General features: G+C 42.3%; 2 protein-coding genes across 3 annotated transcripts; both read right to left on the bottom strand.

The window, feature by feature from the left end:
• Nucleotides 1-59,549: 59,549 nt before the first annotated feature.
• Nucleotides 59,550-125,085, bottom strand: MRPS6 (mitochondrial ribosomal protein S6). The gene is made up of 4 exons (XM_049709864.1): nt 125,041-125,085; nt 124,191-124,982; nt 75,874-76,013; nt 59,550-60,113 (listed from the first exon to the last, which is right to left on the bottom strand). Exons 1-4 carry the CDS (start codon nt 125,083-125,085, stop codon nt 59,924-59,926), a joined length of 1,167 nt encoding a protein of 388 aa, XP_049565821.1. The 3' UTR covers nt 59,550-59,923.
• On the bottom strand, nt 91,443-125,179 carry SLC5A3 (solute carrier family 5 member 3). Of its 2 annotated transcripts, XM_033418240.2 has the most exons (3): nt 125,041-125,159; nt 104,154-104,236; nt 91,443-103,067 (listed from the first exon to the last, which is right to left on the bottom strand). In XM_033418240.2, exon 3 carries the CDS (start codon nt 102,726-102,728, stop codon nt 100,572-100,574), a length of 2,157 nt encoding a protein of 718 aa, XP_033274131.1. In that variant the 5' UTR covers nt 102,729-103,067; nt 104,154-104,236; nt 125,041-125,159; the 3' UTR covers nt 91,443-100,571. The 2 variants fall into 2 exon arrangements, with proteins under 2 accessions (XP_033274131.1, XP_033274130.1); XM_033418239.2 differs by lacking the exon at nt 104,154-104,236 and having other exon boundaries at nt 125,041-125,179.
• Nucleotides 125,180-144,179: the final 19,000 nt, after the last annotated feature.

The following is a 144,179-nucleotide window of genomic DNA, read 5'->3' as shown; positions in this document are numbered from 1 at the left end:
TTTTATAGACATCATTTCATTTTCTTTTAGTCTCAGGGATTATTATCCAGATTTTGCAGAGGTAAAAACTAAGACTCAGGGAAGTTAGGAGATTTTCCAGGACCGTCAGCTGGTCACTAGCAGAACTGGGGCGGCTGGTTTCCCATCTCCTGAAGCTCAGCTCGGCTCACCTACCTCAGGCTTTTGGACCCAGGATGGCCCCTTCCTACCTCTCTGTTCTGTGGGTTCTTCCTAAAGCTTCATACTCTCCCTTAAGAAGAAAACCCAGCATTTTCTCCTTTCCTTCTCTTTTCCCCCTCCCAGATCGCGGGGGCCCGTTATCCCCCTCCCCCCTTCCAATCCCAGAAGAAGCCTTTGTGATTGTCTTCTGGCAGAGGCGCTCTTGGGCAAGGTTGCATTCTAATTTTTGGACTCTGTTCACTAGGTTCTTTTACATTGCGAGGAGCCGAAACAGGCCTGGATCCCCTGAAATCATGGGGATTTATTGCAATAATTCACGTGGAGTTAAGGAAGGGATCTCGTAACACAGTCCAGCTGCATGGAAACGCAGAGGCCTGTCCAGCAGCCTCACTCCGGGGGGCTGGAACACAGGCTCCCGGCGCCTCCCCCTTCTCTGTCTGGCTAACTTCTCTCCTTCCAGCTCCGACCTGCATCCCTTCCCCCGCAATGGCAGACTGAGCAAGACGTCCCTCCTTTGTGGCCCTGCAATTTTCTGTGCGTCTCTGGATCAGGGCACTGATCCTGTTGTACTGGGTTCCGTTGCAGCTGGGTCTCCCTCCGCACCTTCATTAAATACACACCTTTGCAGACTCCTAACCCTTCGCTCTCTAGGACCCACCGGCCACTTCTAAAAGGGCACCGTAGTTCACGGGTGGAGAGATCTAGAAAGGAGCCCCGCTCATTCATTCTCCGCACACTTATTGGGTTGCAAAGCCTGGCGGAGGTGGGGGACAAGTGCGGACAGGACTCACTGCTTGGGTGGGCGAGGAGGGTGCTGGGGGCGGTGGTTTATAACACTTACAGGCGCGCGCGCGCGCACACACACACACACACACACACACTGGAGGGGAAAATGCCATCAGAGCCCCCCTCCCCCCTAACCCCGCAATGATTCCGGCATCGCCAGACTTTCTTTGATTTGCTGAAAGCATCTCTCGCAGGGAGGTGGGGAGAACAAGAGAAAAAACAGCTCCTGGACGGTGACTCGTGTGACAGCGCCCCGAAACGCGGCGGCTTTGTGGGGAGGGTGGGCCCCCACAGCAGCGGGCCGGGCCCGGGCACCTGGGGACCCGGAGCTGCAGGATGCTGAGCGCGCGCCGCCGCCAGGGGCCGCCGCAGCCGCCCGCCCGGCGTGTGGAATTTTCCACCGCCCAGCCGAGCTTGCACAATTGCGTCTCATTGGCCGAGCGGGGGTGTCTGTCCCCGCAAGGGGACGGAGATTAGATTAGCCTGGGAGCCCTCCTCAGTGGGCTTGGCAGGGTTCTGATTAATCAGGTCGGCGGGGCCAGGGAGGGGAGCCGAGGGAGGGTGGGAGGCGGGAGGAGTCCGCGTCTGTTTTCAAACCCAGCTAAGCTCCGGCCTTTGGATGTCACCTTTCTACGCAGAAAATGCTCCAGTGAGCCGGGAACAGTCGAGGGTAGATATGAGAATTTGCCTCTTCATAGTAACATTCCCCTAGAAACTACTGGAAAATGCCCAGATGCCCAAGTCCAGACGCCTCCCCCATCCCTCGCCCCCGCCCCTCTCTTTAGTCTCAGCCTGGCCCTGGCATTTAACCCTTTGAGCAGCAATGCCGTCAAGAGATTCTCTTTGGACAGTGACTTTCACAGACTCCCCCATCCAATAAAAACTTCAGAACCAAATCAGTTTCCACGAACGCCCGCCCTCCCACCCGGGGGGTCAGTCAAGAAACGAAGACAGCGAAAGACAGAAATAGTGAGTGACTCCTTTCTGTCTGCTGGAGAATCAGCATGAACTCCCCACACTGACATTAAAATGTGCAGCAAGACTTGAGACACTGTCGCTGTGCTCAGTTAGATTGTTCTCATAATGGGATTTATGTGTGAGATCCTTGTGTTGATTCATGATTAAAATACTCCCCTTGGGCTTCCCTGGTGGCGCAGTTGTTGGGAGTCTGCCTGCCGATGCGGGGGACACGGGTTCGTGCCCCAGTCCAGGAAGATCCCACATACCACGGAGCAGCTGGGCCCGTGAGCCATGGCCGCTGAGCCTGCATGTCCGGAGCCTGTGCTCCGCAATGGGAGAGGCCACAACAGTGAGAGGCCCACACACCGTAGAAGAAAAAAAAAAAAAAATACTCCCCTTGTTTTCTCCTGAAGTCTGGCATTAGGAAGCTTCCTTCTGAGAGTAATTGTTAAATCTGCCACAAAGGCCAGCTCTGGCCCTCAATGGATGTTTGGGGAGTGAATGAATGATGTTCCCTGCAGTCCTGGTCCTTAGAATGACAGCAGTATGAGCTTCTGGGTCCTAGTGCGGGTTGTGTTAGTTACTAGTCGTGTGACCTCAGGCAGCTCAATTTCTTTGAGCCTCAGATTCCTTGCTTTTAAAATGGTGCTAATAGGTTCCTCAAAAAGTTAGGTAGAGAAATACCATTTGCCCCAGCTATTCCACTTCCTTGTATATACCGAAAAGAATTGAAAACAGGTACTCAAAACAGGTGCTTGTACAGGAATGTTTATTGGAGTATTAGTCACACAATGGCCAAAAAGTGGAAACAACCCAAGTGTTCCATCGATGGATGAAACAGATAAAATGTGGAGGACTGTCCAAACAATTAAATAGTACCCCGCCATAAAAAGGAGTGAAGTACTGATACACCCTACCACATGGATGAACCTTGAAAACTTTATGCTAAGTGAAAGACAGACATGAAAGGCCGCCTACTATACAATTCCGTGTATATGACATGTTCAGAATAGATCAGTCCAGAGACAGAAAGCAGTTAGTGGTTGCCAGGGGCTGGGGAGCAAGGGATAGGGAATAACTGCTTAATGAGAGTATGGGATTTTCCATTGGGGGTGATGAAAATGTTCTGGAACTAGGTAAAGGTGGTGGTTGTATGGACAAAAAAAAAAAATGTTGCCTGTCATTTCAGTAAACAAAGGATGTTGCCTGCTATTCTAGTAAAGGAGTGATGCCAGCCATCAAGCCATCAGCCATTGCAGTCACCCCAGTGGTGCACCCTGAGGGGCATTCAGTTTGGAGAAAAACAGGATACTGGCCCTAGATAGTTAACATGCATATCAAAGGAGTAATTTCAATGAGCCCAGACTCTTGCATCTTCCCATATATAGAAACGCACTAAAATCATTAACTTGAGATGTCTGGTTTTGGTCATTAGCAGTAATCTTTTGATGTTCCACTACATGGGTTTTTTTCAGCAACAACTCCTGTGTATCCTGGCTTCTCCCTTGCCTCTTCAGAACAGTTGCTCAGAGCCATCTGAGAGGCTGTCTTCCGTTCTTCGGAAGGTCCTGGAATAAATCAAAACTCACAACTCTTAGGTTGTGTGGGTATTTTTGTTTTTTCAGTCGACAGTTGCACGACATTGTGAATGTACTGAATGCCACTGAAATGTTCACTTTCAAATGTTTAGTTTTATGTTACATGAATTTCACTTCGATGAAATGTAATGGGGCTAATGTAAGAAAACCTGACTGAGGATTAAGTGTGACATCTATGGAGAGATGTTAGAGCAAGTTAAACACCTTATTCTTTGATTCCCTCTACCTTATGCCCTGGGTCACATAGATCCATGAGAACAGGGGGCTTCATGGTGTTGATCTAAGCCCCAGCGCCGGAGGCTCCACAATGGCCTGTCTTGCAGGCAGGAAAGCCTCAAGGGACCATGAAAACCACCGAAAAAGTGATAAATGCTGGAGAGGGTGTGGAGAAAAGGGAACCTGCACTGTTGGTGGGAAAGTAAACTGGTGCAGCCACTATGCAGAACAGTATGGAGGTTCCTTAAAAAACTAAACATAGAGTTTCCATGTGATCTCACTCAGAAAACTATAATTCAATAAGATACATGCACCCCAGTGTTCATAGCAGCACTAGTTACAATAGGCAAGACATGGAAGCAACCTAAATGTCCATTGACAGATGAATGGATAAAGGATGTGGTGCGTATATACAGTGGAATATACAATGGAATATTATGCAGCCATAAAAAAGAATGAAATAATGCCATTTGCAGCAACGTGGTTGGACCTAGAGATTGTCATACTGAGTGAAGTAAGCCAGACAGAGAAAGCCAAATATCATATGATATCACTTATATGTGGAACCTAAAAAATGATACAAATGAACTTATTATTTACAAAACAGAAACAGACTCACAGACAAAACAAACTTACCGAAGGGGAGAGGGAGGGGAGGGATAAATTAGGAGTTGCGATTAATAGATACACACTACTGTATATAAAATAATCAACAAGGTACTACTGCATATATACAGGGAACAATATTCAATATCTTGTAATAACCTATAATGGAAAAGAACCTGAAAAAGAATATATATAACTGAATCACTTTGCTGCACACCTGAAACTAGCACAACTATACTTCAGAAAACAAATACAAAAACAAACAAACAAAAAAAACAACGAGAATGCTGAATGATAGGATAGGAGTCTTTAAAATTTTTCATACAGGTGCCTCAGAGGAACAACCACAGAACCGGGGCTGTCTCACCACTGAGGCTGGGAGCCTAGTGGCCTGGGCTGCCAGCCCTCCCATTGCCCATGCGTGGGACCCCCAGCTAAGGAAGGCTTTTGCCAAGAGTCAGTTTCCTCATCTGAACAGTGGGGCTCATTGATGTACCTTCAGCATAGGGCTGCTGTCAGAAGTCAGCGAATTAACACATGTGCTGGAAATAGAGTATATGCTCAACAAATGTTAGCAAGGAAAAGGTAAGCAATGACCAAGAAACACTGGGCGTGTGGGCTCTGTTGGGGGGCTGGTGGGATGAGGCAGGCAAGGGGTTACTTGGAGCACTTAAAGCAAAAGGGGGCGTTTTGAAGTTGTTTTTGAAGTTGCTTTAAGCAATTTGCAGCACTGCCGGGTGGAAGGGAGTAGGGGAAATTGGGGGACAGGACAATGTCAAGAAGGGAGAGGAGAAGTCGACCATCAAAGGGATTATTCTGAAAATTAAGGAAGGAGGAGTTGTCAGTACTGGGGGCGGCTCAGAAGTGGGGATGACACAGAAACTCAGGCGTCTCCACAGGGCAGGGGACTGGCTATTCTGTTTTAACAGTGAGAGGGAGACTGGAATTTTGTCCCTTGCGACAGGAAACTGGGAAAGTGCAGCTCTCCAAGCAGAATCAGCTGTGCCAAACAGGCTCCCTCAGAGGAAAACCACTAATGAACTCAACTCAGTAGAGTCCCGCCATGCAGGCGTCCCTGAACTCATCTTGTTTCCACCAGAGTTGAAAGTCTCATCATGAGAGTGAATCTTTCTGCAAATCAGCCTTCAGCAGCAAAAGGGAGGGTTGCATGGAGCAGAATTTAATGGGAATTAGAACATTTTTTGGTTTTCTATGGTGCCCCTGACTTAGCATCTGTAATATCAGCCATGGTCCTCATGTCCTACTTCCCTCACTGTAACTGGAGGCCTCCTGGCCTGGCCCACCCGTCAGTGATGTGTCAGTGTGAGAATCCAGTGGTGCCCCAAAGAAAGCACTGGCCTGCAATACAGCATGGTCAGCCTGTGTCCCCAAAGCCCAGTTCCCCCCAGTTATAGGGCAGGGCACCCAGTGAACCGGCGCTCCAGAGAAAACAGGTCACCAAGCCCCCAAAGTATGTGACGTTTGGGTTTTGTTGGAAAGCATTGTCTTCAGACTTTCTTCAGCCTTTCATGTGTCAACTGAAAATAAAAATAAACCACACAACCTAAAAGTTGGGAGTTGTGGTTTATTCGGGGTGCCTACTGAGAACTATAGCCCATGAGACAGCCTCTCAGATGGTTCTGAGGAACCGTTCTGAAGAAGTAAGGGAGGAGCCAGGATATACAGGAGTTTTTATATCCTTGGAGAAAACAAGTAGTCGAACATCAAAAGAGTACAGCTAATCACAAACAGACATCCAAGTTAATAATTTTGGTGCTTTTCTATGTATGGGAAGATGCAAGAGTCTGGGCTCATCAAAATTATTCCTTTGATATGCATGTTAACTATCTAGGGCCAGTATCCTGTTCTCCAACCTGAATGCCCCTCACGGTGCACCACTGGGGTGACTGCAGTGGCTAATGGCTTGATGGCTGGCAATAGTCGTTGTTTACTGAAATGGCAGGCAACTTTTTTTTTTTTTTGTCCACACATGGATAAAAAGATAAGAGATAGAGATAACAAGTGTATCAATGCAATACATGTGCACACCTTAAACTTAAACAATGTTGTATGTCAATTATATCTCAATAAAGCCAGAAAAAAGATATAGGTACACAATACAGTTAACTGTTAACAGTATATAGATACTGAGAGCCTATGAAAGACGGAATGTAAAAAAGGGGAGGTGTCTGCTACTAGGAATAACTTGAAATCACAGTTCTACATGTTTCTTTTATGCCCATTGTATATCTCCCCTCGCGCCACCCTGCCACCCCCTGCCACCCCTGCTTCCCTTCCCAATCCTACCCCAGCCCTCTAACATTGACACAGGGAAAGTACTTTGCCTGGGATGGCAGGAAACTCACAGTTAAACGTACTAAGCAATTAAGAGGATTCAGTGATTTGGAGTCATAACTGATTTCAGGTGCATCTTAATTTTTTCAATATAAGTAATACATGTTTATTGTAGAAATTCAAAAAACACAAGTAAGCAAGAAAAAAATTTTTTAAACATTGAAGCACCCTGCCCCTGCCATTCGGGAATTATTACCATTAAAATTTTAAATTCTAATTTACATTGCTTTAATAATACTCACGTGCATGTACGTGTACTTTCACGCTTATGGGGGACCGACAGAGAAGGATGAGCTTGGGCGCCCCCATGAGCTCACCTGGGCGTGGAGAGAGCTATGAGGTTGGTGCTAGAGGCATGGAGGCATGGGGTCAGCCAGCATGTAGAAAACGAGGCCAGCGTGACTGCTGGCATGGCCACCGGTCCCCAGCCTGCCCAGAACCACAGCTCAGCCCTGTGGAACAGCCCCTGTTCATCTGCCTCCTTCTCTGCAGAACGCAGCTGACCCACCCTGCACAGGACCAAGGCAAGTGCGTGCAGCAGAGTGAGGCATGCACCTGTGGCAGACCTCTCTGAGGCACCAGCTGCAAGAGCGAGGGCTGGGACTGTCCTCGTGCACCTCTGTCCATGATGGAAACCCAGAGGCCAGAGAGAGAATTTTAGGGCTCATGGTCCTACTAGGTAGGAAACGCCCCTAAGCCCGCTCAGAGAGAACTGGGGGAGACTGAGGAGGAAGGTGCTACCATTATGCAAATGAGGTCACCAGCCAGGGGAATCTGAGTAATTATGATTAATGTGACTCCATTTTTTCCAAAGACCGGTGAAGCCTGGGAAAATTAGTGTATATATATACTATATATATATATATATATATATATATATGTAGTATATATATGTGTGTGTGTGTTTATATAGTATATAAATATAAAGTATATTTTAAATATGAAATTGGATCATACCATGATTTGATTGGTAAACTGTTTTCTTTGTTTAACAAGACCTCGTATTTTTTTCATGTAGATAAAGAGATAACTATAACAATGGTTTTCAAATGCTAGGGACTCGTGAAGGTGCTTCAGGGCCGCACAGAAGGGAGAGTAGATTTTGCAGGTGGAAGAGAAGATGTGAGTTCCCACCCTCGGTTCACCCAGAATAGTCTACTTTTCTCAGTTCTGTATACTGGGATCCTATGAAAGACTGACTATTAGAAGGAGGAGGTGTCCACTACTAGAAATAATTTGAAACCACAGTTCAACCTGATTCTGTCATATGGTACTACATTGCGTGGATAAATGATAATGTATTAACCAAAGCTCTCTTTTTGGACAGTTAGGTTGCATGTAAGTTAGGAGTTGTGTTCAGATGCAAATATCACATTCCTGAGACACCACAACTTAAACAAACTAGGATTTTTTTCCCTCATATAACGACAAATCTGGAAGGAGGAAGTGCTGACATTAGGTTAGTGGCTAATGGGTCTCCAAAATCCCATCAAGATAAAAGGGGGGAGGGGGGCAGAGTCATAGGTCAGAAGAGGGCTGGCAACTGAGCTGATTCCCCTCATAAAGGGCTTTCCTGGAGATGCCTCCGAATGATGTCTGCTTACACTTCATTGTCCACCTCTATTTGCAAAGAGTCCAGAAAACATTTTTAGCTAAGCACCTCACTCCTCCCCCCAAAAACTGGGGTTCTGTTACTAAGGAAGAAGATGAGAACAACTAAACCATTGTCTGAAAATCCTTTTTGCTATATCCTTGAAGCTACATCACAACCTAAATTTTAACAAGATCAAGTCCCAGAAATGAAATTGTTCCCTTACAGAACAATTCTGTGGTTTGTCCTAAAACTTCCCAGTGAAGGTATTGGTAACAAAAGTGACAAAGATATTGGTATAATTTCTTTCTATTTTGAATCTTTGCTACTTTAATAAGCAAAATTTCTTCATGATTGTTTTTCCTAATTGTGAAAAATGTTTCTAAACAACGGAAGCATCTTGTTTCCATTCTTATCAATGGGACCTGAATGCTCTGGAGCAGTGCTTCTTACATTTTAATGTGTGTACAAATTACCCGGGATCTTATTAAGATGCAGGTTCTTATGCGACAAGGTTGGGGTCAGCTGAGAATCTGCATCACTAAGAAGCTGTCAGATGATGCAGTGCTGTTGGCCCACAGAACTCACTTGGAGTAGAGTTCCTAGTCGCCCCAGCATTGCAATTGCATCATAAGACAGCATACATCTGTATTGTTGAGTAAGAGCAGCTGTCTTCCCTTAGCAGAGAAGGGTCAGGACCAAACATCTCCAGTGGGGATTTGGTCCCCAAGTCAAATCTACACCCATACACTGCTGCAGAGGGAATAACTCAGTTCTGCTCAATTCAACAGGAGGTTTCTGAGTGAGCTGGGAGGTCCCTGGGAAAAGTGAGGGCTGCCTTAAACAGGTTAAAGTCTGAGCGGGCTGGGGGCAGGGTGGGAGAGGGCAGGGCGGATAAGAAAATCACCTCTGCAGTTCTTGTCCAAACAAACAGAGACCCAGAGACTGGAACAGCCCAGAGCAGAAACCATGAGCGCCGCTGGTGGGCACCTGGGGATAGTGGCGCGACATTACGGCAGGATCGGCTGTTAAAATACGAATTTGAGCCTGGTTCCCTTCTTCCCCACCCACACCCATTTCCAGCTGGTAGCCAAGCTTCACGCTTCCTGGCTTAGGGGATACAGGCCAGCTGAAAAGATTCTTCCCTGCTTTTGTAAAAGCTAAACCCCTGGATGAGATGATGCCAAGGGCCTGGAGGATGAGAGGAGGGAGAAAAAGCGGGAGAAGGAATCCAGAGTGGCGGGGCCGTGCAAGCAGGAGCTGCGGGGTCTGGGGAGGCGATGGCATGTCAGAGGTCCTGGGGGGCGCAGTCAGAGGGGTGGCCCCAGGCACCGCTACCCAGATCCCTGTCCCTGTGGATGCAGCTGAACTGCAGGGTCTGAAGGACCCAGTGCCAAAGCGGTAAGGGTGGGGTGGGGTGGGTGAAGGGGGATGGGAAGGGAGCTTCGGGCGGCCTTACCTCTGTCTATACTCCTTATCCTGAAGCCTGCTTTGCTGGATCCTAAGATAGCCACACGAGCTCTCTATGTATGCTTTGAGTTTGCAGAGTACATAAGTACCCTTTTCATCAAAGAGAAACCAGAATATGGGTGAGAAACATTCCCTAGATTACAGGTTGAGGTCACAAGAGTGCAGTTCCCATGGTTACTGGATAACCTGCATTTCCAGCCAGGTGACCAATGTGGGACCTTTCAACCTGGGAAGAGTGTGTGTGTGTGTGTGTGTGTGTGTGTGTGTGTGTGTGTGTGTGTGTGTCCCCTGCCAGGTGGGCTTAGCCCTCACAATGCCTGTTTCCCTAACAGGACCTGAAAACAGTGAAGCCTCATCCCAGGGACATGAGCACGCTTTAGTGGCCCTTACGCCACACCGACGAATATCACAGCACCACCTGCAGAGACAACAGACCCAGGATCCCAGGAAACACAGTCGAGAGACAGCTTCCATGTCTCAAGCTCAGGAGTTCTTGGCCCTGGCACCTTACAAGCCTCCACCTGAGAAGATTTTTGAAATGCTCACGCCCAGGCCCCATTCCCAGGTGATTCTATTCCGTGGATCTGAGGTGGGGCTAGGCATCTGAATTTTCTTTTAGTGATTTCAATTTGAATCAATATTTTTAAAGGCCACCTAGGTTCATCTAGTGTGCAATCAGACCCCTTTGCAGGCTGCAAATATTCCAGAAGGGAACCAGGTAGAAAGCCACCAATTTTATACAGCCAGGTATATGTTATTCTGTGCTGTTCCCAATGACACCAGGGCTGGCTGGCTTGAAGGACAACTCTGCCGAGATGGAATGTGACCAGGCAGTGCCAGGACCGTCCCGGCCGGCTTGGGAACAGCATTTGACATTGAGGCTCCCCGTGGGAGAGGATCACAGCTACCACACATGGAACAGGAGCCCTGCTTGCCCCTCAGCAAATAATTAGCGCAGAACAACAGCATTACTTGATATCTATCTCCAAGGTCAATGTGAATGAATAGATCTCTTTGCTTGGTTTCTTCCCTCAAAGCAAATGTTTCAGTCGTCTCCATTTCCCCCTCGATTCAGAGTACATTGTCCAGCACATTTGAGTCACTCTGAAAACAAGCTTGTATGTGGGTATCATGGAAATAAAACCACTTCCATGAGACAGCGTTTCTTGTTCAACCCCCCTTATGAGAGCTTACTAAACTGGCAGAGAAAAAAGCAGCGATTTTCAAAGTATGAAAAACTACCCATTATTCATTAGAGGGAAGCTGGTGGAAGTCAGGAGCTTTGGGCTTCAGGCAGAACTAGAGTTTGAGGCTCATTTTCTAAATGGAAACTGCTCTTTTCTTCTTCGCTGCTCACAGCAACTAGTTCCCGGTATGAAGCCCAAACCAGACCTTTTGAAAATGATACTGTTCTAGGACTAAGGGGTTGGGAGAGACAGAGGTTTTCAAAGGATGAGAACTTTCTTCTGTCCTCTTGGCCAAACTGAATCCCATCCACTTATTCAGTCCAGGGATTCCTGCATTCATTGTCCCCAGGTGCGAACTTGCCAGATGTCATGAATTCAAACCAAAGCTCCCTGCTTGCAGGCACCAGGTCCCACCTGCTCTCCCATCTTTGCAGTATCAGTCCCAGCCCTTCCTTCCCAGCCACGCTTCTCTGCCACCAGCCTCTCGGCTCCTGCAGAACCAGAGGTAGGTGTGTGAGGGGAGTTGCACGCCTCACGGGGGTGCACCATTCCCCCATCCATTTCCTGCAGAAGTGTCAACACAAACACGCTTGGGATGGGAGGCTGGAGAAAGGGGGAAGGTCAGAGGATTGTGCGGGGATCTTGTGGCTGCTGAAACCCAGAACAGAATTCTCCTCTGCTACTTAGAAACAGCAGTCAAAGGCCACAGCTGCCGCCTCCTGAACTTTTGACCACTTGGTAAGAGCAGTTGAAGATGTTTAAACACTCCTTCACCAATCTTCCCTTCAATGAAGAGTCAGGATACATCTTCTAAGTTTAACAGCTCAACTGCCAGCATGGACATTGGAAAGGCAAGAGGGGGCAGGGGCAGAACCCGAGTTCTCCTTCACTCTGAGACAAGGGTGGCTTGATAACACAGAAAGCCTTGAGAGAGAAGGGACTGGGTACTCACCAAGTGCCAGTGGTATCAAGGCTATGATACGTTGAACGGCCTTGGAGATTACATCCACTAACAAAGACAATGAGAGTTTGTCCTCGCCTACACAGAAGTTCTACTAGTCAGATATCCATGTCCCACTTGGGACTCAGTTTTTCAGAGAGTGATTTTATTCTCCAGCATCCCTTCCCTGTATTTACTGCGTGTGTCCAGGTGGGAAGCTGGGAAGTATGAGTCCTCCCTTGTCGCACTGCTTTCTGTAGCCGGAATTTACAATGTGGAATTTGAAGAACAAAAATGTTGCAGTGGCTCCTTTGTAGGGCCAGTACTCAGAGGCAGATCTTTCTGCATAGAAGAGGACTTGATGTCACAAGTCTGGAGATAAATGACTCTACGTGGCCCAGCTTTGCCACCCATGGCTGCTAGGTGGATGCCTTGGGGACGAAGCACTGAAAAGGCACGAGCAGACCTGGATTCTGATCTGTGTCCCAAAGTACGTGTGAAGTGTGTTGCGTACGTGTGTGTGCGTGTACGTGTGAACCTGCATGCACTCATGTTCACCTTCCAGGTGACAGTACCTGACCCACGCACCTCACAGGATTGTTTGGTAGATCAAATAAGAAATGAGTAGATTCGGGTCCTCCAGAAAACTAGAACCAAGATGATATAGAGATAGAGGTGGAGATGGAGAGAGAGACTTATCATAAGGAATTGACTCCTGTGATTATAGAGGCTGACAAGTCCCAAGATCTGCAGGCTGAGTCGGCAAGCTGGAGACCCAAGAATGCCCACGGTGTAGCTCTAGTGTAAGTCCAAAGGCCTAAGAACCAGGAGAGCCACTGGTGAAGTTCCAGCCTAAAGGTCGGTGGGGTCAATACCCAGGAAGAGTTGATGTTTCAGTTCAAGTCCAAAGGCAGGACAGAGCTGATGTCCCAGCTCAAGCAGTCGGGCAGGAGGGGTTCTCTCTTACTCAGGGGAGGATCAGCCTCTTTGTTCTATTCAGGCCTTCAACTGATTGGATGAGGTCCATTCCTACCGGCGAGGGCAATCTTCTTACTCAGTCTACCGATTTAAATGTTGATCTCATGCAAAAACACCCTCTCAGAAACACTCAGAAGAGTGTCTGGGCACCCTGTGGGCCAGTCACGTTGACGTGTAAAATGAACCATCACAATGGAGCAAAAGGCAGCATGAGTACTGAAAGAAGGCCCGTTTCTGGAGCCCAACAGCCCAAGGCAAGCTCTAGCTTTGTTACTTGCTGGCTGTGTGATCTGCAGGTTACTCGAGTCTCTCCGGGGCTGCCGCCAATGCCTCTCTGGGAAGATGGGGGTAACGAAAGGGTCAGCATATGTACGTACATGACACATGGCAGGCACCAAAGCATTAGTTGTTTTGGATGCAAAAAGGTACTGTTTAAAGGTTCGATTTGTCTCTTACATTTAACGTTTATTATTATTTTAGGCGAAAGAGACTGTTGGACATAGATAGGAGGAAAAAGAGAGGCATTAATATCAAGAAAGAAAAATAACACAGACCTTGTCAGCACATCTTCACTGTTAAATTAGGAGGCCAGGATCTGGGGGTTTCAGGGAGACGTCAGACCTACTGGACTGTGGGGCTCCTCTCCCTGAAGGGAAAATTCTTTATTTCCCCAGGAGGCTTGTGGGCTCATATTTACCATGGAGCCTAATGTTAGGATGGCTGTGGTCTTTGCAGGGTATGTACATGTTTTACATGATATATGTAAGTGTTGGTTGATAAGGAAACCTAATACATTTGGGACCTGATACCATCATCCTCCATAAAAGCAAAATATTTTCCCATCCAGAAACCAAGCTGGAAAACCTGTCTCACAGTTGGTTTGGAGTTTAAAATCACAGTAATGGCTGCAAAGATGGCCTGTTGGTCCAGATAAGACCAGAGCCAACCTGACACCTCATTGCAGGATTGGTCCCTCTTCCAAAGTCCTGTTAAGCACGTGGGTGGTGTTAACAGCATCTTTCTGGCAGCTAAAATGGACCAAGAGAACGGCCTAATGGTTAGAGAAAACCTAGATGGTACAGCAAGAAACGCAGTGGCTGGACCGGCCAGATGAGACTGCTGGGGGCCAGCAGGATGGCTGTCACAGAGTGTGAGATGTTTGGGGTTTGGCAAACCCTAAGAGGTTGGCTGCCAGCCTCCACCGCCCCTTGTCCCCCTGGTGTATTTCAAAGGAAATTAAATCCACATGTTTCTGATTTTTGACACTTAAAGCTCATCCAAAGGTGGTTTTGCAAGAGTGGTTTGGACACGAGAAGCCTAGAGAAACTTTAATTATTATTGTTTTTTTCATTTTGAAATGCAGACCTGTATGCTTACATAATAAATGCCATGCCTACAAAATTGGAGCCCAGTTCTGCCTTACCCAAACTTTTTGTCCTGGGCCCACCAGAAACAGATAATTGGAGTCAACTAGAGAAGACAGACGGTGCCTCTAACATCCAATCTAGAAATCCACCTTGAAAATGGCACTCTCAATGACCCCTTTTGATGGGACTGCACTAGAACTGCCAAAGCTAAGAGCTCAAACATACAGGCACAGTGTGGTCTGAGTCTATAGATTCAATTACTTCCTCAGACTCTGGCCAAGGGGATGAAAACCTAAATTCAAGATGGCATCCATCATACATCCTGGGAATCCGGGTCCAAGGATGTGGGGCATGAAGCCTCAGGGATAAGGAACCATCGCAAAGGTGTTCTGTGGAATGTTCTGAAATGTCCTGCCATGTACCTGAATGTAACCTAGACAAGCAGCGACCCAAATTCTACACTTAGAAAGAATTAGTGTTTCTGGACGTGACATGTGACCTCTCCAAGCTCAGTCACCTGAAAACTACTGGCCAGAGAGATCCAGGACCAAAGGGTCCTCCCCTTCTTAACCCAGGATTAACATTTTCGGTTTCTCCCATCTCTTTTTCTAGCCACTGCACGAAGCTTTTCCTGAAGATTCATCTCAGAGGCAGCCTTCTCTACTGCTCTGAGCTCTCCTGACCGAAGTCATGGCTTTGTTCTCTCCGGCTGTTCCCACCTCTTCCCCAGCCCTGGGCCGTCCACTGCTTGGTTGGCCGTTCACATGTTGGGCTCTGCCATTGGAACCCCCCAGCCCCTAGCTCGGGGTCTGGTACAGGTAAGTGTGCCTTAAATCTGTGATGGATGAGGTGGTGAATGCTGAGATGAATAACAGCTTAGCCCTCCCCCGGGTCCTCTCTCTGCTGCTGCTGGTGGATTTCTCTGGACATGCGGGGTACATTTCTTGCTCCCTCTTGCCCAAGAGCCTTCACGTGTGCTCCCCTCTCCCCATTTTTTTATCCAAGTAACCTTGCTTCACAGGTCAGCTCAGATGTCCCTTTCTCAGGGAGCCTTTTTCTTTCCAGCCCAGGTTGGGGTGCCACCCCCAGGGACGTGCCTTCTCCCCACCTCAGCACACTCGATAGAAATTCATAGTTAACTAATCAAGTACAAGGTCATCCGCGCTGCCTCCCTTCCCACCAGACTGCTGGCTCCCAGAGGCCAGGAACCAGGTCTGTCTCCCTCACCGTCTCCCCAGCACCTCGCCCTGAGAAATTGGTGCTTGTTCACTGACCAACTCCTCAGCCTAGAGCTGCATCCAGCCTTTGACACCAAGACAGCTCATGTCTATGAACTGTAAACACTAAGAACAATGAGAGGGTTTTCAGATGCTTTGAAACCAGTACCCACTTGAATTCGTTTGCAAGAGCTGCCATAACAACATACCACAGATGGATGGCTTAGAACAGCAGAAATGGATTGGCTCAGAACTCTGGAGGCCAGAAGTCCGAGATCAAGGTGTCCCCAGGTTGGTTCCTTCTGAGGACCACAAGGAAAGTGCTGCCCCAGGCCTCTCCCTTAGCTTCTGGAGGTTTGCCGGCCATCTTTGGCACCCCTTGCTTGTAGAAGATCACCCCAATCTCTGCCTCTGTTATCACATTGCATTCTCCCAGTGTGCATGTCTGTCTCTGTCCCAATTTCCCCATTTTATAAGGACACCAGTCATATTGGATGTGGGTCCACCCAGATGACCTCATCTTAAGCTGGTCATCTACAAAGACCCTAATTTCCCAATAAGGTCACTTTCACAGGTACAAGGGTTAGGACTTCAACATCTTTTGGGGGAACACAATTCAACTTATAATATCACTCTTCGGGTAGAGAAATAAAAGGCAGCTTAAAACTGACATTGAAGTATGGTAACTATTTATTTATAGTCCAAACTGGGATGTTTTATAAGAATGAAAGGGGGGTACCATTAATAATTTTGCAGGGACAACGGGCATAAACCAGGACTGTCCTAGGCGTGCAGTCTGAGACTTATGGCCTCCGTCTGTGGCGAGGTTCATTGGGCGGCCTTTCCTAGGCCAGGATGCACTGTACCTTCACTTCAAATCCCTCTTTGTTTGTGTTCCCAGCAAGTCCAGTCTGTTTTATACACAGACACAGCAATACTGAGGGATTAGCTGTATTCCAGCTGTAGTTAATTCACTGTTTCCAGTTACCAAATGCAAGCCCAATCTCAGCAATTAATTTGGCCAGATTAAATCAGGCCCTCTTACACCTGTTCCCCTGTTTAATTAGGCTCTAATCTTCCCAGGGGGTTGGAGGCACCGGGGACATTGACCTAAGCCTTAGATTAGGAGGGCAGCGTCAGACATCCCACCGTCACCATAATGGGACACCCCTGAAACAGCTCCAGCCCTCCAGTCCAGAAATTCGCCTTGACACCTGTGATCCCCCCAGCATGGCCGGGGAAGGATCCCCTCCTTTGTTACAGACTTCCTTTCATATCCTCCCAAGGGAAGGAAACGCTCCCGGTGGTGCCTCTCTCTGAGGTAATTGCTGGACAGGAGTCAGCCAGTTAAAGCTGCCCATTTAATTAACAGAGTCTGTTATGATTTATCGGGATAATGAGGTGGGGAAAAAAGACATCGATTTTTCTTTCCCTCCCTGATATTTTGGCCTCTTTTCTTCCTTTTGGAAGATGACCCAGCGTTAATGAGAAACGAGTCACTTATTGTTGGGGTGCAAATAGAGAGATAAATGACATCAGTAATTAAGTCTCAATCCCTCTTTGGTATACAGAGTCATTTGTCAGGCAATATTATTCAATTAATTAATTCTATTAGGGCTACCATACTTCCCCAAATCCAGCCATTCAACCATCAGCAAGGATAATTTGTATGGTACAAAAATAGAATGGTTAATAAATGGATATTGAACCCCCAAAGAAAGTATTTTAGCCACCACAGGAAACCTAGCTAGAAGCATTTGATTTGAGAACATGTAAAGTGCTCACAGCCAGCCATGTACTTCTTTCCATCAAGGATTGGACAAACATTCTGGCTATTTCTGAGTTCGAATGCCCAGAAGGAAAAAGGGGGACATCGGATTGGTCCAGCTCATCTTCTTGCACCATATCAGTAGTCATTGTCAAGGCCTCTGGTCAGCCGCCCATCTGTGGCCAGAGACGGAACAAGATGACATGAAATGTGACTATTAAGGGCCAATTCTAAGGACAATATGACGGGAGGGAACACTTCCAGAACAGGAGCTCCCAAACTGTGTGGTCAGTTGGTCTGCTTTCTGTCTTCTCTCTGCCCATCCATCTCTCACTGCTCACAAGTTAATTTTGTCTCCGTTGATGCTCGTGTTAATAAAAAGCAAGCCCACATTCTCTTTGATTCCCTCACTCTTTCTCCTCTCCTTTTCAACTCTTGCCAACTTGTCTCGGCATTCTTTACCTCCCTCCTAGTGAGAAATTTGACTTCAGAAAAAGATAAATTAACGGTCCAGAACCACGTTTAAGACAAATCTAATGAAAGGAATTAGTCTCATGACATTCTAAAGAGAAAGGCCAGCCACTCCGTTATAATCTTGACAAATCCCCATTTACCTCTTCATCCACCTCCAAATCAACCTTTCCTTCCACCACCAATATTAGCATAAAGAAAATACTATCCCTGTTTCATTTATTGCCCTATTCTGTTTTGATTGGTTTCTAATGCTACAGGTGCATCGTGATCTGCCCTATTTCATTGTGATGCAGCAATATTTCAGCTGGATCCAGGATTAAATACGCTGGCATGGGAACATATCTATCACTCCCAGGAAGACAGCTCATATTCCAAGCAGCTGACTTCCAAAGTCCAGAGCATAATCTGTAAGTTGGGTAGCTGCCTACACAGTCCTAGCCCCTTTCTGATCTCTTGGCTAATCAAGTAATCTTTTGTTCCCTAAGCCCATTCTCGGGAAAGGAGTGTGAAATCAATATTGAAGACCATCAAAGCTCGATAGCCAGGGTGTGAAGGGAAAGCCCCGGGGCCATGGTTTTCAAACTTGAGCCGGCATCAGAATCACTTGGAAGGCTTATCAGAACAGATTCCTCAAGATCTGGGGTGGGATCCAAGAAGTGGAATTTTTAACCTCCCTCATGTGGAAATGTGCCTTCAGAAAAAGATGGTCTCATCCAGGGGTCAGAAGTACTGTATTAGATCATACAGGTACAGGGAGGTAACTAGATTTTCAGAATCTCGAGTGTCCAGCCAACAACCTGGCTGATGCAAAGGCCACGCTTCCCTGGAATGGATCATGACAGAGGCAAAGAAGCCCTCCCTGACTGGGTCTCCTCCACTTTTACTTGTAGGCAGACACCATGCCTAGAGTGAGATCAACAATTTCCTTCTAATAGGCCAGCATCACTTGCAGTTTTATAATTAGATCTAGTAATAGTGCAGAAGTCTCCCTGGGTAGTGGGATTTCTGAATGTTTCTGCACTGTTTGGTTTTGTTCTCTGCTTCTCCTCGATGTCACACGTACTCACAGCTGTTCAACAAGCTTGACAAGGCTTGGGGACCTTCTCCTACTGTTCTTCGTGTAAGACTCAGGCACTCATGAACCTGTTAGAGCTGGATGGGGACCTGACAATTCTAATCTTACATGCCATGATTCCAATGGCCATCTGGTCCAGGGTTTCCCAGACTTCTCTTTGAACCCCATTCACAGACATACAGAACCCAACCAATCCCTTAGCAATTCGTCTTCTGTCTTCATTCTAGTGTATCCTCGCATCTTACTGTACCCTGGGTTCCCTACAGAAAGCAGAGCTTTTGTAAAGGAAGGTTATTTTGGAGAGTGGTCCCAGCAGACAGGAGTCAAGGGCAGGAGGGAGTGAAGGGGGGAAGGGGGGAGATAAGGTGGCCATGTGGTCTGTCATGTCTCTGGCAAGGACCCTCTAAGAAGCTGTGTAGAATGCACATCAGAATTTTCAGCCTGATGGAAGAAAAAGAGAAGCTTTAACCCATAGACTCCTATTCCCTTTCGGAGCGTTATCACATGAAGTGCTGACACCCTCACAACTTCCAGGTTGCACACACATGTATATCAGCATACCGTCCCAGAGAAGGCCAGGGCTGAAAGGGAGACACAGGGTGCAGCTGAAACAAGGCACCATCGGGTTGCACCTGCACAAAGCTGGTTCCCCAGCAACAGCTGGCATCAGAGGTGGGCCAGAAGGTGAGAGACATGCACAGAAGATGTCCAAGATGGTGTACTATCAAAAAGAAGAAACTAGGAGTAAAAAAAATGTTTATATTTTATCCACATATATTATAAATCTCATATTAGTATAATCTTTAATATTCAGCATATTTAAACATTTAATTAAATGGGAGAATTAACATTGGATTTCAGGAGTGTGTCTAAAACCCAGAAACCTTCCAGTGTGCCTACATGCCCTATTTCTAGAAACTTGTACCATTGCTGCACCCAGTGTCACTAGGAAACACTGACTAAACAGTACGTTTTCTGATCACCACCATCAAGGCCATCAGATACAAGGAGGAAGTGAATAAAAGAGTTACTTTGTGTTAGCTGTTTGGCACTCACATTAAAATATAGGTTTGGAGCATCAAAACTTGCTTTCATGACCTCATGTCTGAAATTCTTATATTTTGTGCTTAAAAAATCAACTAGTCGCTATTTATAATCACTTCTGTATGATCGTTTGTTCTTGATTAAGTGAAAACCAAATTTAGACATAATTGTCACTGTCTTTTCTTTCTGTAACACTGTTGCTGAGGTCCAGGGGCCTCTTCAGAGGGACAGATTTTGACGCAAAAAAGACCATCTTTAGATAAAGTGAACATTATCGTCAGGCAATTTACTGAATTATTAACATGAATTTCAGCATCTGTGTTGCTAATGCTTCTAGTCTTTAACAAATGATCCATTCAGGATATGGACCAAAGAACATATGGCGAAGAATAAAGGCCATTGGAAACCGTATCAATACCTCCGTTAGAAGCCTTGTGGTGGGAGCGGGGGATTCAGCTCCCCGTGAAATCGGCCGAGGCCACTCCAGAGCGAGCATGCTCAGTCGAGCCCCCCTCCCTGCCGCGCATGTGTACATGATACCCACCCGCGGGCTCTGAGATCGTTCTGAGATGAAAAATAGAAGTATTTACATACTTTCTAAAAACTTTCTCTCACTGAAATTTTCAAAAATATACAAAGTATTAGAATAATGGGTCCTCAAATACCTCACCCACCTCGATTATGGGCAACCTTGAATACGTTTTCTTTTTTAAAAATATTTAACAGGCATCATTTTTGCTTCTAAAGACAGGAAACCCGGGAAGATTTTCATGACCCCCTGAGGGTTTGTGACCTGCTGGTTCTTTGGTTCACTGACCTCGTTCAATCCTCTCTTTATACAAGGGAACGCTCTGCGTCTCCCATTCTCTCTGGCTATCTCTCATGCTTGCAGCCAATTAAGTGGACTCTGTCTATGATTTCAGCAATGGTGACATATAATCCCAGTGTTAAAGCATGGAATTTTCCAATGCAAGAAGCAGCAGAAAACGAAACGAGGAAACGTTGCCATGAGCAAAGGCTTCTCAACACAGTATCTCCAACTGCGCTACAAAGCAACCCAGCTTTTGGATGAAGAGTGAGAAAAAAAAAAAAATCTGACAATGGAGTGATTGTTCTCCCTCCACAAGCAATCCTACTATTTCTAACCCCTCCATGAGCTGTGCTGGCAAAGGCAGACATCGCTTAGGTCTTCCTCAAGTGGCCGGTAACCCCAAAGGCAAAGGGGAAGGGACCCATTGTTTCCAGGAAACCAAAAGCCCACGGCAGGATCGGAGCCACCACGACCTTTCCTCTCCAAACAAAGAGGGGGGATGAGCAAGGCGCTACTCACCTGTCTCATTTGTTCAAAGAACCCAAAGCCAGCAACATGGATCCGTTTCTTGCTTTTTGTCCAACCACTTGCCTACTACTAGAAAAACAACCGAGGTCTGCCAAGAATCTGCAATCTTCTGAATCTCAAAATAATGACTAGCCTATCCAGTGTTTCCATCCAAGGAATTGTTGGTTCCTATACAAGAAAACCCTTTGGGGTGAGAGTCAGGAGTCCAAGAAGGCATGTGGTTATTTTTTGCCACACTCTGGAAAGAAAGGGAAATCTATTTTTGACATCAGCTTTCGGATTTCAAATAACATCAGCCTGTAAAGCATACCTAATTTAAATGTTGCTTCCAAATTTTACTTTAAGGTTTTTTGGTCTCCTCTAAGCTATTGCTTCAAGCGCGCACACACACTCTCACACTTACATTCTCTTTTCTTGGCATATCTGAGCAAAAGTTTTAGAATACGATAAGGAATTAACACCCCCATTTCCATCTGACAACTTTCATCTTTAAAAAATTAACGATAAACAGGAGTGGAGAGTTTGATTGCTTCATTCAGACTAAAACGCTTCTAAGTCTGGTCATGGCATTCGAGGCAATGAGTCGTTAAAGAGTATGTTTATGAGCTATGATGGGAAAACGAGCTGCAGAGGGGTAAGAGGGAAGCAGAGGACTCATACAGTAGTTTTGGAATATTCCAGCAGGTGTGTGAGTCATTACATGTCAACCCTGAACTGAAGGCAGAGATCAAACATGAAGTTCACTGAGGGTTTGTGAAAACTAATAAGGATTGTAATATCGCTGACAACCTAATCACCCCATTTGTATACAGACACGAAAATGACTTCTCCATGTGAGGGCCCCTTGCTGGAAGGGAAAGCCAAGAATATACGTTTCATTGTTTTATAAAGAAAAAAAATAATATATATATATATATATTTCCAATACTCATGAAAGCATTTGCAATCCAGAGTTCAGCTAGCCTTTTAACTGAAAAACAGAAGGCTACACCAAAATGATTCCTAACATGAAAGAATGGAGTTGTTTTTGCCATTAACTCATTTCAAAGGCAAAGAAAATTACTTTTCTTCAGAGATGTTGGTTTTTATTGTTTATCCAAAGTAAAATAAAATTACAAAATGAAAGCAGCTTTCCCTGTCCTCCTCATCTCTGCTCTACCAGCCACCCACCTTCTCTGAACCTCTGGAGACTGTGGTGGATGCTCTCTTAGGCTACCACCTTATCTTCCTCTAGCCATTTGTGGACAGGTCTTCTCACCCCTGGCAGCCACCTTGACCTATCATTGTAGCCCCCTACAGGGCTTTAAGTAGGAACTTAATCAGTGTTGTTGAGTGACTGAATTGAATGGATTTAGTAACTATAAGATTTAAGTCATGTTTGTCAAATTAACCTCTTTCTATGAAAATAGGAGAGATGGAAGTGAAAGAAAATAAAAGCCACAGTTGAAGGTTTAGTATCAAACTCAGACATGGAAATAGTAATGCAAATATTAAACTAAAAGGAAACAGAGTTAGAACCCCTATTGGGTTCTATTGGGTGAGCAGCCTTGCCAGTGTGCCTGGGAATGCTCGCTCTAGGACTGAAATTCCCACGTCCCAGGAGACCACCCAGTCCCAGGCAAACCTCGAAACAGTTGATCACCCTGCAGGCTATCAATGACTCTCAGAGACCAAAATTCAAATGTTGACTTAGTTGGAACTCAGCAAGATCTCAGAGAGCTCATCACAAATGCACGATACACCCTACCCACACCCCACCGTGAGTCTCCATCGCAACCCACTCCCGTTTATTTCCTTCGTTGCACTTTAAAAATGTGATTATTTTTCTGTTTATTCATTTATTGTCTGCTCTCTCTACTTAATGTGAGCTCCATGTGGTCAAGGGAGTCCTCTAGCCTGTCTTCCACTGTAGCCCTAGAACACTTCCTGGCAGAGGACATTCAAGAAATGTGTCTTACATGGAAACAACCTAAATGTCCATCGACAGATGAATGGATAAAGAAGATATGGTATATATATATATAATGGAATATTACTCAGCCATAAAAAGAATGAAATAATGTCATTTGCAGCAATATGAATGGACCTAGACATTATCTTACTAAGTCAGTCAGAAAGAGAAAGATAAATATCATATGATCTCACTTATATGTGGAATCTAAAATATGACACAAATGAACTTATCTACAAAACAGAAACAATCTCACAGACATAGAAAATAAACTCGTGGTTGCCAAGGGGGAGGGAGGGTGGGGGAGGGATGGATTGGGAGTTTGGGATTAGCAGATGCAAACTATTATATACAGAATGGATAAACAACAACGTCCTACTGTATAGCACAGGGAACTATGTTCAATATCCTGTGATAAACCATAATGGAAAAGAATATGAAAAAGAATATATATATATATATATATATATATATATATATATAACTGAATCACTTTGCTGTACAGTATAAATTAACACAGCATTGTAAATCAACTGTACTTCAATAAAATAAATTTACAAAAAAGAAACATGTCTTAGGGGCAGAACTCTCCCAGATCATGGAATCTAACAAAATTGCTGTATTCTGCTCATTCTAAGATATACAGTTTTGCAAAATTTAACATCTCTGGAATCTGGTGCATCTGAGTCAATGGTGCCTTTCAAAAGCCATCAGCCACCTGGCGGTCATGACATGGAGGCCATGGCCTTTGTGTATACATTCACTTGGTCATAGCTGTTTACACTGTCCTCACTTCAGCTGAGGTATGTGCATCTGTTAACTTGTGCACTTAACTGTCATTCAGAATGTCGTCAAAAAAATTTTCACTATGATTCAGCATTGAAATGACAAGCTATTTTGTACTCAGAAAGGCACAGAAGCCAAGCAGTAGGATGTCAATGTGATATTAGTGAAGAGTACTTGTCATAGAGGAATGATCATAAGTCCACATTTTCTTGTAAAGGAACAACCAAGTACCTTAGAATCCGCAGGAAGGAAGATACCCACAAAGTCAGGGAAGCTGTGTTACTTTCTATTATCAAAATATTTGCTTCATTGCCAGATCCTTCAAAAGAGATGAAAATTAATTTCAAAGGAATCTGATATGATTGATTCATATGTCTCTCGGGACTATTGTTAAAGGCACCTGTCATAGTCTATTGGAAGTGATTTTCCTTTCTTATTAGTGCATAAAATGATGGTAGAGCTTACAATCAAGGGCATCTTAGACTTGACTTAATGAAATGAGGTATTAGCCTCTTCCAATCTTTTATTCAGGTCTATGGATCACCAAGGAGAGTGTTGGTACATGATAGGGTCAGTGAAGTGTAGCAACTCATCCAGTCTGTGCAACTTTTCCAGAACCTTCTGGTGATTGAGTTCTCTACCAGCCCCTGCTACTGGCTGAGCAGAAGGGCTCTCCAGTTCCAATTCCAACTTTAGCTTTCAGGTCTCCATAAATTTCCCATTGGAACCCCACATGCAAAGTACCATGTGTGCTTGCTCAGTTCTGCCCCTCACCCGAGACTCCCTGTTAAGCCTGAATGATTCCCGTTTGCATTATTGTCTCAACACTGCATCTACCAAGTCTTGCCCTACAGGGCATGAGAAATCTCAAACACCAATTTCCATGTGTACTTTTTAAAAAATTAACTAATTTATTTACTTACTTATTTTTGGCAGTGTTGGGTCTTCGTTGCTGCACGTGGGCTTTCTCTAGTTGCAGCGAGCGGGGGCTACTCTCCATTGCGGTGTGTGGGCTTCTCATTGCAGTGGCTTCTCTTGTTGCAGAGCATGGGCTCTAGGCACACGGGTTTCAGTAGTTGTGGCTCACGGGCTCTACAGCGCAGGCTCAGTAGTTGTGGCGCATGGGCTTAGTTGCTCCGTGGTATGTGGGATCTTCCTGGACCAGGGCTCGAACCCATGTCCCCTGCATTGGCAGGAGGATTCTTAACCACTGCGCCACCAGGGAAGTTCCCATGTGTACCTTTTTGGGACAGTTATTTACCATTTTGATGACAACAGCTGCATAATTCTGGAGAAACGATTTGTATATTTAACTATGGTCCCTCTACAGGATGGAAGAAGGAGATGCTCAGAAACAATGCAGGTACCACAACACAAGACAGGAGAGTCAGTGGAGAGGGTCCAGGGCATAGTTATCAAAAGTGAGCATATGTTGGGTTAAACAAAATGTGTCCATTTTTCTTAAAGTCTTTGGAGTCTCTCAATGCATCGTTTTATGTTTAATAAGTCATTTCGTAGTTCGTTCATTCATTTATTCTTTTATTCTCCAAATAACTGAATGCCTACTGTATGCCAGTCCACTCTACTAGGCTCAGGGCATAGAAGGATAAACAAAAAAGAGACACTTTTCTACACAGTATATAGCACAGAATGGTTTTTAACCTAGAGCCCACAGACCCTCTCCCAAAGTGGTTCATGAACTTGGATGGGAAAAAAGTTACAACATTGTCTTCACTAACCTCTGACTGCTAGAAAACACTGATTTGTCTCCATCACTATCATTTTAATTTTTCATATAAAATTCTTCATAGAATTTCATTTAAATGGAATCATGCAGTATGTAGAACTTTTGAGATTGGCTTCTTTCCCTCGTCATAACAACTTCAAGATGCATCCAAGTTGTTGGGTGTCAGTAGCTCATTCTTTTTTATTGTTAAATTGAGTAGTATTCCATAGGGATGTACCACAGTTTATTTACCCATTTATCCATTGAAAGACATTTGGATTGTTTCTAGGTATTTATGATTATGAGTAGAGCTGCTATAAACATTCATGTACAGGTTTTTGTGTGAACATACATTTTCCGTTCACTTGGGTAATTCCCTAGAAGTATGATTGTTGGGTCATAAGCTAAGTGTGTGTTTAGCTTTATAAGAAACTGCCAGTGGTTTCGCAGAGTAGTTGTGCAATTTGCCCTTCCAAACTGGTGACGTATGAGAGTCCCAATTGGTTTGCATCGTCCTGAGCACTTGGTATTGCCTGTAGTTTTTAATTTTCACCATTCTATTTTGCCATTCTAGGTATGTAGTTATATCTCTTCAGGATTTAATTTGCATTTCTCTAATGGTCAATGATACTGAGCATCTCTTCATGGGCTTATGTACTGCTGGATATTTGCCAATATTTTGTTGAGAATTTTTGCATCTGTGTTCATGAGAGATATTGTTCCATATGCTTTCTTTTATTGTACCATACTTCTCTGGTTTTGGCATCAAAGTAATGCTGGCCTCATAAAATGAGTTGGGGAGTGTTCCCTCCTATTCTATTTTCTAGAAGAGACTGTATAGAATGCATTGTATTTCCTCTTTAAATATTTGATAGAATTTGCTAGTGAAATCGTCTGGGTCCAGGGATTTCTTTTACAGAAGGTTTTAAATTACAAATTCGGTCCTCAAAATAATTTTAGGGCTATTCAACTGATCTATATTTCACCTTGAGTGAGTTTTGGTAGTTTGTGTTTTTGGCAGAATTTGTCCATTTTATCTAAATTGTCAAGTTTATGACCAGGGTCTGTAGTGATAACTCCTCTTTCATTCCTAATACTGGTAATTTTTGCACTTTCTCTGCAGTGTCTGTGTAGATTTATCAATAATATTGCACTTCTCAAAGAACCAAGTTTTAATTTCACTGATTTCTCTCTATTGTGTATTAAATTTTATTCATTGCTTTATACTCTTACTTCTATTATTCCCTTCCTTTTGCTTGTTTTGGGTTTATTTTACTCTTTTTCTAATTTCTTAAGGTAGCAGCTTAGGCTGTTGGTTTGATACCTTTCTTTATTCTAATATAAACATTTTAATTGTATAACTTTCACTCTAAGCACTGCTTTTCCTGCATCCTACAAATTTTGATATGTTATATTTGGATATTCATTCAGTTCAAAATATTTTTCTAATTTCCCTGAGACTTCCTCTTTGACTCATGGATTATTTAGAAGTGTGTTGTTTAATTTCCAAGGGTTTGGAATTTTCCCAGTCATTCTGTTATTGATTTCTAGTCTAATTCCGTTATAATCAGAGAACATACTTTGTATGATTCCAACTTCTTAAATTTTTAAAAAAATTATCTTATGACACAAGATATGGTTTATATTGGTAAAGGTTCCATGTACACTTGAGAAGAATGTATGTACTGCTGTTTTGGGCTGGAGTGTTCTATAAATGTCAATTAGAACCAGTTGTTTATAGTATTGCTCAGTTTTGTATACTATATACTTGCTGGTTTTCTGTCTGCCAGTTCCATTGATTACTGAGAGAGGAATGTTGAAGTCTCCAGTTATTACTGTAGATTTGTCTGTTTCTTGTTTCAGCTCAGTTAGTTTTTGTTTCATACATTTTCAAGCTCGTTTACTCGGTACATATCCATTTAGGATTGCGTGACTTCTTGTGTGAATTTACCCCTTTATCACCATGTATTGTCCCTTTTTATCCCTGGTAATTATCTTTGCTCTGAAATCTGATTTCTCCGATATTACTCTAGCCACTCCAGATTTCTTCGGAATAGTGAAATATATATATTTCCATCTTTTACTTGTAACCTAGCTAAGTCACTATATTTGAAATGAGTTTCTAATAAACAGTATATAATTGAGTCATTTTTGAAATCTGTTCTGACAACACGTCTTTTAATTAGTGTGTTCAGTTCATTTACATTTTATGTCATTACTGGTATTTAGGATTTAGGTCTACCGTTTTATTATTTGTTTCCTCTGCGTCTCTCTATTTTTAGTTTCTGTATTTCCCTTTTTCTTCCTTTCTTTTAGGTTATTTAAACATTGTTTAGTTTTCTATTTTAATTTATCTGTTGCATTTTTACTATTTTGTGTAATTTTTTTCATTTTAATTTTTATATTTTTTATTTTTTTTAAACATCTTTATTGGAGTATAATTGCTTTACACTGTTGTGTTAGTTTCTGCTGTATAACAAAATAAATCAGCTGTATGTATACATATATCCCCATATACCCTCCCTCTTGTGTCTCCCTCCCACCCTCCCTATCCCATTCCTCTAGGTGATCACAAAGCACTGACCTGATCTCATTGTGCTATGCGGCTACTTTCCACTAGCTATCTATCTTACACTTGGTAGTGTATATATGTCAATGCCACTCTCTCACCTCGTCCCAGCTTACCCTTCCCCCTCCCCATGTCCTCAACTCCATTCTCTACATCTGTGTCTTTATTCCTGTCCTGCCCCTCGGTTCTTCAGAACCATCTTTTTTTTTTAGAATCCATACATATGTGTTAGCATATAGTATTTGTTTTTCTCTTCCTGACTTACTTCACTTGTATGACAGAATCTAGCTCCATCCATCTCACTACAAATAACTCAATTTCGTTTCTTTTGAAGGCTGAGTAATATTCCATTGTATATATGTACCACCTCTTCTTTATCCATTCATCTGTTGATAGACACTTAGGTTGTTTCCATGTCCTGGCTATTGTAAATAGAGCTGCAATGAACATTGTGCTACATGACTATTTTTGAATTATGGTTTTCTCAGGGTATATGCCCAGTAATGGGATTGCTGGGTCATATGGTAGTTGTATTTTTAGTTTTTTAAGGAACCTCCAAACTGTTCTCCATAGTGGCTGTATCAATTTATATTCCCACCAAGAGTTCAAGAGGGTTCCCTTTCCTCCACACCCTCTCCAGCATTTATTGTTTGTAGATTTTTTGATGATGGCCATTCTGACTGGTGTGAGGTGATACCACATAGTAGTTTTGATTTGCATTTCTCTAATGATTAGTGATATTGAGCATCCTTTCATGTGTTTGTTGGCAATCTGTGTATCTTCTTTGGAGAAATGTCTATTTAGGTCTTCTGCCCATTTTTGGATTGGGTTTTTTTTTTGATATTGAGCTGCATGAGTTGTTTGTATATTTTGGAGATTAATCCTTTGTCAGTTGCTTCATTTGCAAATATTTTCTCCCATTCTGAGGGTTGTCTTTTCATCTTGTTTATGGCTTCCTTTGCTTTGCAAAAGCTTTTAAGTTTCATTAGGTCCCATTTGTTTATATTTGTTTTTATTTCCATTTCTCTAGGAGGTGGGTCTAAAAGGATCTTGCTGTGATTTATGTCATGGAGTGTTCTGCCTATGTTTTCCTCTAAGAGTTATATAGTGTCTGGCCTTACATTTAGGTCTTCAAAACGTTCTGAGTTTATTTTTGTGTATGGCGTTAGGGAGTTCTAATTTCATTCTTTTATGTGTAGCTGTCCAGTTTTCCCAGCACCACTTATTGAAGAGGCTGTCTTTTCTCCATTGTATATTCTTGTCTCCTTTATCAAAGATAAGGTGACCAGGGCTTCCCTGGTGGCGCAGTGGCTGGGAGTCCGCCTGCCGATGCAGGGGACACGAGTTCGTGCCCCGGTCTGGGAAGATCCCACATGCCGCGGAGCGGCTGGGCGTATGAGCCATGGCTGCTGAGCCTGCACGTCCGGACCCTGTGCTCCGCAATGGGAGAGGCCACAAGAGTGAGAGGCCCGTGTACTGCAAAAAAAAAAAAAAAAAAAAAAATCTAAAAGATAAGGTGACCATATGTGCGTGGGTTTATCTCTGGGCTTTCTATCCTGTTCCATTGATCGATATTTCTGTTTCTGTGCCAGTACCATACTGTCTTGATTATTGTAGCTTTGTAGTACAGTCTGAAGTCAGGGAGCCTGATTCCTCCAGATCCCTTTTTCTTCCTCAAGATTGCTTTGGCTATTTGGGATCTTTTGTGTTTCCATACAAATTTTGAAATGTTTTGTTCTAGCTCTGTGAAAAATGCCATTTGTAGTTTAATAGGGATTGCATTGAATCTGTAGATTGCTTTGGGTAGTAGAGTCATTTTCACAGTCTTGATTCTTCCAATCCAAGAACGTGGTATATCTCTCCATCTGTTTGTATCATCTTTAATTTCTTTCATCAGTGTCTTATAATTTTCTGCATACAGGTCTTTTGTCTCCTTAGGTAGGTTTATTCCTAGGATTTTTATTTTTTTGTTGCAATGGTAAATGGAAGTGTTCCCTTAATTTCACTTTCAGATTTTTCATCATTAGTATATAGGAATGCAAGACATTTCTGTGCATTAATTTTGTATCCTGCTACTTTACCAAATTTATTGATTAGCTCTAATCGTTTTCTGGTAGCATCTTTAGGATTCTCTATGTATAGTATCATGTCATCTGCAAACAGTGACAGTTTTACGTCTTCTTTTCTGATTTGTATTCCTTTTATTTCTTTTTTGTCTCTGATTGCTGTGGCTAAAACTTCCAAAACTATGTTGAATAATAGTGGTGAGACCTGACAACCTTGTCTTGGTCCTTATCTTAGTGGAAATGGTTTCAGTTTTTCACCATTGAGAACGATGTTGGCTGTGGGTTTGTCATATATGGCCTTTATTGTGTTGAGGTAAGTTCCCTCTACGCCTATTTTCTAGAGAGTTTTTGTCATAAATGGGTGTTGAATTTTGTCAAGAGCTTTTTCTACACCTATTGAGATGATCATATGGTTTTTCTCCTTCAGTTTGTTAATATGGTGTATCACATTGATTGATTTGTATATATTGAAGAATCCTTGCATTCCTGGGATAAACCCCACTTGATCATGGTGTATGACCCTTTTAATGTGCTGTTGGATTCTGTTTGTTAGTATTTTATTGAGGATTTTTGCCTCTATGTTCATCAGTGATATTGGCTTGTAGTGTTCTTTTTTTTGTGACATCTTTGTCTGGTTTTGTTATCAGGGTGATAGTGGCCTCATAGAATGAGCTTGGGAATGTTCATCCCTCTGCTTTACTTTGGAAGAGTTTGAGAAGGATAGGTGTTAGCTCTTCTCTAAATGTTTGATAGAATTCGCCTGTGAATCCATCTGGTCCTGGGCTTTTGTTTGTTGGAAGGTTTTTAATCACAGTCTCAATTTCAGTGCTCGTGATTGGTCTCTTTATATTTTCTATTTCTTCCTGGTTCAGTCTCGGGAAGTTGTGCTTTTCTAAGAATTTGTCCATTTCTTCCAGGTTGTCCATTTTATTGGCATATTGTTGCTTGTAGTAATCTCTCATGATCCTTTGTATTTCTGCAGTGTCAGTTGTTACTTCTCCTTTTTCATTTCTAATTCTGTTGATTTGAGTCTTCTCTCTTGTTTTCTTGATGAGTCTGGCTAATTGTTTATCATTTCTGTTTATCTTCTCAAAGAACCAGCTTTTAGTTTTATTGATCTTTGCTACTGTTTCCTTCACTTCTTTTTCATTTATTTCTGATCTGATCTTTATGATTTCTTTCCTTCTGTTCACTTTGGGGTTTTTTTGTTCTTCTCTAATTGCTTGAGGTGTAAGGTTACATTGTTTATTTGAGATGTTTCTTGTTTCTTGAGGTAGGATTGCATTGCTGTAAACTTCCATCTTAGAAATGCTTTTGCTGCATCTCATAGGTTTTGGGCCGTCATGTTTCCATTGTCATTTGTTTCTAGGTATTCTTTTATTTCCTCTTTGATTTCTTCAGTGATATCTTGGTTATTTATTAGCGTATTGTTTAGCCTCCTTGTGTTTGTATTTTTTATGGTTTTTTTCCTGTAATTGATATCTATTCTCATAGTGTTGTGCTCGGAAAAGATACTTGATATTATTTTAATTTTCTTAAATTTACCAAGGCTTGATTTGTGCCCCAATATATGAACTATCCTGGAGAATGTTCCATGAGCACTTGAGAAGAAAGTGTATTCTGTTGTTTTGGATGGAATGTCCTATAAATATCAATTAAGTCCATCTTGTTTAATGTATCATATAAAGTTTGTGTTTCCTTATTTATTTTCATTTTGGTTGATCTGTCCACTGGTGAAAGTAGGGTGTTAAAGTCCCCTACTATGATTATGTTACTGTCGATTTCCCCTTTTATGGCTGTTAGCATTTGCCTTAGGTATTGAGGTGCTCCTACATGGGGTGCATAAATATTTACAATTGTTATATCTTCTTCCTGGATTGACCCCTTGATAATTATGTAGTATACTTCTTTGTCCCTTGTAATAGTCTTTATTTTAAAGTCTATTTTGTCTGATATGAGAATTGCTACTCCAGCTTTCTTTTGGTTTCCTTTTTGCATGGAATATCTTTTTCCATCCCTTCATTTTCAGTCTTTATGGATCTTTCTGGTTTTTGAGTGGAGCTGGGTCTTAGCATCGAGATGGAGATCTCTGGGAAAGCTCTCGCCAATTGATATTATGTGGGTCCTGGAGGTCTCTGGTGGTCCAATGTTCTGAACTCGGCTCTCCCACCTCAGAGGCTCAGGCCTGACACCCGGCCAGAGCACCAAGACCCTGTCAGCCACACGGCCAGGTACGTGGGGAGTTTCTTGCCTTCTGGGATGTATGAGTTCTGTCAGCATTCAGTAGGTGTTCTGTAGGAGTTGTTCCACATTTAGATGTATTTTTGATGTATTTGTGGGGAGGAAGGTGATCTCCACATCTTACTCCTCCGCCATCTTGAAGGTCCTCCTGAGTTAGTGTGCTGATGGGTAAACTGGTACTTTGGCTGCCGGCAGCCAATGAGAGCTCAGTGACTGACTTGTTATAGCACCAGATACTGTAGTACCGCAGACAGAAGAAGGGAACACCAGCAGGAAGAAGGGAACATGAGTTCCTTTTTTTTCTTCTCAATTGCATTTAGTCCAGTTTCACTTGCTCATAGGGTACCGCATACAGAGGTCTTGCCCTCAGCTTCAAACCAAAGATCCTTGAGCGAAAAGCTATGCCCGATACCTCAGCTCACAGAAGTGCTGTGGAGACAGTGCAGTTCAAGATGGCTGGGGCCATGTACCACTCTTTTGTGTAAGTTTTAAGCTGCTATTCTAGGGATTAAAATATACATACTCAACTTTTCATAGTCTTTGTAGAATCAATATTTACCACTTCAAGTGATATATTACCACTGTGTAGGCACCATTACCCTCCCTCCTTTATGTTGCCATTGTCGTATTTGTTACCTTAACATACACTGAAATCCTACTAGACAATGTTATAATTTTGGTTTTTAACCATCAAACACATTTAAAGAACTCAAGAGAAGAACCGTCTGTCATATTTACCCAGGTATGTGCCACTTCTGTTGTTCTTCCTTCATTTTTGATGTTCCAGCTTCTGTCTGGTGTCATTTCTCATCCTGAAGCAATACAGCTGGTGACAATGAAGTCTCTCTTCCATGTCTTTCACCTAAGAATGTCTTTATTTCATCTTCATTTCTGAAGGATATTTTTACTGCATATAGAATTGTTGGTTGACAGCTCTTTTAAAATATTCTTTAAAAATGTTCCATTTCCTTCTGGAGAAATCTATGGCTATTTGAATCATGTTATTCTATAAGTGAAGTGTTGTTTTTTTCTGGTTGCTTTACATGTTGTTTTTTCTTCTTTAGTTTTCAACAGTTTGGTAATGATATATCTGGGCATGGATTTCTTTGGGTTTATCTTCTTGGGGTTTCGTAGACTTCTTGAGTCTTTAGATTTATGCCTTTCTACAAATTTGGCAAGTAGATTTACGCCTTTCTACAAATTTGGCAAGTTTTTAGTCATTGTTTCTTCATACATTTTCTATGCACCATATCCTTTCTTCCTAGGACTCCTAGGATAAGATCATTAGAATATTTGACACTTTCCCATCTTTTTTCTCTGTATTGTTCAGATTTTATAATTTCTATTGATTTACATTAAAGTTCACTGACTCTTTCTTCTGTCATCTCCATTCTGCTATTGAGCCCTATCCAGTGAGGTTTTTATATTGGTTGCAGTATTTTTCCATCCTAAAGTTTCCTTTTGGTTCTTCTTTATATGTTTTTTTTTCTTTTCTGAGACTTTTAATCCCTCATTCATTTTAAGAATGTTTGTTCTTACATGTTGGAGTGTTTTTATAATAGTTGCTTTAAATTCTGTGTCATCTAAGTATTGGCTTCTGTTGACTGTCTTTTCCCATACAAATTGAGATTTTCCCAATTCTTCATATGTGCTGAGTAATTTTTAATTGTTTCCTGGACATTTGGATGATTATGTTACAAGACTCTAGATTTTATCTAAATCCTATGGAGAATGTTGATTTTTTTTTTTCATCAGAGTCTACCAGGTTGAGTTCCAACCAGTCTTCCATGGGTTATGATTCTAATATAAGTCCTGTTTTACAAGCTTTCAGATCTGAAATATTTTACAAGATTTCAGCCTGTGTACAATATTCAGTAGCCAGTCTGAAACCTAGGCAGTGGTCTATTTTGTAGTTCTGTTCTCAAAATGTATGGTGTACTATTTGAGGTCAGGTCTATTCTTGTGCATCTCAGGGGTGAGCCCAGAAGTTCATCAACAACTTTCTGGGGTTGCTTTCCCTAGCTCTTCCTTCCCTATGGTAGTTTCCAGTTCCCAGGGGCTCAACTTTTTGGTCCCCTGGCCAAAAAGCTGGGGCTTTACTTAGCCTGCTCTTCCATGCATTTTCCACAACTGCATCTGTGTCCAGGGACAGTAGTGGTAGCAGAAAGGGGGAAAAAAAAAAAGCATTGGGAGTTTGCCCTATGCTCTTGGGACCACAGCTCTTCTGATCAGAGGGATGATTCTCCTCCCAGTTTTAGGATCCTATAAGCTCTCATGCCCCTGACACCACAGGATGGCTTGGAGTCTGGGGCACAAGAGAATGGAGAAAAGGAAAACAAAACAGGGGATTTCTCCACCACTTCTCAGTATTAGGAGACCTCCTTCCTGCTCCCTATGGCAGGACCTGAGTGGGACTCTCTCTATAGGCACCAGTGCCCATATCTGGGTTTAGAGCTGTACTTACTTTAGGCTGTGGGGTTCTGGAGGGGAAAAAATGGTAACTCACCACAAGTTTGGGGATTCTTCAGATTCTGTCTTCTTCACCAGTTTGCAAACTACCGTTTGCTTTTCAGACAGGTTGGAATGTGCTTACTCCATCTTGCCCTGAATCAGAACCCAATGTGTTTTATTTCATGCACTTAAAACATAATTTTGAGGTAAGATCCATAGGCCACGTCAGCTTCCAAAGTGGTGCCTGGCATAGGTAGGATTTTTAGTCAAAAGGGAGAGACAGACATGTCAGCAACGACTTTCAAATCAGCATTATATATGCTCAGGAGGAGCGGCTAGGACCTTTGGGAGCCCTTGGAGAGCACGTAGGCTAGTTTGGGATCAGGAAAGGCTGCCCAGTGAGCAGGGGAGGAAGAGTGTTCTCAGCAAATGGAAAGTCATGCTCATGAGCCAGAAAAGAACCAGAGTGTGGAAAGTGTGGGTCATAGCGAGTAGTTTAGAATGGCCAGGACATGAACTCTTCTTGGCTTTTGAGACCATGGCAGAAGAAAATCACATTGCTTCATTAGACAGCATTGGTAGACTATTAAATTCAATGAAATTCTAAGCCCATTGGAAGCTGTCATCCTGATGATATCCATGGTAGAATCCAACTCCAAATCTCCATCTCAGTTCTATACATAGACTCTGCTGTGTAGGCATTTCACATTTCAATAAGGAATCCATTCATTTTGTATGCTTGGCAACAACCTCTGTTGTGGTTACATATACCATTGGATGGCTATTTTAAATTGCTCTTTCAGAGATCAAAAATTCAGTAAGGAGACTGAAAGCAAAATACAAAAATTAAGAATGCAAAAGAATAAAATAGCCAAAGGAAAAAATTTAAATTCCATCTTTTCATTATTATAAACTCAAAGAACAACCACAAATAACTGACACAATCAGTATAATACATTTCTCTGTGCTTTTTGAAAAATTCAGATTTGTCAGAGCTGGGGGCAGAAAATGGAAATAAATACGATGAAACAGAGATAGTATGCCAAGAAATAAAAAAGGAACTAAATTCCCAAGGCAGGTAAATCCAGCATGCAATAACACAGATTCAAATCCCCACAGACAAACACAGGCCTGTTGTGAGAAATTCAGTGGCTTTGCCACAGAGACTATGGGCTGAATCTGACCTCAGGCATAGAGCTCATTTCATTACCATGCAACAGCAGGATATTTTAGGGAAAAGAAGAAAAAATAAAGAAAGGACTGTATATTCACGCCACTATAGAGGGTTTTTTTTAACATAAAATATGACTGCCTACGGATAAAATAGACAATAAAGAGGTAGTTCATTTAATTTATCTTAAGAAAGCATTTGCCATCTCATGCATAACAACTTGCTTGAAAATCAAAATAGGGAAAGAGAACACACTGGGAGACTTTCATTTAAGCAATAAACAAAACTTTACTGAGCATCTACTACAGACCGAGCCTGCACTAAGGTCCAGGGGGTGTGTTAAGGACTGAATTGTGTCCCCCAAACTTATATGTTGTAGCCTTAATATTTAATACCTCAGAATGGGACTGTGTTTGGGCCTTTAAAGAGGTAAATAAGGTTAAATGAGGTCATTAGGGTGGGTCCTAATCCAATCTGACTGGTTCCTTAAAAGAAGAGGAAATTTGGACACAAAAAGAGACACCAGGAACATGCACACATAGAGGAAAGACCATGTGAGGAGGAAAGACCCTGTGAGGACACAACAAGAAGATAGCCATCTGCAAGCCAAGGAGAGAGGCCCGCCAAACCCCAACCCTGCCAACACCTGACCTTGGACTTCCAGGCTCCAGAACTGTGAGATATAAATTTCTTTTGTTTAAGCCACCCAGTCTGTGGTACTTTGTCGTGGCAGCTTGAGCTGACTAATACAGGTGGGAGGTGAACAGAGGACATTGGCTCAGGAGGAAGCTGACACAGGAACAAAGGATAGCAATACTCAGAACTCAGGGTGGGGTGATAAGCAAGCTTGTGGGCCCATAACAGAGCACAGAGGGAGAAATGACTTGATTCCAGGAAATAATTAAGAAGATCTAAGGATAAACTCAACTTCAAAATTGTCAACACTGATACTTTCTCTAGAAACTGGATTCATCCTGGGTTTGGTCAGACTGAAAACGACATCTGAATCTGAAGCTGCCCCCTTGCTGATGTAGTCTCCCCATCAAGGGGTTTTGGATCCTCCTGCCTTCCAGGTATAAACCATCCCCAAGCAATTAGTATAAAAAGTGCTAACAGGGCTCCCCTGGTGGCGCAGTGGGTGAGAGTCTGCCTGCCGATGCAAGGGACACGGGTTCATGCCCCGGTCCGGGAAGATCCCACATGCCGCAGAGCGGCTGGGCCCGTGAGCCACGGCCTGTGCGTCTGGAGCCTGTGCTCCGCAGCGGGAGAGGCCACAACAGTGAGAGGCCCGCGTACCGCAAAAAAAACAAAAAAAAAGTGCTAACAGTTTCTATCCATCCCTCAGCCTTCCACTTTCTCATGATGGTGCCAGTAAACAACTTGATCTTAATGATCAATGATATGATTGACCCCAGAACATAGAGTACAAATTCAATAAAATGAAAATCATGAATAAAATAGAGCTGGTGAGTATATCTTCAATAATATTGCAAACTGAGAGAATATTGGCTATTGAATATTGGGAGTTTCAGAAAAGGAGAGAAGAATGATATGAAGAAGCAAACTTGAAAAGTAAATAGAAGAAAACACCCCTTAACTGAATAAAGACCAATTTTTGGACCGAATGTAAATACACTCTAAGCACCAAGCAAGATAAATAAGAATAATTTGAAAAAAAAAAAAACTCACACCCGGACAAAGTCTGGTGAATTCCCAAACCCCAGCTGCTAGAGAACAAAAGCAAATATTTACATAGGGAAGGAAATTTGAATGGCACCAGATCCTCACTGGAAGTAGCTAGAGCCCCCAAGCAGTGGAGCCAGACTTACAGCTTTTGAGAGATAAGGCTCTGGTCCAAGATCCCTCTGCCTGGCTAATATCATGCATACAGGAGGCCAGGGAAAGACACTTTGGCACTTTGCAAGGACTTAAAAAATTTCTACCCATGTTCCATTTTTAAGAAAAGACTAGGAGTACATGGGATTAGGAAAAAATCAAATCATAAAAGAAGATACACAGTTGAACTTCCAATTACCAATGAGCATGGCGACAAGATGGGTAGGAAGAATTAAAATCTAAAAACAAAAACCTTGACTACTCCAGGAAAAATAAGGAAAGTAAAAATAAGACACAAGAAGAAACTTTAATAAATCGTTAAAAAAAGAGGTAAGATGAAAAAATGACCAAAAATATTAGACATCTCAATAAATGTGACTAGATTAAATTCCTCCGTTGAATGAAAAATATTCTGAAATAGAGTTTTAAAGCACTATTGGTTATATGCTATTTATGAGAAAGAGCCAAACAAAATTCTAAAGAAAGCTTGAAAAGAAAGAGATAGGAAAATATACTGGGCAAGAGTAAACAAAAGAATGGAGGCAACATGAAGATCAGATAAAGTGGAATTTAAGACCAACAGCTTTAAATAGGACAAAAAGCAATATTTTATAATGATAATAGGTACAACTCCAAATAGAAAGAGTCATGAACCATTATATATTCCGTATGACATTATTTCTAAATACATAGGGCAAAACTTTTCCAAGATAAAAGAAACGGATGAATCCGCAGTCCTTGTAGGGTAACAGCTCTCTTTGAAATTACCAGATCAAGTTGTCAAACAAGAAGTGAAGACGTGGAGACACTGAATACCCAATAAGCCAAATGCCATCTGCGTAGAACTTCAGACTAAATTTAGAAAACAAATTCTCTTCAAACACTCATAAATGATTTCAGGCTGCTCTAACAGAATACCACAAACTGGGCAGCTTAAACAACAAGCATTCATTTCTCACAGTCCTAGAGGCTGAAGTCCAAGATCAAGGGCCAGACAGTCAGGTTCTTGGTAAGGGCTGTCTCCTCATTGTAGGAGAGGAAGGAAGAGAGAAAGAGAGACAGAGGTCTTTTGTCTCTTCTTATAAGGGCACAAATTCCATTCAAGAAGGCTCTGTTCTTATGGTCTAATCACCTCCCAAAGGCCCCACCTCCTAATACCATCACACCGGGGATTAGGGCTTCAATATATGAACTTTGGGGGGAAACAAACATTCAGTTCAAAACAATTAGGCCACAAAGGAAAAGGTAAAAATAGATATAAACATTCTGTTCAATGTGGAAGCCTGAGATGATGAGAAAGAATGTCCTGCTCCAAATGGATGGAAATATAACAGAATTTTGTTACAATGCTGAGCTCGAAACCAGAGAGAGACCAGAAAAAAAGGGGTTGACATAAAGCAGTGAGCGATAGCAAAAGTATTGAAAACAGTCCAAGGCCTCCCAGAGTCAAACATAGGCCTGGACATCTGGGGTGGGATTGGGGGACCATACTGGAAGAGGAGCCCAGGCTGCCGTGTCAGGAGAGGTGGGGAGCTGAATGAGCCGCCAGCATGAAGCCAGGAGTTACCAAGAGTGACTTGTCTCCAGAAACCAAACGAGAGAACTCTCTACCCATGGATCCAGGAAGCTTGCCTCAGAGCCAGACCAAGCCAGGGATGGGAAAACAGTGACCCATGGGTAATTGGAGTGAATGATGAATATGCTACAAAGTTTCCTCCTGTCCATGAATTCAGAACTGCTCCCACATTCATTATTGGGGTGCAGGTGCAAAACTACTTCCTGGTGCCGGAGTCTTTTACCTAATTACCAACTGGAACTGTACCCATCAGAACTACAGAAACTGCATGTGTCTGTGTGTCTTGCTTCTTCACCCCAAGAAATATTTGTTGGAAAACATGAAACCACACTGTAACTGGTTCTTTTCATCATTACCTCCATACTGCTCTGCCCGCCCGAGGTCAAGTGCATCCTGCAGGAGATGTCACATTTCTGAAAATGCCACCATTGGTGCCAGTTCTGTGGCAGGTGACAAGACATTTCAGAAACTCTAAGAAGGGCAGGCTTTGGAGATGAAAGTGCTGGGGGCTGCAGAAAGTATTCTTGGAACCTCAGTTTCCTCGTCTGAAAATGGGAATGATAATATATATTTTTGAAGGTTATCATGAGAATCAAATGAGATATGTAGAATAGTAAGTATAGTAAACAAATGAGTATTATTCTTATTATCATTATTATTGTTAGGTGTTTAGGTATAAATAGGTTCCTTGATCTGAAGTAAAAAAAATTGCCCCAATGATTTATTTTTATTTTTGGTTTACATAGCTTGCAAAAATTCTTTTTTATTGCCAAATAATATTCCATTGTATGGATATATCACATGTTATTTATTCATTCATCAGTTGAAGGACATTTGGGTTGTTTCTACTTTTCGGCTATTATGAATAATGCTGCTATAATATCTGTGTACAAGTGTTTGTGTGGATATAAGTTTTTCAGTTCTCTTGGGTAGAATCCTATGACTAGGATTGCTGAGTTATATGGTAATTGTACGTCTAACTTTTTGAGGAACTGCGACTGTTTTCCAAAGCAGCTGCACCAGTTTACATTCCCATTACATTACATTATATGAGGGTTCCAATTTCTCCATGTCAGTAGGATGCTTTTTAAAGTAACCAGAGAGCAAATGAACTACAGAAAAATGGGATATTCAGCATCCCCACCTCTTTCCTGGAGAGCATCACAAGTTGGTAAAGATCTGCTTTCCTTTTATTTGTATAAATTGAAACAGAAATAGTAAAGTTCAAAGTCTTTCTCCTAAATTGTGGGGATTCCAGGCAAGGCAAGCACCCTCCTCTGTGATTCCATTTTCTCTTCTAGAAATGAAGACAGACGCAGAAGCATCTCATGAAGGTACCTATTTAGTCCAAAATAGGTAGAAAACATGGTAGAATTGAAACCTAAGATTTAGAACATGTAACAAGGCTTCACGTGATATACAAACAGATCTTTTGCAAGCCTGCTTGAGCAATGAAGGAACCTCCTTGATTCCAAGGAGAGACGTTTTTCTTATCCTCCTTCCAGGCCTAAGAAAGCAAAGACCAGGGTGATGGAGAAGTGACCTGGAGAGCCAAGGTGGTTATAAGCAAAGGGCAGTAGCAAAATGCTTAGTTAAGTAATGTCTTCAACAGGTTTGAACAGAAAAAAGAAAAAAGGAATAGCATGCCCAGACTTCTCTGCAGAAGCCTAAACCTTCATGCTCTACAGCGCACTGCATCCTTGGAGAGCATCATCAGCCACAGAAGAGGAACTTCCCTGGTGGTCCAGTGGTTAAAAATCTGCCTTCCAATGAAGGGGATGCGGGTTCGATACCTGGTTGGGGAACTCAGATCCCACATGCCGCGGGCGACTAAGCCCGTGCACCATGAGTACTGAGCCCATGCCTCTGGAGCCCAAGCGCCACAACTAGAGAGAAACCTGTGCGCCACAACTAAGACCCAAGGCAGACAAATTAATTAATTTTTTTAAAAAAATTTGTTTTTAAACCATAGACGAAATGGACTTTGGGTGTGATGCATGGGGTTGGCCATACTTTGAATCTTATCTCCTCCCATGTTGAATCGAAAGGGTTCCTACAGAGAATTCTTTTGAGTGTAAAATGTAATTCTGCTGGTCGGGGCAAAAAACCATCATGGTACAGGATGACTAATCGGATGCTACACTTTTTTCCACTATCAACTACAGGAGGAAAAACACACACACACACACACACACACAATGGAGTATTCTTTGATGCGTTTCTTTCCCCATGCAATTCAAAACATAAGGTGGCAGAGTAATAAAAGTACATATGCCATAATGGAAAAAATAATCCCACTATAAATAAGCTGTGTTATTCCATCCAAGAAAGAAAACAGGGAGCTAGAGAGTGTGTGCCTCTTCCCTTTCAAACCCGAATCGTAATCAAAAGCAAACAGGTTCAAAAACAGAACAGAGATAAACCTGGAATTTGCAGCTGTGAAGAGAGACGCCCATGGGGTGAAACAGGCCACACACAATGAATGCGCCGAAGTGTGGTGTTTTGTTTTATTCGGGAGATGCCTATGAGGGGCTCCGATCCCTGGAGCCAGGGCCCCAGACACTCCACAGTTGAGACCTGCTGTGTGATGTGACATCTGAGCCTCAGGCAGGGACCAGATGAGCAGCCCCAGCATGGGGGGCGGGGCACAGAGTCTAGAAACTGCCAGCCCAGAGTGAAACCCAGCCCTGCAGGTCCAAAGCTTTCAGCTGCTGTGTGCTGCCTTCTAAGGCCTGAAAGCATGGGCCAGCGCCTCCTCAGCTTTCCCCAGCCGTGGACCCTTGTGAGGCGAAGGAGGCTGTTTTCTGAAAAAGGCCTAGAAGGAGATGTCAACACCGTACAAGGTGGTGTCTGAGGTTTACCTGCGTCTGTGCCTTGGGGCAGGGCCGGCAGCAACCTCACTCGGACACTCAGCCCCGCTGTGTCACCCACACAGTTTTTACGATGCTTGGGCCGCTCATGGCGGACTTCCTCCCCTCCCGCCCTCACCCCGGGAGCTGCTGGTACGGCCCGAATTGTTATTCCTCGGGTCGCCAGTTCTCTACTGGCCCCTCGATCCCCCTACACAGCTCTGCAGCATCCCCGCCCCCATTCTGTTGAAAGGGGCCTTTCCTTGTCATCCTCGGCCCCCCTGAGTCCCTCCACCTTCTGGCCATGGCTGAGGCCTGGCCCTCCTCCAGGTACCCCACTCCCTTCCAGCATCCCAGGGTCAGTGCTCCTGTTGCCACTGCCGGGGTCTGTCACCATCAGAGAGGAGTTCAACATCCCCACACGTGGCTCCTTTTGGCTCCAGGCCACCTTCCGCCTGACCTCCTTGATTCCGGTGAATTTCAGCCCCCACTTCAGCCACCTTCTCCCACACTCACATCAGGACCTTGACCTCCCCTGAATCCCTCTGCCTTTGAAACTTTATTCTCCAGTTTGACGTCTGCATCCACCAGGGTTTTCATTTCAGACCCCTAACCGTTCTACTGCGCAGAATCCCCTACACCCAATCCTGCAGACCGCATTCTCAGCTAGCTGTCAAGGCTGGAAAAAATCCAGTCACCTCTTGCTCACCAAGGGTTGTCTCATCATGGATTACACGGAACTGATGAATCCTTTTCCTTCCAAGAATGACCATAGAAACATCTATACAGATGAGAATCAGTGTCATGCTCTTAAAGCTATTCTCCTAATGTTAGCTCTCCTTCTTCCTATCCAAGTATTGATTTTCAAAAAGTTAAGCCCATGACTCCCATAAAGACATAGAATGAACACGTGTCCAAGATTTATTTAACTCGTGAAAATGAGCCAACCAGTAGGACAGGAAAGATGGTTCAAAGAGCATTTGTGGAACTTACTGACCTTTAAAAACAGAATGCCAGAATGATGGCTGGATCATTTGTTAGATGCAAAACTGGTTAATGCCCTATGTGAGAATAAAACCATAACCTTCGTGGTTATCTTTTCGAAGGGACAGAAATTGACAAGTTAACATGCAACTTTACTGTGTCTGGGCTTGTCAACTAGTAAATAGTGAAGTCAAACACAGGTACATTCTCCTCAAGAATTAAGTAATCCCAAAAAAAAAAAAAAGAATTAAGTAATCCTTGGGTGAGCCTGTTTAACAATGCCTCTGTGTGACATGGAGAGGACATGCCCTTTTGCCTTATTTCTAGGCAAATAGTTTGGGATAATTTTTCTTAACAATCCCTAAAAGAAATTCTAAACTAGTTATCTCAAAATCTCCACATTGATTCCTTCTTGAACCTAAGAATAGAAACAAAGCAAACCCTAAGTGCATCACTCACACTCCATTGGGCTCTTGATGACAGAATGATTGTCACCTGGTAGAACTTCAGACAGCATGACTCAGTGGGAGGACTGGTGTTCTGGCAGCCTTCTCATCACATAGATGAGATCGCCACTAGCTCTCCCAAGACCAGTCCTAGCCAAGGACACAGACACGTCGAGTTCCAGGATAGGATGTTCAAGAATGGATTGGGTGAGCTTATACCTTCATTGAGACATCATAGGATTGGAACTTTAAGGAACCTTCTGGAAAGTCTCCCTGGATTTTCTAGGACAGATGGTGTTTCCTATATTTAGTCCTCCCAGGACTGAGAAAGCCCACGGTCAGGTCAGCCCATGCCAGGCTCTCAACAGCCTCCCTAGCAAGGATCTCTTCTTCAAGCTCTCTCTTAATCAATTTAAGGCCATTTCCTCTTCTGTCCTCTGTGAAAATGATTCATAATTGATCAGTGTCTTCATCTAAAACCTCTTTACTCACAATTTTTAAGCCCCAATTTCTTCTATGCTAAATAATCCAAACTGTTATCATCTTCTTAATTCTATTATTAGTTGTGTTTGCTGAGCCCTCTTGGGTCTCTCCTAAGACCAGGAAGAGCTTAATAAAGCCCCCAGAGACGATGACTTCACAAACCAGTTCTACTATCCTCCGTGCCATATGAGCTTTCTCTGAATCATATTTGCAGAGTAGGAAAGTTGCTGTGATGACCCTTCAGGTTGTTTCTCGTGCTGTTTTGCTTGCTCAGTATTTCTTCGTTGTTCTTGCAAATATTTCTACTGTGTTCTTCAGCACATAGCCATCGTTTTTTAAAAATTAGCAATGATAGTTAACAAAAAAAAGAAAATCAAAAACACCATCATGACACTTCTCAGAGACTACTGTTGGTAGGGTGGTACTCAGCACTTCGGTCTTTTATCCTGAGTTTTTTCTTTTTTTAAGAAGAGATCAGACTGGACTGGACTGCTCTCAAGCTACTTTTTTCATCCAATAACAGACGGGGTCCCACGCTGTCCCCCTGCTCAGAGCCATCTCACTCTTTCCCGGCTGTTGGGTCACCATCACTACAACCCGCTTCAACACAAAAGCAGCTCCTAGTCTCAGAATCAGTCCTAGCAGCAGTCCAGATTGGCTTAGGAGGCAAAATGAAATGAATCTACCAACGCTGATTTATTTAACCTGAAGAGGAACCAGCCCAGTACATGGAGGGAAACACCAACAAGCACTTGAGAACACTTGGGCTGAGATATTTATTCAAACCAAAACCTCTCCTTTGTTCCATCTTCTGAGTCCACCCAGGTTTACACGAGGGACCTTCTCCGGGGCACTCTGGTCCCCACAGTGGGTTTACCGGGCTGCTCCATAAGGGCCCTCGCGTGAGCACCAGTGGATCCTTGCTGCTGAAGGGTTGGCTGTCGTCCTAGACTAGCTTGCTGAATGCCTACCCAGTCCTTCCTTGTGGGTGACCCTCAGGCTGGTTGCTTTTCTTCCAATTTGGTTGCCAACCTCATGCTGTTTCTGTGCTCAAAATTAGACCAGACACCGATTTTCTACTATATCCGTGAGCTCTCATTGATATTATATTGACCCATCTATGTATTTTTTCCTATCTTTGTAAATCTGGTTCTCTTTTTTGGGGCAAATCTGTTTTATTTTCATATTAAGCTTATGTATCTAAGATACCATTTCACTTTACTCCCATGGATATGTCATAAATATTTTCTCATGCTATTATATGTTGATTCTTTTAATGGTGTCCCAGTAAGTCCATACACAATTTATTTCAATAGTCGCCTACTGCAGAACATTTAGGTGATTTTTCAACTTTTTGATTTTATCAAAGAACAATGTGGTGACCATGCTCATACCTTAACTCTGTGCGCCAATCATGATTCAAGGCAAATGCCCACAAGTGGAATTGCCGGGCCACAGGCCATGCATTTTTTGGTGTTTTTGTCACCTACTGCCAACTTACTCTTGGTAGTTTGAGATTTTACATCCACAGGTATTTTGCTGTACTCATCCTTATTCATCTTTATCCAGTTTTTGACCAATCCATTCTGCCCCTTGGGACACATGGAAGACAGGGCCACTGACGTTGGCTCTCTTAGGACGGGAGGTTTCAAAGTCTAGGACACTAACTTTAGATCTATCATGTTCTCTTGGAAAAGTCCTCTTCGTTCATCCAACGGCAATGTGCCAGGCACCACCTCAGGCACTATTCATGCATCCATGAACCAGCCAGATAAAATTCATACCCCAACAGAGCTTACATTCCACCTGGGAGGAGACAGACACTATAGATACAAGTAAATAACACACGTATCAGATGGCAAAACACGTGCAGCGGTGAAACATACAGCAGAGGAAGGAGGTGGGCTGCATTTCAAAGCAGGTGGTCAGGAAAGGCCCCGCTGGGAAGGTGATACTTGGCCAACCCCTCAAAGAGAGGTGGTGCTGTGCCCCCCTCAGGATCACGGCACTCTGATCGTTCACACGAGCTGTGTGGCCTTGAGAGAGCAGTTTAACTCCTCTGTACCTGGGTTTCCTCCACTGTAAAACGAGGGGTGTCAGCCCCCATGGCAGAGGGATGTTCAGAGAACAAGAAGAATTAACTAAGTTAATGTTCATAAAATACTTAGAACTGGGCCTGGCCTATAATAAATGTTACATGCATGTCTGCTAAATGGGAAGATTCGAGGAAGGGCCAGGCGGGCAGAGGGCACTGCCGGAAGCCAAGGCCTGGGAGCTGGTGTAGCTAAAGCGGAGTGGGGGAGGGGAAGAGAAGGAGGTCGGGTTTTAGACCATTAGAAGGACACTGGCCTTTACTCGGGTGAAACAGGAGCCTCTGGAGGGTTTAAGCCGAGGAGCCATGTGCCCAGGCTGTGGGCTGCAAGTCAGAGCAGGAGGTGCTGAGTAGGACGAGGGCACCTGAGACGAGGTGGAGTGGATTGAACAGTGTCTCCCCAAATTCACGTGCCCCGGAACCTCAGAATGTGGCCTTATTTGGAAATCGGCTTTGCAGATGTAGTTCAGGATCTTTAGGTGAGATCACCCTAGACTAAATGGTGGGCTCTAAATCAAAATCCGGTACCCTAAGAGGAGGGGAGGGGACACAGACACACACGGGGAGGGAGGCCCCATGAAGACAGAGGCAGGGATGGGAGAGATGCAGCCACAGACAAGGGACGTCGGGAACCACTTGACGCTGGCAGCATCGAGGAAGGGTCCTCCTCTAGAGCCCTTGGAGGGAGTCACATTTTAAGCAATCATATTTTCAATTTATATATTGAAACCAATATATAATTTCTTAACAATATTTCTTAATATTATTTCTTAATAACATTATGACCAAGAATTTTATCGCATTTGTTTTCAGGGCAGTTTGTTGTTTAAAATAATGTAATCATCAAAATGATACATATTGCTACACGGTTGTTAATTAGGCTTCCATATATCGGTGTTTATTTCCTTGTGCTAAATGTATACTTGTCAATAAAATAGCTGCAAACCTTGATTTCGTACTTCCAGCCTCCAGAATTGTGAGAGACTAAATTTCCATTGTTTTAAGTCACCCAGATTGTGGTACTTTGTTACAGCAGCCCCAGGAAAAGAATAAAGGAATTGCTTGCTGTGGTCTAGCGGGGAGATGATGTGGTCTGGACCCTGGAGGCGGCTGTGGAGGACATGAGAACTGGTTGGACTCCAGATACGTTTTGAAGGTGAGAAAACAGGATGGGGACTGGATAGGGGATGTGGAGGAAAGTGAGGAGTACAGGATGTTTCCAAGGTATAGAGATGAATATATATTTAAAACCAGAAGCGTGGTGACATCACCCTGGAAGTGTGGGCGTGAGAGCAGCTGGAGGAGAGGTCTGGCCTGAACCTGGAACAGCCTGACGCTGAGTCAGGGAAGTTGAGGAGGAACCAGCAAAGTGCCCTCGGAGGAGAACAGAGTCAGGAGAAGCGGAGTCTGTGATGCCTTAGAAACCAAGCGAGGAAGGCTTTTCAAGGGGGAGGGAGTGAGCAACTGTGCCAGTGCCTCTGATGGGAGAGTGAAATGGGGCTGAGAGGAGCAGTGAGTGAGGCAGGGGGCAAAAGCGAGTTCAAGGGGTTGGGGCGGGGGATGTACTTGAATACAAAAGGCCGGGCTTCTTTTTGCTCCTTTCACCATTATCTTCATTGAGACTGAGAAGAAAGGACGAACGTGGATAACTCTTTTGAGAAGTTTTTTTCAGAGAGAATTAACAGCATGTTTTTGCTGATGGGAATGACCAGAAGACCGAGAAATCTGATGATGCAGGAGGGAGGGGGGAAATTTGCTGGGTGATGCCTCGGCAGGTGCGAGAGGACAGAACTCCGGGCACAGGGAAGGCGTGAGTCCTCTAGCATCACGGGCCGTCCACCCAGGACAGGGGTTGGAGGATGTGGTTACAGATGCCGGGAGGACAGTAGGTGTGGTTTGAGCATTTGTGGAACTTTTCTTCTAACTGCCTTAATTTTTTCAGTAAAATAGGGAGTGAGGTCATCAGCTGAGAGTGAAATTGGGCCAAAAGGATACTGGAAGTTTGACAAGGGAAGGAAGGAAATATCTGCCTGGGGGTGCAGAGTCAATGGACTAGGGGTGTGGCGCTGTGCCAGGTCTCTGAGACCGGTCAGCAGAGATGGGTTTTTCTCCAGCCACATTCAGCTGCATAGGTGCAGGCACAGAATGGGTGAAGCATTTGACTGTAATCAGCAAGAGAGGATCTAGAGACTTGAGGGGTGACCACAGCGATGGAATTTAAGCCGGAGTAGGGAGGAAAGTGATGGCGTGAGGGAGACGAGACACAAAGAAAAGATGGTAGGATCGGTAGGTCCCGGAGGGGTTGACAGAATGGATTGTGGGAGCTGGGGTTCAAGAGGGAGTGACCTAGAAAGATAAGAAAGGGAAATTGAGATGTTGGGTGATGTAGCTATTGGTAATGACAAGGTCTAAGGTATAACCAGGGAGCAGGTGACAAAGGGAAGATGGATGGTATGACCACTGGAGCAGAGGAGATGATCAGGTAATGGAGAGGCCAGCGTATCAGAGAGGATCACCTAAGTGGATACTGAAATCACCCAGAATCATATGAAATTGGGTGGAAGGAGTAACAGTGAGCCAGGAGCTGAAGTCATCAAGGAACAAGAGGGTGTAGCCTGGGGTCCTCAGATGACAGAAGTCTAGGGAGTTTAGGACAGGACGGGCAATGATCTGGATGGGGCAGAGAGCCAAGGAGGATGGCTGCTCTGCCTCTAGGCCAAGTGGGAAAGGGGTGATGGGAGAGAAAACAGTCACAATTGAGAGGGCTCCAGGGGAAGCAGGGGCTCAGGGGCGATCCCAGTTTCAGCTGGGGCAACAAGAAGAAAGAGATGTTTTAGAACAAGCTGAAGAGATAAGAGATCTGACTGATGACTGTGAGTCCCAGGGGCACAGAGAATAGGTTTTGAGAGTGGAGGGAGAGAGGTGAAAGACGGTACGTCCTGAGCTAAATGTGGACTGGGTTGCCGAGAGTGAGGGACGATCTGGAAATCCTAGCCTGCTCGTGGCGACTCTCATAAACCAGAATAAAGGGCATCGTAATATTAGTCCCAAATTCTCACGGCAGTAGCAGAGCCAGGCTGGGGGGAGGGGAGGAAGGGGGAAGGCAAGAATGAATGCGGGTGTTGCCAGAAGCATGTAGAATCTGGGATCTGGGACGCCCTTCTTCATTCCTGCCAGTGGTGGGGTGAAGCCAGGGTGGGGTCTTAGGCCTTCTTTTGAACTGCACTTGTATAGAAAGCATCGCCTTTGGTTTCTTAGGTTAGAAAAATGACGAAAAATCCAGGAAGGAAATTAACGAAGTATATGAAAAGGCAATTAACAAGGGAAAAAACAGAATGACCATCAGCGTGAAAATAAGCTCATGCTTATTAATAATAGGGAAAAATGTAAGTTTAAAAGAGAGACAGCTCTCGACACTTGATTGGTAAAGTTTTTTTGGTTTTTGTGGGTTTTTTTTAAATAACATGATTAATACCATGTATTGGGGGATGTTAGAAAACAGGGTCTCTTCAGGAATAAAGACACAGACCTACCAGAGAATGGACTTGAGGATATGGGGAGGGGGAAGGGTAAGCTGTGACAAAGTGAGAGAGTGGCATGGACATATATACACTACCAAACGTAAGGTAGATAGCTGGTGGGAAGCAGCCGCATAGCACAGGGAGATCAGCTCAGTGCTTTGTGACCCCCTGGAGGGGTGGGATAGGGAGGGTGGGAGGGAGGGAGATGCAAGAGGGAGGAGATATGGAAACATATGTATATGTATAACTGATTCACTTTGTTGTAAAGCAGAAACTAACACACCATTGTAAAGCAATTATACTCCAATAAAGATGTAAAAAAATAATGATAAAAAAAGAAAGAAAAATTTAAAACAAAAAAAGAAAACAGGGTCTCTCAAATCTGGCTGTTGGGTGTGTCAACTGGTACAATGACTTTGGAGAGAAATTTTTCAATAACTAGTAAGGATGAAAATGGAAATACCCAATGAGTCAGCAATTCAATGTCTAGTGAAACACTCACATGTATACCCTAGGAGATATCTGCCAGCAAGTTCACTAGAGCTTTGCTTGAAACACTGTAAACTTAGACATGCCCATTAAGAGGCAAGTGGCTGGACTTCCCTGGTAGCGCAGTGGTTAAGAGTCCACCTGCCAATGCAGGGGATGCGAGTGCGATCCCTGGTTGGGGAAGATCCCACATGCTGCAGAGCAAATAAGCCCGTGCACCACAACTACTGAGCCTGCGCTTTAAAGCCCGCAAGCCACAACTACTGAGTCTGCGTGCTGCAACTACTGAAGCCCACAAGCCTAGAGCCCATGCTCTGCAACAAGAGAAGCCACCACGATGAGAAGCCTGTGCACTGCAACAAAGAGAAGCCCCTGCTTGCCACAACTAGAGAAAGCCCGCAAGCAGCAATGAAGACCCAAAGTAGCCAAAAAACAAACAAAAAGAAAGAGGCAAGTGACTAAAGTGTGTTGTAGTCACACATGGCACCTGATAGAACATCAGAGATCAGTGAACTAGATCTACATGATAGATCTCAAGATGATAGTGTTGAATGAAAAAAAGCACGTTGCTGAAGCCTCCACATCCAGTTAGTTCATTAAAAATCCAGTTACTTCATTAAAAATCCACAAAGCTGGGCTTCCCTGGTGGCACAGTGGTTGAGAGTCCACCTGCCGATGCCGGGGACGCGGGTTCGTGCCCCAGTCCGGGAGGATCCCACATGCCGCGGGGCGGCTGGGCCCGTGGGCCGTGGCCGCTGGGCCTGCGCGTCTGGAGCCTGTGCTCCGCAGCGGGAGAGGCCACAACAGTGAGAGGCCCACGTACCGAAAAAAAAAAATCCACAAAGCAGTATCATGAATTATGACCAAATATGTACATAATAAAACATAAAAGATGTATATAAATGATGCACACTGACTTGAGAATGATGGCTACCTCTTGGGAAGGAAAGGAAGGAATAGATGAGAAGAGATACAAAAAAAGGACTTCAACTATATCTAACATTTCATTTCTTTAAAATAACTAAAAGAAATACAGCAAAAATACAATATCTGTTCAATCTGAGTGATAAGGACCTCAAGTTTGTTATAGTATCTTCTGTTCTTTTAGGGATGTTTGAGTTCTTTGTAAAGTAGGATGTTTCTAGTGTATCAATCCATGTGAAGGTTTTAAGAAAGCAAGCAGAGTGTGAATAGTGCTGTAAGGTGAGGACCACAGTTGTCAGAGCAATCACGTTTCATCACAATAGAGATTTAACCGAGAACCATTTCAGGATTAGGAGGGATAAGGGAGTATTGAGCAAACAGAGATTCCTTTAACATTTTGCTTAACCACACTAAGTAACTTATTCCATATTATTATATTTAGATCTGGTAAGAGATAAATGGAAGAGGAACAAGCTTTCAAAACATTGGCCATAACTGCCTACTTCATAAAATCAGCATCTTTAATTCCTTGTGATTCTGCTTTGTGAACAACTTTTTGCTGTTGTTTTAAAGGTAATTAAAACGTATTTGATTGGGACTTCCCGGGTAGTCCAGTGGTTAAGACTCTCTGCTTCCAATGCAGGGGGCACGGGTTTGATCCCTGGTCAGGGAACAAAGATCTACATGCCGGGGACTTTCCTGGTGGTGCAGTAGTTAAGAATCTGACTGCCAATGCAGGGGACACGGGTTTGGGACCCTGGTCCAGGAAGATCCCACATGCTGCGGAGCAACTGAGCCCATGCGCCACAACTACTGAGCCTGCACTCTAGAGATTGCGAACCACAACTACTGAAGCCTGTGTGCCTAGAGCCCGTGCCCCACAACAAGAGAAGCCACAACAATGAGAAGCCCGCGCACTGCAACGAAGAGTAGCCCCTGCTCGCCACAACTAGAGAAAGCCTGCATGCAGCAATGAAGACCCAATGCAGGCAAAAATAAATAAAGAAATAAATTTATAAAAACAAAAAAAGATGCCGCATAGCCAATAAGTAAATAATTTTTTAAATGCTACCTTTAAAAACAAAAGTATTTGATTTGAAGAGTGTTATGAAAACCCTTGAGATATCACAGAGTCCTGGGAAGGGGTTGCTCCACTGCTAATCTAATTATCCCTTAACTAAACCCACTGAATCGCCTGCTTCTAAGGCTGGGAGACAAGTGGACAGTGTCCAGGCTCTTTCTGGCCACATCACCAAACCTTTCTGTCAAGGTTCTTTGTGCTCCCCTCAAAGAGAAGGCCCCTGGCTCATGCAGACATGTGGCTCTCTAGTGGATGGGAGCTGGTGGAGGAGAATGAAAGTGATGACGGTGGGGGAGGCAGGATGGTGAAAGACAAACCAGACAAGCAGAATAAGAACAGTGGTGGGAATAAAAATCTCTGTTGCAAATAAAAGTTGGAGAATTATTGGAAGATGTCAAAGAGGTGCTCAGCAGAAAAACAAAGCACAAAACCCACGTCAAATACAGTCAGTTCTCGTCATGCCTGATACTTCTGTCATATACAGTTGCTGCGAATGCTGATTTAGAGAACAATAAAACCACTGCTCCTAGAGGAAATACAGGGTTAGGCTCCTGCGAGCCTCTGGGCACATCTGTGTCAACCCGTCAATACATAATCTTGCTTTATCTGTGTGTTTCTTTCTAATGACCCCTTACTTAATATATATTGTTGATCCATTAACATTGAACAAGGCCTACAGCACCATAACTTGGGCCAAAACAAAGCTAACCTAACACATGTATCTTTTACGTAAGACACATCCCAGCCTTTTTGTGCTTAGGGACAACAGACAGCATTTCAGCATTACACAGTGGGCGGGGCACACGGGTAGGGGCATTTTAAGCAGTAAACTCACCAACAAAAAGCACGCAAATGCAAAACACACAACACTAAATTGACCGAGAAAAAGACACTTGTCTACAGTGTTAAGACTTGCTCATCCTTGGCTGTGAACAGATTCACCGGAGACTCAAAATTTTGCCACTGTATCTGTGAATGACCACAAAGACACCGTATGGATTTGGGGGCTACAGATAAATTTTTGCGAGTAGGCAAATTCACAAAAACAGAATCTTTGAATAATGAGAATTGGCTGTACCAGTTAATCTCTGTCCAAAAAGCAAAATCTAATCTTCCACAAAGAGGTGCTCACATTTGGGGATCCACATGGACAAACAGTGCTACATCCAAGTCACATCATTTAGCTCAATACAAGTTTATGGAAACAACGGAGTCACCCACTCATTTGGAATGGAGAGGTCAAGAGCCCATTTTGCACAATCCTGACTTCTGGCATTATCCACTGAACAATGTATCCTTGTCTTCACTCACAATGCAATCATCTCGGGGCAAATCTCTGGGAAATGAAGTGAAATCACATTTCCTTCCCCCAGAGGAGACACAGCTTAGCCCCAGGTGTTCTGGAGAAAAGGGTTCAGTTGCAGTACGCATACAATTCTGCCCCTTTGCAGCAACCCAAAGGTCTTGAGCACTTTGGACACTCGGTCTGGCTTCAGGAGTTTGACTTTTGTTAATCTCCCTGTTGGGTTGCGGGTAGCTGGGAGTGTGCAAGGTTATCTAGGTATTGCTGCTGTTACTATAAACTTAGGGGCTGATTTTTGGGGTCATGGCGCAGCTTTCCAAAAACCAGACCTCACCACCACCCAAGAACTTCCTGGTCACCACACCGTTTTCCTCCTGTGGACTCACAGGATGCCTTGTGCCTATGTTTGGGTCTAAGTCCAGATGCCTTAAAACTCTGTTCTCAGAGCAAAAAAGAATGCTGGCAATTCAAGCCCAGCAAATGACCATGCTGGCCTCTGGAGCTCCCTTTGCTGTTTTCTTGTGATCAAGTACAGCGCCTATTCTGTTTAGAATTAGAGTAACAGCCTCACAGAACCCCCTGGCAGGCTGTGGAAACAGCTATCCTTACCAGAAGATGAAGAGTGTGCAAAGCCTCTGAGAAATTCTCTTAACCCTTCCCCATCTCCTTATCCTGCCAACCAGCAGGATGACTGAATAACCCTCCACCCAAAACCCCACCAAACTGGGGGGACAGTGGACCTGGTCCAGCGCCTGATAGGCTTGGAAAGGCTCTTTGAGACCAGCTTGTGCACTGGAGGCTGAGAGAAGATAAGAAACGGTCCATGATCACGTGGTCTATTGAGGAGGTCTCTGACCCAAAGTTCTACGCTCATCCCACTACTACGCTTTTTTCAAGGTGACTGAGAATCTCACAAATTGCCCTGGAAACTCCCCACTATCAGCACCACACTGGCCTGTTTCCGGGTGCAGAAAACAGGGCAGGGGGTGGCAGGTGGCCTTCCAGGGGGATGCCAGGTGCAGTCATCTCTCACTGAGCCCTCCAGACCACAAGGAGAGGATGCTGCGTACTTTCCAAATGCTCCCCCACGCCATTTCAGAGCGCCCCCAGGTCAGGTAGGGGCCACGGGGCAAGCACTACACTGTCTAGTCCACTCTGTCTACTGCTGGGGGACATCTGAAAACCTGGCCTCAGCCCTCTTTGTACTTCTCCATGACGAGTCTGTATAATCATTGCGTTCTCACGAACATGTGGGCGGCACGGGGGTTGGTCAATTAGGAGGCACCTTTCAGAACAAGTTAATATGCATAGCACTCATTCTTGGTTCTTCAAAATGGTCCCTTCAAGAAACCCTTAGCAGCCACAAAACGTCTCTTCACCAACAGATGGCAACTTGGACCCTCCCTGAATTTCCAGGCTCTCCTGCACCCCAAGCCCTTTCCCGCCATCACACCATACCTGCCCGTTCCCAGGTGTTTCCAAAACACACCTTAGCCACCTCCCATCTCCCAGCACCCATGCTCCACACTAGTTGCTCCCATGCCAGCTTAAACGCCATCTCTGTTGGAAAACTCCCCACCTCCCCCCACTCCAAGTACTAACGAATCCGGTTCTCCGTTTCCACAGCACTTGGTATGAACCTCAGTGATTGTTTTTATTATGGCCTGTCTTCAGATGGCTGAATATTTCCACCTCCCCCATCTGTGAGAGGCTTGGGGTCAGGGACACAGCCCATTCGTCTTTGTATCCTGCCCAGGGCAGCACCTGCCATGTGTGTGTCCTATAAACACACCCCTGGGGAAATGTGGAGAGAAAAAAGCTCTGTGGGAAATTATGGAGCAGTTTGGAAAAACATGACAAAAGGAGGCCTGATCTCCAGGGTATGCTAACTTTTCTTCCAGTGTTCTCAGGACTTCCCTTTGAAGACCTGAGATTAAAAGCACTCCCAAGGAGTCCCAGATCCACTGTCTCCCCTCCTATAGTGATGAAGCCCGGGGTCTTGGTCCAGGTGTGGGACAGGAAGGGCACAGGGTACCAGGTCAGTCAGCGTGGCCCGGGCTGCAGGGACTGGCAGGGGCCACCTCTAGAAGGGTGCAGTGTGCCCAAAGTGGACATTCAAATCCCCAATCCCAACTCCTCCCTTGGTAGCTTTGGAGGAGTCACTCATTTTCTCTTAGCACTTGGGTGCCCCATTTGTAAAACGGGTATAACACTGGCCTCAGGGAGTTGTGAGGAGGGGAAAGGTATAATGTCCATGTTGAGCTTTTGCTGAAGGTGTGTGTGGTATCCCTCAGGTGTGTCAGGGTGGATAACTACTCTTCTAGACTCAACCAGAAGCATGGACATGCAGCTCATGCTTTCAGTGCTCCTCTATCTTTTAACTGGTATTTCATCTCAATCAACACAAACCTGGTCTTTCAGCAAAAGGCTCACTTGGGCCTAGTGGTCCTTCCTTGTGGACATTCCACGGGACAGGACTTCATCGTCTCGGGTTCAGATGCTTCCGTGACCTGACAACGTCTCCAGGAAGCAGCTTCCAAGGCACCCCTGGGACTAGCTTCTTGGGTCCACAGCCTCCATCTTTCTCCACCTTCCTGAGCCCACCTTATGCAGGAAAAAAAAAAAAAAAAAAAAAGGATTTCTGGAAGCTCAACCCTGTTCCAAGTGGACCACAAACAGGGTAACAAATCTGAGGAAGAGGCCCCCAAAGGGAGCACTCTGGAGTTGCTGCTTCACCCCGACACCTGGCCTCTTATGCTTCTGCGTCTCCTTTCACTTCAGCAGACTCCTATCCCTTCGTGTTTATTCTCGGGAGTTTCCATCCAGTCTCCCAGATCTGGCCCCCCAATTCCTCATCCTGCCCGCTCCACCCTCTGGTCTCCAGCTCAGGACCTCGAGGCATCTGCACGTGCTGTGCCATCTGCCAACACCATCACATCATGGGACTGGCTCCGCATCCTGCAGGTCTCGGCTTCCCTGTCCCCTCCCGACCACGTCTTCTGCTCTTGCCCCTTGCAGCGCCCCCCATGTGGCAACACCCACACCGCTCTGCCTTCCCAGCTATCAGCCCCGCAGGACTGCCTTTGCCCACGCTCTACTCCCAGCACTTCACTGATAACCGTCCACTGAAGGGGCAAACCACCCAAACAGTGCCTCTGCCTGCCGCCAACCTGGGCAAGAGGACCCAGGGCAAAGAAGCAGCCCGGAGATGACCTGCATAGGCCCTGCTCAAACTCTGGCATCCCAACAGGCTGCAAGGGGGCAAGGGCCCCTTAGTGGCTGAAGGTCCAGCTATGAATCAGCGCCTCAGGGGGAAGGGACAGTGGCTTCATTTTGGAGCTTCCTTTTGGAGGGGAACTGGCACACAGCACAGCTGTCCTACTTAGCCAGCCTCCTTCCTAAGCCGCTCTAAACTGTGCCACAGGATTCCGAACACTCGATGACCTGGAATGCCCAACGGGGTCCGTCGATTTCCTAGGGGCTAGCAAGTGCAGAAGAAGAAAGTGTCAGCACCACACTCAGGACACGAGGACAACTGCTACTATCTGAGTGACACTAGCTCACCCCTGACACCCAGGTGCCTGGTTTAACCAGAGAAAACAATGACAACCTCAGTGCTACCGGATGGAAAAGACTCCATGGCGTCAGGGTCCCCAGCTCAAGATCCCAGCTGTCACTTGGTACTTGTGGGGTCAAGTTCAAATCTCTTGGAGTCTGTTTTCTCATCCAGAAAACAGGGGTAACACCACTCCCTCACAGAGCTGCTGAAAGGGCTAAATGAGGTAACAGATTAAGTGTGTGCAGCAGCACAGCATATGGCACGCAGCACGCACATAATACACTGTAAGGAAAACGCAAGACGCACCTCAGATAGCACCTGAGTGACAGTACATGGAGACCCAAGCCATTTGGTGGAGGAGCTTGTGATCCCTCGAGCCCTGGCTGAGAGCCTGCGCTTTCAGGAAATCCCTAATGAACAGGAAGAAGCATATTTTCCCCGATAATCTCCACTTTATCCCTTTTATTTCCAGTGTACAGTTCTTAATGACCCTCTTGACTGAACTATTGCTCTTCAAAGAGACTTTTTAATAGTTTTGCTTCTGGAGGAAGTTGAAGCTGGATGCTGCCCGGGCTCTTAAGAATAAGCAAAGGGCGGAATCTGATCGTCCAGGGCAGAGACAGGCAGCATCCCGGAGGGAGGAGGCCTTGGACTAGTTTGGAGCTGGGCTCCTCCTGGCTCTTGGGGCACCTCTCTTGCACATCTGTCTGTGCTTCAGTCTCACCATTAAAAAGAGGCAGAGGCCAGATCTCTGGGCTCCCTCCGGCTTCAATATGATCTGACTGTGTAATTAGTACAACCAGAGATTCGACTTAGTAACTGGCACCTCCCCCAACAACTTGTGTGCAGAAGCTTTGTCATTTGGGCTGCTGATGGACGCCCTGTGCAGGGCCCCGCTGTGGGAAGATGGAAAGGCCGGTCAATTTCTTCCAATTCACCAGCTCTGAGGAGACTGAGGAGGAGATGCCAGTGACTGTTCCAGCAAAAAGCCTCATCCTCACCCACCACAGAAGCCAGCCCACTGCCAGGGACCCCAGGTCCTCAGCGTCCCAGGCCTGGGGCAGAGACCACATATGGAACTTTTTAAAGGAGAATTCTCAGACTGTGGTGTAAATTCATGCTCACAGAACAGATTATCTGGCACTGACCAGAAATGAAATTTCAGTTGGTTTCTAGATCAGTTTTCTGGTAGGTCGAGGGCACAAGGGTTTGGGGCACATTAAGGCACACCCACCGGGTTCTCTTCCGTAACTTGCCTCGTTGCCAGTGTGGTCAGCTGAAGCCAGGATGCTGGATGTTGACTTTATTTTCTTCTCAGCTTTGCTGTCTCTGGCTTGGTATTGATTATTCCTTTATGTGAGTTATACCAAGGTTACCACATAAAATACAGGACACCCACGTCAATCTGAATGTCAAGTAGACAATGCATCATTTTTTGCTGTAAGTGTACTCCTTGCAATATTTGGAGCATACTTATGTGGAAGCTGACTCGTTATTTATCCGAAATTCAAATTTAATTGGCCATCCTGCATTTTTATTTGCTAAAGATGATAACCCTACTTAAATCAATTTTAAGCAAAGACTAGCTGCTTCTTAGTCTCAAAGTACAACAACATTTCAAACCCAACTTTTCCCCTGCTAACAAAAATCTCTCAAAGCAAAACCTGTCTTTTTATTTCCAGGACATGTTTTTAAAAATATGTCTATGAGTATCAAATAAAAACAACAACAAAAAAGATGGATCTTCTTACAAGTCCCCCTAACTTAAGAGCTCAGCATGCCACTAGCCACAGGCATGGCGCCAGCTAGCTCTCTGGGCATCCCCAACTCAACAGCAATTGGCTTCCGGCTCATCAGGGTAACGGGCAGAAGGGAGGAGGTGCAGAGTTCACAGGTGGCCACTTCCCCAAAGAGGTCTGCAGGCCCGAGGGACAGTGAGGAAGCAGTGCTGCTGGCAGAGGAATGACAGGAAGCAGCGCCACCACCAACTGCCACAGAACACACACGCCCCTCTACCAAGAGCAGCACCCACCACAAGGACAAGTTAATTGTGAGAGGAAAGGAAAAGTGACTGCCCAGGAGTCAAGGGACAGACACATCCCACCTGCCCTCACCGTGGCTTCTCCCAGTCTTGAACCTGCGCTGGTAACCGGGAGCCCCGCCCACACGCTGCCAGCACTCTGGGCAGACCGGAGCTGTGAGGCCTTGGATGGGGCACAGTGCTGGGGGAGGTGACGAGGCAAAAGTTCTTTAAAATCACAGACTTTCACTCTGATCAAAAGTTACTCATATAATACGATGGTCTTAAATTTTTATTTTGCATGGTGGTATACAGTCTGAATGACTCGCATGTAATCCAAAGTGGTTTTTATAATCTTTGCTCTTCAAAGCAGTGTTAGTGCTGCTGTAGGGCAAAGTCCTCACTGACAAATTACATTCGTGTAACGCAATCGAGCAGGGAGCGCTGATGCCATATATTACAATGTGGCTCTAAGGAGGCCATTCCCCGACTTTTCACAGCAAAGGGGATCAAGAACTAAAAGTACCTTAGAAAAATCAAAGGGCACTGAAAGCACCCTCTCACATAAAGATCAGGCTGGTCAGTTATTAATCCATGGTGCTCAAAAGTGAGAGAATTAAACTGAAGGCGAAAATCTGGTGAATCTTCTCACTTCCTCTTCTTGGTGGAATACAGCTTTTCTTCAAGTGGGACTGGGACGATCCCTTCACACTCTTTCACTTCCTGGGTCAGAGGGTGTTTTACAATATTTGGTCTAATCACATCAATGTCTCGAGACAAATGCTCCATTATGCCTTCAACAGTTGTTGTCGGTGCATAAAAATCCACCAAGAAATACCTGCAATAAAATAAAAATTTGTGAATGTGCTGCATTCTGAAATACAGCAATCTCACTATTTTGGTCTACGTTTTTGTTTTACTCCTCTCCACATACAGACATCAACTACCTACAAACACACATACACATCTTTGTCAAAAGGGAAACTGCCAGCTGACCAGCTGAACCGAAGTGTAGTGCTGTGCCCGACCTCTCTTTTCCTACGGCCTTTCCCATTACACTCCACTGAATTTTTCAATCCATTAGTTGATGATTTTTGTGAAAACTCTATGAGTCTTCTAATTTTCCAAAGGATTTTACAAGTGACTTAACGCACCTAAGAGATACAGTAAGTATCAGCCATACTTCACAAACTCGAAAAAGGTTAGGAAAGGCCTGGGACTCATCTAAGACTATCCAGCACATTCAAGAACTGACAAGGAACAAAAGAAAAGTACTTGAATCTTGGGTGACAGAAAGAATTTAACATTCATCTACTCAGACCAGACTAATACAGACAGACATCTCATACAGCTCACTGGTCTTCAGTCTTAATAACTTTATCAGTGTTGGCTGTATGCCGATGCAAAGGAATAAGTGTCTCTATTCCCTGCCCACCCCACCCATGCTCTGTTGCAAAAGTTGAAGGCTCACTTGTACTGTTTGGTTTGGACCACGGTGCTGTTAAAGGACAGTTTTCAGCGCAGTATTTCAGAATTCTACAATGTTCCAGCTGGTTCAGATGACCTTTGACACCACTTATTTGGTTCCAGCCACACTCTTCTCCCAAGCATATTCCCATCCTAGGTCTTTGCACTCTTTGTGCCTCTACCAGAAATATTCTTCACCCTAGTTCCACACAGTTCATCCCTCACTTCCATCACGTCTTGTCCAAAAGTCACCTTGTCAGACAGCCCTTCTGCCCCACCCACCCAGCCTCATCCCTCTTACCTCCCTTTCTTAATGCTTTATTTTTTTCCCCATAGCACTTTATCACCACTAACACAGTGTGTATTTGTTTACAGTCTGTCTCACTCCACTGAAACATAACTGCCCTAGGAAGAAGGACTTTGTTGCTACATCCCCAGCACCTTGAGCATAGGCTAACGTACATCAGGTCCACAGTAAATATTTCACAGTGGTGTGTTGGCATGAAAGGTGGAATTCTCACAGAAAGCAGGAAAGACCAAAGTAAAAATGAACAAATTCAGCAAGGAAGAATGTTATTAGAAAAAGTATGGCATTTTGTGTAGTTCTACACAAGGAGAGGGTTCAAAACTCATATGAAAAATTCCCAACTTCCCATGTGACCATTCACAAGCCTAGTGGGAAAGTTATTCAAGTAAAAATAATTAAAAGTTAAAGCACAGAAAAATATATATCATGCAAAAACACTAACCAAAAGAGAGTTGAAGTGGCTACAGTAATATCAGACAAAGGAGACTTCTGAGCAAAAAAAAATTATCAGGGGAAAAAAGAGACAATACTTAACGATGGGTTCACCAAGAAGACACAAAATTCCTAAATGTGTACTTACAGATAACAGAGCTACAACATACAGAAAGTAAAAACTAACAGAACTAAAAAGAGAAAGAGACAAATCCACAATTATAGGTGGAAACCTTTAACATTCCTCTCAGTAATCAACAGATCTAGTATACAGAAAACCAGCAAGGTTAGAGAGGAAGCAAACACCACCCTCAACCAACTGGATCTGACATTTATAGACCCCTCCACCCAACAACAGCAAGATACATATTGGTTCTCAAGGGCATACAAAACATTTACCAAGGACGACCATATTCTGGCCATAAAATGAGCCCAGAATATGGGCTCATTTTCAATATATCTAAAGGGATTTGAGTCATACAGAAAAATCTTGAGAAAATCCCCAAATACTTGGAAACTAAACATACATCTAAATAACCTATGGGTCAAAGAAGAAATCAAAAGGGAAATCACAAAATACTTTGAATTGAATGAAAATGAAAACAACACATCAAATTTGGAGAATGCCACTAAAGCAGACTTAGCAGTAAACTTACAGCACTAAACATCTATGTAAGACTAGAAGAAGGGCCTCAAATCAATGACCTCAGCTTCCACCTTAAGAAACTAGGAAAAGAAGAGCAAATTAAATGCAAAGTAAGACCAAAAAAGAAAATAATAAAAATCAGAGCACAAATCCCTGAAGCAGGAAAAACAATAGAGAACATCAGTGACACCAAATACTAGTTCCCTGAGATCAATAAAACTGATACAATTCCAATCGGATTGATCAGTAAAAAGAGATAAGATACAAATTACCGATATTTAGGAATGAGAAAGGTGAAACGACTACAAAGTTTACAGATATTAAAAGAATGGTAAGGGAATATCATAAAAAAAACTTTTGCAATAAATTGACAACCTAACTGAAATTCCTTGAAAAATACAAACTATCAAAACTCACTCAAAAAGGAACAGATGACCTGAATAGCCCTATATCTATCAAAGAAATTAAATTTGTAGTTAAAAACCTTCCCCCAAGGATAACTATAGGCACAAATGGTTTCACTGGCAAACTCTACCAAATGTTTAAGAAAAAAATACCAATTCTGATACAAATTGGTCTGGAAAGTAGGACAACACTTTTGAACTTGTCCTATGAAGTCAGCATTACCCTGGTACCAAGACCACACAAAGACACTAAAAGAAAAGAAAAAAACAGACCAACATCCCTCATAAACGTAAATGAAAAGATTTTAAACAAAATTTTAGCAAATTGACTACTAGAATATATAAAAAGGACAATATATCCTGACCAAGTAGGATTTAGTCCAAGAATGCAAGATTGGCTTAACATTTGAAAGTCAACAAAAATCACCATATTAACAAACTAAAAAAGAAAAACCATGTGATCATTCCAATAGATGCAGAAAACAGCATTTAGCAAAATCCCATATCCATTCCTGATAAAAACTCTCAGCAAGCTCGGGAAAGAAGGAATCTTTTACACCCTTATAAAAAGCATCTTTGAAAAACCTACCGCTAACATCATACTAACTGGTCAAAGTCTGAATGCTTTCCCCCTAAGAGCGGGAACAAACAAGAACGTCTACTCTCATTACTTCTATCTACATTTTACTGAAGTGCCTTGCCAGTGCAATAAGGCAAGAAAAAAAAGAAGTAAAAAACATCCAGGTTGGGCTTCCCTGGTGGTGCAGTGGTTGAGAGTCCGCCTGCTGATGCAGGGGACACGGGTTTGTGCCCCGGTCTGGGAAGATCCCACATGCCACGGAGCGGCTGGGCCTGTGAGCCATGGCCGCTGAGCCTGCGCGTCCAGAGCCTGTGCTCTGCAGTGGGAGAGGCCACAACACTGAGAGGTCCATGTACCGCGAAAAACAAACAAACAAAAAACATCCAGGTTGATAAGGAAAAAGTAAAACTGTCTTTATTTGCAGATGTCACGAACGTGTATACAGAAAAATCTGAAGAAGCTTATGGAAAAGATACCAGACTGTAAGTTTAACAAGGTTGCAAGATACAAGATCAATAAACAAAAATCAACTGTATTTCTATATACTAGCAACAAATAATCAGACCTTGAAATTAAATATTTAGTGATAAATCTGACAGAAGATGTGCAAGACTTGTAAATTAAAACTATAAAACATTGCTGAAAGAAGTTAAAGAAAACATACATAAATAGAGAGGTATACCTTGTTCGTGGGTAGGAAGATTCAACTTGTTTAGTTGTCTGTTTTCCCAAACTGACATAAAGAGTCAAAAGAATCCCAGTCAGGGGCTTCCCTGGTGGCGCAGTGGTTGAGAGTCTGCCTGCCGATGCAGGGGGCGCGGGTTCGTGCCCCGGTCCGGAAGGATCCCACATGCTGCAGAGCGGCTAGGCCCGTGAGCCATGGCGGCTCAGCCTGCGCGTCTGGAGCCTGTGCTCCGCGACGGGAGAGGCCACAACAGTGAGAGGCCCGCGTACCGCAAAAAAAAAAAAAAAAAAGAATCCCAGTCAAAATCCTAAGGCTTTTTTGTTAGAAATTGACAACTGATTCTTAAGTTCACATAGAAATTCAAAAGACCAAGAACAGCCAAAACAACTTTGATAAAGAATGAAGTTGAAGGACTAACACTGCCTGATTTCAAGACTTACTATAAAGCTATGGTAATCAAGACAGTATGGCATTTATATAAAGATAACCAAATAGATCAATAGAATAGGGAGTTCAGAAATAGATCCAAATGCACAACTGATTTGTGACAAAGGTGTAAAGGCAATTCAGTAAAGAAAGGATAGTCCTTTCAACAAAAGGTGCTGGAACAATTTGATATCCATAGGCAAAAAAATGAGCTCTTTGATCCATGCTTGTACCATATACAAAAATTAACTCAAACTAGAACCCGAATCTAAACATAAAACACAAAGCTAGAAAACTAGAAGAAAACACAGGAGAAAATCCTTGTGACCTTGGGTTAAGCAAAGATTCCTTAGACATGACACCAAAAGCACAATCCATAAAAGAAAAATTTGATATTTTAGACTTCATCAAAATTAAAAACTGCTCTTTGAAAGACACTCTTAAGATAATAAGAAGACAAGCCATGCACTGGGACTTGCAAACTCATATTTGATAAAGGACTTATTTCTAGAATATTAAAAACTCTCAAAGTTTAATTAAAAAAACAATTTTTAAAAATGGACATAAAATTTGAAAAGGCATTTCACTGAAGATATACAATGGTGAAGAAGCATATGAAAAGATGCTTAATACCACTAGTCGTTAGAGAAATGCAAACTAAAACCACAAAGAGTTACCTACTAGAATGGCTAAAAAATGACCATACCAAGTGTGGTGAGCATGTAGAGGAAGTGACACTCTCATACACTGCTAGTGGGAATGCAAAATGATACAACCAACTTTGGAAACCAGTGTGGCAGTCTCTTAAAAAGTTAAACATACACCTGCCATTATGATCAAGCCATTCCATTCCTAGGTTTACCCAAGAAAATTAAAGCATATGCCCACAGAACAACTTCTACATCGATGTTCATAGCAGCTTTACTTGTAACAACCAGAAACTGGAAATAACACAAATATCCATTAACATGTAAACTGATAAGCAAACTGTAGTATATCCATAAAATGGCATACTACTCAGCAATAAAAAGGGATAAACTATTAATACATACCACTGATGAATCTCATAATAATTTCGCTGAGTAAAAGAAACTAGAGTAAAAAAGAGTACATACTGTCTGATTCTATCTAAATAAGATTTTAGAAAATATAAGCTAATCTATAGTGAAAGAAAGGAGATCAGATGGTGGATAAGTGGAAGGAAGGATCACAAGAGGCAGGAGGAAACTTTAGGGTGACCAATTTATCATCTTGATCGTGGTGATTTCATGGGTTAACATATATGTGCAGTTTATTATGTGTCATTTATACCTCTACAAAGCTGCTGATTTTAAAATGGTATGTAGAAGTTGAATGAGCAGGACTTGGTCAATGACTCGATATAGAATGGTGGTGATGAGGAGTAACTACAGCTGATGAAGACGCCGAGGGTTTTTCAAGAAATGAAATAAAGGACTTCCCTGGTGGCGCAATGGTTGGGAGTCCACCTGCCGATGCAGGGGACACGGGTTCGTGCCCCGGTCCGGGAGGATCCCACATGCCGCGGAGCGGCTAGGCCCATGAGCCATGGCCGCTGAGCCTGCGCGTCCAGAGCCTGTGCTCCTCAACGGGAGAGGCCACAACAGTGAGAGGCCCGCGTACCGCAAGAAAAAAACAACGAAGAAATGAAATAAAAATGCCAATTCCTCCACGACCTGGCAAACTTCTTGATCACTGACTTGCACGTGTGCTCAACAATGAGACCACCATTTGGGCTTACTCTGAAAATTACACACCAACCTGGCCAAATCTTCCAAGGTTTAATTCTACTTGTTTATTTCTACTCCACAAAGCAGGCACTATGGTTGCAATCACCCAACTTAAGAACTGCTCATTTGTTCAATGGTTAATTATTGATTACTTACCTTGAGTAAGGCTCTGAATTAGAGCTTAAAAAATAAGTGTATGAAGTACCTAGGGGTAAGATGGGAATAAAGACACAGACCTACTAGAGCATGGACTTGAGGATATGCGGAGGGGGAAGGGTAAGCTGTGACAAAGTGAGAGAGTGGCATGGACATATATACACTACCAAACGTAAAATAGATAGCTAGTGGGAAGCAGCCGCATAGCACAAGGAGATCAGCTCGGTGCTCTGTGACCACCTGGAGGGGTGGGATAGGGAGGGTGGGAGGGAGGGAGACGCAAGAGGGAAAAGATATGGGAACATATGTATATGTATAACTGATTCACTTTGTTACAAAGCAGAAAATAACACACCACTGTAAAGCAACTATACTCCAATAAAGATGTTAAAAAAAAAAAAGTGTAATCGACCTTAAATTACCTTCTCCTTGTCAACTCTCAGCACTTTTCCCACTCCTCCAACCCCCAATAATTATGGCCGCCTGGTGGCCAGGGCTGGGAACGCTCTCATTCAACATGGCCTCCAGCATCTCTCTTCCCTTTTTTTATCCATCTGTTCTTTCATCCAGTATACATCAAAATGTCTTGCCTAGCTACCATGGACAAGTTATGACCTCACCCTCTGTCTGTTAACATCCCACAATACTTCGTTCTATAGCGGCAGTTTTTCTTTAAACACATATACGTCCTCTCTGAGCTCCCTCCTCTTTCCTTGCTTTTCGTCTAGTTTCCCTAGAAGTGTCTTCCTCTTTTGCTTTACTCCACTTAAAGCCCTGATAGCCGGAGGCAGTGCACTGTGAAATGCCATCTATTACACAGGGTAACATACGGAGGGAAATGCTTAGCGAGGGCCTGACATGCTCTGGGCACAGTTACCACTGCCAGCCCTGTAAATGCTCCACATCCCCCCACCAGAGAGTACACAGGTGTCTCTTGCTCTAGTGAGTTAAGCCTGCCCGTCTTTACGATCAAGTATTCAGTTACTCAGATACCATATCTGGGGTTCAGCAAGCATTGTCTTCTTCCATTTTCCATTCTTCTACACCACAGAGGTATTTTTATGGGCTAGCCTCTGAGTCTAAACATGTTTCTAAGAGAGAGTGTGTTTACGATAGCCAACAAGCAACTCATCTGCCCACAAATCAGTTATCGTGCAGTCTTCCTGAGCAGTATCCTCCATACACTGGCACTCACCAAATAATGCTAAGAAATAACCCAAAGCTTTTTGGATACCATTTTGTGATAAGGGTAAAAAGAATACCCAAGGATGGAAACTAGAGGCCAGATATTATTTCAGAAATGTAAAGGCAAGTGTCTTAGATAGAACTTTCTTTTAAACAGTTCCTGAGGGAGAGGAGGAGGAAGTGGAAGCTCCACTCCATGTGGCAACTCAGGAAGTGCAAGAGGAAGTGGTGCTGGGTGCTGGTGTGGGCCCAGCAGCCTTCTCCCCAGCAACAACTAGCACTGTTCAAAGTGGTTTCCTACACATTATCTCCTTTGAATTTTATAATGATTAAGTCGTTAGTTCAAGGTCACTCAGCTACTAAGCGGCCTCAGCCAGGATTCTAAGAGTACGTCTTTTGACTCCAGGACATAAGAAGCCACAGAGAACTTTGGGATCACTGGGTTACAGAACCCCAGTGAATGGGGAGAGGACCATGAAGACGACGCAGTCCAACCCCTTCCGCTGCTTTCGAGGGAACTGATCTGCACCAGGTCACAAAGGGAGAGGCAGGATCCAGACTCCAGACCCCTCAGCTCCCACTCTGTCAACTACATCTCTTGCTAGCCAGCAACTGGCATTCTGAAGGTTTCTCAAGGATAAAGAAAAGCACTAGAAAAAGGTCTGAGAACCCTAAGCTTGGCTTCAGGAGGCTCTGTTACTACCAAAACCCCTCCAGCCTTTACCTTCTTTTAGCTACTCTGCCTTCCCTCTACCAGTCAGGACACTCATCCAGCAACCAAACCCAAACAAAAGCACTGGCCAAGATGCAAATGGGTTAGTGCCCACAGCCACAGCTGTGACAGTCACTTCATGCTTATCACACTGTTGATCTACGCCTGGGGCGCATGTGGGCAAGACTGCTTCTACTCCCATGCTCCTTATTGCACTGTGGAAATTTCCACAAAAAGGAAACACCACCAAGACAGAGAAGGGGCTAGGAGTGGCTCAGAGATGGGCAGATCTTACTGTATTCAGAGTTGAAAGCTAACCTTACATTCACAGTTGAAAGCTAACCTCTTGGACTTCCCTGGTGGCGCAGTGGTTAAGAATCTACCCGCCAATGCAGGGGACACGGGTTTGAGCCCTGGTGCAGGAAGATCCCACATGCTGCTGAGCAACTAAGCCCACAACTACTGAGCCTGTGTTCTAAAGCCCGTGAGCCACAACTACTGAGCCCGCGAGCCACAACTACTGAGCCCGTGTGCCACAACTACTGAGCCCGTGTGCCACAACTACTGAAGCCCACATGCCTAGAGCCTGTGCTCCACAACAAGAGAAGCCACCGCAATGAGAAGCCCGCGCACCACAACGAAGAGTAGCCCCTGCTTGCTGCAACTAGAGAAAAGCCCGGGTGCAGCAACAAAGATCCAATGCAGCCAAAAATAAAACAAATAAAATAAAATAAATTAATTTAATTTAAAAAAATAGCTAACCTCTTACCTCCACATCTCCCTCCAGGGAACCAAGCTGTCCCTCCCCACTGTGAGGGAAACAAGCAGGAGTCCAGGACAACCTCTATCTGCCTTAGCGGCCCAAGCACACAGGTCAATAGTTCTTTAAGGCTTTCCCACACAGAGATGCACTGACCAATTCTTGGTTACTGCCAGGATATATTCTTCTTCTCACTGATTTATCTTGGACAAACTTAACCATCAATGAACATCTACTATGGGCAAACCTCAGGAGACTAAAAAGATGAGGTACACATGGCCTTGACCCCCTGGAACATTGAGTCCAGCTGGGGAGAGAAGTCACAAGGGCCACAGTGTTAGCAGAAACCCAGGCTTCCAAGACCTGCACACATCTCCCAGTCCCGCAGGAGACTGTGGAAATGACGCGGCGGTCATGGACACCTCACTCCTAGCTACTGGGTTTTTCTTTTCTTTTTTGAATTTCATTTTATTTATTTTTTTATACAGCAGGTTCTAATGTTAGTTACCTATTTTATACATATTAGTGGGGTTTTCTAACCACAGGTGACCTAAGGAATGACAATGAGAAGTGAAGCCCAGAAACAGCCTACTTGGAGTTGTAGGTCTGGGCAGCTTCTGATGCCTACAAGGATCCCCTTCCCATGACAACACAGGTCCATAACAGACCTGTAAAAACAGGAATTAGGTTGACAAAACAACCTCGGAACTCCCTACATCCCACTGAAATCTGCCATGGAGAAGCCATTCTGAAATACAGATGAGCTGCTGTTCAAGGAAGGGGGCCAAAAGAGGGGCTCGGTATCTCCAGAGGAATCTGCTCCACCTTTATCCCACAATGAGATAACAATATTTGCTTCTTCCCCTAACCTAGCTACGCAGAATCAAAACACAAGACCAAACGTCGTAACACGTCTAGCATGTAGACTCGCATCTCCATTCTCGGGATAAGCTCCTCACTCAAGGTAGTTTACAATTATGACTATAATTACAACTGCCTAGACATGCCCAAAAGCTGACATTCCAATAAGGAAAAAAAAAAAAATCAAGTTCTCCAAATAGCCAGTTTTCCATTCTCCACATTTACTGTAATCGGTGATTAAATCAATATATGAACCAATCATTTTGGAAAAATCCAGTTTAGCAATCTCAAATCTAACTACAGTCTACATTCCCAGCACCTCCAACTACATGTTCAGTAGCACCAGTGAAATGGTTCTGCACACCAGGTAGCCAGGGTAGCACTGCTCTCGCCTTCAACACAAATCCCAGTGGTGTTGACATTTCAAGGTGTATTGTCCCACATGTGGTTCTCATTATAGAATCACTTCATCCGCAAGGTAGACATCAGCTTCTCTCTTTTCTATAGAAAAGCACTTGGATTTTAGGTGGCACCAACGCTGCAGAAGTAGAAGCAAGGAAATGATGGATACCGGCAAGGAGAGAAAGGACAAAAAAAGGTTCAGTACACTAGTGCCTTTCTCATCACAGTCCCATGTTCAAAAGTTGGAGGAACAGGGAACCATCTCGTAGGCAGAACTGCCCACGTGGTCTTGAAGGTAACAGTTAACCCTTTCTATATTTCTTAAGACACGCACTACAAAACTCTCCACTACATGACTGAAACCCCACAGAGATCTGAGAAGACCCAGAGAAAGGGCTTGCCCAGGACAGACTGAGCCCAGTGCCACCAAGCATACTCCATCCCCAGCTCAGCTTCTCGAGGGAGCCAGCAGCCCTCAGCGTCCTTTCTGCCCTCCTCTCTAGGCAACAAGACCAGCAAACCACTCAGTGGCCTCCTGACACAATGCTCTGCAGCCTGCCAGACCTCACCCACCCGAGTGGCTTCTTGCAACGCACCTAAACACTAAAGGTTCTATTTGGTTTTTATTTCACTTCCGTCTTCACCCTACAGTTACAAGTTGTCCATAGAAAGTGCCTGCTTGAATGTGAGTTTTCTTTGTCTGTCTCTCTCAGTCACACACTCACTCACAGCCTCGCCCTCCCCCTCGCAGATGAGTGGAAATTTCCACTGAAGCGCTCAGTGGCTCCCCGTGAGTGGGGTGGGGGAGGGAGAGGAGAGGGATTTGCAGCCAGGAAGCCTCTTCAAGCCTTTTGGAACATAGGAAACAGATCCGTTTGAATGCCAGTTCCTAGACTGTATCCGTTAAACCTTGCTGGATTCAGGCTTCACTGAAGCAGTGAATTATTCTCCTTAAAAGCAAGACAGCCTCTGCATGGAAAAGCCCCATTCCTTTTTTAAAATCCGTTGGGTCTCATACATTTTAAAAACTACCAAACCTGCTGCAGAATTCTTACAAATCTTGGGACACTGCCACTAAAAAGAAACCTCCAAGGCCACAGCAGCCCTGCCCTGAAACCCCATCGTGAAGCACCTACACACAAGAATGGGGTCAGGATGCTGGCCTGGACTTAACGCTGGCAGGAAAGCACAAGAACATAGAAACGTTAGCTAACGGGAAAACTACAGAGGAGAATCAATCTCCTCTAGAGAGGGTGCCAGCACTCTTGGAGTTAGCTGCAGACACATTTGGAGAGCAAGTCAGTAAAATTCCACTGATTCACCATAGAGCCAGTTATTTTTATCATTCTGCTTACCCGTAAACAGAAGGGTGTCTTATATGTAGGCCCGCAGATCTTTGCTATAAGCACCTATTCACATTTTAAACACATGAGAACAGACAAAGGAGGGACAAAACAGGCAAGAAAAACCTCCTTCACTACTTAAGAGTTCTCATACACACAGATTCTGAAGTCAGCCCAATCGCACTGCAGTGAAAGCAGAGGTGGTAAAAACAGTCAAAGCAATCTGGGGCATCCTTTTACAAACAGGCACAAGCCCATCGCTGCATTATATACGGTTTCTTCTAAGGTTCCCTCTCCTGCACCAGAAATCCCTCTTAGTCTCAGTCCAGCCCCATCTAGTGGAAAGAGAGCCTTAAACCAGTCTGTGCAGCCCTGGAGGAAGATGCTAAGGCAGTTCTGGCAGAGGGTGACTGATACTATGATTCAGTAAAAACCTGCCTCTTCTGAGCAAGGGTCTAAATGAGCACTTACTCCCTTCTGCCTGTGTAACACTGTCCCCTTTTAGACACCAAGGAATACAGAAAGAATTTTCCACAACAACCACCTTGCCTTTCTCAGACAGTTGATGAGGATACGAAGGTGAGCATGTGAAAGCACAAAGGAAAGATAATCTGGGGGGGCCCCCAGGAGACCAAAGCAAATCCAGAGCTGAGAATAAATTCCAGCCCCTCTAAGACCATCCCCCCCCCCGACCCCCCACTCTACCCCCAGCTCTTAATCATGCTCCAGTGGTTTCCAGACACTGCCTCGTGAAATGGGTGGTGAGTGAGGCCAGAAGCCTCTGTGGGGAAAAACGGTCCGAAGACCCAAACTTCCCAACCATCCCAACCTGGCCCAAACAGCAAGAGGGCATCCGGTCAACTCTTCCCTGTCACTAGGGGACATAAATGACTCGTCCAATTCTATTGACCCTCAGAGATTATGCGTTTAAGTAAGTTTCTGTGGATCAGCCTGGGAACTTAACCATCAAGTTGTTCCAATGGGAAAATAGGTTCCCAGTTATAAACAATAAACTTACAGACAAATTCCTGGAGTGTAACCTGTTCCCAAAGTCAGGACTGACTACATTAATATTTGGAATATAATGATTATTTTTTTTGGCATAAACTGGTAATAGGCTTGATATAATAATAAACACCAGGTACCACTTTCAAGGTGCCACCTCCTCCTTTTGGAAAGCTTCCCAAATAACCCTAAAGTAGCACTATCTCTCCTACCTAAGCACTCTCTCAGTCCATTCTTCTTTCGGGCAGGCCTACTTGGCATGTGTGTAGCAGGGGTATGGATTTGGGGGAAGGAGGTGAGATGGGAGGCAATCACTCAACATGATGGAAGTAACTGCAAGAGAGACGCCTGGCTGTCAGCCTCGGTCAGTGGGACGGTTCTGTACTGGGCCCCTGTGTTTACAGCCCCTTGGCTGGTGCCTAGGTTAGCCATATGCAGTCATGTCTTTAATTCAAGTGAAAACTCCTTGAGATCAAGAACCACAACGATCCTAAGAACCACCCTGAGACCTAGGAATGCCACTAGGATATACCATTTCTTCCCACAAAATGTAAAAGCAACAAACACTTAAAACCAACAGGACCACAATGCAATGTGGATTCATGGAGGGCATCTAGGGCTCACTCGTTAGCCAGTTAAAAAACCGGCTCTCAACATATCAACCTCAGGAGTCAAACCAGTGCCCCACCAAAATTACAGATACGTTTCACGGCCTCCAGGGCTGTTTGAAAAGAGCCAAAAACTTCTGAATGCTAATAAATGCATAACACACAAGTCCACCCTGTTTCTTCTCAACCACTTCATAAAAGTGAACCTTCCCAGCACCTAACACACCCTGGCACATAGTCTCCTTCGTACATGCTTGTAATGCCTTCTGTGGCTATGTCAGTGCACAAAAAGAACTTGACAAGTGAACAAAATGCCTACTACAAACGTCACTGGGGTTAGTGACTATGGGAGGACTGGCTGCAGCTAAGGGAATATCAGACTAAGCTTAAGCTCCACAATGCAGCCATCTGACACGCCACTCAATTTTAAATCTTCAAACCAGGGAACTCCCAACTACACTAGCCCCTCGTCTCATTTACCAAAAGCCACTGTGAAGAACATTAGTGAGTGTTACAAAAACAAAGTAACATGGTCAAGTAAAATTGACAAACTAGGGCATCTTATGGAAGGGCTTCTCACCATTTATACGCTAAGGTGTGCTGTGAATTTCCAGGATTAGATCATGCAAGGCTTCCCACACCTTTTTTTTTTTTTTTTGGCCGCGCTGCGCGGTATGCGCGGCATGTGGGATCTTAGTTCCCCGACCAGGGATCAAACCCGTACCCCCTGCAGCGGAAGCTCAGAGTCTTAACAGTGGACTGCCAGGGAAGTCACTTTTTTTCACTTTTTTTTTTTTTTTTTTAAGGCTTCCCACATCTGACTGATCACACACACCCTCCATTTTTGGTGGAGCATATCTGTATCACTAGCATTTCAGAGACCACACTTTGGAAAACACTACCTCAAGAAAATAAATACCAGATACTGATTTATCCTCAGAAAAGCAAACTTAAAACATGAACCTCCCCCACTGGGGCTAGGCACCACCTTTTTATGTTGATGTATAATAGACACAGTATGGTATATTTTAAGGATGCTGCTGCTTCTTCTCTGAGGAGTCTGAAAGTAAAAAAACAAACCAACAGAAAAACCACCCAGAAGTAAAATCCTTAACTATAAATGAACTAAGTGACGGCAACACAGCCCTTGGTGGGGCACCGGCACCTTGTCAGGAATCTGGAATGTAGGCCTGGGGTTGTCAGCAGCTCTGGCTTGATTCCAGGTGAGCTCTTCCCAGATCTGAGTTTATTCTATCCATAAAGGAGAAAGAGTACCACCCTACCCCAGCACCGCACACAGAGGCCTGAAAACTAGATGAATTAATGCGGCAGTTCTCAAAGCGTGGTCCTCACAGTAGCAGCAGCAGCGCTACCCACGCACTGTGAGAAATGCAAATTCCAGGATGCTGGTCACACTAGCCCTCAACAAGGTCAAATCCTCTACTTGGAAAGGGAGCAGAAGAGAGCATTCCTACTGTACATCCCTGAAAGCACATAATGAGGAAACTGACTTCTCTCCCTGTTCAGTGCCTTCCATACATAACAGAACCTGACTAATAACTCTTGGCCAAATTTTATATGCTTCTCTTAAAAAAAAAAAAAAAAAAAAGGCAAAAGGATTCATAGCCTTGCTATTAAAACCAAACCCCTTTGTTTGGTTTAAGTTTAAAAAAAATGTTATACACACAGTCTCCATTGCTTACTGTTGTTATGATTGTGGAGAGGAATAAGCCACCCAGCATTTCAGGTTGCCTAGGAACGCCTCAGGCACACTCTTCAGAGGTGCTCTCAAGAAGCTGAACGCTAGCACAAAACAAGGTGAAGCAATCAAAAGAAACGTGCAGTCTGTGCCACATCTCGGCAGAAGGTTTACAAGCAGTAAGAAAGCCCGGCGTCAGGTGTGACTTTACTCGGGCCCATCACGTGTAGCAAACCTGCACAAGGCTGCTCGCCCCACATGACTAAAAGCAGCATCATACAACACCCAGTACTGTCCACAGAGCACATCTTCAGAGGTTATTTCATTTGACCACTGTGACAAAGTGGATGGGAGAACGACCACCTGAGTTCAGTATCCAAGGAAGCCAAGTGACTTGGTCTAGGCCACACAGCTGGGAGCCCCAGAAGGAGAAGCAAGTCTTCTAGTCCTGGACTTTCCCTGCTCTGCTAAAAACTGATTCCCGTTTCTCTATCACCTACTTCTAGGAAACCCAACAAAATAAGATTCTTCCTCCAAACCAGAAACCTTGGGCATGAGTTTAGAGAAGCGGCAAACCAACCCAACAAACTGACCTTGAAGAATTTCTACAAGGATAGGTATCACTATAAAATCAAATCCTTGACATGTTTGAGGAACTCGCTATATACTATGTGAGAAAAAGGTCCCATTACAGAAAATTGTGATTAAAATTGGCTGGAATAGGTAAAACCATGTTCCTATTGGGGATTTTAGGCTCTGGTTATACACATTAGTAATAAGTACATTTTGCTTGTTATCTGCAACCTTCATATTTACAAAGGATGCACTGAGTAGGTGGACAACACATTGCTCAATGAGGTGTTTTAAAGGCGAAAGTTAAAGAAATGCCAGGGGAAAACAGTGCTTAAGTTGACGAGAAAAGTTTCCCACAATCAAAAGCTTATAAATGTATTACTGCTGGCATGACCTCTTTGGGAGCTCTGATTAGCTTACTGTGGGTCAGCATAAATGCATCCCATCTGCAACACAACATTGCTGGGGCACGTAACTGCACACCACCTGGCGCAGTGGGGATCTGACTATGAGCGTCTAATAACTCCTGAGATGAATTACACAGCGCACCTTACGGAGCCCACCAAAGGCACGTGTCCAGTGACTCACGAAGGACTTACCCTCCCCTGGTGTGCTGCTGACTGTGGGCGGAGATCCTATAAGGAAGCGCACGCTCGCCCAGGTTCTCCAAGTTCCTCACCACAGCCCCTCTGTCCATCAGGGTTTCAAGTGTACGCTTCAAAGCAGCAGCGGTCTCTGGCTGGTTTTTGTTTTTAAAAAGAAGAAAAAAACACATCAGAATCAAGGTAAGAACTAGAATGATCAAGTGTGGTCAGTTCCAATCATAACAGCTCTATCGGTAGGGATCTTTGGGTAAAAGCAACAGAAACTACTTTTGGCTAACAAAGTTTAAAAAAAAAAAAGAGAGAGAAAGACACATTTATCATAAGGATATGAGATAGCTCACAGATACGAAGGAAAATCTGAAGCAGCAGGCCTTGGAGAGTTCAGGGACCAGAGCAGCTCCAGGGATCTGGGAGGCAGGAACTAATGAGTGTTGTCTTCAGAGCACCTTGGCCAGGATGAATCAGCGCCAATCACTGTCAGTCCTTGTAGCCCATGATTCAAAATTCAAATTCCAGGGAAAGAGCATCCTCTTGGCAGGACACTTTGACCATCTCACCGAAACCATAGACAGCCAGTGGGAAAAGGGGTTGTCTCCCAAAGAAAAACTGAGAGATTGTAACCAAAAGGGAGAAAGGATGAGTAAGACCCAATCTCTGCCCGCATGGAGCTTACAATCTAAGAAAGACATGAACTCAAAAACCCATGTAAGAAGGCCAGAAGGCAGAACACCGGAAGTGACATAGGGACCAGAGAGCTCATGAAAAGAGAAAGCACATTCAGTTGGAAGAAGGGTTCCATTAAAGAAAGCGGTCTGGAGGGGAGCCCTGGAAAATGACAATGGGAGATGCAAAGAACAAACAAACCAGGCATTGAGTAAAAGAGCAGAGACAAGAAAGTATTGAGGAAACAGCTAGGAGTCCCATCTGATGAAGTACAGGACAAGGAGGACTGAGAAGTTAAGATCGTAGGTTGGGTCCAAGTATATAAACAATCAATACCTGTTACTAAAAACCAAAACTGAAACAATATAAAATCCCATCATCCAGAGAGAAAGGACTTCAAATATTTTGGTGAATCTCCTTCCAGATAGCCCTCTATGCACATGTATACACCAAAAACTTTTGGAAGAACAGACAATTTATAGGGGTAAACTTGAGAAGACACAACTAACGGAATGTGGAAAATGAGGGAGAGGCGTGGCAAAAGAGGGGCACCAAACATGGTGGCTGGGAGAATGGGGTTATTATTAACAGCTAAAGGGAAATCTGGACAAGCTGGCTGGGGACACAAAAGATGACTCTGGTTTAGGACATGCTGAGTCTGAGATGCCCACAGTTCCTCCAGGCTGACCTCTCAAGATGTAAACCTTAAGCTCAAAACAACAGGGCAGGCTAGAATTACACATTTAACAGTCATCTGCAGAGAAAGGCTATCTGAAACCCTGGGAGGAGTGAGGGCACTGAGGGAGGGGGTGGGGAGAGAAGAAAAGAGACCAACAACAGAACAGGGTGCGGGGGGAGTGCAAACATTTGGGGGCTGACAAGAGGACTCAAAGTCAGAGAAGCAAACAGCAAAAGGAAAACCAGACCTCCCTTGTCACAGAAACTAAGGGAAGAGGCAGCCTCCAGAATGACAGGATGGAGATGAAGAAAAAACCACAGCACAGTGACTGCACAGTCACTTAGCAAGATGGGGCTAAAAGCTAGATTGCAAAGCTGGAGGTGACAGAAAGAGAAAGCTCTAGAGCCTGAGGGGCAAACAAATTTGAGTCAACTTTGAGGAGAGAGAAAACACAAGGAAGTTAGCAGTTAAAGGGGAATGAACCAGTCGAAGGATAAAATGTCGGATGTTTTAAACATCATCATCGATGGCCAATATGATTTGCTGCGTAACTGCTACGTGATCAACACAGATCTAGTGTTTTATTGGTACATATTTAATCTTCACCACACACAAAAAAAGGAGCCAAGAAGGTTGACAGATTTGGAAACTGGGCCTCTGAGAGATGTCATGACTTTGAGATTACATGGCAGTTAACAAGTGGAAGAACCTGATGCAAAGAAAAGGAACACTGACAAAAGTCAAATCGGGGGAGGAGGCCAGAGGACACCCTGGCAAGGAAAAGAGTACTTCTCCTCAGACATAAGTGAAGAAATGCAAGCAGACAAATCTTCAATGCAGGAGTGAACTTAAGAAAAGGCTACCTTCCAGTGGCTCATTTTGGATCAAATGAAAAGAAAACTGCAGAACAATTTTAAGTGTACGCTCTAGTAACTGAAGAAAATCCCCTACATACCTGTATATTTTCTTTCTGACAAATACTGCTAAAATGCTGTGAATGCACTAAGTATTAGTTTAAGGTGCAGAAATAAAATTTCTACTTTTATTTCATATTGTAGTCTACTAGGGATTTTTTAAATTCCTACTGAAAATTATGTGTATTTATATATTTAAGCAGCCTTATGATAAACAGAAACTTCCTGAAAACAAAAATAAGGGCCAAAATCTCTTTGCATTAACACGAACTAGGTAAAAAGTCTATGGCAATTTCTCCTTACGATTGTAAACAAATATTTTTATATAGTTCTAAATCAAACAGAGCCTAAATTCTTCTCACATTTCATTAGTTCACAGATGTTTCAGTATTTTGCAGAAACCTCATTACTAACAGCAGGGTAATATTTCATTTCATTAAAAATGCTATTTCTTGACTCGATATTGCATCAATTAAATTATGGTAAGTAGATGAACAGTCTATCCAAATAAAGAATGGGTAAGGGAGAACACAAACAAACAAACACACACACACACACACCACACTTTGATTACAGTCTTCTGATTAGCTACCCAAATCATAAATTTTAATTCAGTGTTGCCTGATTAAAAAGGAATATATCTCAATGCCTCGTTTAAATTCCAACTGAAGAGTTTACAGTATGAAACATGGAGCATCCTCTTCTGAAGTAAGAGCTTGTATAATAAGATTTGCTTCTGTCCAAAAAAGGGGAAAGGCCACCTAACAAGAATGTAACTTGGGAAAATATCAAAACACATTTTAACTTCGGCATGTCAAGGTCAAATTGCAGACTGTTTGAATGGCCACATTCATTTCACTGTAATTCAAATTACCCAAAAGTTAAAAAGATGAAGGAGGGGTTAAAAGACTTCCTGTTTATTAAGGGAGCTGCTCAACTAGTCCCATATACCTACCTCGTCACTCTTAAGTCAAGGGTCAGCAATCCAGGGCCTGTGGGCCAAATCTAGCTCACCACCTCCTTTCGCAAATAAAGTTCTACTGGAACACAGCCAGCTCATGCATTTACATAGTGTCCATGGCTGCTTTCATGCTAAAAGCAGACTTGAAATTACAGCAGAGACTATATGACCCTCAAAGTCTAAACTAGTTACTATCTGGCCAACCTCTGCTCTACAGTGTAATGGACTGAGGGAAGCTGGCAAGGCCTCAATCCACTCACCCTAAAATGTACCACAGATAATACCATGAGCCTGGGCCACTGAGCTACAGACAGTGAGTTCCCCATGGGATGGGTCCGCAGGCAGAAACACAGGGCGCCAACCTAATAAGGAACATCGGCCTGACTGTTCAAATCACCACAGGATTCAGAAGGGATTCTACAAAATCACCATTCCACCCACCAAGCTCCTAATCTAATCAATCCAGGCTTTCAACTTCCCTTATTGGTGAAACTTCTAAGTCTATTAAAATAAAAATTTTAGGCTTCCAAAAGAAAAAAAAAAAGCTCTGCTCAACACAGCACAATGTTCAATTTGTAAAAACATATGGTCTACAGGAAGCACACGATCTTGCTGGCGTAATTCTCATTTACAAGGTCTCTGAACCCTTTAATTCCAACTATTCTAAGAGAGGTTGTGCGCATGTGCTCCTTACGGGCTTCTCTCACCCCATCTGAAAGCAGCTCCTTAAGACTTTCCTCCAACCCACCATATGTCAATGAAACACAATTCTGTTACAGCACAGATTGGAGAGCCAAAAACGTTCACTTGGACAAAAAAAGTATGGAAAAGAAACAGTGAATGAAATGTGAACGGGAACTAGGAAACCTGGACTCCAGTCGCAGCTCCTTCACTAATGCTATGCCACTCTATAAATTATTAAATTTAATAATAAATTATTAAAATGTATCCATTTTAAAGTTGTGCCTCAGTTTCCTCATGTGCTAAATTAGTGGTTCTCAACAAATTTTCTGTCTCTATAAGCCTCTCACAAACAACATTTATGTCACAATTCTCAAAATATCCTGGGGGCACAAAGTTTTTAAAAAGTCTCTCTTTTCTTCTGATATCTTCATCACCCCAGAGTGCCCCACCCACCTCAGGGACTCTTTATGTCATTCTCATTTACTTCTACACAGCAATTTATGAATATCCTTTCATCACGGGAATGTAAGCTTCAGGAAAGCAAGCACTTTTGTCTATCTTGTACACAACTGTACTCCCCAAATCTACAAGAGTCTCGAGAGGGCGCTAGAAATGGTGGTTGAATAAATTAGCGTTATCAAATGTACCTCCCCAACAGGGTCTCTTGCTTACTTACTCTCATTTTCCCCCCTGAGGGACTGGAAGTTTCCTCGTTTCTCTAATACAATTTGAAGCCACTTTTCATATACAACATACCTCACTATCAGGGTAGTGACCATAATACTGAAGCAACATTACAGTACTAGCGTTTTTCTGTTTATTTCATGTAGTGCCAAAACGCTGTTAATACCAATACTACCGTTTAAAAGAATCCAGAATTCATCTAATAGAAGTGAAACTAAATATTTCATGTATTTCAGAAATATAAAGTACTAACATACATAAACATAAATGTTAAACCTGGATTGTTCTAATTATCTGTGATAAGATATAATACTATCCAAAGAATTTACACTAAACAATACTTAAAGAAAGTTCATCCTAGACAAAATTAAAACCAAATTTTGATATTATTATTATTAATTACTGGACCTACTGGTGTTCAGGCTACAAAAGAAGGCTTTGGGAAAACCCAACAGCTAACTTCAAATATTTTCAGGGCTACTATGTAAAAGATAGGTATGTTTTATTTGGATTGGACACTAAGAAACTGGAATCAAAAGGTAAAAATTACAGAGAAACAGAGCACTGATGTATAAACAAGAACACATTTCTGAAAATTACAGCTATATGAGAGTGAAATAGGCTGCCTTGTGAAGAACTGACCTTCCCATCACTCGAAATGCAAAGATATGGGATGACCGTCATTTCAATCTTTGCACCAGGTGGGAAGTTAGACTTTTCGACTTCTAAAGGCCCTGCTGAGATTAAATTCCAATACTATTCTGACACCACTCATCATTCTGAAGGACATTCTGAAGTGCAGCCGCCTTTTTACAAACACTACAATTGCATGGTGGTGAGGAACACACTACTAGTAAAGTTTGGTGGTGGTGCCTAGATTTATGTGAAGGCACCAGCTGTTTTACCCACTATTGCTTTTGCAGTGACCCCCTGAAAAGGTCTCTGGGAAGTCCGAGGCTCCTCAGATCACATTTTGCAAACTGCAGTTCTAGGGATTCTAATGGGCAAAGTTTCTATAAAAAAGAATAAAGAGCAAGGAGATGAGGAAAATAAAAGGAAGGACATCTCTACTTGCCCCTCAAATAAAACCCCCATTCAGTAAGGTTATTTATAAGCTAAGAATTCATGGGACTATCATAAACACCATCTGTCAACGACCAGTGTTTAATCTAATTAAACTTATTTTCATCCCAGAAGAGAAGCTTTTCAACAAAATTATCTTGTAAATTAGACTCTCTGGCAAAGACAGTTTTGAACCAGTGGCCCTCGGGTGCACCCAGCTATCACTACAACACCCTCACGGCCCACCAGGAAATGAAAACCACATAGAATCCACAACATTTAATGGCGTGAAGCATCTACCTACACCTCACCCTTCTCACTCTACAAAGAGTAGTGCAACTCCCAGGAGCAAGTAGGATTTAGGGAAGGTGGAGCTAGGTCAGAAAACTGTCAAAACCTGTGAAAATGTAAATGTAAAAGCCTTTCCCAACCAACGCTGCATCTTAATTCCAAGGTTAATCTCCTTAAGAAAATTTCCTTGAAATTTACATTTCCAAATAGAGAGAATGTACCTGGAAATTCTGCATTGAGAGTCTCACAGCAATTTGAAAAAGAAAATCTGTGAGCACAGCTTTCAACAGAAGAACCAGCTTCCAGGGAAAGCTCTGCCACTAGCAGACCTCAGTTGGAAGCAGAGAATGGACACCACCTACCTCAAAATGTGTGAGGTGCCAGCCCTGCCTAACATCTACAGAGCCCAACTTTGGGAATGATTCCATGGGAACTGTTTTATCAAATATTTTTATGACTCAGTAGAACCTCTTTGCCCCACAATTTATTGAATCAAGAGCTGCAGTCCTCCCAGTAATTAAGGATAAAAATTACTAAGCACAGAAGCTATTTTAAAAATTAGAATAAAATTCAGTCAGGGCAAGTCTAGAACACTAAAAAAAAGTAAAGATACATAAATACATGCTGGAACATGATTATACTTACCTATAATGAACTATTATTATACACTATTATAACTTGTAGGTAAGTGACTAGAAAAGTAACTCTTAAAGATTTTTTAAAGGTCAACGATAGAAAACACTTGAGATCTTTTAACTGCTCTACTACTTTGCCCATGAATCATTAAACCATTTATTTAAAAAAATATAAAATAACTACGAAAAAAGACTTAACAGACTTTAAAAAGCGGGGGAGAGGACAGGAGAAGAGACGGGAACCAATACACATCAAGTGTACTGGGAAAGTAACAAATACTCTAATGAGGTGAAAACCTGTTTCTTTTTATAAGCCACTGTTGTGTACTCTGCAAACCGAAAATATCTCAAAATTTTAAAATAATGTTAAATACTGCAAATTCACAGTTCAGACATATCAAGTGGTCATTTAACCGTTAAAGCAATAGAGCCCTTGGAGTTGCTGAAGCATGTACTAAGTGAAAAGCACTCATGAATATGATATTCAATATACACACTCATATTCATGAGAAACAAGTATGCGGGGGCATCTAGAACTCTCCATTGCAGAACAATTTTAAAATAATCTTAATGGCATAAATCAGCTGTAAAAGAGAAGGTGTATACATCCACATCTGGAAATGGAGTGAGTACAAACTGGATGACTTCTTATAAATATATCAAACTCTGTGGGTATCAGAACTATAGGTTGAACCTTACGAAACTGCCATTTGGGAGGATCAAGAACAGTCCAAATACTGACCATTTCTTAAGGCTCAACCTAATAGCTATCCACAAACAGTCCTCTCAAAGTGCCTCCCTCAAGACAGGTATTTCCAAGTTGCTCACTGTGAAATCCACCTCCAAAAGGATAGCCACGGCGATATGAAATACAGAGTCCCTGCCTTTTAGAAGTCTGTGATGTAGATATGCAGACACACATAAGTAACTAATAAAGGGAGGGTGAAACACTTCTGACTGGTGGTTTGGAGATGGCAGACCTCAGCCAGACTCTAAAGGCTGAAGAACACCTCTTCAAGAGGTAGAAGGAGCATTAGTTAGGGTCCTCTCAGAGCAGGTCTGGATTAAGAAGGTTCTGATGGAATTTATATTTGGGGTAGAATCAATGTGGACACTGTACTCGGTACAGGTAGAAGCCATTGCTTTTTTCCACTCGCGGCAATATTTTTTTTGCCCAGAACGTTAAGATTTAGTTTCTTCAAACACACTTTTGGTAAAAACGTAAACTTTCTGGACGACAATTTGGCAATATATATTAGTTTAAAATATGTATGCCTTCAATGCTACAGCCACTTCTAGGAAATTGCTCTATGAAAACTGTTATACCCAGGCATAAGGATTTAGCTATGAAAATACCACAAAATTATTAGGATAGTGAATAAATGGAAATGTAGTTCTTCATTAATAGGAGTCTGGTTCAATAAATTATTTTTACTGATTGAACAAGTACTATGCAGCCATTAAAACAAAAGGAATGCTGATCCTTACATACTGACATGAAAATATTATAATAATAAAGAAAAAAACCCAGCATGTAGGGTCAGTCCAGTTTTTTCCAAAAGAAAAAAAGTACTAAGATACATATATTTTAAAAGTCTGGATGAATATACAGCTAAATGATACCAGTTTTCCTTAGATAGTAAGATGAGAGGAGTATTCTATTCTCTTCCTTCTGCACTTTATTACCTGATTTCTCTCACAATGAGCAATGAAAAGGTGATTTAAAAACTTTTGGGGTGGGGGTCGGAGCGAATTCAGTTTTGTTCTGTTTTAAGAAGAATTTCTTCCCCTGAGTCTATGCCAATTGCTATCTTACTAGATGCCACAGTTTGTGAATTCTGTGTCAAAGCCCTGAAACTATGCCTCAACATTTAGAACTCATGCCATATCCATACTGATTCCATACCCATATACGTTTTAAAAAATTAATAATCAGGGAGGTATAGATGGGCAGCTTTTCAGCGGTTACTGAAAGAGCCTTGTAAGCTATACTTCCAGCATCATGAGCTCTTACAACTGGCTGCTCTGTCTCTTGGGAATCAGAGGAAAAACTGGAATCTCGAAGTCAGGAGCCCAGAGATCTCTGATCTCTGATTCTAGAATCAGAGCAGACCAAAGAGATGTGATGGGAAAAGGCCAACTGTGGCCTTGAAAACACAACAGCCAATGAAAGCAAGATGATGTGAAAAATAAGAGGAGCCTGCCCATTCTATTGCCATGCAGCCAAGACTCAGATTCTTGAGACCTGGGAAATCTGACACAAAAATGTATTCTTTGGATGATATGATGAAAATAAAAAGAACCCAGGGAAGAATGGAAGAAAAAAATCAGAGGAATAAGGGTCCAACGACTGCCAGATTCAGCATAGATTAACGCTGTGCCAACAGCAAAGTGCAAATGAAGTAGAGTCACAGTTCGTAGCATGGCTGAATTTGCAAATATAAAAATAATAGGATGGGGCTTTCCTGGTGGCGCAGTGGTTGAGAGTCCGCCTGCCGATGCAGGGGACACAGGTTCGTGCCCCGGTCCAGGAAGATCCCACATGCCATGCCGCGGAACGGCTAGGCCCGTGAGCCACGGCCGCTGAGCCCGCGCGTCCGGAGCCTGTTCTCCGCAATGGGAGAGGCCACAGCAGTGAGAGGCCCGCGTACCGCAAAAAATAAATAAATAAATAAAATAATAATAGGATGATCGGTAAAGTAACTTCAGCTGCAACGTAGGCAGAATGTCTTTAAATCATAAACTGGACTTACCTTAAATGCAATGGGCATCCAAGGGACCCCTGCAGCTAGTCCACATAGAGACATAAATACCGGCATTGGTATCAAAAGGCTATAAATGAATAAAGTTAAAGAACTAACACAGAGAGAAAGAAGGAAGTCATGATTACATGAGATCCAACTTGACATGAATTTACTAGTTGTCAATTACTTATGTGCCTAGGTTATCAGTAAACATGAGTAGTTCAACCATAATGCAGTTTTGTTCCTTAATAAACCCACTTCTTTCCAAGGTCTCAACTCAAAGAATGCCATTCAGAGGCCATTTAAGGCCAAAAGTGGGGGCTCATTTGCATATAACCAACCATTCCCTTTGTGATTCGGGCAAGTCAAAGGAAAAGGGCAAAATTACCAAGGCATTCCTCTAGAGCACATTAGAATCATCTGGGGCGCTTTTAAAATGAGATGCCTATGTCTCATCCTCAGATATTTTGATTCTATTGGTCTATTGGGGATTCAAAAATCTTGGGCACTAGGATTTTTCAAAGCTCCCCAGGTGTGGACAAAGGTGAAAACCACATTCTAGTAGGAAGCTGGCTAGCCTCTCACCACTCCAAAGATGAATGATTCTGGCTGAACTGTAGTTTATAAAGGATTTTCAGCAATGATCTCCTTCAACTCTAATTTAAGGAACATAAATGCTCCACTTTTCTCACAGTAATAATGGAGCCCTCCCTGAATGTGAAATGACAATCACAACAGGTGACTACTTGTGGTTAATACTGCCTGAACAGCTGGGAAAATGCCAAAATTAAGGTACCCATGTTTGCTACTCTGAGAACATTCCAAAATCCACAATCCTTTTACTGAGAGATTTCCATTTCTTTCCTCCTCATTCCCCTCCAGATGCACTTACAGATGAATAAAAGATGGGAAACAAGAAGATTGGCAGGAGTCCTGGTTACTATGGCAGCAAGTAAATGAAATGCCACAGCTCATGAAACTGATAGTGAGAGCAGGCATCAGGTAGACATCATGGAGCTGTACCTGTCTTGTTGATTGCTCTCCTTCATGCACAATTCAGTTCACTGCCTCCGCCTTATATTTCATCCTGTTCAGAGAGTAGAAGGGGGACAGCACTGGAATGACAGGGAGACCAAGGAGGTAAGAATCAGCAAAGGATACTGACAGTAGAGACAAAAGGGTTATGAGAAAAGCCAATTTAGATTCTGTGAATCTTCTAAGCATCAGTGTATGGGTTTAGCAAAAATATCAGTCTGACTGGGTTAGGAGAAATTTTTTAAAAATATGCCTCGAAATAATCAGGACCTTGGGCTTTGGCAAGACAGTCAGATTTGCATACCTTGCTGAACAACACACCAAAAGTGTCATCACCAACTAAGCCACTGCAGTGGTGTGTATTAACTCAAGTGGTGGGAGGAAGGTACTTACGGGACTACACTGCTCCAAAGAGCAGGGAGGAGAAAGGGCATAAAAGCACAGAGGAACTGAAGGGATCAAAACACCCTTCGAGATTCAGCTACTTCCTAGGAAAAGTGTGCCTTTCCTCCCCTAATCCTATCTTGCAAGTGTAATTATTTAGAAGTACATGTCCTTCCCTAACAAAGCCTCTTCAAGGTTGCTTCCTATTCATCTTTACTAGATGCTGGAGATGCAAAGAACCTGGCACACAGGATGCATTCGATAAATGTTTGATGAATACGTACATCAAAGAATAAATGGAAAGACAGATGAGAGATGGAAGTTACTAACTGTACTTAATTCAACTAGAAAGGAAGAAAGGATTAAACCAAAAAATGAAATAAAATTCAAGGAGAAATAAGATCTTCATTGCAAAAACAAAAACAGCATATATATATAAAATGCATATATATAATGTGTATATATATATATATATAAAGGCAGAGATACATAATAAAGTTAAGCATATCCTGTTAGTCAAAAACAGAGATGTATATGGTCAAGGAACTAGGAACAAACAGGTGGAAGGTGGAAATAAAGACATAGTGGGCGGGAATTCCCTGGTGGCACAGTGGTTAAGAATCCACCTGCCAATGCAGAGGACCCGGGTCCGAACCCTGGTCCGGGAAGATCCCACGTGCCGCGGAACAACTAAGCCCGTGCGTCACAACTACTGAGCCTGCGCTCTAGAGCCCATGAGCCACAGCTGCTGAAGCCCACGCACCCAGAGCCCGTGCTCTTTAACAAGAGAAGCCATCGCAATGAGAAGCCCACGCACCGCAACGAAGAGTAGCCCCCGCTCGAAGCAACTACAGAAAAGCCCGTGCGCAGCAACGAAGACCCAATGCAGCCAAAAATAAATTAATTTAAAAAAAAGGGCTTCCCTGGTGGCACAGTGGTTGAGAGTCTGCCTGCCGATGCAGGGGACGCGGGTTCATGCCACGGTCCGGGAAGATCCCACATGCCGCGGAGCGGCTAGGCCCATGAGCCATGGCCGCTGAGCCTGCGCGTCCGGAGCCTGTGCTCCGCAACGAGAGAGGCCACAACAGTGAGAGGCCCGCGTACCACAAAAAAAACAAAAACAAAAACAAAACCATAGTGAGAGACACGTAAAGGTGCCTCCAAACTTCTGAAGATTCTTGGGACTACTAATAAAACCAATGGACATTCGACTCCTAGAGTGTACCAGAGAATATTACAACAAAACTCAGCCTCCAAAAACCTATGAAATCTGGTAACTGAGTCAGCAAGCCTTATGTAGAGACAATAATATTTTACAGAGAATCTGCCATAGGGCATGACAATAAAATTTCAAATTAGAATTGGAAGGAGAGTAAAACCCAAAGTAACGATAGCCCTCATTTTGTTGTGTTTATTTCTCCTTCCAGTCTAAAATCAGCAGCATCTACCCTGGAGTACTGCATTCAAACTTGGAGGTCACATATAACTAAGATAAGCAGAATTTTTAAACTCCCACTGTGCTTCTGGTTGACAACATGTTCTTTTAGGATAAGGCAGAAACTGGCAACAGGCTCTGAAATTTTAAGCTTCAAATGCTAAGTGAAGAGTGGATACCAAGATTTCCCAGTAAGTTGGAGTATTCAACATAAGCATGTTATGCTCCCTCCTGAAAACCTACTAGAACTACTGTAAAGGAGTGGTTTTTTTTGTTTGTTTTTTTAACGTACAACTTTGCAAGAATGAGGGAGAAAGGAGGGGAAAACAGCAATTCAATTTTAGAAAAAAAGCAGATGGAGAAAAGCAGCAATGGGGAAAACCAAGAGTCAACCATATTTACACTGTAGAATTCCCCAAAAGATCTGGGAATTGGCAACACTGAGTACACCTCGGAAAATAGGGGTGAGTGGGGGACTAAAATAAAGTTGGTTGAAAGTTTATGAAAGTTGGTTGGACCTCTAGATGCACGTTTGGAGGTTGATTCTCTGGAGTGGGTAAAACAGAGAAGTACATGGACTGCAGGACACAGGCACAGCTGTAAGAGGAGATATTATACCAAAAAGGAATTAAGAAAAAAAGGCACACTGCATGCTGAAGACCCCTGTGCTCTTCCTCCCGACTGGCTTCCAGAATGACGGCCCAAGGCCTTTTATCATTCAAAGAACCTTCTGTGGGGAATCTGACCTGTTCTAAAGAGACTGCAGTAGTCATTCAACCAACAGCCAGGCCCTGAAAGCCCAACAATGAGGCCGACAAACTCCACCCACACACTCAGAGCATTTTTTAGTCCACCCCGTTAAACATAAGCAAACCACCAAAGATCAGAACACATTTGTGAAAAGCCTTTAACATGTGAGACCAACACAAACAAAATAAAAACTGGAGGAAACAATGCAGAAGGAGAAAACTTTAGCATCTTCAAAGATGAGAAAATACAGCATACATGAAAAAAGAACAAGGCTATAAAAAAGAAAGATTTGGGGAACAAAGGATCTCTTAAAAATTAAAAACCTGACAGAAATTTAAAAGAAATTCTTTTTTAACATAAGGGTTGGAAGATAAAGTTTAGATACACCTCTAGAAAGACCAAAAAGACAAAGGTGAAAATTAAAAGACTGTATGAAACCAAGTGGACCAGTCCAGAAGATCCAAGACAAGAACAAAAGTTCCAAAAGAGGAGAAAAATTACCCCCAAACTGAAGGACACGGGGTTGACAAATTGAAAGAGGCCACTGAGGGCCAGTACAAGTGAAAGAAAAGCTTTCTTCAAGGCACGTGATCATGAAATTTTAAAACACAGGGATTAGAAGCTAGAAAAGAATGGCCTTATGTTTACACATTTCTGAAGGAAACTACTTCCCAATTCAGAATTCTATATTCAGCCAAACTTTCAGACAAATGAGTAGAATAAAAACACTTTTAGACATGCAAAAACTTTAATTCTAAGGCACTGTAAAATTGAAAAAAAATAAGTAAATGTGTCAGTATTATCAGATTTCTTGCTGTTGGAGAAGGGAGATACAAACATAGAAAGGGGAGGCTAAAAAGAAACCTCTGGTGCTGGTTTACAACTGGAGGCATCAGGAGATGTGTACGCGAACTTCCTAGTTCTGTACACTGACCATGTTTACCTCTGTAAGAATGAACACACCCAGACCTTAGTTTCTAAATACCATACCCTACTAAATGCCTGATCCTGAATGGGTCAGGGAAAGTACAAGATGAGCCTGTAACACTTTGTTGTGCTGGAAAATAAGGAAGTACTCAAAAAACGATGGAACGTGCCACAGGACACAAACTAGCCTGAAGGGAGACCTGCTAGCTAAATCTGGAAACATCTGAGCAAAATAATGACAGTAATGAATTATAACCCACTAAATAATACATGAGTTCAAACTGATAAATAAATGGGGAAAAGGGGAAACTCTTGATTTCAGTATAGTAAAAAAAAAAAAAGTTAGAAAAATCACTGTTTCACACCACCACAGTAATAACTTACTCAGGCAAGAATTATCAATGGGGCTTCCCTGGTGGCACAGTGGTTAAGAATCCTCCTGCCAATGCAGGGGACACAGGTTCGAGCCCTGGTCTGGGAAGATCCCACATGCCACAGAGCAACTAAGCCCATGTGCCACAACTACTGAGCCTGTGCTCTAGAGCCCGCAAGCCACAACTACTGAAGCCCACGCACCTAGAGCCTGTGCTCCACAACGAGAAGCCACCGTAATGAGAAGCCTGAGCACCTCAACGAAGAGTAGCCCCTGCTCACCACAACTAGAGAAAGCCTGCGCACAGCAACGAAGACCCAACACAGCCAAAAATAAATAAATTTATTTTTTAAAAAAAGAATTATCAATGGATGCTAAAACTAGGGATTCAAGTTTGATGAGGAATAAGTTATTTACATAAACTCTAATTATCTCCCCACAATTTACTTACTACCAAAGGGGAAAACATTAACTAGATAGTGGAGAGACCTGGTAGGTACCACCCTAATCAAGTATCAAAAGTTAATGTCAATAATAATGAGACAACACAACACATGCCTCTCAGTGTGAGGCTTTGAGGACATATTATTGCTTACGTTGTAGTCCTGCCAAAAATGCATAGTGTGAATCAAATCATGAGGAAACAACCCTAAATAGGGGTGGCATTCACAAAATGACTGGCCTCTACACTTCAAAAATATCAATACCACAAAAGACAAAAAGAACAGCTGAGGAACTATTTCAGACTAAAGGAGATAGACATAAGAGCTAAATGCAATGAACTGGTTTCCAAACTTAAAAAAAAAAGTTGCTATAAAAGAACATTATTGAAACAGCAACATTTGAATAAAGACTTTAGATTAAAATATCGTACCAGTTACTTTCCAGATTTTGATTATATTGTGATTATCCTTGTCTTAAGAAATATATCCCTAAGTACTTAGAAGGTAAAGGGGAATGATGTCTGTGACTTGTTTTCAAACCGTTCAGGAAAGTGTCTGATGAGAGAATGACAAAGCAACTGTGGCAAAATGTTAACCTCTGTGAATCTGGATGAAAATGATTCCTGGGTTCTTCAACCTATTCTTGCAACTTTCCTATAATTTGGAATTATCTCAAAATTAGAAATGAAAAAACCAAGAATATTTTTATTTATTCAATGTTTTATATACAACTCAATTCTCAGTCAGTATTTGCAAGTCCATGTTTTCCAAGGTAAAGAATGGCAATAATTGGTGGGGGAAACCCACCGGAACTCTTCATGAGCCAAGAGAAAAGGAACTGAGATACAACCTTTTGAGGGTAGACATGTGCTCATATTGAAAATACTTAGTCACAGAAGTGTAAATTTTTCATTTTATTCAAAGTTGGTACAGAAGTGCTAACATTTCCATAAAATAATTACTATACTTCAGTTACAGGACGAAATACCACAGAAAGGAATATACTTTGCAAGAAATGTAGTTCATCTTAAGTTTCCAAATACTTTTAAAGGCTAATGCAGCAGCTGGCAAAATAACACATAGTACACAAAGAACAGTGTATTTTACAGAGTCAGTAATGAAAACTGACAGCTCTTTAGCAGATTTGCTTCATTTTTTTCATTTTTAAACAGTTAACACTTTTAAAAACACATTAAACCAAGATCATACATGTCTACAATTTAAAAAATAAGATTGTATACAATAGGTTAGAATAAGTCAAAGTTAGAATTGTCATGTATGGTTAACAATCCTAAATCTACAATTTTAATTGTATTCCTTTCAATATGGAAGTAACCTGGTTTATATCAAATTCTACTTTCTGCTTGCAACTAAAACATTGTACAGTGAGATGGACCTGATCAGTCAAGCCTTAAAAAAAAAAAAAATGCTGTGGACAATGAAGGTACCCTGGAAATCAGTTTACAATTCAAAAAACTCACCAATAACCCAACAACTTCATTTAAAATCACATTTGGTCTACAATGCATAACTGACAAAACAATCCATGTATACGATACACAACCCCAGTGCACAGACTGGTCTCTCACAGAACATTTGAACAAAGCTTAAGAGGCAGGACACTGGGAAAAACATTTTTCAATGTAGACATCTTTTAAAAATGCATTAATACTTACATATCAAAATTACTAGATAAAAGCAGCAGTACTCTGCTGACATTTGGCTTAAAAATAAAGGAATGAATGAAGCAATTTCACAGGATATTAGAAAAGGAATTGGTTTTCTTCTTGAAGAAGACTACTAACTTTTGCACAGCAACTATTTTTGATATCCACCTTATCAAAAAAAAAAAGGAGAAGAAGAAGCACTGAGAAGCATAACATAGTTCATATGTGATTGCCAACATAGGTCCAGGCAACAGAAAATGGGATGTCCAAGCAAAGAATGGGTAAATCCTCGCTTTATTTTGGAACTCTGTTGGCAATCTATAAACTGAAGCATTATTGGTGGGGGAAAGCAGGGCAACAGATTCCATACCATCATCTGACACTAATGTAATATGTCATTATTTAAAAAATAAAGCTTTTGCATTTTAACAACCCCACAGAAAAGTCCATGAGCAAAAGACCTGTTGATCTGTTTGCCACTGAAAAGTTAGAGATCTCACAGTGAAATTAGAAAATTCTATTTATACATATTTACACCGCTAGGACTACTCTCACCTAGACTAATTAAAGCAATTTTCCATGGAATTACAGATGAAAGATATTCTGCCAAAGGAATCTTCAAAAGCATCCTTTAAGTTCTTAAAAACTATTTTAAATTTAAAAACAAAATTTAAAGGTACAGAACACATTCTACACAGGACTAACAGGTTATTACTGCTTTGCCTTATCACATATTGCTAAGCCAAAGATGTTCCTCAAACCTCTCCTTTCTCCTGCATTTCTGGTACTCCTCTCCAGTAACCCCACCGAAGCCTGAGGTTTTACATTCTTAAAAAATGCTGCAGGTCCACAACCTGGCAACTTTTGGCTAGAGGGCGTAAGTCTCTCCCTCAAGGTGCTCAGGTTAATTCTTCTAAAACATGTTCCATTAGTCTATACCAGCTTTAATCTTCATTCCATATATTATTAAAGATGATTATCCCTAAGAAGATAAACATACAAAATAGAGGAGAGTGGGAACAAAGCTAGTCACTTCTCTCCATCCTGAGAGTCCTTCCATCTTTTGACATACAGGCAAAATCCAAGACACAAATGTATTTATTCATTGTTTACAAACAGGGACTATTCAGGTGTAGAAAGTGAGGAGTAAAATAAGGATAATGTCGAGTTCAAGAAAACACATTATTTTCTTCTTTTGCATGCATATTCACAGATTTCATCTAATCTAGTCTTGAAGCGGGTAATGAGACAGGCAAAAGAATCCTTTAGACTCTTACAACCATTGTGAAAAGCAAAGCACTTCATTTGGCAGATCTGTCTGTTAGTTTGATGCTCGTAACACTTGGATCAAATTCTGCTCTATTAAAATGAAGTGCAGTGAAGCATATGAAAAAATAACTTCATTAAGTTTAGATTAAATTTACGTAAAGATTAAAGATTAGTATTTGCCCTATTAAAATGTGAGATTTCTCCATGTTTTCAAGGTACTATTGACGGGAGGTAAAATTTCCTAAAGATGTATGATTAAAAAAAAAAAAAATCCAATGGCTCTACAGCTTAAAGCAGAAGTTTGTCAAAATGTTCCACCCACCAAAAACCTAGAAGTCTGTCCCTGTTTCTCAAGTTCCAGATTGTAGGAAAGAGCCCACAGACCCCATTTTAGCTAGTAACCCCCCAATACAATTGCAGCATTCTTGACATTGGTATTCTCTCCTCCACCAAAGCAGTACAAACGTACTCAGATTAGAACACTGAATCCCTTATGATTTAGGACCCCTATCTTAGGTACCTCACTGTCTAGGGCTTTCAGTACTGCGGTCCTCATCCTGACAACTCGAGACAAACCCATGGTGGGCTTTTTATGCCTGGCACTTGTGGGACAATGAGAATACTGTTAGTCTTGTGCTTTCTACATGTGGAGTTACAAATATGAGGGAACATGGTTTTGTGCTTTCTATGGACACTTACTTTCAGCTTTTTCCTTATCATGGAATGTGAAACGGTTGTCACATATATGTTCTCAGATATGCCTATCCAACCTACACTGGAAAATGATAAAGTTAAAATATACTCACAGAATAAGTAACCTTAAATTTTTAATTAAGGATATAAAAGAAACAAATTCAGATGAATAAATAACATTTAAGCTGCAACACAAACCAGACTTACCTGGTTCCTTGAACTTAAACAGAGGCTGCATATAAAGTATGTAAATATAAATGTATTTTCTTCACTAGCTATAACGATATTTAAAAAGAGGAACTGTAACAAATAAGAGTTATCTATCAAGAAAGGGAAAGGTGTGAACTAGCAGATTCAGTATTGGCAGCCAGAAGGCACTAATCAAAACATAAATTTCAGAAGATGATTATATTATGGAATATACCCTACAGAATGGCCTTTGCCAGTTGGGGGTTTCAATAATATAGATAGCAATGAGCTTAATTTCAGTTTCCAACTAGTGTAACAAAAAAGTGAGTTATTAAGGAACATTCCACTTATAGAGGTATAGGCTACACTGATATATTGGAAAATTATCCAGAGTAGTTTGTCCAGAGGCAATAAAAAAAGTAAACACTCCTTTATCCAGCAGCACTAGGGTACAAGGTGAATTTCCAATATAAGTCTCCAACAAAGGTGTGGTTACCTACTGTCAACTTGTGCTGTTGCCGAAATCACTGGAAAATGTATTTCCCTCAATGACAGAGTTCACTTACTGTAAACTGTCTTGAACTGGGGTGGGGGGCTCCATTATCCTGGGCAACAATTATAATACAGTGCTTCTCTGAGGAGAGCAAAGCACTGCTCCTACACTAACAAGAATCTGAGACCACTGTGCTTTGTCTTGACTTATTTATTCTAGCATCCCTCTCTGCAAACACACTATGTATCCAGGTAACCAAACCAAACTTTTAAAAGTCATTACATAAATTAAGGTTATTGGTTTAAGTCAAGTCTCAGATTATGGTTCTCCCCGAAAAAGTAAAGTGCACGAGATGAGTAATGATACAGATACATCAAACCTTTTCTGTTTACTTCTGAGTAAAAGACTATATGCCAATGGTTAAGCCTGTTGGTTATCAGATAAATGGGGTGCTTAACCCAAAACAATAAGCTGAATCCTATCTTTTATAAAGGATTTGAGATGGAAACAAACATAAATTATATCAATTCTCTTAACATTCCTTTAAAGGTGAATCAGTAGTTTAAAGCCTTATTCCCAGCACTGGAGAGAAGTTTAAATAAAAACATTTATATGACAACATGAATAATGGTGTGGGACTCAGTGCTGGCAAAGCCCATCAATTATTTTGAACCTTAGCTAAATTCTGTTCTGGAGTCAAAGTAGTTGAGTATCTATCTACTCTTCCAACAGAGGTGAGAGTTTGACAAAAAGCATACCAAATTAAGAGAAGTTAGCTTAATGGAGGAAAAGGGATTTGCAGCCCTGAGTTAAGTCAACCAAGAAAACCAAATGTAGTGATCAAAAGATTACTTCTTTTGTAATCCAGCTTCATACCTAACTAGTACAAAAGGGTTTCTCTATATGCCAACTGACTAGTTCCAACTTTTTACCTTTAATTACTGCAAGAACAAGGCTTTTCGGCATCAAAACAAACTCCATTCCTCTCTACATTGTGACACCATCATTTCAAAGGGACTGGTGTGAATTTAACTATTCTTGCCTCCTAATTTTTGAAAACTGAGTTTCGAGAATAAAATACTGATGAATTATTAAGGGCTTTTATTATTAGTGAACACAAAGTCTAAGAAAACAATTCTTGAGAACAGTTTAAGCTAATAGAAATTTAGTATATTTAAACACAACTATATTTAGTGAATCACTATTTGGATCCAGACCTTCAAATATGGGGCAAAGCAGCACTTCTGCACACCATGACAATAAGCCTGAAACAAAGTGAATTAAGCTGACAAAATATCAAAATAGGAATCTGTTAAGTGTTGAAAGAATAGGTGAATAATTAAAGCAATGTGAGGGAAGACAAAGGGGGAAACCAGTCTCTCTGAATGGTAGGTAGGCATACACACAAATAGGAATATATCCCATTTGTAAAGTCTGCTCAGGCTAATGTCAACATTAAAATGACTTAAACAATTTAACACCTGGCTAATGATAAATCTTATGAATACTGAAACCTAAAAGTATTTTTTCTACTAAAGTATCATTATGAAATATCAGTGATTTTAACCTCAAATATGTTAATAAACTCATACTTTACGATATTTAACATCAAACCAGGGTTTAACAAGCTTGATCTTATTCACTGTACCCTAATCTATATGCGGAGGGGTTTAAACTAGCTGATAGCAAAGATACCTCAAGTTCTAGAGTTCAATGAATATGATTCTACATCTAACACATTTTAAGCTAATTTTGTCTTCTGTTAAGTCTGCATCACCCAGGTACTTCTCAGCATCTCACTTAATAGTGTTTCTGACTTCTTAAGAAAATTTTGTCCTGGCAAGTCTCCGTACTCACGTAATTTAACAACAATGGTCTTTATACATCTCTCAACCCAAACTCAGGAAATGCTGAGGTGTCACTACTAGATACCCATGTGGTCATTTTCAGCCATCATACCTCAGATGAAAATGACGTATGGGAGTAAAGTATAAGAAAAGCAAGTAAGCCGAATACTGCCAAGTGGGAACATTGATGGGTCTAACCTTTTAATAGCTAATAATATAGCAGCTCTATAGGGTGGTAAAGAATGAGAATAACCCATAAGCTACATTAAATGATATCTAAAGAGAGGGGAAGATCCACACACCCAATATAGGGAAGACAGCAATGGACTGAGAAATGTAGAGACGTAAAGGTTCTAATCACCCTGGACAAGACTTTCAAGCCCCCACTTAGCCTCAGGTTAGAGAACTGAGTAACAACCTTCCCACTCAATTCTTAAAATGTGAAGTTTCATGAAGTGATGGGCCCCCACTAATTACTTGACTTGCCATCCCCAAGAGCTAGGGCTTTGTGACCCGGGCCAGCCTCTTTGCCAGCCTCTTTGCGCAAACAGACAATGGATCCTTTGAGCCAAGTGAAAAAGAAGCCTTGGGAGATCAGATCTGCTGGATTTAGGCCAAAGGACACAGCACCATTGCTACTGCTTGATGCTTCTCTAACCAAAAGATAAGAGTGATAACCTCACCAGGAAAGAAAGGCTGGGGGAAAAGACTGGCTCAGCTGTTTCAAAAGCCGCTTACTGTCTTGGGTGGGAGGACAAAATATTCTGAGATGAACAGGGAAATTAGAGGTACCACAAAGGAACCAATAATCATTCTGCATGTCAGGATAAGCTCTTCTCATCAGATCTGGAGACTAAGATTGCCTGAGAGGACAAAAATCTAAGAACTGGAGATACCATTAACAGCAGATAAGACAATATTTTTCTCCACCTTTGAAGACCAGTGTCCTCGCTTCGTTCTGACTCGTAGCTAACTACTGTAGTCAATCACTCTTAGCCAATTCTGAACCTCAGCTTGAGCCAATATGAAAACATATACATGTTAATGTCTAGGTATCAATGTCATCATTTAGGACCCATTTAGTTAGTGTAAAGTATGACTATTTTGCTAGCTTTAAGACAGACCATGTATCATTCCATGAACAATCATTCTAATGAAATACAGACTGAAGAATGGTCCCCTGAAATGAAGTTGCAATCAGGAATTCACATACTTATTCAAGCACATTATCTATTACTGGGAAGCAATAAGAAGGGCAAGCTTCAGGGACTTCAGTCTAAATAAAATGTTTATACTGGCAAGAATAAACAATCCTAATGGATATGCTAATAATCATTCCTTATTTACAAACATTAGTACTCTAAACTTGACCTACTGCTATATACACATGAATAGGCACAAGATGATGTATTTTATGTATCATACTAAGACAACAGCAGAGAGAAGGTAGGGGGATGCTAATATCCCAAACTATTAGGAGTCAACATTAAATAAAGGGGGGAAAAATCCACTTAAATACCACCTATTCATTTATGCTTTTAATAGAAGGGGTAAGAAGGCTGCTCAGCCAATATGTCAGTCCTCACTGCTGAGTTACACAGCAAGGTGTTCAGAGTCAAAGAAAAATTTTAATTCCTACAACTTAATGTCAGTTTGAAAAATCTAAGATCCTGTTATTTCACCAAATATCAAAAGGCTGTCTCAAAGGAAGAACAGTTCCTTTGAAAAAAGAAGAGGACAAACCATGAATCCAGATTTGGACACCTGGTTTTCTGTTCTTCCCAACAGACTTTGTAACCTTGGACATGTCACAGCCTCAGCCTCCACACAAGAAAAGGATGGTCCTTATTTTTATTTGGCCCCCAGCTTATAAACCTTAAGAATGAAATTGAGAACAAAATTCCACAAGGCACTCTAATAAGCTCTCAGAAATCATACTATTCGTACATGAATTATTTTTTTCATCTACAGACTCAGTCCTTCAGAAAGCCCCCTGGAGATGGGAAGACATTATGCTACCTGACAATTTCTAAAATCAACTTTGAACTAATCAAATCCATCATAATGAAACTAGTTTATAAATACAAAAAAATTTAAAGTCATTAGGACTGAGTTTTGATTCAAAATCTACAAAAATATCTAAAAAAGTAATAATTTTCCCCTGAAGAATAAAGGTTAATAAAATCATGCAATTTAAAAAATATCAGAGATTACAGAAAAGTCAAAGTAGATACACAATTAGTTTCCTTCATCTGTCATGGAGGAAAAAGGACAGGACACACAAAGAACTACCTAATCTGTAGAGCTCTTCTCAAACGTCTTTTGTACCCTGTCCTCATGAAGGGAATCACTCTGTGAAAAATGGATTCTCTTCCAGGAAGGCTGTAACTGGGTATGAAGCCATGTCAAGATAGAGGGTCCTCCAATTAACGCAAGTCCTGTAATCTCCTCTACAAGACACACTACGAAACCCATAGAAGTTCTTGTTCATGGCACCTCTTGAACATGCTATCCATTCTACAGAAAAACTATACTGACAATCCACCAATGGCAAAGCATGCACTCTTGAGTTTTCTGTTACTGATGGTCAGTTTGCATCAAAATATCATCACACTCTAAGTCACTGTTAACTTTTTAAACAAAAATGTAGAGGCTGTGTACACATGGCAAGTCTTTTGAAAAAAAAGTAAATCGGGGAAAAAAGACTTATCAAGGATACAATATGATCTGAGAATTAAATTTTCACTCTAAAAACTCAACTGCAATATCTCACGATCTAATCAAGTAGGGCAACCCAGCACAAAGGCAGAGTTAATTCTTCTTCAAATTTCCGGACATATCTTCCAAATGGATCCACTTGGGAAGGTACCTGGCTAATAAAGAATATTACCAAATGACAAGAACAAAGCTGGAGAATTAATGAAGTATGAAAACATGAAAATTCCAAGTGATCACACGGCAAAAAGTCCAATATTTAGTATTAGACTATCACCTGTTCAGCTTAGTCGATCAAATGCTGCTTAGGGGATGCTAATTTCCAAACTATATAAATGATCTTAATTTGGTCAGTAAATCTGGGGATCATCAGCAATGTTTACTTCATTTTCTCCCCCATAATCATGTACAATACAATCATGACATACAACTTTATAAAGACAGACTTGGTGGTCGTTTGAGTATGGTTCACTTAAACTTCAAAGTAGGAGAAAAAGAAAAAAGCAACTGGAACAAACTTTTTCCCAACATTCCATATACTGGTGGTACAAGAATAGCTACAGGAAAACATTCTTCTTCCTTTCTTTCAGCATTCAGAATCCATAGGCTCATGCTAACAAAACGAACCTGGCAAACGAACTTGCCCTGAAACAAGCACATGTTAGCGATTTTCAGTACATAATTGATTATACAATGTCTACAAATTCAGTTTTTTAAAATGGAAGTAGGGATTACAGAGAGAGAAAAAACTTTAAAATGAGCAAGTCTTCTACTTCAGGGTAAGAAGGCCTACCAAGATTTGGCAGTGCAGACAGTATATCTTATTCGTGATATCTTAGCATATATTCTGCTCTAAGTGCTCTATGAGAATAATTGGTCTCTCCTTACTTTGGTATGGAAAATTTTAAACCACATTTGCACAATTCAGTCTGTTAAACAAGTTTTACTTCATTTAGATTGAAATTTTACTTTCATCCATCTCTGGGAAAATAAAGTCTTGCAAATAGATGATTTTTCTGCTAAGTAAAATTTGGCTAAAACCTACAGCGTAAACAATGCCTGAGAGATGCAACAGTTACATAAGTGTTTTGTTTTTTTGTTTTTTTCAAAGACCAGTATTTTCTTAAGTTAGTGTCTCATCATATCCTTAAAAGTTCATAAGGAGAAATAAACAAACATGAAAATTCCAAGTGAACACACAGCAAAAAGTCCAATATTTAGTATTAGTTTTACTTGTGGAGTTTCTTCCAACATTTGTAAACAAACAGCCTCCTCCTCCATCAGGTCTCTGAGACTCCTCTTGCTGAGGCTCTTACTTTTAAAGCCACAGAACCAATCTATGAACTTCCAGTACCGGCCTCCATCCTCTGTTTCCTTCTTTCTCTCTTTCTCACCCATGAGAGCTGCTTGCCCATTGGAATAAGCATCTACAGGTGTTTCTGCCTCTGAATGACCTAAAGAAGCCACTGGGTTGCCCTCCTCTCTGCAGGTCACCAACAGATTAACATCTTCAGGCTGCAGGCCCTTAATGCTATCTTCAGATTTCCCATTGGGAATGACGTGGTTGATGGCCTCACTATTCTCACTGCATCTCAGGATGCTCTTCTCTTGCATTTTGTACGGTTCTTCTTTTGGGGAGCAGCTCTCCTTTACCACCAGGCTCTTCTTAGACCAAAAGGTGGTGGTACGAATCTGTTCCTTCGTAGGAGGTGGCGTGAGAAGGCTAACAATTACAGTAATGAGTCCTGTGACCCAAAACAACGCTGTGGCCACGTACATGTAATGGATGTCTTTGATGAAGCCTGGCCTGTTATCAGGTTGGTCACATTCTGGGGCACGGTAGGCAAAGGCCAGTGTCAAACGGACTGCTCCAAGAACAAAGCCAGCCATTCCACCATAGAAAGCCCCTTGTTCATTGCAGCGCTTCCAGAAAATTGCCAGAAGAAATAGGGCTGCAACTGGGGGCGTCAGGTAATCTGCTACCTCCTGAATGTAAAGGTACATCTGGCCTCCTTGCATCTCCACGATGATGGGCACCCACGCAATGCTGATCACTACCATAAAAGCCACAAATATCCTCCCCACAATCATTAGCTCCCGGGAGCTTGCACTCTTGCGGATGAGTTTGTACACATCGAGGGTGAATATGGTACTGGCACTGTTAAAGATAGAGTCCAAGTCACTCATCAGAGCTGCAATCATCACTGCCATCATTAAGCCCCGGAGGCCCACAGGAACCAGCTTCATCACCAGGCGTGGGTACGCAATATTAGAGCACCCAGCTCTGCTTCCACACACTTGCATGCAGTGCTCTGGGTTGATGCAAGCTATATCATCAGCAAACAGTATCCTGGAAATCATTCCTGGGACAACTATGATAAACATTGGCAGAAGCTTCAAGAAGCCAGCCATCAGAGTAGAGCCTTTGGCATGAGCAATGTTTTTAGCCGCTAGGACCCTCTGCACGATGACTTGGTCAGCACACCAGTACCACACCGAAGCTGGGGTCTGCCCAAGAATGAATCCAGGCCAAGGAACATCTTCATCTGTTGGATTCCGCAACATTTTCAGTGCATCTTTCTTAGGGTGGACATTACAAGAATTTGTGTTGGAAAGGTTGTATGTCAACAAGATGGAAGTGACATTGGGTGAGGCCAACATGTACCTTCTCTTAACTTCCTCAAACCCGCCAATCTCCATCATGCTAATAATCATAAGTGTGAGTGCCCCAACGATCATGAGCAGAGCCTGTAGAGTGTCTGTGTAGATCACTGCAACAAGGCCTCCGGTGACAGTCAGCAAAGCAGTCATGCCAATGAGGAGGATGACAGACACATAAAGGTTCCAACCCAAAGACTCCTGGATAAAGAGGGCACCCGAATACAGATCCACTGAGAGCTTGGTGAAGATATAGAGAATCAGAGACAACGCTGCAAAATAGACCTGAATCCTATGGCCACCAAATCGCTTGGACAAGTATTCAGGCATGGTGTATACCCCTGACCGGATGTAAATCGGGATGAAAACCCATCCCAGAAGTTGCAAAAGCAGTAAGGCATTGAATTCCCATGCGCCCACTGCAAATCCACTTGCAGCTCCAGATCCTGCCAGCCCAATGAAGTGCTCACTCCCAATATTGCTCACAAACAGAGAGGCACCAATTGCTACCCAGGTCATAGAGCGCCCCGCCAGGAAGTATCCACTTACAGTGCTTCTATTAGATTTCCACATGGCAAAAAAACCAATGCCCATGACCAGGATAAAATACAGGGCCACTATGGCAATGTCTGCTGTCTCCAGCACAGCCCTCATTTTGGTAACTTTGTGAATAAAAGTGTCCAATGACAGAAGTGTCCAACTTTTTATTTACTCATTAGTAACCCCAGCCAAGTCTGTAAACCGTACGTGAACTGGACTACACAGAGCAACACAGCAGGTCAAAGTCTTTGTCCTTTGGTTTGCTGTCTTGATGGTGGCGGTTGTGATAAACTTTGAAGGAGACAGTTTAAATTTTCCTCCGCTTCTTAATTGGGATTGAGAACTTAGCTCGTACTCTTAATCCACTCTCCACAAGACCATCAGCATTTACTCAGGTGCTGGAGGAGAAATTCTGAGTTGCAGCTAAGTCTAGTGAAGCCTACTGTACCAACCCTGCAAGGCAGCAAAGACAAAAGACAAAGATTGAATTAGAGGAGGGGCTCACCAAGCGATGAGGAAACTTTCAGTCTAGCAAAACGGCGCAACAAGACATTATAAAAAGAAAAAAAAAACTTTTAAAATATATGTACTTTAGTTCCACAGGAAAGAGCGATCCATACTATCACATCTGATACTTAAAGTCAGGGAGAATATTTATCATTTTGAAGTAAGAACAAAAATTAATTGACCTCCTAACTAAGTGGCTTAACTTCTCTGGCAACTAAGAAATGCCCACCATGACACTGCCCTTTCTTGTCTTAATGTGGTAGTCTCATATTGGAAAGGCACCAAGGTCTTAAAGCACTTTGGGGGCGGGGGGATGACACTAATTATTCATAATAAATAAGGACACCAAAATGAATCTTCAAATACTGTGAATCCTGAGAGTAATGTATTTTATAGCCAGTTAGGGTCCTGGACAGAACAGGTATTTACTAAATATTATCATCTACCCCCAAACACAATACCAAGTACTGCTTAGTCTGTGCAGACTACTGTTACAAAATTTTCCTAAATTCCTACTACAAACGTACATCTGTGCTAGTCATCATACATTAACCTAGAAATTGTGACATGACTCCTGCCCTAAGGGGAAACAAGATGTTCCACACAAAAAAACTAGGAACATACCTAAACAACCCTAAAATTTTACTCTGCTAGCTAGAAGGAAGACATTGAAAAAAAGATTTTTTTAATGTTACAGAAAGTCATTTCCTTCCCTTCCATTTCATCAGGCATTATTTCCAAGAGAACCTCTGAGATGATAAAGGCACTGACTCAAGGTTTGATTTTGCTGAATAATTTTTCCTTTTAATGCTTTCTTGTTGAAGGGTATACAGAGCAAGGAGAGGAGGAAGAAATAGAAAATTTTTCTGGAAGACTGAAAAATAACGTCATTATTATTATTATTATATCTTCCAAACCTAAACAAAACAGACATCTATAAACCATTAGATAATAAATTGTCTTCAATAAGTCAATCAGATCTTTTCAGTCCTGGATTAAGAAAATCATTGAAAAACAGACATTTAAATTTACCTAAAATTGAGTTTATGAATATGACGGGTTTTCTCCTGGAAAAAGAGACAAATTCTGAATCTTCAAAGTTATTATAATTGGAGCTGAAAGACCAATATGAAAAACATTTTGTTATTCAACCTAATGCCTTCCACATGTTAACTCCTAAAGTGATTTCTCCTTTTGAGATAAGGCAACCTCAGAGTGTAATTTTTTTTATGCTTGACAAAGCAGATGCTTTTTGATGAATCTAGATACTTTCCTTTAAAAATCATTAAGTCCTATAAATGATACTAAAAGCCACCTCTTTTCCAAATAGACCACAGTACTAAACACTTAACAACAAACCTCTTACTGGTAAGGAAAAGAGCTGGAAATAATGCTTAAAGATAAACATGCTACCGAATTACGTTATTAGGTCTAATTAATAATGCTGCCACGCAGAAATGTCTTAAACCCATCTTTATGCCTTTTTAAGCATAAAGCACTACAACAATTACACCAAAAAAAAACTGACTAAAATCTTTCCTCCTAAAAGCCAGTGTCAATAATGACTGGCATGAGTAAAACTGCCACACACAAAAACATAAAATACACTAAAAGCTGGTATTTGTATCACTTCATACTTGCCAAAACCTGAAGCTGCTTGTATTTCTATGACTACTTTCTCTGACCCCCAAATGTTCAAGTTATTAAAAAAAATACTTGGACATTATTTAGGAAGAATTACCTAAATTTTTAATAAAATCTAATCAGGTGACTAATAAATATTAATTATTTAAAAGGGTACCTGTAACATTTCAGTATAAGGGTTAGGTCCTCAATTACAAAGAAAACCGTAGTTGGCAATTAGGAGATCCCTGCCTCCAACAGAGCTCCCACTGCCATCCAACATCCAAGCCATACCCTTGCCATTTTGTTCCAACTTACACACAGATAAGCCTAGCTTACTGGTCAGAACAGCCATTTCAAGTGTCTCTCTTCTCAACAGCAATACTTGACTATCTGTCTCCTCAAGAAGGGACAAACACCCAGAGTGTTTTTATTTTTGTTTGGAGGGAAGGTGGAAGCGGGTATGTGTTGTAGTGGCTGCTGCAGCAGCCTATTTGTTCAAAGAACAGAGTGCTCAGAAACAAAACAAGCCCTTCCTTCTCCGATCACCAGGAAGCACTGCTAAAATAAACAACACTGTTTCCCATTGTCAAATATGATGCAAGTAAGATATCCAAGCCATATTCTGCTCCCTGATGAATGCTTACACTGGTCTAACCCCTAACTTCCCTAGAACAGCTGGCAGGTAAGCTAGAGAGAAAAAACGTTGGGCCCACAGTAGAGGCAGCAGGACAACGCCAAACACTAGCTCAAGGCCGAGTTCTCAACTCTTTCTGCCCCCTCAGATCCTTCAAAAGCCACTGCCAACAGTCCCCATCTCACTGGATACCATATCAGTCTGGACAGATTTAAGATTTTTCCAACTTAAACAAAAAACATCCAGAGACCAGCACCTAGTAAAGACTGGAAAAGAAAACAAAAACAAAAACAGATCAAATTAGTTTACAGAAAGATATAAAATACTATAATACAATGCAGCCAAATTTCACATTCTAGTCATTAAGAGAGACTGTCACAGGCTTTCAGGAGATAAACTGTGCAATTCTTAAAAAATGGTTCCAAATAAAATATACAAGTTTTGCATATTTTTTCTCACTCTTTTAAAGAAGTAAACATTTCTACAACAAAAATATAACGAACACTATCCAGAGTTCCTTTATTGTTAGAAAGAATATACATGGAAAAATTTTTTCTCCAGCTAAAATGAAATTTTTTAATTTATGTTTTTATATTTCTAGGACTAAGCTGGTTTACGGTTCAGATAAATCCCGTAAGTGAGAAAGGTGGGACAAGTAATAAAAGTAGGTATAGTAATGATAAGTATGTGGGTTGGCTCCTTGGTAGTGCATTTTTAAGAAAATGATTATTTCTATAATGAGAGTAATAGACGTAGAATGTATAAAGAAACGGTCCCCTAGTTATGATGGCCAGTGTAAGAAATTTAGCTGATTTCAATCAAACACAAGGGTGTTGTGAAACTGAGAGACTCTCCCCAACAGGAGGGGGCTTCTATCTCAGAAAGCAGTGTTTTGTTGATAGTTCCGCACAAAATTAAAATACAATCTTGGTACATGAAAGTACTATTTCATTTACTTGGATGAATTAAATTACAGTTAAAGAATTAATCCAAATAAAGAAGTGTACACAAATATTTGCTGTGTTTGAACTAGAAAGAGTAAAATAGGTTAAGACCAAATTTAAATCAGCTATTAAACCCCTTCAGGTAATATAATCAAAACATAATTAGTTATGACCAAATCTAACATCTCTCTTCTATTATCTAGGAAAAACATATAGTTTATCTTCCAAACTAGGAAACTATTCTGGGACATTCTGTAAAATCCAGGATGTATGGTCACTCTTAAAAGAAAGTCATCTGCCATAAAAACCAAACGAAGAACAAGAAAAACAAACCTTAAAGCCATCAGGGCTGCAAGTCATAATAAACTCAATGAGGCTAGTGAACTACCAAAGAGTAGAACAAAGTGACCCTCAAAGTGACCAAACCACAACCTTTTTATCTTTGGGGTCGATTTAAAAACCAAACATTCAAAAGGACAATCTGAATAGGCAGAGCCCACTACTGTCAACAGCAGGCTTGCCAAGTCTTGCTCATTTTGATCCAATGGAAAATATTCCCTTTACTAACTAGTAATTTAAGGGGTACAGAATACACCAACACATCTGAAAACTTACATGTGTAGGTGGCATGGTCAAGCAAGCAGACGAGCTTTGAAGGGCTGGGGGTCCAAGCTCTGTCACTTCCTAACTGCAGGATCTTAGGCAAGTAACAATCTCTATGAGCCTCAACTGTCTCATCTGTAAAATGAAAGCACCATGCAGCTCCTAATGGTTTAATAAGGAATAAGTAACACCTAGAAAGTGTGCTGCCCAGTGACACAGGCAGGTGCTCAGTAAACGTCACTTCACTGTCTACAACTTGCATAGACTGGAAGTGGTGATATCGGCGCCTTTCAAATTAAACTGTCAACGATACCCCAGGTGTTTTAAAAGCCTCATAAAAGTTTATAGATAAAAAGAACTAAATAAAATAATGTATTAAATATGCAGTTCTCTCACAAATATTTTAAACAGGCTCCCAACCACCTCAACTATTAGCTCCTATCTACATCACTTCATTCAAGTTAAATACAAAGAAACTCACTAAATTTATATAAAATTCTACTTATGGACTTTTCAGACACATTTTCACTTCTGTTATCTTGATTCAAAGTCCAGCAAAGCAAACTCCTCTAGTGGAATAGGTTACTGGCGCTTGGTATATACATACTCATAACAGGGCCTTCCTCAACCCTTGCTTAAAACTTTAAAATTGTAGAGCTTGGCTATGATAGCAGTTTATCAGTGAAACTAAAAGGAAAATGAGTGTTTCTAATACAACAGATATGAATTCCAGCTAATTTTAAATTACAAGTGGAGCTGAAGACATGTAATCATATAATAGTCCCTAAAACATTTAAGGAGCTTGCCCTTAAATTTCTTTGGCAAAACATTTCTACTATACCTACAATCTTGCTATTCAAGTTTTTGGAAGTATGTAAGAAATGTATGAAACCGTGATTGAACTCAAATGGCATTCAAACTATATTGAGGGTTCCTAGATGGGACATGGGGGTGTCCCATCACAGGGGTGGGAGGTGAGGCAGAGTGAACAGGGATTTAAGCCCCCCTCCAGCAACCCTCTACCAACCAGAACGGCTCTACTTTTAGCAAATTATTGGGGGTGGGGGGTTAGGAGGGACGGTTTCCCATGTAAGTAAGCCATTTCTTCAAATAAAATCTTATTCACCTAGAAAAGTTCATAAATCACTAGATTTATCATTTCATCCATATACACACATCCCCCAAGATACAGTCATTTTAATTTGCTTCTAAGAATGTAGAAGTGTGGCTCACCAGGGGTCTTTTTGGTTTTGTTTATTTTTCGAAAGAAGTCTCAGCAATGAAGACCTTTTGGGTATGGGGGTAAATTTGAAACTACCACTGGTTTCAATATTTATGTGGATGATACCAGAACATGTGTATGGAGCAAACTCCAATAACCTATATTTTTTGAGAGAAATGAAAATGTAAAGTAACGGAGTAGAAGAGCCTATGATACCATATCATGTAATCCCAATGACTAAGCATTTTGTGTTAACTTTTTATGGGAAGAATTCAAGAGGCTCAGCACTATTTGCTTGCAAACGACTAGTTATCATAAATGAGTTATAAATAATGGAGATAAAAAATAACTACCTGGCACTAAGTCCTAACACCTTGTAGGTACTGTACCTAGAGTGCTGTATGCATTACTTTAATCCTCACAACAATTATGGGATAAGTACAATTATTATGATCATTTTACACACAAAACTGAAACCAATGAAGTAGTATAACACCCCAGGATACAGTTATTTGTGTTTACATCTGGATTAGCACTCCCATCTAGGTTTAAATTGCTTCTTCCCTTAATCACTATGCAATACTATCTTTCATGAAAAGGACATTTATTAATAGAAACAAACAATATTAATAAAAGATCATTCAATATCACCCATGTTTAAAAATTTTGAGTTTGCAGAGAAAACAACTGAGATGTATATATAACAAATGTTAACGAAAGTGACTGCAAAGAGTGTACAGGATAAAATCCAACTGAAGTATTTATGTATGATCATTTGTGATGAATATATGTATGAAGAAAACGAAGAGATTCAAACCAAAAAGTAGTCCCAGGCACAGGCTTCTCATATAAGTAAAAACACACAGAGCAGGAAATTCGGCTAGAAGATCAAGGCTCAACCAGCTTCTCACTCTCCAAGTCCAAGGCTTTTGCCTCCATTCTCTTTTTCAGTGTTAGAATTAAAAAATTAAGTCTCAAAGTCTATTCTACATCTGACCTTGTTACCACAGGCTATATGAATCTCAGCCTTCCTTCATCTGCTAACTCTTACATCCTTAAGACATTAGGTTAAAAGAACTGGCTATATGATCTATAGATATGAGTTCTCATAGCAAAATCTATGGACCACTGTCCTTACTGAATGAAGAGTTTGTAACCACCTACCCTTTTCCTTGGGAGTGTGAATAATTTGGCTCACCCCCTTAAAGCTGTTCCATTCTCAATCTTCCTCACCTCAGAAAATGGCGACTCCATCCTTACTATTGCTCAAGCCAAAAATTATCAGTCATCCCTGAAGGTTTGCTCACTTTCTCTCTCAACCCACTCATAATCAATCCATTAGCAAAATCTGTTAGCTTTCTCTCAAAAACTATATCCAGAATCAGACCACTCAGAATCTCAACCACTAGCACCCTGCCCCAAATCACCATTCCATCTCATCCAGTTAACTGCCCTAGCCTCTTAACCTGTCTCCAAGCTCTGGCCCTTGGCCCACTACAGGGCATTAACACAGCAAGCAGTCACCTCTTCACTCACAATGCACAATGTACCAAACATGCCTCGGGACCTTGACACTAGCTGTTCCCTATGCAGGACACACTCTGCACCCCCAGATTTTCACAAGACTTGCTCTCCTCTCATTGTCTTTGCTTAAAAGTAACTTCCTAACCATCTCAATCTCTCCTTATCCTGCTTTATTTTTTTCCACAGGACTCAACACCTTCTAACATACTATACAACTTCCTCATATTTACTGTCACCTCATTACCAAAATGTAAATTCCATGAGGGTAGAGACCCTAGTCTCTGATGCTCACTGATATGGGTCTGTGTCTAGAACACTATCTTGCACACTGCAGGTGCTCAAATGTTTAAATAAATGAATCAAATATTAATGACTAAACACCTGATCAAGAGTGTTAAACTGGGCTTCCCTGGTGGCGCAGTGGTTGAGAGTCCACCTGCTGATGCAGGGGACATGGGTTCGTGCCCCAGTCCGGGAGGATCCCACGTGCCGTGGAGAGGCTAGGCCCGTGAGCCACGGCCGCTGAGCCTGCGCGTCCGGAGGCTGTGCTCCGCAACGGGAGAGGCCACAACAGTGAGAGGCCACAACAGCGAGAGGCCCGCGTACCGCAAAAAAAAAAAAGTGTTAAACTTCCAACACTCTATACAATTATCAACAGTGGGATTTTTTTAAAGCAGAAAGAGAAGGCAGATTAAAAGGCCAAGAAGAAGTAAAGCATTTCCTCCCCTACCAAAGTGATTTGCAATCTGAAACAGCTCTAGTTGAGTGTAGAATGATAACAAGACAAATCAGACTAGGCAAGCATGCTGCCCTTTGTTCAGATAAAAATCTCAAAGGGCCGTGACATAGTAAAAACCTGTACCTGGAGCCACCATCTCATCCTCCCTACCTACCTACTTCCCTTCATTGTACTAACTCCATTTCAGAATGTGTTCCAGATTTTACCTCTTCAATTGTCAATATCCATTTCACAGTGTGCAGTGATATATGCTTCGTGTATTATGGTTGTTTCCATGCAGTCAAAAAGGACAGCCTGGTGTGGGCAAGCAGCACTTCGCTCAGCTCACTCTATACAAATTCAAGCATCCTGCTGATGTCAACACATGAAGAACCTCTCCCATCTCTGCCTCTCCATTACACTTGAAGAATTAAATGAAAAAGTTACTTTAATAACTAGCGCTTACCCCAACATGAGTGCCAGGCGCCATTTTTAAGCTACATGTACCAGACCATTTAATCCTCACAAAATCCCCAAGAGGTAGGCATAATTACCCCCAAATTTACATATGAGAAAATTGAGGACATATTACAGAATCACTAAGGAAGTCCAGAACCATCCTCTGTAAAGATGAAGAATGTATCCTTTTACAACTCTCCCCAGGAAGGTATACATAAAAAAGTGGAAATAAACACAGGTCAGAAAAAAATCTGCTCATCGATACAGAAGGAATGATGCAATCTGAGAATCACCTTTCGTAATCCCTAATGAAGTAATGTCCCTAGGCAATGATTACAATGCATGCTAGAACGCTTAGGTGAAAGAAAGTTTGATGGGAACTTCAGAATGGATGCATGAAGCTGTCAACACCTACACCCATCAAGAATTAATCTTATCTCTAAAGGCAGACATGAATGCTATACCCAGGAACACTTGCAAAAACATCAAGTAAATACAACCTGTGGATGCTTGGATTCAGATTCAAGCAAATCAACTGTAGAGAAGCAACTGAGACAATTCAGGGCATCTGAATATGGATATTACATGTTAAGGAATTGTAGTGAGGTAGCATAAAGGCACTGTGGTTTTTTGTTTTTGTTTTTTAAGCCCTTACCTTTTAGATACATGATAAATATTTATAGGAGAAATTTTATATCTGCATTTGCATTTGCTGCAGTACTCCAGCAATAACTGATTCTGAATCATCAATAAATGCTAAATCCAGTGGAAGACTGCTGGAGAAAAGAATATTGAGTCTCAATCAAGTTTGTCACTCCATAAATCACTTAATAATTACTAAAGGAAAAAAGGTACATTTATAATGGAGCAATCTGGTGGATATCACCTAAACCAAATAATTGTTTGACATCCCCAACAGTGGGACAAACTGACATCCCTATGTAACATTCCTGCCAACAATGTTTAACCTAATCTCTAATCATGAGAAAGCAGCTAGACAAATTCAAATTGAGGGATTCTCCCGACCAAAGGGCCTGGACTCTTCAAAGTGACACTGTCCTTAATGACAAAGGCTTGAGAACTGCTCTAGATCAAAAAGACTAAACAACAACCAAATACATGAGCCTTGACTGAATAACGGACTGAAGAACTAAAGGATAACACTGGAATAACAAGGTAAATTAGAACACAAATTGAACATTCTATAACTGTATTGTACTGATGTCAAATCTGAGTGTAATGGTCATGCTATGGTTAGGAAGAAAGTCCTTATTCCTAAGAAAGGCATGTCAACAATGCCTGAAACTCTCAAATGATAAAAAAAGAGCCAATATGGCAAATTAGTGATCTAGGTGAAAAGCATACAGGTGTTAACTGAATGGTTCTTATACTGGTAACTCTTCTAAAGGTTTAAAATTTTAAGATAAATATAAAATACTCCAGCAAAAAAAATAAATAAATAAAGGGAAGGGGTGGTGGAGATAAAGCAAGAGTGGTAAATGGTGATAACTGCTGAAACTGGGTGATGGGTACAATATGGAGATTCGTTAAATGAGTCACCTTTACGTATGCTCGAGTCCACATCTTAATTCTCACGTCTATAAAATGAGAAAAACATGTACCTCAAGCCAAATTCATCAAGATAGATTACTAGATAAAAGTCCTGTGGAAAAAAAGTAAGCATTAAACTGTCATATGCTGTCAATTCTTTCAGGAAAGCTTGAAGACGACCTATAAAATAAAAGCCTGCTGAATTGAATGCCATGTTAATATAACCACTCCAAGACCTCTGCACTCATCCCTGCTCTTCTGCCCCCAGTTAATGGCCATGGCTCGCTCCCTCACTTTAGTCTCAGCCTTGCCTGAGCACTATAACGAAAATATAAGGCCACATTTGTCCCCTTATCCTGCTGTTTCTCTTCACAGCATTTGCTAGTTTGTCTCCCTCATTAGAATGTAAGCCCTATGAAAGCTGGAACTTTGTCCTACAGTTTAACCCTCTGTTCCCCAAACACATGGTAGTGCTGGCACCTACTAGGCACTCAAAACAGGTATCCTTCAGTCTAAAGGGACTTTATAGCTCTAATAACAGTACAGTGTACACTGTTTTCTACAGATGCAGTGATCAAAAGTATAGCTTCTAGTTTGAGACTACCTTTAGGATCCTGACTTGGCCCCTTACTGAGCTGTGTGGTCCCGGGTACCTTTCTGCTTCAGTTTTTTCATGTGTAAAATGGAGATCACACTATCTAACCCTTAAGATGGCTGAATATTCAAGGGGTGGAGGGAATACACACACACACATATATGTAACACACACACACACACACCCTGCTTAAACCAGCCACTAAGAATTAGGTATTACAAACCGTAAGATTTACAGATCTCGGACATCCAACCAGGTCAACTTGGTGGTTTACCGTCATGTTTTCTGTTCTCATCCTACTTGGCTCCAATTTTATGTTCCTAGAAGAACAGAGGCCAAGAAGTTTCTCATTTTTCCATGAGACTGAGGCCAGAAAATGTAAACACAAGAGTCTTCCTGGTAGACCAGATTCTAATTCTCCCAGGAGGCCAAGTCATAAAATAGAAGATCCTGAAATTGGGATGTTTCCTCAGGCAGATACTTTTGGTTAGAAAATTTTAAAACCTTCTCATCTTCTCCAAGGTTTAGGGAATACAGGATTTTCAAGTAGTAAACAATAGGACCACGAACAGGATAACTTTAACAGAATTTGGAAGGACTGGAAGAAATTATGCCCTGAACTGAACCTAAGAAGTGAACATAAAACTGAGGCATGGTTTTGTAGATTACAAACGCAGCTGGATTTTTCTCTTACATTTCAAAGACAGAACTAGTAGACTGGTATAAAAATCCAGGAAAGTAAGATCAGAAGTGCTTTCCTTGGATGTCAGAAGGTAGGAGATGTTGAAATTATAAGTAGCTTCCAGTTATTTCATCCTAATCAGATAAAATATTTAATAAAGGAAATGATATTAGAAGGAATTTCTTTTCTTCACTTTAATCTCCTTAAACTGAATTTGCATAAAATCCTGGCCCTCAGTCTATACATAAGAATGCCATTCCTGAGACCAATCATGCTACTAGTCTGGTGGACTAAAGATCATCCCTGATGGAAACTCAGTGTCTAAGGTTTTCAAGGTAGTATACTTCACAAAACTGCTTTCTCATGTAACTGCCAACAAAACAGAAGGCAAGCAGTATACCAGCACAAAAGAATGACAATCAAAACAACCTACTACTGGGTCATATATTTACTTAATAATGGTTGAAGCAATTTTTTTAAAAGGACACTTAAGTACACCTTCCCTGCAACATACGCCCGGCAAAGACCTTACCGCAAAATTTCGCTTTTTATTCAGCAGCAGAAACTCACCTTGAATCCGAATCAAAACCAGTACTGAACAATGTCTTATATTCATAATTTGCACACAGGACACCTGAGCAACTGAAAACAGGACAGGTATCTGGGACTTTGGTCCTCCATCCTTCTAATACAAGCAAAGACTACACATGGGTCCCCACACGAGGACCTTCCCAGCACCTGAAATCCAAGCTCAGCTATGACCTGACCACCACACAGTCAATGTGTTCTCATACTGAAGTATATCCACAGCAATCTGGCTGTTATAGCTGCACTTGGGTTTCTACACCTGACAAAATTAAAGCGTTATAATAGGCAAGGTAGGTGTCAAGGAGACACTGAAGTCTAAACAAAGACAAAACCAGGAATTTTTTTTTTTTTTTTTGGCCACGCCACATGGCTTGTGGGATCTTACTTAGTTCCCCGACCAGGGATCGAACCCTCGCCCTCAGCAGTGAAAGCACGGAGTCCTAACCACTGGACTGCCAGGGAATTCAGAACCAGGAATTCTTGATGCTAGGACAGAAGCAGGGAAATGCCACTTTATGAGCACTGGGAGCTCCAGGTCGAGGTTTTAAGTCCCTACTTTCACTTGCAATTCCATTTTTAAGCTCTCATCCACATCAACCTCTACTGAAATGTTCCCAAAGTGGGTAAGGATTCCCTTAACTAGGGCACTGTAATCATAATAAAAATGATGGGGGAGAGGGATGGGAACAAATCAACTGTATCCTGGACTTGAAAGGTAGGGAAGAACAAACTGGACCTGAGTTTATTTGCACTTTTGCTGTTATGTATCTGGAGTGAGAGTGGGGAAGTAATAAAGACAAAAAGGGCAAGTCAGTCAAGGTAATGACTTGGCTTCCATTCCATGGAAACATGAAGCCTGACCAAAAATTATAATATTGTATCATCCTCTTGTTCTATCCTCTGACTAGAAGAGCACCTAATTTTTTTCATAGTAATACTATATTCCAAGGATCATGTGTCATATAAGCTAATGTGAATTTCACAGATATACCCTGAGCAAAAAAATGTCATTTTCTAGATAAAGCAGTCTTTTCCAGGAAGCAGTATTTCAAACCTGTAAGGCTTTAGTACAGTGGGTGTAAACCATGCTTAAAATAAGCAATCACCCAGACATCTAAAGAAAAAGTGGACTATGAATACCAATTTCTGACAGTTCATACTAAGTCAACGCCTCAGTCTTTGTACAGCTCTCTGAAGTCTGTACGTACACTTAGCCTAAATGGGCATACATAATCCACGAGTCCAGAACTAGAAACTGATACTACTTTTAAGACATGAACATGTCTGCCATTTACTAATTATAAGTCCTACTGTAAATCAATGACCAATTAACTAGATGGTTTCTGTCAATGTGTGAGCAGCAATTTTTGTAACCTAAATGCTAAAAGAGTTCTAAAGGCAATTAAGGATGTCTTTAAAGAACATCTCAAGCCCATCATCTAAATCAGAAATTACAAGATGGCAGCCATACCTGACCAACAGATACATTTCCTTAGGTCCATGGTGCTTAAATATTTTTAGTTGCGACATCTTAAAAATCAGACTTCCTGTAAAATCTGGATTTCTGGCTAAGAATAGGATAGAAAAGGACAAGCTGGCAAAACCTGGCCCACACTCCCCATGGCAATAATAGACTGTAGTGGTAAGCACCAGCACCACAAGTATGTGTGCACCCACACACACACACACACACACACACACACACACACCCCTACCTTCCCCCCACCCCTAGCAGCTCTACCATTTTACCACGGGCCCACCTAACTCCTTTCAGTCTTGAATTACAACACTCCAAACTATGACAAAATAAGGCTGATTCATACTTACCCAGTTTTTAAAACACCGTAGTCAAAAGAATTCAACATATAACCTTTCCATTTCTTAGGCAACTTTGTTAAACAGCTTTCATTAACTCATGAATATATTTACACTTCACATTGCCATCTCCAAACACAATGAAAATGATTTCAAAGTTAGCAGCATTACTATTCGATCTTCTTGGTCACATTCTTGTTTCTTCATCCACTATTATACACTCACACACACACATATTTCTCAACCCTGCTTCATACAGCACCCAATACCCTACATCACCCAATATTTCATTATGCAGCTTCAGAGTAAAATAATCAGGTAGAAAAAAAGCCACAAATTAAGTCTGAAACAAAGTTGGACTTAAAAAACTGACAGTTAAGTACACATCAATACAATATGTGCGTTCTCTTGTAAATGGTCTTATTTTTGACTTGGATCACAGGTACCCCTGGCTTACAAGACAATTATTTAAAAATCAATCAAGCGTGTTAATGAATGTTAACATGTTAATGTTAATGAAACATATACATTCCAGCAACATATGCTATGTTTAAAAAATAAAATAATACTGTTGTATTTTAATTCCTTTGTAAGAAAAATATCTGTACCAATAGGAGTGGAAAAAAATCTCTCAAAATCAACAATTAAAAGGAAAGATGTAGTTTTATAATACATAGCTCCATCAAAAATGAAAAGTAAAATACTAACTGAAGATATCACGTAGCAGCAGAAATCAATTAGGCTATGATCTATCTGCTCCATGTATTGATTTTACTGAAAAAGGGTCATCCCTAAAGATTTAGCAATTGGCAATTAGCAATCAAACATTTACTGAAGATTAAAATACTAAGTTTTCCATCCACCTGCCTCAAATCACCTGGACACTTAGCCTATCTAAAGTAATTCTTTTCTTTAGATTGTTCCCTGTTCTTCACTTTTCCCAACCTTCTCACTTAAAAAACACATTAAACCTAAGTACTAGTTATACAAGGTCAGATGAGAGAGATGAACACAAAGCCCACTTGCAAACAGTTTAGTTGTTGATGAGGAACCCCACTGCACTCAGACTGGGAAAGGCCAGTAGCTACTGAATAAACGCTGCACATCTGTCTGACAGAGAGGCCGTTCCAAGCAGTGGAGTTCATTCATGGGCTCCCTCACACACACATTCTACGTTTCACGGATGCAGAAGCTAGACCTTGCTTAATTAGCATGCAAGCTATTATGCAATAGGGCTCATGTTCACTAATACAAAAATTTCTGAGCAAGTACTATATTCCAGGTTTGATTCAGTCTTGGATTCTGGTAGCTTACACATAACAAAATTTATCTTTTGGAGTCTCTTCATTAAGAAAGTGGGAATAATGGAAAACTACACAATAAAGTTTGATAACTTGCCTGAGATCACAAAGCTACTTTAATGACATACTGAACACCTACTACCTCTAAGGTCGTGTTATCATTTTATCTTCAAAGACGCTCCAACTGAGGGATCACTCCCGTCTTACAGACAGAAATGAGGATCCAAGAGGGTTAAGACTCCTAGTGTAGGTGCCAGGAACCAAAACCAGGTTCATTGTTTCTAAAGCTCTTTCTGCTGTCCCAGTGTCAGTTCTTTGTTTATTCCAACATAACACAACCAGGATCTTCATTTCGGATCTTAATTTCTTCTATTCATTTAGAAAACAAAAATCGGAGCACTTATTGAAGCAAAAGCCTTTGTATCCAAAACAATCATATACAAAAGTAGTAAGTAAAAAAGGGATTAAGGCTAAAATAGGAAATCAAAAAATCATACATACATAACATTTTATCTACATTTAACACATAAACGTATTTGCCAATCTTAATATGGGGTCAAGCACTTGGAGAATGGGATTGATGATGTGGAGCTCCTTGCTGACCGAAGTTTCTGCTGCTTGATCTAAACTGTACCTATAAATGCATCATCTACAATCTCCATTCCAGTTTCATTAAAGTGGAAAGCTTTAAGAAATCTTGTAAAGCAGTCTACATACAGAATCATCCTGGATTATTGTTATTCTTCCTCCAAAACTTTGGTATTACAGCCATATCTAATTCTATAGCCGTTATTTTAGTGACTCACCTTTATCAAGTTTTTCCAAAGAATCCAACTTGGTTTTCAGGAAAAAAAAAAAAGTTTGCATTCATTTCATCAGTTTACATATTTAAATTATTATAAAAGCAAGATTACCTGCCATGAAAGAGTCTTGGAAACCAACACAACTTCTGATAAGCATACAACTCTCTCAGTGCAAAGTGTACTGACTTGAAAGCAACTTACTAGCACAAGAGGTCAGCATGCTATCTCACATTCAAGAACTGTTTTAGACAGATAGAAGAGGATTCCCCATAAGGCAGCTAAGTGAACATCAACCTTGTGTGCAAAGCAGAGCAGAGGACAGAAATGAAACAGACCTGACCCTCAAGAACATGTAACCTACCAAAGGAGATATGAAACATTCACCAATTAACTGTAATACTAAGTAGAAAGTGGTCCATGTGATAAGACACAGAAACACACCATGCAAGTCCAAAGGAAATATTATACTCATAACAGTGCAGGTCCTCAATATTTGTTTCATGTACCACATGAGTTAAATGAACTTGAAGCATGTTTTCATGGAGATGATGGGGTAATACAGGAGGGCATTCCAAGAAAAGCAGTGTGACACAGGCACCGAAGGAAATAAAAGGGAATGGTATTTATAGGGATCTACAGCAATTCTCTTTACTTAGTACTATACGAAACGGAGAATGAAAGAAATTGAGAGATGAGGTTAAAAAAAAAAGACTGGAGTCATATCACAGGTGGCCTTGGATGCCAGACTTCATTAGGAATATCTTTGAAAAAGAGCACATTTCTGAATGTGCTGTAATTTGGCAATGGTGTTGACACAATCAACTGATATGGGACGGTAGTGACAATGATTTGTGTTATTTCCTTAAAAATGCATCCCAATTTAATTCTTTCAAAGTATGTCAAGAACTTATATTCTTGCACTCCAAAAAGCATATTTACAGGCATTGATTATCCTCCCCCCAGCAATATGTTAGAGAGACCACCTAAGAAACTGCAAGAATCCAAGCAAGAAACATAAGTAGTTCAGCTAGGGCAGAGAAGAGACTATATGGGATTGAGACTGAAGGAACAAAGAGTTGGATTGGTTCAGCCACATGTGATAGAAAACAGAAGCTACAAACAGAAATAAGTTAGACAAGTTTTGGGGTAGGCAACTCATTAAGTTTGAACCACATTGAGTTTGCAGACCCAAGGGAACATCCAGGAGGCTATAACCAGCACAGAAGAGTACAAAATGCCAGAGTTCTTGACTTGTTACCAAAAAAAAGGCAAACCATATGAAGGTCAAACTACATGAAGGCAAAGGTACAGTATATAAAGAAGAGGGAAAGGAAGGAATCAAAGCAGAAATCTCAGAAAACAGCACTGTAAGAAGCTAAGAGAAATGGTGAACCTAGGAAATCATGTGTCTGTAAATAAGGGATCAGCAATTTTTTTGTAAAGGACCAGATAATAAATATAAACAAATGAATAGGGTTATGTTCCAAAACACCTGCATTTATGGACTCTGATATTTGAACTTCATATAACTTTCATAAAATACTCTTAATTTTTTCCCAACTATTTAAAAATGTAAAATCCTTTCTTAAGCTCACAGACCATACAAATGCAGGTGACAGGTTGGATTTGGCCTGTGAACCATACAGTTTGCCAACTCCTGCTCTAAGTACAACAAGGATAACAGGACTGGATTAACTGTCTTTTTCCGAACTTCTGAGGGTAGTTTTTCCTTTAGATAAATTGAGAACTTACCAAACATTCATTAAATTTGAATGATTTCTTTAAATCTGACTAATTCCTTAAATTTGATTCCCCTAAGAGATTAACTACATGTGTTGGTAACATTTCTTGTTGGTTTAGAACTGCCTTCCACTAAAAAGATGTATTCCTCATCTTGAACAGACAAATTCTACCTGAACTACAAATACAGTGAAGGTACTAGATGAAAAACATTACTTCAGAATTTCCTCAATGCTTTCACACTCAGTTTTCTTTAAAGTGATTTTATAATCTAAAGGTGAGAAGATTCAACAGCAGTCTGCATCTGAAACATGTAGATTCTAAAAAGCAACAAACAGCTGTACTGAATGTGTGAGTCACGAATAACCAAAGAATTTAGTGCAGAATGTCAAACTTCTGACAGGCAGTCTTCATACATACAAACCATGTCTGGTGAGGAAGGATTCCTTACCCCCAAGCCACTCCTTGTACCTTAGCTGTAAGCTCAGGGGCAGGAACAGGACTCCTTCTTCAATCACTTGCTGCGGCAATAAGCTGTAACCCAAGAAAACTTTAGTACCAAGTGAAAGTACAACATTGCCCACAAGGCTCAAGTCTTTCGTTACTGGATAACTATTTTAAGTTGCCCGATTTCAAGTAGACAAAACACAAAGGGTGATTATTAAAGATACAAGCTAAGCTGTTAAGGGAGGGCTCACAGAAGGAAAAAGAGACTAACTTAGCCATCTGACAACTAGAACAAATATGTTTCCATTTGAACTTCTGTCTGCCACCAACTGACAACAAAAGTATCACTAGCTCCTAGTTATCAAATGTTGCCAAGCAAGTCAAGCTACAATGACCTACGGTTGGCCAGTTCCATACTTGAGTTCATTATTAGACCCTATGCCTACAAAAAGTATCTAAAATGCAAACATTTTGTAGCAATTACTTTCACAAGATCCTAAACTTGGGACACAACTCTAGAGTACACAACTTTTGCCAGGTTTTCTAACCCAAAAGGCTTGACTGAGGAGAAATAGAAGAGACTCTTCACTGCATTATCAGAAAACCTACTGCTTTGCAGTTTTAGGAATATCACTACACTCCTATTTCTAAACTTATAAAACCCAAGTCATAAATTAAACTCAGTACATCGTAAAACTCTTTACTTACAAAGAACTAATTCAATGTTATCGTAAAATTTTAAATATAATCTGATTTTCAATGAAATTAAAAATGAAGGATATTAAACATAAAATAACTTGTGAAATCTCTTTTAATGAAAAAGAATTTGATTTCCAAAGTAGCTATCTATTTTTATTCTTATTTGAAAAATTATCCCGAGGATATATAAATGCTATTTTATTGTACATACCTATATTCACTTAGAATTAAACTAATTATTATTTAAACCATTAACCTTTAATTCTTCATGTAAAAATTCCTAAGTAGAAATGAGAAAACTTCAGGAAAAAACATTTTCCCAGGGCTTTCACAACTCTAAATATGCCAATTGTGATCATCCTCTGGGCAAACGTGCTAAGACATGATAAAGTGTTCCTAAACTAAGTAACCAAAATATATAAATGTCCTGCATAGATCTTTTTTTAACCTCAAAATTCCTCTTCCTGAGCCTATCCCAAACGTAAAAATTTTCTACGAAGTTCACACAGCTTTTCAACAGTGTGTGGCTTTAAAATTCAAAAATTGTCTTTTCAATCTATCTTTTACCTAGCTGAAATGAAATACCAATGTGTTAAATCAAATTTCAAAGTGAAATCAAAGGACAAGCCATTTCTCAAACTCTCAGGGGACCTCAGAACTCAGTGTCATATCTCACCTACCAAATGCATGACCCCTCCTCCTCTATCTACCTAAACATTCCCACTGCAAGAGGTCAGGGTAGAGGTGGAGAGAAAACTCACCATCTCACAGGCAATTCGTTACTTTTTCAGTTGTTAGAAAAGGTTTTCCATATGCTGAATTGAGACTGCCTGGAACCCTGCAGCTTGTGATCTTTCTTCTACAGCTATGTCCTTCCATACTACAGCCTTGAAAACCGTGTTTGCCAGAAAGGAATAAAACTCTTACGATGCTGACCGATGACAAGACTTTTCAATACCTTTTTATTCTGGAGACACGTCTACCTAACAATCTACAACTGGTCTAAGCAACCACCTTTTCAAATGGCTTTAGTCATCACCTTTAAAAGTCTGGTTTCACAACATCCATTACTCTACCGCATCAACTTTCAGAATTAACCACATTTATCTACTTTTCACGCTAAATTAAAAACAGGGAGAATACAGAAAGACAACTTTACATACACACGTTTTAATAAAATTCAAGCTAAATGGTACCTGCAAATAAATTTCTTCTTGGGAGGGCTGGTATCTACATTCGTTAGTACACAAACTTGAAAGCGCAACACAAGCAGCGATTCATTATAATGGACTTCCAATTGCAAACTAAGAAAAAGAACTGAAACTTCTAAGTGACTAACACACAATTGTATGTAGTTCAATAAAGATTCATTCTATATACTACACCCTGAAATCTTCCAATGGGGACTCCCACGAGAGTCTGTGCTACAGTGCAGTGGGTCTTTAACACGAGAAATGCTGTGAGAGCCTCAACACAGTACCTGCATCTAAAATTTCAAATCTCTTCTATGCTCAGTTTTCACCATAAAGAGAGGAGGAATGCTCTTCAGGCCTACAGAGTACCACAAAAAAGAAACAGGAAAACCTCTCTGGGAATCCAAGAAAAGACTGCAACTTCCACATCTTTTACAAGAGTTGTCTAACATTAGAATATTTCCTCAATTCCAAGATACATAAATGATCTGAGGAAGGTGGGAAAGGAAAATAAGTCATCAAGGGGTACACTAAGAGGTATACATTTCAGAATCTAAAAATATAAAAGATATGCATCTTAAAGTTGAGGAGTTACATAGAATAGGCTACCTGCAAGCGCAACTGCAAACCACTGCATATTAGAAGGAAGGCTTCCCCAAAGCCTGTCAGAGATATACAAGCTCATGGTGGCATTTTTCATTCATTTCCCCCAAAGTATGGATCTTATTTTAGGATCCAATTTCCCCAAATGGAAAGCAAGCAAAACTGTTCAAAACCAGTAAGTCTTTGTGTTTGTTACCCATTGACAACCTACTCAAAAACAGGTTTTATGAACAATACAAAAAGAAATTTTTTGTTGTTTAATCTTACTTTATTTAGGTCAAGGATCTCTTCAACACAACTTCATCATTGTTACAATGTCCTTATCTGTAGCCATGGAGGCCTCCGCCTCCAGGGAGGAGTTCACCTTGATTATTTGCAAAGGGCCCCTGCCCAACCTCGCCAGGATTTCAAGGAAGGTTAATTGAATTATTATTTTAAATACACTGTACTATGTGGCTTATCTGAACTGGAGTAAAAAATGTATGATCCACACCAAAGACTGTGAATCCTGGTTGTTACAGGATACAAAAAAAAAAAGGAACACAGAGGAAATACATTTAACTAACATACTTGAAGCTCTGTTAACAAATGTACAGTACTTGGCAGCTATGCTAAAGACAAAGAAGAGTTCTGAATTTTCATTCCAAAGGTTTATGGAATGAACAAATACTATGTCTATACGTTGACTCAAATACATTGACTGTTTAATGATACTTGTTTTCTCCCTAAAACAAGGTGAAACAAAAGAAATTTCAGTATCTCCATTTCCCAGGTTCTGATAGCTCCTAAAACGCATAACTTAAAGGGAGGACTTAAACTGCCACATAATTTTAAATGTTTCCTTTTTAATACTGTGCTTTTCTTTTCTTCATTGTTCCCATTCTCTTTAAGCAGTGTATTTCAGTATAGAGAGAAGAGGGCCAAGAAAGGGGCAATACTCAGGAGGCTAAACAATGCAATCTTACCCTCCCCCAAATTCAGGGAGAACAAGCTTGGGGACACAATGGTATGCCTGACCAGACTCTCCAGACCTGATCGAGAGACACTGGTGTCTTTTCCACTTTACAGTGTGCAAAGAACGGAACGATTTTCTAATGCTCTGTGATTGGCAGCGTTTCAACAGCGCTTGGACCAAGACCCCAGGCTTAACTTCCTAACAGCTCCTTTTCAAAACTGACCCAAAACATGGAATGTGCCCAAGCCTCTGGCGCTGTAGGAAGCTATCTTCCCAAAGTTCGAACATCGAATTATTATCATTTTTATTATTATACCTGGAAGGGAAGGGGGGGAGGAAAAAAAGCACACACCACACTCTACGTTACCGAATTCACGGAAGAATGGGGATTTCGGCGACGGCTTGAGGAGTACCTGACCCAGAACAGAGAACGAAGAGCTGCCTCCGGGCCGCGGGTCCCTGTCCTCGGCCACAGCGTTACCTGGAGTGAACGGACTGCAGGATCGCTTAACATCCCTCCAAACCTGAAATCCTCTACCTCAAGAGCAATCAAAAGCAGAGGGAGCCAAATTTCTTCCGGAAGGCGCAAAAAAGGCCACAACTTGGATGAATGAAACTGGGCTAAGGGCACCCGGAGCAGGGCTGTCGCTGAAGTCAGAAAACGAGAAGTCAAAGATTTTTTTTTTGACGTGAGAGCCGGTTCTACGCGACCGTGGTCCAGACAATCGCACAAACACGCTTTGGAGAAGGTTTTATTGAGCGCGGACAGTTCCGGGGCGGCCGGCGGAGGCGAGGCGGAGGCGGGTGGGCGGCGGAGCTGGGCCGGAGCGGGCGGCAGCGGCGGGGCCGGCGACGAGGCAGCTTCGCGACGGCGGGCGCGGGACCCGGGCCGGGGTCGGGCGCTGGCGCGTGTCCTCCCGCGGACCTTCCACTGGACTCCCGCGGGCCGCCCCGCCCCCCGTCCCCCGCCCGCCCGCCCGCCAGCCAGACCGCCCGGCGGCCGCGTGCGAGGCACACCCTCCCGCGGCCGCGCGCACGCGGCCTCGCCGGGCCGGCCGGCCCCACGCGCCCCCTCAGCGCGGACGCCCGCCGCCCGCAGCCTGCGGCCCCGGCCCCCTCCGGCCGCGCGGGGAGGGCGGGGAGGGCGGGGGGCGGCGGCCTAGCGGCTGCGAGGGCGCCCGCGCGGAAAGGCGGGTTCTGAGGGGAAGGTCACTTACCCGCTGCATGGCTTTCAGGATCAAAGCCAGCTCGTAGCGGGGCATGCCCGAACACGCAGCTCTCGGCTCCGAACCGAGCCGGCTCCCGGGACGCAGGAGGGCGGGGACCGCACGGACCGGACTGGACGCTGGGCCGGAAGGCTCCCAGGCGGCGAAAGCACCCTCCGGCCGAGCGAGCCCGGGCTTTAAGGCTCTGGCAGCTGCGCAGACGGGGCGCCACGCCCCCTCAGCGAGCCACGCCCCCGTAGGCCAAGCCACGCCCCCTCTGTAAGGCGGCTGCGCCGCCCCCCTCCACAGCCGGGCTCCCCGCCGCCCGCGGTCCCCGCCGGACCCCCCACCCTGGCCCCGCAGGTGCTGCGCGGGGGGAGGCACCGCGGGTTCGGCCGGGAACCTCCAGCGCCAGCCGCACGCCCCCTCCAACCCTGCCGCCGCCGCTGCCGCCGCGCTTGCTACGTACAGTTCTCGAACCAGCTGGAACTTTCCATGCCTTCCGTCTCATCCTGGGCGGCGGGCGAGCCTGCGCCCCCGTGTGCGCGTGCGCTGCGGTGCGGTCTGGCCCGTGCGCGCGCCCCTACCCCGCGACTTATCGGCGTGAGGGGCCTGCTCCGTGGCTGCGCTGCTCCGTGCGGGATCTCGGCCGGACCAGGGGCTCTCTCCGCCCCCGGCCGCGCACCTGGGTTCCGGAACGTTCCCGCTTCTGTCTGCGTCCCCCACCCGCACTCCGCGGGGGATACAGGGGCTGGGGGGCCGGCTACCCCTCGCGCCCTTGCCCACAGCTCTCCGTTCCAGTGCGGCTGCTGGCGCGGCTTCCCGGGGCCCTTTCTGCGGCGAAGTGGGCGCCAGGCGCAGGCAGTGGGCCGCCGGGTTCGGATCGTGCCCGTCCCTCGCCGGCTGCCTGACCTTGGGCAGGCTCCTACAAAAAGGGGATGCGAAGGGCACCTACTTCCCAGGGCTGTGATGCCTCTGAGTGAGTTGATGCTCTTAAACCGCTGAGAACGATGCCTGCACAGACCGGCATTTGTTATTCTATGAGCACGGCCTGACCCACGTGCTGTTGCTAAGGATAGGCTAAGACTTTGGCGCAAATGTTTACTGGGCGTTCATTTAGAGAACCAGCTGAATGCTTGGAAAGCCACTTAGTAACTGTCCAGGATCGTGCGTGCCCTGGAAGGAGTGGAGCCTCATCCTGTGTACCCCTTACCCCCTCAAGCACGAACGCAGAGGTCACCTCCCTCCAGCCGTTGGCAGTACTCTCCCTGACAGGAGTTGTACTAAATGCATTTGTCTCCAGCTGCACTCTTTAGAGTCGGAGTCCCCTGCAACTGTAGCCTCTGCCCATGCTTGCCCCATTAAAATGGTCCGTAGGCGAAATGTCTGTCAACTTTTAAGTGCTTTAATAATAGGTAAAACTTACTGAGCACTAACAATGGATCAGGCACCACGCTACGATTTTTACATTGCAATGAGGCAAGAACTATTCTTAACCCCACTTTAGGGATTTAGAAATACAGACACGCAAAGGTTATGATAGTAACAAAGTTTGCATCCAGACTATGGAGACTGAGCTCATACTCTTATTCAGTAGACGTGCTCTGTGTGAACCAAGAACGAGTCCCTTTGTCACCTTATCCAGACACCTTTCTATTTCTCATCCCCAACCTCCCATCCATCACCAGAGATAAGGATGGTTTGAACACAAACTCTTCTGTGATACCTGGATTTTAACATTTTCCTTTCGTGGACTACACCACACATATTCTTCCAAAGAGAAACCATAGAAGTATTAATACAAATTACCTGGTTAGTGTAATTTCGCCTTCGGATATAAAGAGTAGAATATTGTAAATAAATAAGGAAGTAAGGAATTTTCTGGACCTTCAGAAGTGAGTTACAGGTTTCCCAGGATGGTCCCTACTTCAACTGTCCCTCCTGTTATCAATCATATGTCCCCGTTTGAATGAGAACATGTGGACCCCAAAGGAATATGCTGAGCCAAAGACCAGGGCAATACCAAGAGCTGACTTCAGCTTTTAGCATTCCACCTAGGAAGCGCCACAGTTTCCCCCAGTGCCCAGGGGTGAGTGAGAATGTGGCTGCTGCTTCTCCTCCTCCCTCTAACCTGAGAAGTAGCATAAGGAAATTAGCCTGATTGCCTAATGCTTCAACACAGTCAGCACCCCCAACTCTCCCAAGCTGGTGGCTGCCTGAGGGCTCATTCCATTTCTTCTGAAAAGGAGAAAATGGAACATTGTACTCCTTTGATTATTTGAAATGCTGATTAAAACAGGCCTTCTGCAGTGAAATTTGTAAATAATGAAGTATCCCATGTTCAGTAGCTGTTTACTGTTCCATCTTTTGTTGTTGTTAATAAACTTTACACCCCTTCAATTTTTTTTTTTTTTTTTAAGCACAGCTGCAGAATGCTGGCGGGATCATTTAAAAATAATAATAAAATCATAGAGAATGCTGCTGCGAATTTAGTGTCTTCCTACTGTAACTATAAATGTAAATTCACCAAAAAAGGTTTTTGTGCAATGTATAGTCATCATTTAGAATTATAAAATATTTCTTCAGTATCCATGTATAAATTTTAAGATTGCTCTGATGCTTAAGAATAAGCTTAACCAAAAAGGTGAAATATCTGTATACTGAAAACTACAAAACACTGATGAAACAAATTAAAGCAGACACAAATAAATGGAAAGATATCCATGTTCATGGGTTGGAAGAATTAATATTGTTAAAATGCCAATAGTTCCCAAAGCAATCTACAGATTCAGTGCAATCCCTGTCAAAATCTCAATGACAATTTTTAGAGAACTTCTTTAAAAGAATTCTAAAATTCATGTGGAATTTCAAAAAAAACGCTGAATAGCCAAAGCAATTTTGAGCAAGAAGAACAAAGCTGGAGGCATTATAATTCCTGATTTCAAACTGTATTACAAAGTTATAGTACTCAAAACGGTACTAGCATAAAAACAGACATACAGACCAATGGAACAGAATAGAGAGCACAGAAATAAACCCACACATATGAGATCAATGGATGATTTTCAACAAGGGTCTAAAAATACACAATGGGAAAAGGATAGTCTCTTAACATATAGTGCCAGAAAAACAGGATATTCACTTGCAAAAGAATAAAATTGGACTTGTCTTACACCACACACACACACACACACACACACACACACACACACACACATCAACTCAAAATAGGTTAAAGATGTATATATAAGACTTGAAACCATAAAACTCCTAGAAGAAAACATAGGGAAGAAGCTCCTTGACATTGGCCTTGGTAATAATTTCTTGGCTATGACACCAAGAGCAAAGATAGACAAATGGGATTGCATTAAACTAAAAAGCCTCTGCACAGCAAAGGAAATAATCAACAAAATGAAAAAGAAACCTACAGAATGGGAGCAAATGTTTGCAAACTATATATCTAATAAGAGGTTAATATCCAAATATATAAGAAACTCATACTATTCACAGCACTAAATAAATAAATAATAACCTGATTTTAAAATGGGCAAAGGAACTTAACAGACATTTCTCAGCAGAAGGCATGCAAATGACCAACAAGTACATGAAGAGGAGCTTGACATCACTAATCATCTAGGAAATGCAAATCAAAGCCACATTGAGATATCACCTCACACCTGTTAGAATAACTATTACCGAAAAGTCAAGAGACAACAGGTATCGCGAGGGTGTGGAGAAAAGGGAAACCTGTACACTATTGGTGAGAATGTAAATTGGTGCAGCCACTATAGAAAACGGTATGGAGGCTCCTCAAGAGATTAAAAATAAAACTCCCATATGATCCAGCAATCCTTCTTCTGATTATATATCTAAAGGAATGAAATCAAGATGTTAATGAGATATCTGCACTTCCATGTTCATTGTAGCATTATTCATAACAGCCAAGACAGGAAAGCAGTCTAAATGTCCATGAGTGGATAAAGAAGATGTGGTAAATGGGACATTATTCAGCCTTTAAAAAGAAGGAAATTTTGCCATTTGTGACAACATGGGTGAACCTGGAGGACGTTATGAAAGTGAAATAATCCAGACACAGAAAGACAAGTACTATATGATACCACTCATATGAGGCATCTAAAATAGTTCAACGCATAGAAGCAGAGAGTTGAATGGTGATTGGGAGGACCTGGGAGAAGCAGGGGAAAGAGGAGGTATTAGTTAGTCAAAGAACACAGTTTCAGTTCTACAAGAAAAAAAAAATTACTCTGTAATTTAGAGTCTCCTAAAGATTTGATATGGTATACGTTTAAGATTTGATTAGCCAGAAATTATAATACATTTTCAAGTAAGTTTTTATGAGAGGGAATAGAAAAGAAAAAATAAGAAGTCAAAATCTGATCCTATTTCAAAAAGGTAACCTCAGCTTATGCCCCACATAAGTTTAATCACGTTTACCCTTTTATTTTATATTACAGTATAATGAGGCTTGACCTTGAGTCACACTAGATCATTAATTCTCAAAGATATCTCAAAGAGTCCTGTATCTCTAAATACAACCCTCAGAAAGTGAAGAAATGTGAATGTTTTCAATCAACGGAGAAAATAATCCCACGGTGGAATCAAGTCATAATTAAGGCTGTCAATCATCACTCTCATCAGCCTATCATCTTCTTGCTGATGAAAGGGAGCCACCATTTCTGGCAAATGTGAGTTCCCCATCCTGTATCTCACTTCACTAAGACCTGAGATTGTTCCATCCCTAATTGCTCCCAGAACATGGACCTGTAAAATCCTGTTTCTCTGCCTGGCTGCTCAGTACGTACCTTTGTTCCTCATCCGATGGCCCACACCCAAGTGACAACATTTCACACTTATTTTGTTTTTAAATGATTTACCAGTATACCGGTGGTATTTCCTAAACCCCCTACCCACAGCCTTGCCCACCCTTTTAGATCCTTTCAGCCTTGTTGATTTGCCTGTGATTCTTTCTGTCTTCTCAGCAAGCCTCTAAGAAATATCTAGACTAATCTTTACCTCTCTCACCCCGTCAGCTTGCATGTGCTATTGGTTGTGTGCCTTGCAGAATGAAATCCTGTGTGCTACATATGTTGTTAGGTCAGGCATTTGAGGAGTTCCCTAAACATCTTCCTCTCTTTTAATTCCCCAATTTCCAAGTTTTGTTTGTTTGGTTTTTTTGCGGTATGCGGGCCTGTCCCGTTGCGGAGTACAGGCTCTGGACGCGCAGGCTCAGCCGCCATGGCTCACGGGCCCAGCCGCTCCGCGGCATGTGGGATCTTCCCGGACCGGGGCACGAACCCGTATGCCCTGCATCAGCAGGCGGACTCTCAACCACTGCGCCACCAGGGAAGCCCCCAAGTTATTTTTTTAATCTTGAAAAAATAAGGGTTTTTTTGGGGGGTGGGGGGGTGCAGCTCAAATTTGGGCTCCACTTATAAGAAAAAAAAGAAGATAAAGCAAAGTTTGCCTAAAATGGAATGTTCTCTTACTTGCACCCTTGCCTACTCTCGCCTGCAAATAAATTATGGGATGTTTGTGGGAGATGTTCTCCTTACCACAATATCTTATTTTTTAGGAAAGAAATGCTTAATGTATTTTTTAACTTTATGACTTTAAAAAGACAAAATACTTCCTGCATCTCCACTTATTGAAGCAGTTAGTTTTTCTTCTAACATTATTGTGAAGTATCCCCAACTGCCTATTGCAGGCCCAGAATTGTTCTTTTTTTTTTTTTAACATCTTTATTGGAGTATAATTGCTTTACTTTCTGCTTTATAACAAAGTGAATCAGCTATACATATACATATATCCCCATATCTCCTCCCTCTTGCGTCTCCCTCCCACCCTCCATATCCCACCCTTTAGGTGGTCACAAACTACTGAGCAGATCTCCCTGTGCTATGCAGATGCTTCCCACTAGCTATCTATTTTACATTTCGTAGTATATATAAGTCCATGCCCTCTCTCACATCGTCCCAGCTTACCCTTTACCCTCCCTGTATCCTCAAGTCCATCCTCTACATCTGTCTTTATTCCTGTCCTGCCCATAGGTTCTTCAGAACCATTTTTTTCTTTTTCTTTTTTAGATTCCATATACATGTGTTAGCATACGGTATTTGTTTTTCTCTTTCTGACTTACTTCACTCTGTATGACACACTCTAGATCCATCCACCTCACTACAAATAACTCAATTTCGTTTCTTTTTATGGCTGAGTAATACTCCATTGTATATATGTGCCACATCTTCTTTATCCATTCATCTGTCGATGGACACTTAGGTTGCTTCCATGTCCTGGCTATTGTAAATAGAGTTGCAGTGAACATTGTGGTACATAATTCTTTTTGAATTATGGTTTTCTTAGGGTATATGCCCAGTAGTGGGATTGCTGGGTCATATGGTAGTGCTATTTTTAGTTTTTTAAGGCACATCCATACTGTTCTCCATAGTGGCTGTATCAATTTACATTCCCACCAACAGTGTAAGAGGGTCCCCTTTTCTCCACACCCTCTCCAGCATTTATTGTTTGTAGAGTTTTTGATGATGGCCGTTCTGACCAGTGTGAGGTAATACCTCATTGTAGTTTTGATTTGCATTTCTCTAATGATTAGTAATGTTGAGCATTCTTTCATGTGTTTGTTGGCAATCTATGTCTTCTTTGGAGAAACGTCTATTTAGGTTTTCTGCCCATTTTTAGACTGGGTTTTTTGCCTGTTGGATATTGAGCTGCATGAGTTGCTTGTATATTTAATCCTTTGTCAGTTGCTTCATTTGCAAATATTTTCTCCCATTCTGAGGGTTGTCTTTTCATCTTGTTTAAGTTGTCCTTTGCTGTGCAAAAGCTTTTAAGTTTCATTAGGTCCCTTTTGTTTATTTTTGTTATTATTTCCATTTCTCTAGGAGGTAGGTCCAAAAGGATCTTTCTGTGATTTATGTCATAGAGTGTTCTGCCTATGTTTTCCTCTAAGAGTTTTATAGTGTCTGGCTTTATATTTAGGTCTTTAAAACATTTTGAGGGCTTCCCTGGTGGTGCAGTGGTTGAGAGTCCGCCTGCCGATGCAGGGGACACGGGTTCGTGCTCCGGTCTGGGAGGATCCCACGTGCTGCGGAGCGGCTGGGCCCATGAGCCATGGCCGCTGAGGCTGTGCGTCCGGAGCCTGTGGTCCGCAGCAGGAGAGGCCACAGCAGTGAGGGGCCCGCATACCGCAAAAACAAAAACAGAAACAAACAAAAAAAACATTTTGAGTTTATTTTTCTGTATGGTGTTAGGGAGTGTTCTAATTTCATTCCTTTACATGTAGCTGTCCAGTTTTCCCAGCACCACTTATTGAAGAGGGTGGCTTTTCTCCATTGTATATTCTTGCTTCCTTTATCAAAAATAAGGTGACCATATGTGTGTGGGTTTATCTCTGAACTTTCAATCCTGTTCCATTGATCTATATTTCTGTTTTTGTGCCAGTACCATACTGTCTTGATTACTGTAGCTTTGGAGTATAGTCTGAAGTCCAGAAGCCTGATTCCTCCAGCTCCATTTTTCTTTCTCAAGATTGCTTTAGCTATTCGGGTCTTTTGTGTTTCCATACAAATTGTAAAAGTCTTTGTTCTAGTTCTGTGAAAAATGCCATTGATAGTTTGACAGGGATTGCATTGAATCTGTAGATTGTTTTGGGTAATATAGTCATTTTCACAATGTTGATTCTTCTAATCCAAGAACACGGTATATCTCTCCATCCGTTTGTATCATCTTTCATTTCTTTCATCAGTGTCTTATAGTTTTCTGCATACAGGTCTTTTGTCTCCTTAGGTAGGTTTATTCCTAGGTATTTTATTCTTTTTGGAGCAATGGTTAATGGGAGTGTTTCCTTAATTTCTCTTTCAGATTTTTCATCATTAGTGTATAGAAATGCAAGAGATTTCTGTGCATTAATTGTGTGTCCTGCTACTTTACCAAATTCATTGATTAGCTCTCATAGTCTTCTGGTAGCATTTTTAGGATTTGCTATGTATAGTATCATATCATCTGCAAACAGTGACAGCTTTACTTCTTCTTTTCTGATTTGTATTCCTTTTATTTCTTTTTTGTCTCTGATTGCTGTGGCTAAAACTTCCAAAACTAAGTTGAATAATAGTGGTGAGCGTGGGCAACCTTGTCTTCTTCCTGATCTTAGAGGAAATGGTTTCAGTTCTTCACCATTGAGAATGTTGTTGGCTGTGGTTTTGTCATATATGGCCTTTATTATGTTGAGGAAAGTTCCCTCTATGCCTACTTTCTGGAGGGTTTTTATCATAAATCGGTGTTGAATTTTGTCAAAAGCTTTTTTTGCATCTATTGAGATGATCATATGGTTTTTCTCTTTCAATTTGTTAATATGGTTTACCACATTGATTGATTTACATATATTGAAGAATCCTTGCCTTCCTGGGATAAACCTCACTTGATCATGGTGTATGATCCTTTTAATGTGCTGTTGGATTCTGTTTGCTAGTATTTTGTTGAGGATTTTTACAGCTATGTTCATCAGTGATATTGGCCTGTAGTTTTCTTTCTGTGTGACATCTTTGTCTGGTTTTGGTATCAGGGTGATGGTGGCTTCGTAGAATGAGTTGGGGAGTGCTCCTCCCTCTGATATATTTTGGAAGGGTTTAAGAAGGAAAGGTGTTAGCTCTTCGCTAAATGTTTGACAGAATTCGCCTGTGACTCCATCTGGTCCTGGGCTTTTGTTTGTTGGAAGGTTTTTAATCACAGTCTCAATTTCAATTTCAATCCTCAATTTGAGACGTTTCTTATTTCTTGAGGTAGGATTGTATTGCTATAAACTTCCCTCTTAGAATTGCTTTTGCTGCATCCCATAGGTTTTGGGTCATCATGTTTACATTGTCATTTGTTTCTAGGAATTTTTTAATTTCCTCTTTGATTTCTTCAGTGATCTCTTTGTTATTTAGTAGTGTATTGTTTAGCCTCCATGTGCTTGTATTTTTTACAGATTTTTTTCCTGTAATTGATATCTAGCCTCATAGCATTGTGATCAGAAAAGATACTTGATAACATTTCAATTTTCTTAAATTTACCAAGGCTTGATTTGTGACCCAAGATATGATCTATCCTGGAGAATGTTCCATGAGCACTTAAGAAGAAAGTGTATTTTGTTGTTTTTGGATGGAATGTCCTGTAAATATCAATTAAGTCCATCTGGTTTAATGTATCATTTAAAGCTTGTGTTTCCTTATTTATTTTCATTTTGGATGATCTGTCCATTGGTGAAAGTGGGGTGTTATATTTCCCTAGTATGATTGTGTTACTGTCCATTTCCTCTTTTATGACTGTTAGCATTTGCCTTATGTATTGAGGTGCTCCTCTGTTGGGTGCATAAATATTTACATTTGTTATATCTTCTTCTTGGATTGATCCCTTGATCATTATGTAGTGTCCTTCTTTGTCTCTTGTGATAGTCTTTATTTTAAAGTCTGTTATGTCTGATATGAGAGTTGCTATTCCAGCTTTCTTTCAATTTCCATTTGCATGGAATATCTTTTTCCATCCCTTCACTTTCAGTCTGTATGTGTCCCTAGGCCTGAAGTTGGTCTCTTGTAGACAGCATATATATGGGTCTTGTTTTTGTATCCATTCAGCCAGTCTATGTCTTTTGGTTGGAGCATTTAATCCATTTATATTTAAGGTAATTATCAATATGTATGTTCCTACTACCATTTTCTTAGTTGTTTTGGGTTTGTTATTGTACGTCTTTTCCTTCTCTTGTGTTTCCTGCCTAGAGAAGTTCCTTTTTTTTTTTTTAATAGATAAATGGGAATTCATTAAAATTAAATAATTGTGTGCATCAGAGTAAGTGAAAAGATAACCTACAGTATAGGATAAAATATCTGCAAATAAAATATCTTATAAGGGTCAAGTATCCAATTATATGTGGAATCTAAAAATACAACAAACTAGTGAATATAACAAAAAAGAAGACTAATAGATATAGAGAACAAATTAGTGGTTACCAGTGGGGAGCAGTGGAGGGGCGATATAGGGTGCGGGGAATGGAAGGCGCAAACTATTGGGTGTAAGATAGGCTCAAAGATGTATTGTACAACACATATAGCCAATATTTTGTAATAACTGTAAAATTTCAACAACCAAATTTTTAAAATGGACAAAATGTTTGAACAGACATTTCTCCAAAGAAGATATACAAATGGCAAACAAGAACAAGAAAGTATGCTTAGTACAATGAGATGCCATTTCATACTTACTAGGATGGCTAATTTTTTTTTTTTTTATGAAAGAAAAAGAATATTCATTTATTTTTAATGACTTATTAGAACAAATACCTATAGATATCATTATATATATGATATATAAATTAATTATACAATATATCATGTATTAATTATTAAAACATACTCTGGTAAATATTATATATTCAATATGAAACAGGAGGAAAGGGGGCAGGGCACAACCTTTAAAAGAATTACATAGCCCGAGGACACAACATAAACTGATTAGAACAAAATAGGTCCAAGATGGCGGACGAGTCTACTTCCACTAGACCTTGAGCCTCAGTATACACTCATTGTAACACATCAGCAAGCTAAGCGACACACCCACAGGTGCCACGACAGTTCCAAGGATGACCATAAAGGTCAAAAAGTGGGCGGTGGCTCAATTCCTAGAAATCCCCACCCCTTCCCCAAAATAGCTGGAATACTCCTCCCACTCATCAGCGTATGAAATTACTCACCCCTATAAAACTAACAACCCCATACCCTGGTGCTGCCCTCGCCTTCTTTTTTTTTTTTTTATTTTTTTTTTATTTTTTTTTATAGGTATACCTGGATTTAATTCTCACTTCTACCGCTTGGTAGCTGGATAGCCTTAGGCAAGTTTCATACCTCCCTGAAATTCACTTAATTCAGTCTGTAAAATGGCATAATAACTTATTATAGCATCCTTTTAGGAATTTTAAATCAGTTCTTGAAATAAAAGTACACAATATATAGACAAGTATGGATTCCTCAATAGATGTTTGACCTTTCATTTCTCCAGTATCCCACCCGCATCAAATAAAGAAAAATACTTTTTAAAATTTACGAATATTTCATTGTTGTAAAGTTAAAGCCATAAAAATAATCAAATGGCCTACTATCATACCGTTAGAAGAAAAAAAAAAAAAAGGTGTTCATGAGAGTTCCATATTAGAATACAAGTTTTCCTTAGGCACCTGTTTATGTATGCTATTCTGCTCTTTACAATAAATAATTAAATTTAAAAGACTTAATTCCTCACTTTTAAGACCTTATTAGTTTACAAATTACATATTGACCTATGCTAAATTTTATACCGACCCATGCTAATGAATTCAGTACAGAAAACAAAAAACACTGCACTCAAGCAAACTACATATATATATATATAACTTATATGACAATTGCTACTCCAGCTTTCTTTTGGTTTCCATTTGCATGAAATACCTTTTTCCATCCCCTTACTTTCAGTCTGTATGTGTCTCTAGGTCTGAAGTGGGTCTCTTGTAGACAGCAAATATATGGGTCTTGTTTTTGTATCCATTCAGCCAATCTGTGTCTTTTGGTGGGAGCATTTAGTCCATTTACATTTAAGGTAATTATCGATATGTGTGTTCCCATTCCCATTTTCTTAATTGTTTGGGGTTTGTTATTGTAGGTCTTTTCCTTCTTTTGTGTTTCTTGCCTAGAGAAGTTCCTTTAGCAGTTGTTGTAGAGCTGGTTTGGTGGTGCTGAACTCTCTCAGCTTTTGCTTGTCTGTAAAGGTTTTAATTTCTCCATCAAATCTGAATGAGATCCTTGCTGGGTAGAGTAATCTTGGTTGCAGGTTTTTCTCCTTCAACACTTTCAATATGTCCTGCCACTCCCTTCTGGCTTGCAGAGTTTCTGCTGAAAGATCAGCTGTTAACCTTATGGGGATTCCCTTGTGTGTTATTTGTTGTTTTTCCCTTGCTGCTTTTAATATGTTTTCTTTGTATTTAATTTTTGACAGTTTGATTAATATGTGTCTTGGCGTATTTCTCCTTGGATTTATCCTGTATGGGACTCTCTGTGCTTCCTGGACTTGATTAACTATTTCCTTTCCCATATTAGGGAAGTTTTCAACTCTAATCTCTTCAAATATTTTCTCAGTCCCTTTCTTTTTCTCTTCTTCTTCTGGAACCCCTATAATTCGAATGTTGGTGCGTTTAATGTTGTCCCAGAGGTCTCTGAGACTGTCCTCAGTTCTTTTCATTCTTTTTTCTTTATTCTGCTCTGCAGTAGTTATTTCCACTATTTTATCTTCCAGGTCACTTATCCGTTCTTCTGCCTCAGTTATTCTGCTATTGATCCCATCTAGAGTACTTTTAATTTCATTTATTGTGTTGTTCATCGTTGCCTGTTTCATCTTTAGTTCTTCTAGGTCCTTGTTAATTGATTCTTGCATTTTGTCCATTCTATTGTCCATTCTATCTCCAAGATTTCGGATCAACCTTACTATCATTATTCTGAATTCTTTTTCCGGTAGACTGCCTATTTCCTCTTCATTTGTTAGGTCTGGTGGGTTTTTATCTTGCTCCTTCATCTGCTGTGTGTTTTTCTGTCTTTTCATTTTGCTTATCTTACTGTGTTTGTGGTCTCCTTTTTTGCAGGCTGAAGGTTCGTAGTTCCTGTTGTTTTTTGTGTCTGTCCCCAGTGGCTAAGGTTGGTTCAGTGGGTTGTGTAGGCTTCCTGGTGGAGGGTACTAGTGCCTGTGTTCTGGTGGATGAGGCTGGATCTTGTCTTTCTGGTGGGCAGGTCCACGTCTGGTGGTGTGTTTTGGGGTGTCTGTAGACTTATTATGATTTTGGGCAGCCTCTCTGCTAATGGGTGGGGTTGTGTTCCTGTCTTGCTAGTTGTTTGGCATAGGATGTCCAGCACTGTAGCTTGCTGGTCGTTGAGTGAAGCTGGGTGCTGGTGTTGAGATGGAGATCTCTCGGAGATTTTTGCTGTTTGATATTATGTGCAGCTGGGAGGCCTCTTGTGGACCAGTGTCCTGAAGTTGGCTCTCCCACCTCAGAGGCACAGCACTGACTCCTGGCTGCAGCACCAAGAGCCTTTCATCCACAGGGCTCCTTAATTTGGGATGATTCGTTGACTATTCAGGTATTCCACAGATGCAGGGTATATCAAGTTGATTGTGGAGCTTTAATCCGCTGCTTCTGAGGCTGCTGGGAGAGATTTCCCTTTCTCTTCTTTGTTCTCACAGCTCCCAGGGGCTCAGCTTTGGATTTGGCCCCGCCTGTGCGTGTAGGTCGCCGGAGGGCGTCTGTTCTTTGCTCAGACAGGACGGGGTTAAAGGAGCCACTGATTCGGAGGCTCTGGCTCACTCAGGCCGGGGGGTAGGGAGGGTCACGGAGTGTGGGGCGGGCCTGCAGCGGCAGAGGCCGGCGTGACGTTGCAGCCTGAGGCGCGCCGTGCGATCTCCCGGGCGAGTTGTCCCTGGATCCCGGGACCCTGGCAGTGGCGGGCTGCACAGGCTCCCCGGAAGGGCATGTGGCTAGTGACCTGTGTTCGCACACAGGCCTCCTGGTGGCGACAGCAGCGGCCTTAGCATCTCATGTCTGTCTCTGGGCTCCGCACTTTTAGCCGCGGCTCGCGCCCGTCCCTGGAGCTCTCTCAAGCAGCGTTCTTAATCCCCTCTCCTCGTGCACCAGGAAACAAAGAGGGACGTAAAAGTCTCTTGCCTCTTCGGCAGGTCCAGACTTTTCCCCGGACTCTCTCCCGGCTAGCCGCGGTGCACTAACGCCCTGCAGGCTGTGTTCACGCCGCCAACCTCAGTCCTCTCCCGGCGCTCCGACAAAAGCCGGAGCCTCAGCTCCCAGTCCCGCCCGCCCCGGCGGGCGAGCAGAAAAGCCTCTCGGCTGGTGAGTTCCGGTCGGCCCGATCCTCTGCGCTGGAATCTGTCCGCTTTGCCCTCCGCACCCCTGTTGCTGTGCTCTCCTCCGCGGCTCCCAAGCTCCCCCACTCCGCCTCCCGAAGTCTCCACCCGCGAAGGGGCTTCCTAGTGTGTGGACACTTTTCCTCCTTCACAGCTCTCTCCCGCTGGTGCAGGACCCGTCCCTATCCTTTTGTCTCTGTTTAGTTTTTTCTTTTGCCCTAACCAGGTACGTGGGGGGTTCCTTGCCTTTTGGGAGGTCTGAGGTCTTCTGCCAGCGTTCAGTAGGTGCTCCGTAGGAGTTGTTCCACGCGTAGATGTATTTCTGGTGTATCTGTGGGGAGGAAGGTGATCTCCGCGTCTTACTCTTCCGCCATCTTCCCGGAAGTCCCCGAGAAGTTCCTTTAGCATTTTTTGTAAAGCTGGTTTGGTGGTGCTGAATTCTCTTAGCTTTTGCTTGTCTGTAAAGGTTTTAATTTCTCCATCAAATCTGAATGAGATCCTTGCTGCATAGTAATCTTGCTTATAGGTTTTTCCCTTTCATCACTTTAAATATGTCCTGCCACTCCCTTCTGGCTTGCAGAGTTTCTGCTGAAAGATCAGCTGTTAACCTTATGGGGATACCCTTGTATATTATTTGTTGCTTTTCCATTGCTGCTTTTAATATTTCTCTTTTGCTTAATTTTTGATAGTGTGATTAATATGTGTCTTGGCGTATTTCTCCTTGGATTTATCCTGTAAGGACTCACTGTGCTTCCTGGACTTGATTGACTATTTCCTTTCCCATATTTGGGAAGTTTTCAACTATAATCTCTTCAAATATTTTCTCAGTCCCTTCCTTTTTCTCGTCTTCTTTTGGGACCCCTATAATTCGAATATTGGTGTGTTTAATGTTGTCCCAGAGGTCTCTGAGACTGTCCTCAATTCTTTACATTCTTTTGTCTTTTTTCTGCTCTGCAGTAGTTATTTCCACTATTTTATCTTCCTGGTCACTTATCCGTTCTTCTGTCTGTTATTCTGCTATTGATTCCTTCTAGAGAATTTTTAATTTCATTTATTATGTTGTTCATCATTGTTTGTTTGCTCTTTAGTTCTTCTAGGTCCTTGTTAAACGTTTCTTGTATTTTCTCCATTCTATTTCCAAGATTTTGGATCATCTTTGCTATCATTACTCTGAATTCTCTTTCAGGTAGACTGCCTATTTCCTCTTCATTTGTTTGGTCTGGTGGGTTTTTACCTTGCTCCTTCATCTGCTGTGTGTTTCTATGTCTTCTCATTTTGCTTAACTTACTGTGTTTGTGGTCTCCTTTTCACAGGCTGAAGGTTTGTAGTTCCTGTTGTTTTTGGTGTCTGCCCCCAGTGGCTAAGGTTGGTTCAGTGGGTTGTGTAGGTTTCCTGGTGGAGGGGACTGGTGCCTGTGTTCTGGTGGATGAGGCTGGATCTTGTCTTTCTGGTGGGCAGGGCCACGTCCGGTGTTGTGTTTTGAGGTGTCTGTGACCTTATTATGATTTTAGGCAGCCTCTCTGCTAATGGGTGGGGTTGTGTTCCTCTCTTGCTAGTTGTTTGGCATAGGGCGTCTAGCACTGTAGCTTGCTGGTCGCTGAGTGGATACGGATCTTAGCGTTGAGATGGAGATCTCTGGGAGAGCCTTTGCCGTTTGATATTACATGGAGCTGGGAGGTCTCTGGTTGATGTCCTGAACTCGGCTCTCCCACCTCAGAGGCACAGGCCTGACACCCGGCCGAGCACCAAGACCCTGTCAGCCACACGGCTCAGAAGAAAAGGGAGAAAAAAAGAAAGAATGAAAGAAGAGAGCAACCAAACCAAAAAAACCGATCCACAAATGATAACAAGCGCTAAAAACTATATGGAAAAAAAATAAAAATAAAACCGACAGACAGAACTCTAGGACAAATGGTAAAAGCAAAGCTGTACAGACAAAAATCACACAACGAAGCATACACATACACACTCACAAAAAGAGTAAAAGGAAGAAAAAATATATATTGTTGCTCCCAAAGTCCACCTCAATTTGGGATGATTCGCTGTCTATTCAGGTATTACACAGATGCAGGTACATCAAGTTGATCGTGGAGCTTTAATCCGCTGCCCCTGAGACTGCTAGGAGAGATTTCCCTTTCTCTTCTTTGTTCTCACAGCTCCCGGGGTTCAGCTTTGGATTTGGCCCCGCCTCTGCGTGTAGGTCGCCAGAGGGCGTCTGTTCTTCGCTCAGACAGGACGGGGTTAAAGGAGCCGCTGAGTCGGGGGCTCTGGCTCACTCAGGCCGGGGGGAGGGAGGGGCACGGAGTGCGGGGCGAGTCTGCGGCGGCAGAGGCTGGCGTGAAGTTGCACCAGCCTGAGGTGTGCCGTGCGTTCTGCCGGGGAAGTTGTCCCTGGATCCCGGGACTCTAGCGGTGGCGGGCTGCACAGGCTCCCGGGAGGAGAGGTGTGGAGAGTGACCTATGCTCGCACACAGGCTTCTTGGTGGCAGCAGCAGCAGCCTTAGCGTCTCATGCCCGTCTCTGGGGTCCGCGCTGTTAGCCGCGGCTCGCGCCCGTCTCTGGAGCTTCTTTAAGCGGTGCTCTGAATCCCCTCTCCTCGCGCACCAGGAAACAAAGAGGGAAGAAAAAGTCTCTTGCCTCTTCGGCAGGTCCAGACTTTTCCTGGACTCCCTCCCGGCCAGCCGTGGTGCACTAACCCCTGCAGGTTGTGTTCACGCCTCTCCCTGCGCTCAGACCGAAGCCCGAGCCTCAGCTCCCAGCCCCGCCCGCCCTGGCGGGTGAGCAGACAAGCCTCTCGGGCTGGTGAGTGCCGGTCGGCACTGATCCTCTGTGCGGGAATCTCTCCGCTTTGCCCTCTGCACCCCTGTGGCTGTGCTCTCCTCCGCGGCTCCGAAGCTTCCCCCCTCTGCCACCCCCAGTCTCCGCCTGCGAAGGGGCTTCCTAGTGTGTGGAAACCTTTCCTCCTTCACGGCTCCCTCCCACTGGTGCAGGTCCTGTCCCCATTCTTTTGTCTCTTGTTTTTTCTTTTTTCTTTTGCCCTACCCAGGTACAAAAGAAAGAGGGTTATCTTTTGGAATGATCAGTTATTTACAAATCCTCTTGCTTTTCTTCTTTTCTCCTCTGCACCAAAATGTTCAGCATCTTAATGAGATGGCCTTTGGGACCCAGAATGACACTTTTACCTCAATTAATAATATGACCGATGGACACTGGGGAGTTTCTTGCCTTTTGGGAGGTCTGAGGTCTTCTGCCAGCATTCAGTAGGCGTTCCGTAGGAGTTGTTCCATGTGTCGTTGTATTTCTGATGTATTTGTGGGGAGGAAGGTGATCTCCACATCTCAGTCCTCTGCCGTCTTGAAGGTCTCTTCCCACAAGTGTTCTTAATGTTAAATGGCAATAATATTGAAGATATTAAAAAGCTTTATGTTCTTTCTCCACAAGTGCAAAATACAGAAGAAAACATGTGGAAGGATTTGAGATTTAGTAAAATAAACAAAGGCCAGGAGCTGGAGAAGGTTGTGGGTGGATGAAACACTTCTACAGGGGTCTTGGAGGGGCAAAGCTTTCTGGGAGAGGTGGGAGCACCCGGCAAAATAAGCTAGATGGGCAGTCATTCAGGGGAGGCCTGAGAGGGGCATGAGCCTGCCCTGCTCAGCACATAGGAGTTTCGAGGCTGGAGGTGATCAGGGATGAAAGGATTCAAAGGGGGCGTGTGTGCAAGTGAGCACGTGTGCAAGCAGGGACAAGCTCAGAGGGCATTGTGCAGGCCAAAAAAGGGGTGGAGTCTTGTGAAGGTTGAAGGCAGGAGCGTTAGGGATAGAATCTGTAGGATTTGGAGACTGATCAGTTATCTGAGGGGCAGCTAGCGAGGCACGTGTCAACAATGGCAACAAACATTCTCGACTGAATTTCCTTTAGTTCTGGTCACACCCCCATGTGGTGTTTCCTCAGCTCCTGGTTCATAAAGCTTATATTACAACTCAGTGTGTTGGTGTTTTTTCTGACTCTCTTACCTTCATAAATCTTCATAACAATGTTATAATCTTCTGGAGGACCTAGGTGATATTTTTTATGGCTCAAAATTGTCTCCCTGTTCAGGAGTTTAACCAAAAGAAGGAAAGTGACAGTCCTGAAGCCTGCAGGAGAAGCACCACCTAAATGATCTGGCCACCCAAGGAATGTTGAAAGGTGGGTGTCATGACACCACCGGTCAACACTTCCTGGTAAGAAGGTCATACATTCAAGTACCATCTCAGAGTCTAGCCCTCTGTGAGGATTATCCCACTTTGTGTTTCTGGGGCTCTGTTGAGGCACGTTTGCAAGAATGCCCACATTGTCATCAGACAGGACTGAATAGAGCTTTAGGAAAAGAAGCAAAGCCCATGGGCTTCCCTGGTGGCGCAATCGTTGAGAGTCCGCCTGCTGATGCAGGGGACATGGGTTCGTGCCCCAGTCCGGGAGGATCCCACATGCCGCGGAGCAGCTGGGCCTGTGAGCCATGGCCGCTGAGCCTGCGTGTCCGGAGCCTGTGCTCCGCAACGGGAGAGGCCACAACAGTGAGAGGCCCGCATACTGGAAAAAAAAAAAAAGAAGAAGCAAAGCCCATAGGCACTAGATTACGCCTAATAGCTGTGCAGCCCCCGTTGACTCAGGGTCAAGTTTGCCTTGGCAAAACAGAGTTGTGCCCTTGATCTGAACTTCGTTGACTTTCCCTTGACAAAGGAAGATGACAGCTAGGCAAGAGGGTGTAGGAGGCAGAGGGAATTCCAACAGAGAACATATTCAGGAGGTAAATGATTATTGTCACTGGAGAAGGTATTTAGTAGGTAGCCAACTTCCTCCAAAGCTGCTATGAGGAAGACTTTATACTTTAGAAAGTATCAAATCTAGATATATTATTTCAATATTAGAGAGTATCTACTTTCTCAGATTGCCCATATTTTAAAAAATAAACGCAATGGCAACAATAGCAGCTATCCATGCTGCCAGTAAGAAAAAAATTTTCCTCACATGCAATTAAAATTACAAGGTAATTGGGAGCCATTAGGTGGTTCCTCCCACAATAAATCATCTTGAACTTTCAGCCTAGGTTTACTGAGGCCTTAAGAGAACATGCAGGAAATGTCTTGGGAATTTAGTTCCTCACTTGAATAAAGAAGTCCACAACTGACCTTAGCATTAAATACATAATCATTAAGAAAACTTTCCCAT

This window comes from Orcinus orca, chromosome 5 (assembly GCF_937001465.1).
Source record: "Orcinus orca chromosome 5, mOrcOrc1.1, whole genome shotgun sequence".
NCBI classification, from domain to species: Eukaryota; Metazoa; Chordata; class Mammalia; order Artiodactyla; family Delphinidae; genus Orcinus; species Orcinus orca.
Note: the sequence above shows the minus strand (reverse complement) of the source record. Positions and strands in the feature narration are given on the sequence as shown.

What these genes read in the sequence shown, in the direction of transcription:
- MRPS6 (XM_049709864.1), bottom strand. Translation starts at nt 125,085, where the DNA reads ATGCCCCGCTACGAGCTGGCTTTGATCCTGAAAGCCATGCAGCGG. An exon ending in TCCTGAAAGCCATGCAGCGG is followed by an intron (nt 124,983 to 125,040) that starts GTAAGTGACCTT and finishes CGCAGCCGCTAG; the next exon opens with GCCGCCGCCCCCCGCCCTCC. An exon ending in CCCATTCTTCCGTGAATTCG is followed by an intron (nt 76,014 to 124,190) that starts GTAACGTAGAGT and finishes AACAAAAACCAG; the next exon opens with CCAGAGACCGCTGCTGCTTT.
- SLC5A3 (XM_033418239.2), bottom strand. Translation starts at nt 102,728, where the DNA reads ATGAGGGCTGTGCTGGAGACAGCAGACATTGCCATAGTGGCCCTGTAT.